Here is a 141,313-nt window from a genome sequence, read left to right on the forward strand (position 1 = left end):
TGGCCCAAGATCAAATTTAGAGCAGCCTTTAGCTTCTGATGAAGCCTGACGTGCACTTATGCCTGGAGTGGTGACACCGGGGGAGGCAATGGAGACCCATTTGGGGAAGGGAGATAGCCCCTTAGCATCAGCCACATCCTGAGTCCACCAGTGACCCAGGGAGGTTTATTTAAATTGAAGGTGGAGACATATTCCAACACGATCTGAAACGCAACCCAGACGCGGTACCTGTTGGTGCTCTGATCTGCAGGGACAGGTCTCCCGGGGGGGCAGAGATGGTTGTGTTCAGAGGTGATGCGGTGATTCAGAGGGACGCACCAGGGACAGTATATATTAGGGTTTCCCCTGCACGCTGGGCACTGTTGGGAACCAATTTTTCTTCTTCTTGGATGCATCTCAGGCTCTCTGAAGGCATAGCTGAGTGTCGACGGACACAGTTGTGTCCTGTCTGTTGTTCTCCACTACCGTAGCTAGTTTAGAAAAAAGGCAGCAAGGCTGGCAGAAGCCGCTCTTTGCAATATGATGCAGCAATTGAAAGTAGAAACTGCTTTTTATGGCTCTCGTAGCAAGGCTTCCCATTTAGCCCAGGCATAGCAGCTGTTCTCCCAGTTTACAACACACAAACAGACCACATTGTTTTCTGATTTGCCTTTTTTATTACAGCAGATATCGGATGGGTAGCTAGTGAAAAAAAAAAACAGGGAAAGACCAGCCTAGCTGTTTGGCTTTCAGCTATTCAGGAACTGTAAGAGCTTAGCACACACTCCTCCAGGCAAACACCACGCAGGTACCCCCGCGGACAATGCTGCTATATCCCGGTGCGTGGGAAGGGGGTCTCCTTCAGGGCAGAGTGTGCAGGTGGGTGGGTTAGCAAGCTGGCGGTCCCGGGGGACCCTCGTGCACACAGAATGTGTACAAGTGCTGGGAGATGCCCCATGAGCTGGGCAAGAACCAGCCTGCGAGGCTGGCTTTGCATGGCTGGCGGGAGCGCTGCAATCAAAAGGGACTGTTTTCCCTCAAGTCGTCAGACACAACTGCATTAATGCAAGAGAGCAGACAGCTGAGTAGGCAGGGGCCATTTTAACAACGTGGTAACGCCTCACCTTTTTTTTTTTTCTTTTTCTTCCCCAAGATCACACCTGCAAATGGCTGAACTGACTTCTGTAACTCAGGCTCCTCTGTGTCGGGTGCTCAGGGGGCGATTCCTTCCTTGGCTGATCCTTCTGCAATAAACACTGGATTTTTTGAGAGCTTCCTCAAGCTCATCTACCTTCCCAGCTGCTCTCATGGTATAGCAAAGCAAAGGGGCTTCTGCCAAGACTTGCCAGGCAGGCCGCTCTGCGGGGCTCTCCTCTGCCTTCGGGTGACTTGAATGCTTGTGAATTGGCAGCGGGTTATTAGCCCTTGCTGGAGGCAGAGGCTGTGCCAACATGTTGGTTCCTTCAGCGCATTGCTCCAGTGATTACAGCTTGACTCAGCCTTGCAGTGCTGCTGCTCTTCCCATCTGAGCCTCTCCCGGGAGCCCGAGGTTTCAGCAGGCACTTCTCCCATGCAAGGTGGTGTCACTGGGGACTGGGGTTCATTTACCACAACCGTCTCGTATGTGCCCAAATTGGCTGCAGGCTCCAGCCGTCGAGGGAGAGGCGCGAGTGCCAGCAGCCAGTGAGTCAGCACACTCCCTTGGTATTGGCTAGGCTTGGGTGGGGTTCCTCACAAATGCCAGTTCACTTCCAGAGAAGCATAAATCACTACATTTATACAAGCTTCAGTTTTGCAGATCCCTGTGTAACAGCCAGGATGGGGTTTACAGTTAATTAAAAAAAAAAAAAAAAAAAAAAAAGAGGGCATGTGAAAGCAAAATCCAAATGTATTTAATAATCATCTCAAGAGCAAAAACTTTCACTCTTCCTTTGGATGATGACAAACACCGGGGAGCAGCCACCCCCGGAAACTCGGGCCCCTCCTGCCTCCCCTCCCTTTGAAGCTCGGTTTCCTTCCCCTCAGTGTTGCAGCGACGTGACTGGGGACAGCATGTTCCTCGCGTGCTGGCACTGTGTCATGGCTGTGTCCGACTGCTCCTACAGCCGCCCGCGTCCTCCCCTGCAGAGCCGCTCCTCCGTGGCTGCTTAGGAGAGGGCTGCACGGCGCAGCCACGGCTGATCGCAGGCCGTGGAGGAGCGAGTCCTCTCTCCCCATCTTGCCGGGCTCTGCACAGGGTGACGTGTGAGGGGTGGGGGGACAGGAGCGCTCTTTCACCAGGAGGAGGGACCACGCATTGTCCTCTGGGTATCGCACCACATCCATCAGCAAAGAAAAACTCCCAAACCCTTACGTTTAACACATCTGGGCCTCCTTTTTCTGCTCCCACAAATTAAACTGAGAGCATCTTTTCCTGCCCTCTCTTTGCTGGTCCAGGTCATCTCATTTAAAAGCCTGACTACCTGATGGCTGGGGTCTTCTATCTTTTGCATGTACCTGATGCTTGCAACCACCCACAGCCCATTGCCTCTCTTGTGAGCCCTTGTTCCCCTCCAGTGTTTCTACCTTCCATGTTACATTCCTTCTCTTGCAAGTCCAAAGAACAAAGCTGTCCTCCCCACGCACTCAGGCGCTTCTTCTCTTCCTGAGCTCTGCAGTGCAGATTTATTAATAAAAAATCACACCGTCATGTACAGCCCGCACCATCACATCTGTCAATGTCACCACCACGCAAGACTGTATGTTTTTTCCATCTTTTAGTGTCTCTTTGCTGCAGCAGTTGTTTAAAAAGAGGAGGAAAGCTGAGAAATCCCTCCCCACCTGCCAGAAGAAGTGAGCGATTATTTCAGTTTGGGGTGTGGCAGTTTGATATCGTCATTCATGGTTATTACAAACTTATTTGCGAACATTCAACTGCTAAAAAGAAAAGATTTCTAATACTCTACCAGAATTTATCTTACTGAAGGTATCAAACTGATCCTGGTTTGTTGGCCTTTTATGTAAAATATCATTTTCTAAGTGGTGCTCATGGCCTGTGTCTCTGCTTGCCTCTCGATAACACATGTAAGGTTAATATTCCGCAGTGGCCACTAAAGAAGCTTCTGCTTGAGTGAGGTTAGGTTGTAAAGACTTATTTTCAGCATTTGCCATAGCTAGTACAATCTGTAGAGAAGTGCAGGAATACAGTGTAGGACCCTCTCACATCAAATGCTGGCTTTTGCTGCCGTGAGGGTGAGCAACGTGCGGAGCAACGGCAGACACAGAGCCCGTCTGCCCTGGCACACTGAGGGATTCAGGACAAAACCTTCTGAAGAAAACTTTGCAGCAAGGGAACGCAACACAACAGCAGGTTAGAGACGGGGGCAGGACTTTATGGTAAGGGGCTTTCTTTCTGTGTTTACCTTGGGGCTTGTTGCAGCAGGAATGGGAGCTCTAATGAGTTACCTCCCTCATGCTCCCCATAGCAGTGTTTGCTCGCCATGTTGATCATCTTGCAGCCTTTAACAGCAAGAAAAGGATGTTGTAGCTTTCTTAGTACCTCAGAGGATTCACAGTACTGCAAGAACATGGGACAGGGGAAGGGGTCATGGCATCAGCCTGAAACACCAGGTCCCTCCAGCACGGGATGCAGAGGCCATGGGTCTCACGGCCACCTGCAAAGGGCTCTACAAGTAGGTGTGAAGGTGACACTGGCCCAGAGAATGACTGCAGCCTTCATTAGCCCTCCTGGCCCAAACAGTTCTGAAATAGAGTCTTTCTGTATGAATATACGTTGCCATCGGGCCACACCACTGCAGCCTTGTTTGTGCTCTGCACACGGATTTGTTCATGTTATGCATCCACAGGCAGCCTGTGTGCACGTTAGCTGGGTTTTGCAGAGGACAAGCAGGGCCATTGCCATGGCTGGCCCCTGAGGAGACAGGAGGGACAGGCACGAGTTGGCGGCAGCAGCGGCAGGGGAGCGTGGGAGCCTGGCTGCTGGTGTGGGTGGTGCAGCGGGTGCCCTTCTGTGCTGCAGCCACCACTCATGAAAACGGGACCCAAATGGGTTTGCTGGGAGCAAGCCAAAGCTGGAATTAGAGCGTGACTGCTGTGTCCATGGGGAGGGTAACGGCAGCCCTGGACTGACTGACTGTGTAGGCAAACAGCTGCCAGGAGGGTCTGGTGGAGCTGGGGGGACAGGGTGACAGAGAGAGGGCTGCGATGGGACTGGAGGCTCTGTCCAGTCCTCCTTGTTCACTGGTATGTGAGGCTACCTGGGGATCTCGTCACTTGAAGGGGCTTAAAGTCTTGTGAACCTTGGGGGAGGAGGGGCAATCTGGTGTGGGCTAGGCAGGAGGTAGGAGATCTCTTCCAACTGTAAAAATCCTTGACTGCCTTGTGCTGGCTTGTGTGAGTGAGTGGTCATTTACTTCCTAGCTGGAGAGCTGCACAGTGAGTGCAGGGGAAGAAAGTCCCGAAAATCTCGCTCCATGCTGGAATTGCTCTGGGTCACAGTGTTTGCAGATGCTAATTTCTCCAGCGCCCGGGCCTGGCCAGCCTGCCTGGTGTCGCCAGTCCTGCCCTTCCACACATGTGTGCTTGGGAGCCCTGTGCAGTGCAGAGTATCAGGGATATTCCTTCCCCCGTTGTTACAGCTGCCTTACACCACGTGCTACCTTCTGCTGGTTTATTTAGCAGTAAAGAACAAAAGGTCGCTTGCTTTCTGCAGCTGATGGGATGAGCGTGCCGTGGTGCATAATGCGGGAAGGACATCGAATCTACCTGCTCCTTCTGCTATCCATGGGCTGCTCACAAAACCACCCTAATATCTCTTCTCTCAGATGCCTGCCAAAGACATGAACCTCTCCTTCTTTGTAATTCCTGCCCAGGAGGTTTGGGATGCAGATGAGAAGCTGTAGACTGAGAGGCCTCAGTCTGGTCCTCTCTGTCTTCCTCCCTTTCTATGGGGCAGCCCGAAGCACAGAGGCGTGGGATATTCCTGTTTCACCTCTCTGCAGCTGGATTTAAGGTTCACCTAGCTGGTCCTCTCCAAGTTGAGTGCACAACCCAGCTGAGTATCCAGCCCTCTAAACCCACGAGCTAAGCAGTCTGCTAAGTGTTGCAGTTTGTGCAAATCCCAGCCCAAGTTACCCAAGCATGGGTATGGCCAGGCTGCCTCGAATGGATGCTGCGAGCAGATCACACGCTTCTACAGCGTGCAGCCAGTTGGAGATGTAAAGCACCTATACGTCCGCCCACAGAGAGGAGCCTGCCCCACGCCAAATACAGGACGTGACATGAGTCAAAATGAGGGACACCCGAAAATAATAGACTTCACATGAAGAAGAGCAATAATTTGCAGCTGTAAATCACCTTTCATCTACAGATCACAGAGGCGTCTCAAGCACTAATTAACACAGGCTTGCAGCATCCCTGCCCCATAACTAGCACGGGGCGATGGTTATTCCATCTGCTGGCACACAGCCACCTGTCCTTGCAGGCACCTGCAGGAGGGAACTGGCTTGCAAGGTTGGTCCTGTTCCACTTCTCACATCTGTGCTGGAGGTGCCCGGTCACCTGTGCCAAAATGCTGGTGTGCGTCCCGAGCGTGTGAAGGTTTGGTGTCTGCTTCCACAGCCGACAGGTGAAAATGGGCCAGGGCTTTGTACCAGTGAATGGACAGAGGGAGCAGAACCCACTCTGGATCAAATCTATCGATGCCTTAGTTTTTATTTGATATTTTCTATGTGGAAATCACTATTTAGCCTGAAGAAAACTTGAGCAAGGGAGGTAAGCCCCTTCAGCAGTGAAAAGCCCAAGCAGGGTTTTAAATACAGTATTGTAGGAAAGTTTCCAATCTCCTAAAGTTTTAATAAATTTATGCCTGTGTGTATTTAAAAAAACTTATATATTTACAAAATATTTCCAAAAAAGCTAGAGTTCTTTAACCTTAATAGTTATCTATGTAAACTTGGAGACACACCCAAAGCACTTGTTAACTCGGGCATTGAGCAGAGAAGACAGGTTCTCAAGGGTCTGTATGTGGGGTCGTTCGTATTCCTCAGGCAGCGCGTGGAAGCCTGGCCAGTCCCAGCCTAAGTCCCCTGCTTCCCAGAGTTGAAGCATCTTTCCTAGGGAAAATGAAATACTGTTTTCTGGGAAGAATTCTAGTGTGAGAAAGAGATAAGAAGTGGCATAACTAGGAAATTTCCCAGTTAGCTGTAGGTGTACCAGACTCCTCTTCCCTCCCCCTGGGCTGGGTATCTACAACACACACCCTGCAGCACGCTGGTGCCTGATGGATACAACATGAGACTCTGGGCTACAAAGGTTGTCCATTTTGAGTTTTCAGTGAGCAAGATAAAGCAGAAGTTACTGGGCTGCACGTGGGAATTGAAATGTAAGACTGTGAAATAGGGGAGAGGGGGATCCGACTGGGTAGTCTCTCTCTGCATTCAAAACGTCTATGAATATTGCTGAAATATGGTGTGTGATCATTTTGCATGGCAGAAAACAGCTCTGCAAGGTGCCATGTGACAGTGCAAGTCAGCCCCTGGCATCGCATGGCTCCCAGCACCGCTTGACTGTCACAACAGGAGCTTTCCTGTACAAAGAAAGCACAACTGGAGTCTGCTGCTTTGTCCATGTTACAAGCAGGTAAATTAAAGGTTAGAGAGACTGTAATTTGCTTCAGGACATAGAGAATATCAGGGCAGGAGTGAGTCCTGCAAGCCCTAGCTGACAGTTCCTTGCTCCGACTTCTGCATGATGTGGGATTAGTTTCCTTTGTTTAAAATAACCTTGTTTATAACCTCTGTTTCATGATTCAGCTTTTCTGCAGTCAACAACTGATCACCATCAAAGCAGGGCAGCATCAGATTTCAGGAGGAAGATGCGATAGGCTGTTGCACCTCAGGGATGCCTCTTGCAAAGGGCAGTTCGATTGAGGAAATGAGGGATACCTTGACAAAGGGCTGCTCTTCTTGGAGAGGAGTTCTCCTCTCTGAGATTGCTGTGCCAAATCCTAAACTGCCTGGAGCTCCTGTTGTGCAAATCCCCACCCATGGCTTCTGCCCTGCCAGAAACACCGGCACCTCATCACCATGAATGTGGCCCTGTGCAGGCTCAAAGGTACAGTCAAACGTGGTTTTCCTGGTTCCTCTCCGCCTTCTTGCCTGTAGGTCAGAGCATCAGACATGCGTTGCTGTATGCATGGCGACCTGGAGCCCTACCAGTGGCACAGCTACCGGTTTTACGTCTAAAGCGAGACTCATTGCGGAGAAAAATCTCCTAGAAAGTCCCACACACCCGCTTTTATTCCTCGCACTGCAGTGTGATGCTAGTGTCTTGCGAATAGCACAGCTCTCCTAGCTTTTAAAGACCATGTTGCCAAGGTTTGCTTGCTGCTGTATTATCTTGCCTGCAAAAATCAGGCTATGCAGCTGCAGTCCTCATCCCATTTAGCAGGGAAGAGGAGGCACAAAATAACTGGGTCCGGCATTTTCCAAAAGCATCTGGTGATTTTTGGCTAGCTCTGGATTAACTTGCCACTTCCAGGTGGATCAGCCCAGCGGCTGCTTCAGCACCTGCCGGCCCAAGTGATGTGCCCATGGCCACACAGAAAATCGGTAGCAGAGACCTAAACAGAAGCCAGACCCCTGAGACACAGTCCTGTGATGCAAATTTGAGTTTGTCCTTCCTTTTTTAGGAGCTCATCCTTTGTCCTCGCAGCATGAGGAATTTTCCATAAATGTGATTTTTTTTTTACACATCATTGTGTGTTTAATGTTTAACAGTGGGATCATTATGGTTTTATTAGCAGTATGTAATGCTTTTTCATCTTCAACTGACTTTGCAAACATTAACTAATTGATCTCAACTATGAATCAGTGGCAGTAACTAGGAAAAGAGGTGATCTGCTCCTGGTCACTGGGGAAGTGGTTGTCAGAACAAGGTGCAGAAATCCCGCTTTGCTGCTCAGTCCATGAACACTGGTGGTTTTATTACAGTCATTTCCATTAGTGCTGCTGTCGGGAAGGGCCACTCTGCGCGCAATAAACAACCCTCAGCTGCTTCTTGCTGCTTCTGGTTGAGCTCACGCTTGACAAAACGTAGCAAATGTCATCGAATCCCATAAAACGCTGATTTAAAAAAAATAAATGTGACTGACTTTGTTTTCTTCAGTGTCTGGTAGTTGCTGGTTGGTTTCTGCTAACCCTAACAAAATGCATAATTAAATTATCTGTACTTGTGGGAATTAGATGCTTAAAGTCAGAAATTAGTGGGGTTGCTTGAAGCCAAAGTCTGTGAGGTTTTTAAGGGCCACATTGGCAAAGGCTGACTTGAAGCATCCTGAAGACGGCTGCCAGGAAATTAGCTCCTCGTTTGCAGTATGCAGAACATGTACGACGGCTTTATGATTTACTCGCTCATCTGCTTCACATTGCGCCTATTTTCCCTCGCGACTGTCCTGGCGTACACAATTTTCTGTTGCAAAACAGGAGTGAAAATGAGCACTGCAGTGTGGAAGAGCTGTGCCACTACCCAGGTGAGGGTGGCCAAGCCTGGCAGGGACATGGCCCCTCTGCTGGGAGGGGAGGGGACAGCTTTGGGGATGGAAGGGACACAGCAGGGGGGGTGTGATGGTGGCTTTGGGGACAGATGAGATGTGGTTGGGGGGATGGGATGGTTGGTTGGGGACAGAAGGGAAACAGCCCCTCAGCGAGGGGATGCAATGTTGACTTTGGAGATAAGTGTGGGCGCAGTGAGGGGATGTGATGGTGTCTTTGGGGCCAGTGGGGAAGTGTGATGTTGGCTTTGGGGACAGGGCGGACACAGTGGGGGGATGTGATGGTGGCTTTGGGGGCAGGGTGGAGGAGTGATGGTGGCTTTGGGGACAACTGGGAGACAGCGAGGAGGTGCAATGGTGGCTTTGGGTCAGGGTGGGGGTGCGATAGTGGCTTTGGGGACAGCGGGGACACGGCGGCTGGGGTGCGGCGGTGGCTCTGGGGTCCTGCGGCCGGGAAGAGGTGCGGGTGCTGGGCCCCGCTCCCCCCGCGGCGCGCCGGCCGGTGCCCGTGCCACGCCGGCGCGGGCGGCAGCGGCAAGCCCGCAGCTGCGGGAGAAGCTGTCCGGGAGCCCGCGGCGGGGCGACACGGATGAGGAGTCCCCCCGCCGCGGGGCCCGGGAGCGTCCCGCACGGGTGGGCCCGGCGGGGCGGGCGGGCGGGCGCCGGGCCGGGCCTGCTCGGCGCGGCGCCGCCGGTTGCCATGGCAGCAGCCAGGCGGCGCGGCGGCGCGCGCGGCCGGCGGGGCGCGGCGCGGCGCGGCCCCGGAGCGTACCATGTGCGCCCGGCGGCGGGAGGCGGCGGAGGGGCCACGACGGCGGCGGCTGCTGCTGCCCTGCTAGCTCCGCCACGGCGGGCCCGGCGACCAGGAGCCGCTGCGTCAATGTAACGGCGGCGGCAGGGTGGAGGGGAGGGTGCGTGTGTGGCGGGGGGACGCCGCTGAGTGGCATTTCCACGCCGCGCGTGGCCGCCAGCCGCGGGGAAGGGGGGGGGGGGGGAGGAGGAGGAGGGGGGCGGGCGGGAGGCGTTAAAATGGCGGCGCGCAGCCGGCCCCCGCGCTAAACCGGCCCCCGTGGCTCGCCCCGTGCCGCCGCGCGTGGCACGGTGCGGCCGCCCGCTGCCTGCTAGCGCCGCCGCCGCTGAGGTAAGGTGGCCCCGGCCGCGGGGCCCGCTGCCCCTCGCCGCGCCGCGGGCCGCCCGGGGACGGGTCTGGCGCGCTCCGGGGAGGGGCGGGCGGGGGGGCGCGGAGGGGGGGGGTCGTTGTCCCGGGAGCGGCGGCGGGCGGCCCGGCCCGGGGGGTGCCGGTGCGGCTCCGTGGCGGCGCATCGCTCCTTTGTCTGCTGGCGGCGGGCTGGCCGCCGGCACCGGCCCCGCTCCGCTCCGCCGGCGGCGGGGGGCCGGCGCGTCGCCGTGCATTGCCAGGGTGGCGTTTCGTTTTTTAAAACAAACAAACAAAAAAAAACCCAACCCCAACCCTCCAAAAAAACCTAAAAGGAGACCCGCAGCAAAACTGATTTTTGCAGCCCAAAGTGTTCCAGGCGCCGTCTTACCCACGACCGCCTCGTAGCGTAGCGAAATGGACTCGACTCAGACAGGGCTGCGGCGGACTTTTACTTCTGAAAAAGCAGCACCAACTCTGTGGAGGACTCCCCTGACTCCCCTGCTGCTACAGCCATCGGAGAGGGGCCTGAGGGGAGGGGGGAGTTTTTCCTTTTTTTTCTGGTTTTTTTTTTTTTTTTTGGACTCTTATGAAGACATGCGCATTTGTTCGTTCTTGCCACCGCACTGGAGTCTGCCTAGAAACAAAGAACACAGCCTGGCGAAGTTGATGCTGGCTCCGAAAGTGTCTGGCTTTTTTTTTTTTTTTTTCCTTTTTTTCCCCCCCCCTCATTTACTTGTGCCATAGTTAAAAGCCTCGGGATATTTCCTTGAATTATTTCCATGTGCCTGTTGAGGCCCCCCCCACCCCGCCCCCCTCGACCCTACCAGGCCAGGTCTACGCATTTCGGAAAGTGCAGCCATGATAGCTAGAGCAACTTCTCCCATTTTCACCCAGCCCCGTGGTATGACAGTTCACGGTAGGTGTGCCTTCCGACGGGGAGCCACCCCCTTGCTGAATCATCGCGGCGCGATGGCCGGACAGCTTGTCCGCTTGGGGAACAAAATATTCCCCTGTAGAGCATGAGGTGGCGGCGAGGCGAGACGCAAGTAAGAGACCTGTTATCATTCGGCTCAGGCGCGGGCGAACGGTTGCAGGGAGAAAACCTTTCCCTTTCATGGCAGCGGGAGCTGCGGATGCGGTTTTGAGCTTAAAGGCAAGACGTGCGCTGCTGTAAGGAACATCCCCTGCCTTTGAGGTAGTGAAACTCCGAGGGCCTGATCCTGCAGCTTTTGCTTCTCTGAAAACTCCTGTTTTGCACGGTTGCCTCCGTGTGAGATCAACACCTGGTCAGGGAGCGACGTGCGAATTCATGGTATTGCGCTGCGGTGGTTATTAGCAGTTATGCCGTAATGCGTTTGCACAGATAAGTGCGTAAGCGGTAGTGTCGTGTCCGTGCTGTTTGCTTAAAACTAGTTTGTTCTGCACTAGTGAAAGTCATTGCCTTTGTTAGCGTCAGGAAATAACAACTTTACCTTTGTGGGGCTTGGGGGGTGCGTGTGTCAGGTGCTGAGTTGTTGCTAGGTATCCCTGCCTTTATTCAAAGGATGCCAAAAAGTATAGGAGTGAGAGGTGGGGTGAGCAATTTTGAGCTTGGGTGTATCAGGCAAGACTAAATTGCAGCAGTTGTTGGACATGTAATGTCGTCCTGTAATTAGAGCGAGGTAATAGTCTGTACCATGTTGAAACTATTGAGTGTCTGAGTTGGAGCAGTATGAATTAAGCTAGTTCTTCTGCGATTATGTAGAAACAGAAGTAATGCAGTTAAAGTTTCCATACAGTAGCTTCCATGGGTTTGCAGAGATGGTTTTCCCCCTACGGGTCCTCCTTGCGGGTATTTTGCTTTTAAGGTAGTACATGGAGGCTGCACTGGTGCTGTTCTCCAGGGTGGAGAAACGCCTTATGAGGCACAGTCCTGCTCCTTGGAGCTTTATTTACACATGAAGGTCCAAATTGTGCACCTCAGCCCTAGGAGGGGGAAAAAATCCTGAATGAAGGACTTGGGGGTTCAGCTTTGTCCAGAACTGAGGCTTTAAAGGACTCTGTAATTTGGTCTTAAAACTTCCCTGCCCCCACTGCTCTCTAAACCCCCAAAAAGATGTGTCTTAGCAAGTGGTCTGGGGGAGAGCCTGCAAGCTGTGGTCTTTCCAGTGCTCCTGCGGTGGGGCAGGATCCTCGTGGGGCTCTCGAGCCACGCTGGTTTGCTGTAGGGTTGTACTAGCAGGGAGCTGTGGCGGTACAGTCATGCACAGGCAGACCTGGGAGGCTGTGCAGAGTTACGACGTGTGGGCACCAGCCCTTCTCACGGATGCTAATTTCCCTTGGTGTGTGCGTGTGTATATATATAGACATGGTACATATTTAAATGAAGTCATTTTAAAGTAGTGATGGCCCAGAAAAGTTTTGAGAGCTATTTCAGTGTTTGAGTGTTTCTCTTTGAAAGACAATGGACTGTGCAGAAGCTTCTAGGTATTACGGGTTGCTTTGCAGTAGGGGAAGGTGCAGTCTGCTCTCGGGTGCAGTCAGCCTTCCCAGAAGCGGCTGAGTTTTAAGTACGCATCGGGTTCAGCCCGTATACAGCCATGTCTGTAGCGCACATGGTGCTATCTTCCAGGTGGTTTGGGATTTACTGGTAGGGCCCCAAAGCAGACCTGGTGATCAGTGAGGGAGTTAGGCCCTTGGTGCGGTACCCTTTGTGCTGCTCAGCCTCCTGCAGCATCTGGCCAGGTCAGGAGGAGTCAGGGGGCCGCATCCTTCCCACCGCCGTGGGGGATTGAGGAATCCCCATGGAGAAAGAGGGAGCAGATCTGGGGCTGCCATTCCTCTCTCCCCGTGCTGGCCCACATGCTGCAGGAAGGTTACTGATAAGTAGGGATGCTGGGCTGTTGCCCATCTGAGGTGTTGGGGAGTTCCATTCACATACAGGATTTTCTACTGGTTTCTGGGCCCAGTTCCACTTCATGAGGAGTGGTCGCTTGCTCTGCCTCCCCCTTCTCTGTTGGGGAATGGCTGGCATGAGGCTTAAATGGTATTCTTAGATTTTTTGCAGACCCAGGATTTTCTCCTGGGCTTGTCCCATCTTAGCAAGATGAATATTGAAACTTGGAGTTTTGCTCTCACGCTGACACTAGAATTGAGGTTTTGAGAGGCTGTTCTGTGCGTTTAAGGGAATCTCAAAGTGGGACTTAAAAACTTGTGACTGCAAAGAGGGGGGAGGTTGGCTTTCTTGCCTTTTGCAGTATAGCTTGCAAATCAGTTTTGAAGCTGGTGCTGTGGTGGAAAAAGTGGTCCTGCTTCCAGCCCTTTGCTCCAGTCTGCTCACCATCCCTGTGGATTAAGAATAACCTTGCAGAAGAATGAGAAAGAAAGTGATGCTCATTTTAGCCATCGCTGCTTCCTTAGTTTGCTTCTCCATGTGGCCACAGAAACAGTTGTGCTGGCACAAGGACCTGGGGTGTACGGGCAGGACGGGATGAGGCAGCCCTGCTTTTGTTAGCAGGACTGGCCCATGCTGAGTTAAACCAATGGCAAAACTGCACTGCTAGTTTCTTGCAAATATATCTTTCTTCATGCACACGTCAAACCATGGCTTTCCTAGTCACCAGTGTCTGCAGCTTAGTCAGGAGTCTGAAAGCAAATGAAGATTTTCTTTGTGGCTGATGCAGGCACAGGTGGTGATGATGAATCTGCAGTCAGGATTTGGTGACTGATGCCTGCAGCAGGACACCCCGGCCATGCCAGCGGTGAGAGCTTGGCTTTGGCAGTGGAGCAAAGCATTGTGTGACTCAGATGTGTTGGGAAAGAGTATGCAGCCTTTGTAGGAGCAGGCTTTTCTGACCGTGAACATACGAGAAGTCACGTGTGGAAACAGTACTAGAAACACGAGGCTGCTCATTGAGAGGGAGGCTGTGCACCAAAAAGCAGAGTTTGCTTAGATCTCGGTTTCCAAAGGTAGTCACAAGAGCTGTGGTGCTCTTGCAGTGCTCTGAAAACAGAGTGCAAACGTCCAACCAAAGAAGAACTGCCTCCTCAGACAGACATGGCATCCCACATTTGGGTTACCCAGGTCCAGGTTCCAAGCACCCGGCAGAAAAAAAGTAAGAAAAATATTTTGCAACATGATAGAAACACTTAGTTGGGGAGTGATCGCAGTGTGGAAGTCGGGGGGAGGGGATGTCTTTATTGAACAGCGTGTGTTTGCTCTTAAAATCCCTTAAAAGCTCTGAAGCTCAAGCCTGCTTTATTTGCTGTGTTTACCGTATGTAATATTTCAGTGAGAAGTTTCAGTTCATGTGGATGAGGTGACGCAGGAGTTCTTTTTAGGTGATGGGGAACCAGTTACTCATGTGTAAGGCACTGGTTTGCTTGTTAGACTGTTTTTGTCAGTTTCTTTTTAATCAGTGTATTCCAGACCTTTGGGCAGTGAATGCGTCCTTCTCTAGGGCAATGCTCAGGTCATAATTTGTCGTATGATTTAAGCACAGACTTGTCACTCTTGCTGAAGCGCAGTCTTTAAGCTGGAGCTTTTATAATAAAACATTTTGTAATTCTCTGTTCACCTTTAATGCAGCATCACAGGTACCCCAGACTTCATATGCATGCCTGCTCCTGCAGTTGAGTTCCTTGCTGTGTCCCCCCCAGGTGCAGAAATGGTATAGATTGATCTTTTTAGTTTGTTTTCTGTAGGTTCCTGTGTGCGTGCAAATCGCTGCTCTGGGATGGATGGTTTGTCTGAATTTGTGCTTGCGATGCTTTTCCAGTTGGGCACCTCTTGCCTGCTAAGCTCTGGCAGTGTGTGGTGTTCTTTTAAAAGGTGTGTATCCTCCCCTTTTTCCATGCCATCTTCCAGGAAGCATTGCCTACCCAGAGCGATGTTATCTTCCCCCATTTTAAATGGTGTCAGCAGATATTTATTTTTTCCCTTCTCCCGCCTGATGCTAAGTACCCACCATGGGAATGAGTCGTCTTGTATTACTCATGTGGAGCAAATCTGTGGCTTGGTCTCCAAATTACATGGCCCTGCTCAGCAAGGGTGAGGTCCTCTGGAGCCCAAGTAAAGGTGCCGGCATCTCTTCGCCTGCCTTTTTTTTTTTTTAAAACAACATAGGCCCACGGCAAGCTGAAAAACCGGTGGCCTTCGGAGCTGGGTATTTTATGTCTGAGGGCTTCTGAATGCATAAAATCAGAGAGAATGTGTCTGTGTAATCCGATCTGCTCTTGAAAGCCTTGCGGAGGGCTGCATGCTGCAGACATAAGCTGTGTCAATAAGAACTCTATTCACCCTCAGAAAACAGCCTCGTGATCGGGTTTGACTGGCAGGCTTCCTAAGGGAGGGCCTTTTTTTTTTTTGAGAAAGACCTCTGATTTTTTGGCGGCACTTCTGACTGCCTTTTTGGACTCCCACTTATTGTCCTTTCCTTGGTGTGATAAACTTGGGTTTTTTTGCTGGGAGATTGCTGGGGCAGAGGGAAGACTTCATGCAGCACAGTAGTGGGGGTGCGAGGGCAGTTTCCTTCCTTGCAGTGCAACCCTTCCACCAAATCAGCATTTAGGAGCATTAAGGTGATGGATTTAAAAGAATATGAGGTAGGACTGGAGGTTGCTGCATGCAGGGGAGCATTCTCGTGGTCACTGGCAGGGTGCTTTCTTGCAAAATGGGGGCACAAAATGCCTGTCCTTGTAAAAGTCTTGGATGGTAATGCACAAAATATGTGGTTGTGCACGTTTATGTGCTGGGTTTTTTTCCTTCTGTTTTGCAGATGTCTGTATTTACCCAGGAGCGTTGTTGGGTGAAATTCTGCTTTCGGTCATGCTGGCATAAATATGCTGTGAAGGCAGTGTTGTACTAATGGCTGTAATTTGCTGGCTGCTATTATTTTTTTAAAAAATTCACGAGTCAAAAATGTTATTCTGCTTTATGAAGTATTCTACACCTGGCATGTAATCTTTTAAAATCTTGTAGGAAAAATCTGCTTGAACTAGTAAAAATGAAATGATGCTTATAAGGTTTTTGTGAAAGCAGGAGTTTTAATCAAAATACCAGGTTCTGAGCTGCCGTTTAGTGTATAGCTTTTGTGTAAATGGCATTTTTGGTTGCGTTACATGTGTGATGTTCAGCGTTCGCTCTGCTAAGGTCTTAAGGCCATTCTCTTTGGCGTTGAGTTACCAGTTTTAACAAAAGAGATGCTGGACTGTCAGTTTTGCATGTTTCTTTTTCTCTTTTTCCCTTGGTCTACCTGTCACTTTTATTTAAAGATCCAGCTCCTTACTCAAGCGATGATTTGAAAATTAGCTCATCTGTATGTCTTTCTGGGTTATTCCTGTAGCTGCAAATGAAAGCTTGAAAATATAATTAGGATGTAACATGGACAAGCTCAAAAAAAAAAAAAACTGACAAAAAACAAAGTAATGCAAAGCTATTATTTAAAAGAAATGCAATTATGTGTTGAGCCAATTGAGGCTTGAATTAATTTCTCAGGGTTTGCTGGTGATGATGCAGTAAAACCCAAATTAACTCCCGAAATATGCCCGTCCTGAGTCAGAAATTTGGCTGGTAAAAATCAAAAATCAAGAGAGCCACTGAAAGACAGGGAATCCCCTCACAGGGGAGCCTGGCCTTGTGTGGTGCATTTGGAGTGATACCTGCAGCCCCTGTTTCCCTGGCTCTCCCCAGCTGATTCCCCTTCGATAAAGGCCTGATCTTGCCTGCGAGAGCTTTAATAACAAAACTCTGACCGGTTTAGGTGGGATTGGCCACTGGGCAAACAGTGTGCAGACCTGGGCAGCCGCGGATGGGGCGTGCGTGGGCAGGAAACGCTGGTTTCTCTGCTGCTGCTCGTAACGCAGGGAGGCCGCAGCTGGGTAATTTGGTTTTACTTCCTGTTCCCAATCTGTTTGGGTCAAAAGTAGCGGTGTTTTTCCATATTAAGATGTTTGGCTTCATTCTGCAAGGCAGCAATAAATTTCACACCGCGCACAACATGTTTCTTATATTTCAGAGACTCTTTATTGCTGCCTTTGACTTTTAATTTGGATGGTGAAACCTTTATTAGTACCTTTTTTGTTGCATAGACCTGCTTTTCAAGGAAAACAGAAAGCTTTTTTCTTTCCTTTTTTTTTTTTTCTTTCCTTTCTTTCTCTTTTGGAAAGAGCCTTTGAAATAGCTTGCAGGTCTGTAGCTGAGCAGAAGGAGGGAGCCGGCAGGTCTGGCTGCCGTGGCAGGCTCACGGGGAGATGGGGATGCCTCAGCCTCCTTCTGCACTCCTTGGTTGCGGGGGGATGATGCTGCTGGAGTTATTTGGGATTTAATTCACTAATGTTTGTGAAGTGTTTGGTGATCTTTTGGTGGGAGGTCCTGGGATTGTGGGGTGGAGGGGTGGTGGTTGTGCTGTGCAGGGCTGTGATGCCAGGAGGGATGCGTGTGGATTGATGGACCGGTCATCAAAGCAGTCCTAAAGGCTGGAATGGCAAGCTGCCAAAGTCCCTGGCTCGCTGATGGGGAAACCTGCCCTGTAAAGGAAAACTGGCTTCTGCAAAAGAGCATTGCCTGCTCTGAGCTGTGGCTGGCAGCCGGGCTGCTGCTGGGAGTTGTTCTCCAGGGCGCTGGGTTAGTCCGCAGCGTGCAAAGCGTTACCACAGGCCGTGAAGTACAGAACTGATGGATGGGGGGTTGGGTCCTTCCGTGGCTGGGCTGGGCAGCAAAAGGGCATTGCGTTTCTCTCCCCAAAATCTGGTCAAAACTCTTCATCAGTGCCGTTCGCTCCTCTTGTAGGATCTCCTACCCTGTGCAGAGCCAGCCAGTCAGGATGGATAGATCTTATAGCCACACCAGGTAACAGTGCGAGCCTTTTAAAAATAGTGCCTGAACGTTTTTAAATAAATGGTAGTGAGCAGTGCTGGCCCAGGGGGCTTGTGTTGCATCTTGAGATACATTTCAGTGAAGTTATTTTTGAGGTACAAAAAAGAAACAGTAGCATGGAGCCATCAGTAGGCTTACAGGTGGTCTATCCTTCGTTCTCTGAAGCCTCCAGATGCTGGTGTTGTATCTGACTGAGGGAGCCAGGGTGAAGAGGTGCCTCGTGAAGTGCGTCCGTGCCCTCGGACAGACTGCCCAGGTTTTTGCGCTGGCACCTCCACCTTGCCTTTGCCGCACTTGACTCCCGGATCCACAACCAAATGCCTCTGTCCTATGTCCTTGGCTTTTCTCCAGACCAAGTCCACCACCTCTGAATTTGGCTTGACCTGATTAACCCAGTGAAGCGCTCAGTGCGACAACCCTGTTGCCCTTTGAACACTGCCTTGGTAACAAGCTAATGTCGGCTGTGCCCGAGTGCCCAGGCGTGGCCTGGCTAATGCAGCAGCATCCTTCACGTGGTGCTTAAGGAAGCTACGCCACAGGTCATGTAAATGAGGCCAACCAGAGTGAACTGTTACTGCAAGAGGAATGGTGAGCCCCTTCCCTCCTGCGTATCTGCAGTGAGGTGACACCTCCCCTGCTGCTTCTGGGTGCAACCAGCCTCCTCCACCTTGCTCAGAATTGCAGGCAGGTTGTGCCTGCTCCTCCTCTGCCTGCCCTGTGCACCCCTTTGGACCAGGACAGCTGTCCTGGGCAGCTCTCACCCAGGACTGACTACCTTCACTATGATTTCCAGGGTCTCCAAGAGGAGTTGGTTGAGTAGCTGTGATCCACATTTCCTGTGAGACTGAGGAAATTAGTAGGGCATGTGGGACAGATTCTGTATGAGGTTATATCAGCCTTGCTGAAAGGAGAGACCTGCTGGTTTGGGGACTTTCCAGCCCTGGTGACTCTGTTGTAATATGACGCATTCTGTGGCTGATGCCCAGATACCAAGGTTGGAATGAGGATACTGCTGCTGAAAGGCAAATTCATTCTGTGTCTGATGTTAGGTGGAAGGTTCTCCTTCTGACAAGACCCTGAGATCCATTCCTAAGGTACAGGGAAGTTTCTAGTGTGTCTAACAACAGATTTATTTATTTTCTGTACCATGCCACCATCTTGTTCCTCTAGAGACATCAGGATCTGTAAATTCAGCCCAGCTGTAGAGTGTGTCCTAGATGCCCTTCGCTGGGCGATGACAGCATTTTGCATGTCAGCTTACATGAGAAACAGTTTCTCCCCTGGGTCTTGGAGCATCTCCGCCGGCTCAGGCAACCTTGGGGATGCAGTACCTGGCAAGTTCTGGATGGGAATAGTGTTTGGTTGCATAATGCTGTGGGATGCATCCCTATTGTAGGGTCTGCACCCAGTTTCGCTTGCCTGTTTGTAACGTATGTAACTTTCAGTGCACACAAAGAGAAGCGAAATTGTGGAAGCCTCTTGAGAGAGTGGCATTGCTGAGGCAGAGCCATTGGCTGCTCAAGCTTCTGGGCTGTGCTGAGTGCCCTCAGCTCCGTGGGTGCTACGAGGAGCTGAGCCTGCCATTTCATGCCCTTCAAATGGGGTTTGGCACTGAAAGGTGCACTCTCTTTCTTCCCTCCTGCTGTCCTCATTCCTCTGATGTGTGCTTGATCTTGTGAACTCTTGTCCTGGCCAACGGAGAGGGCAGGGCAGCAACAAGGCCTGGGCCCTACGGGAGGGCAGACCTGCCCTGGCTGATGCAGCCTGTGCTTGGGTCAGCTGGAAATGGCGGTGAAAGCAGTGCTGGAGGATGCCCAGGCCTGCAGGAGAGCATCTGCATGGGTGGGGCTGAGCTGGTCACTAATGGCCGTTTGCAAGGTGCTGGTTTTTTTTTTAATTCAATAAAATGCTAGCTATTACAGTTATGTACTGATTAATAAGAGTAGTGCTTAATATAGTTGTTGCATAAGGCCATGAGCTAAGGCAGGTGCCGTTTACCAGCAGTAACTCCCTTTTTGAAACGAAAGGACTGGATGGTTGAGATGGACTGATCCCATGCTACAGTAATTCACTGCAAACTACACTTCAAATAGCTGCCTGCTGATTCCTGCTCTGTAGGCTTGGGGATGTGCTGGCCTGCCTTCCTGATATGGGGACCAGGAGAGCAAGTGGGGAAGGCTGGAGCTCAGGGCTGCAGCTGCAGCCCAACCAAGCACTTCAGGTTTGGGGCTGACAGGTAGGAGTTAGCAGTTCCCTTTCTTTCATTAAAAAGTAGGTGCAAGTGCGTGAGAAGCTTTTTATCATGATGTTCAGGTAGCAAACTGGTGGCTGGTGATTTGCTTGACTGATGGCTTTCTTTTAAGCATCCTTAGATACTTGTTTGTCATTAGGATGTTTGGGAAGAGGGATTCTACAGCTGAACTGGAACTTTTAACTTTCAAAAGGAGTTTTCCCTCCTGAAAGTAAACCTGTGGCTGACTTTGCTTCTATTACTGTGCTCCATCTTCCATTTGCTGGTGCTGGCTTTAAAAACGTTTAATTCCTAGAGGGGTAGCACAGAGCACTGTCTTCAGTTCAAGTCTGAACATTCATCAGGAGCAACCTGAATTTAAAATCAAATTTTGGTCACCAGTGACAGGCACTTTTTGCTGGTCCCCTTTGCCTGCGATGCGCGCTGACGCTATGGCATGGCCAGGTTGGCCAGTGCTGGCGGCTCCCACTCCCCGGCAGAGCCCTGGGCTGAGCATCACTTGCTCCTGCAGGAGTAACACTGCTGCTGTGCTGGTGAGCCTTTCTCCTTGCCTGTTGGTAGACAAAAAAGCCATTAGGACTGCAGTACTTGTTCAGAGTTATGCAGCAATTGCCAAAAAAAAAAAAAAGAAGATAGAATGCTTGTTAAATTAACACTACGAATGCTGCTTTTTTTTAAAGCCACCTAGTACAACAGAACTGCCATGGGGGAGAAGTTCATTATGGTCCAAATATAACATCTTTGTGATAGGCATAAGTGAAGCTGACTGCAAATGGGAGTGATACTGAGAAGGTGGTAAAAACCCTTAATATTCTGAATGATAGAAGAATGAATTTAAATTCATTTAATGTCAGTAATCTTTGTATTATTAGCCATAATCTGCTTCTGAGAAGCATACAGGCTTGACACTTTTTTTTTTCCCTCCTCTCCATAGAACTGCATTAATAAGAACAGAGTGTTTCTCCTGACCTCTGCCTTTAGACTATGAGCTCCCAAGAGCACAAATTTTTCTTCTGTATTTTTGGGCAGCATCTGCAGGTTGTGAAAGCTGCCACAAATAAATAGCAGTGCTGGGAGCCTGTTACTGCAGTCCCAGATAGATCACCTAGTAAAGGTCTAATCCTGCATGATTCTTACAGGAGGGTGGATTTAGGGCTAGTTCGATATCAAGTGTGTGGGTGTTTTTAGGATGGTCTTAAACCTGTACATTGCCAAAGTGGTTCTCAGCAGGGTGATCTTGGGAGGAACCTCGCTGAGCAGGGAGAGCGAGAGGGGGTGCAGGCTGCTGGTTTTTTGGATGTATATCTTTCTTGGGGGGTGTACCGGAGGGGAGACACAGATGCAACAGTATTGATGTACTTGATGCAGTATTGTTAGTTGGATTGTGGTGGCTAAGACTTGAGACAGGCCTTAGAATTGTTATTTTGAGCCTTTAATGTGGGGAGAGAGTGCTGTGGCACAGCGGCAGCATCCGACACCTTCAAGTGGGAGGTTATCACGATCAACTTTGTATATCTGCCTGTTCTGAGAGAGAGAGCTGGTGCATGAGAGTTTGCTTAGGCTTCTTCAAGAAGGATGTTGCTCATCCTGGAGATTCAGGCAACTGAAATAAGGGAGAGAATTAAAGCATGAGATCTGCTTGCTCATGACCTGAATCCCCTAATCACAGCCTCGTGTAAGTGAAGGTCTTAGGCTGGGTTGAGTAGAGGGCATCTCCACACAAGACAATGTACATCCGCCTTCCGCCTCCCAGAATTAGAGTTTATTCATGATGAAATATAGTTTTAAGGGCCTTAAACCTTGCCTTAAACCGGACCCACTGTGTGTGACATTGTTTCCCCTGCAGCAGGCGTGTAGTAGGCGCCTTGGTGAAGATAGGTGTGTGCTACCTGAGCTCCCCATCCTCAGGAAGCCTCTGGGTGCCAGAAGCCCATCCTGGTGAGTCCATGTCTTCTGGAACTGGTCCTTAATTGATGGACTTGGATTAGAGCCCTAGTTGTATTTAATTCAAGCTTTGTGCTGCTACCTTCTGTTCTTTAATCTGGCAAGTAACATTATGGTGGTTCATGCCACTGTGGCCACTTTCACTGACCCTGTAATTTGCTTTTGACCCTGCCTCGCTTTTGCAGGGTGCTCCACTAACGCCAAGCCAGTGGTAACCCCACACTTTGAGCTTCGTGTTCAATTTATTCCGGGTTGTAAGACGGCAGCCAACGATGTAAGGCTACCTGTTTTCTTCAAGTAGGTGACTAAACTGAAAAAATAATAATAATAAAAAAAATTATTCCACTTTGAGTGGCTTCATCAAAATAACTGAAAAATTGTCATCCCTTTTTTGGCAAGTAAGTGAAGGGAAGAGCTTTTTTTGGTGGAAAGATACATAGTTTGTTTATTTATTAGATGAGAGGTAGAAATGTTTCAGCTGAGGGGTGGAGACGAAAAGAAGAAGAAAAACAAGGAGGGAAGAAGCCCAACGCTCCTTGCCTTTTATAAAGAGCTGCTTCAGTTTTTCTTTTGAAGCAGTCTGGAAATTCAGGTTAGTCACTGTAAAACTGAATAAATAATTTCTCTGAAAAGCACTGCCTACCTTGCAATCATAGCCGATAGAAAGGCAGATTAAAATATTTCATAAAAGGACTTTAAAAGCACCTTTGGCTCAAATCTGCAGTAGTGTATACTGAGGGAGCATCTCTGATTTTTCTGTTACCTGAGGATCTGGCTTTTATCTTGTTTTTAATCTCTCTTCCCCTCCCTCCATCCTCCCACGATATGAAAGGTGCATCTGTAGGGAAGATTCCTTGCAGCATATGTTCAAGGACTGTTTTGGAGCTCAGAATTTGACGCGGAGTTCCCTCCTAGCCTTGGTGGGGTTTTGTCTTTACAGCTCGTGTGAAGCAGGAAGAGTATTGTTTCAGCATTATGTCAGATACAGATAATTGGGGTTTTGAAACCCCCCCAAACACTTAAAGAAAACACTATGTAGAGGTCTTTGAGAGCCAAGAGACACCTGTGGTGTTGCCTGAAGTTTGAATCTGCAGCTAGCTGCCTTCTTGGAATAAAGCGATAACAGAGTAGTTGCTAATATCTCATTCATAGGTTGATATTTCCACTGCTGCTGTTGATACGTTACCAGGGTCAAGATTTCTGGGTCACGAGGTGGACTGCATGTGCCAGATGCCACTCTTGATACCCTGCTTATACTATGTGCTTGGGCAAGACAGGACAAGCTGTTGTCCATCCACCTCTGGCCTGTGACTTCACGGGGTGGGGGCAGCCAGGAACGTGCCAAGTGTGACATATTGGAAGAGCAGTAAGCCAGCTCTTACTTTGACCGTACCATTTCAGCAAGTCGCTCAGCTCTGCCTGGTAAGGTACTGTTGGAGGGTGGCATGGCAGCTGGTTGAAGTTGTCTTCAGTTAGTGTCCTCTTTTGTGTTTCTGCTGAAGGATGAATAAGTGCTTATGGCCAGGCTGGACGGGGCTTTGAGCAACCTGGTCTAGTGGAAGGTGTCCCTGCCCCTGGCAGAGGGGCTGGAACTAGATTATTTTTAATGTCCCTTCCAACCCTAACTATTCTATTCTAGTCTTTATATATGAAGCTGGATGTATCAGACATGGCTATGGTTTCAGTGCGAGGCCAGGGCTACATCTGAGAAAACCTTGGGGACTGTTGATTGAAGATTTGCGTCCTGTTGGGTGAGCTTTAGAGTAGGGGTTTACATTGCAGAACATAAAGCATGTTTCACACTTGCTTTTTAGCTTTCGAACGTACGTGTGTGTTTGAAGACCATGCAGTTCTGAGGGAGCTTCCAATCAATAATCATTAGTGTTTGTGCAGCATGATCAAAAGAGTATCCTGGCTCTGCAGGCTGCAGGGGAGACTGAGTTGGAGTCCCTGTGTGTTCACTGTGCCCTTAAGGTAAAGGATTAAGCTTGCAGAAGAGGAATGAGGTCAGGTCTAGACCAAGAAGTAGACTCTGGAATCTAGCCAAGAGTGTAAGTAAGGCTTTTTCCTGTAACAGCATCCTAGATGTGGCAGTTGTGTTGACTTAGCCGAAATGAGGCTGACATCTGTAGGTCAGGCCTGATTAAAAGGGAAGGAGGCTAGAGAATAGCTCCATGGAGTAAAGAGGATTTAAAGATAACGGTGGGGGGAGACATGTGGTCCTTACTTGCAGAATTTGGTTTGGCCTTGGGAATCTTGCCCTGCCTGGGAGCAGAGAGAACTGGGTCCCCAGGTTCTTCGTTTAGCCCCCAGAGCACTGTGGCTGCTGCTCCCTTCCCCAGTTCATGGATATCTTCTGACCGATCACTTCCCCTCGAGTCTGACTTTTTGGATAGAAGTCTGACTTAAGCTTTCATCTTCTGCTGTTCAAGGGAAGCCTTCCACACAAGCCTTTGGCTTGCTGTAAAACCCTACCATGAAGACAACATCCACCCCTCGCTTTGTTGTTACAGGGTTAAGCGTCCAGGTCTCTTGCTTGGTGCAGATGAAAGGTGCTGTATTGCTGAGCTGTGCTGTGTTGCTGAGTGTTATGTGCCAAAAGCTGCTTCAGAGAGCGTTTCTGTGCTCCTTTTGACTTCTGTTGCGTCTTTCTGCCCACCTTCAGTTGTGCTGGTGGCTGAGGATGCTGGAAACTCTCTCTTTGCTGAGAGAGGTGTAAAGAGAAGGATGATGGCACTTCAGAAGCAATAACCCCTGTGCTTTAATACAGCAGCGTATTGTGTCCAAAACTGTGGTTCATGATCACTAGCTGCTGCTTAACTTATACATTGAGCATGTTGCTCTCAGAAGTGCTTTGACACTGAGGATCCTCATCGTTTGGGATGGGTGACCTGAGTCACAGAGGGGTGAGGTGACACTACAAACAGTAGGATGGAGGAGCATGCTGCCGCCAGAGTCAGGAATGCGATTTATCTGTACTTCTTGCTTGGAGGCCGTCAGGGGCTGGTCTGCTCTTCTGATTTTTTCCACGCTAATTCCTTTCAGTGGAAAAATGGCGTATTTGATTAGATGCAAACTTCTGTAGTAAAAATCTGAAAGGAAATGGTTGCTTGGCATCTTCCTGAAGCTGGAGTTTTAGCTTCTAAATGAAAAACTTTCTTAGTAAGATAAAAATAGAGAATTACTTTATGAGGAAAGTACTCACTTCCCTACCAGCTCTGCTGGGTGGCCTTCAGCCTCGAGGAAGTGGGGAAATTACCCTCAGCTTCCTTGGACCACAACCAGCCCTGGTGGTTTTCCAGTGGAGTAACTAGAGTTACACCAGGGCTGTACTTTGGGCCTCTAAATTTAAGGGATATATGAATCCAGATGAAAATTTAATTTTAATTCATGCCAGGCATGGCTTCCCACCCTGTAGGACCTGCAACCTGCATGGCACCACATCATGAAGTGCACACCATGTTGCATGTCAAGGTTCTTCATATTCAGGTGCTCAGTCCAGCTAAGCAGCACTGATAGCTGTGATGACCGCTCACATCAATCCATTAATAACTTTTCTACTCAGGGAAATAACAGCATCAGCACTAGTGCCCTTGCATAGAGTGCTGGGCCTCTGTGTCAGACTGGCAATTATTTGACGATTTTGTAGAAAATAAATTATCCTGGCTCTCATTGTAGTCCCTAAATACGTTTTCAGCTGTGACAAGAGCCAAGATTTAAGCCTGGGTCCCCAAAAGTAAAATGCGGTTAATTAGCCCACTCCATCATGTAGCCGTTCGCAGTTAACAAAGGCAGTACGTTCAGCCAGACAGTTCTTGCTCACAAGTGATGCTAGCCTTTTGAGCTGCATGTATGGCAGAGTGTGCTTGCTCAGAGCCTGAAGTCCTTGTTTGCGTCCCTTTTCAGCAATGCTTCTTAACCCCTCTGTGCAGCCCCATTGTAATGCTGCTTGTCTCCAGTTGAGAGACTTCTGGCACCAGTATGTGTTTTAAGCTTGAATGGTGGTGTGTGTTACGGCAATGGCTGTGGAGTCCTATCAAGGTCAGAGACTGTTGCAGAATAAAGAGGGAGGGGGGTTCTACCCTGAGGACCTTGTAGCCCTCAGGGCAAATACCCCGGACAACGGGGTATTAGTCTTATTTACTGTAAATTGTGAAGTGTTCAAGCAACATCAGAGGGGCAAAGTGAGAGGGCCGAAACAGCTAGATTTCTGGGCTGGAAGAAGGATGTGTGGGCCCTCGTCTGGAGTCCTGGCTTGCTGTTCCCACCAAACCAGATATCCTTGCTGGCTGGAAGCTTGTTTGCATCAGACAGTGCTAAGCAAGAGCTCGGCACTGAATGCTGCTGTGGTGGATCAGGTGTGGTGAGGTGTAGCTTGAAATAAACCAGCAAGAAAGAACTGCTGTCACTGGAGGACTCCACTGCACTGCTGCTGGCAGATCAGGGGAGGTGTTGGACATTTTTGCTTGCCCTGTCTCCATCGATTTGGGCTCAGAGGCTGGGGCAAGGCAGCATGCTTCCTGAGCAGGGCGTACTGTTGAGAAGTTTTCCTACCTGGCCACTGACCTCAAGTATCAGGTAGGTCACTAAACTCTGTTCTTCTGCAAAGGGACTGCTTGGATTAAAGTTTCTTGACATTTGAGTCCTTTGCAGTATCATGATGTTGTATGGTTCCAAAATATTATTTTTCCTCCTTGTGCGAATATCGAAAACTGACTGTTGCCCCTGCAGTGTCACAGGATTTAGTAAACTGGGGAGACGGACAGTCCTTAGCCAATGGTTGTACCTAGGCTGTAGTCTGTAAGAATGTGCCTGCAGTTTAAAAAGTGTAGGACCTTATTTTCAGACCCTGTCATCTATTTAGATCCAGGCTGTTCAGTCCTTGGCTGCTTCCTGAAATCTACACTTGCTGGTATTGTAATCCAGAGCTTGTGTGTTCAGGCAGTGCCATTTGGTTGAATGCAATCGTTGCACAGAAATCATCTGTATGTAGATACTAGAATGTGAACAGTGGTGGCTGTGTGAGTGGATAGCAGGTCAAGACCCCCTGAAAATAGAAACATATTGATGTTGTTAGCAAAAGCTGTGGAGCATGTTTTCCTTGAAAATTGTTATTCAATATTGTCCTTGGTGTCTTTTGAATTAAACATACTGTAAGAGTCGGTTTGCTGGAATTTTGACTGTTCTGGAGGATTGGATATTGGGTAGTCATTATCAACAGTTGGAGAAGGTAGCGTGACCTAATGAACAGACAGAAAGATGCGTAGGCACTAGCAGCAGGGAAATCTAAGACAAGAATGCACAGGGAAAAATACGTACAAGGTAAAACTTGCGCAGCCAGCCCTTATGCAGCAAATAAAGCAAGGTCTTACTGACCTTGGCAGCTGTACAGGGCAGCCTTTGCATAAGAATGACTTGTGCTTAATATACTAGAGAAATTATTCAGGGACAAATATTCCTTTTTTCTGCAGCGGTGGGGACACTACCTTCTATCTCCAGTTGCAACACAGAAACACAAATGCATTGCAGATGAGGTAAGAGGAACACCCAACCCCACTCAAGAACTTCAGTTCAGTTTCTCATGGCCTGGAGAAGGAAATCTCATACTGTCCTCCTGGCGAAGCTGGACCCTTCCAGCGCCTTATAGCAGCCACCTTTGAGAGCTTGCAGTGGCTGGGTATAAAGGCAGCATGATGGGTGTCTTCCTTCATTAGTCTGTGCAGTTTGTATCTGCTAATAAGAGATCTGCTACTTGGAGATCAGAGAAGTGCTTTGTTTTCCATGTTGTGCTGCGGTGAGGCAAGCAGAAGGACCTAGACCCGCAGGCTGGCTAAATGCTGGGAGATCCTGAGCTGGTGAAGCTTTGCTTTCCCTGATAGACCCATCAGCATTTCCTATGCCCCACTGCTTGCGTGCAGCTCTTGGACAGGCCAAGCCCAGCTCACCCACTGCTCAGCGTGGGCAGGAGTTATGACAGAGACCTATACGTGGTGGCTCCCCGCATCAGAGCCTGGTCCCCCTCCAGCTGAGATGGAGGTAGGACAGATGGATGGTGAGCTGGCTGGAGTCTCTGCTCCCCACGTCCTGGGGCCGGGCCAGTCCCTGTGCCACCACGTCTGTGCCTGTGCATCTCTGCCAGTGGTGTTGCTTACTAAACCTTGCTATGTACTCAGTACTGCTGTTTGTCGTGGGTTTTTCTTTCTCTTCCTCTCCTACTGGAGAGATCAGCCCTATAAATGCACATGTTCAAGAGCAAAGCTATCTTGAGAGTTTTGGCAAAGCAAGGTCTCCGAGGTCTCTCTATCAGGAGAGGGCCAGAGATGGTGTTTGTTGATATTGATCATGGGAAATGTAATTAATGTGGGTATAAAGTGTTAAATGTTAAGTTAAAATGGTAGATTTAAAAGCAGTCGATAGATCAATTCTGAGGCTGGGATGAAATGCTCAGACTTTGAAACAATAATCAGATTTCCGATAAAATCTGCACTGTGTGTAATTAAAGGGGTTGAAATATTAAATCAGGTGTTAAGGGAGTGATCTTTGGATGATGTTGAAAGAACAAAGATCCAGACAAAGAGCCCTCCTGTCTGCAGGCAGAGCCCCTGGCTGGGCAGAAATGGTGCGGAGCCTGGGGATGTACTGAACTAGTGGCTAAAAAGGGGGAGAATGATGGGAAAACTGGGAAAATCCATGCTGCAGTGCTGAACATTTGCCTAGATGGAGATGAGAGCATTTGGATCTGATAGCCCTTGTAGTCTGATAGTGCTTCTAAGACCTCAGTCCATCCATGCGTGCAGACATCTCTACCTAAGATCCTCTTGTTGGTGAGTCAGGCTTCCAGAGGAGTGAGGACAGCATGTTAAAAAACCCACCCGAGCAGGAAGTACTGCTGTGCAAAAGACTTCCCAAGCATTAAAAATAATAATTACCAACTGCCACCATGTTTCAGTGATAGTCAATAAGAGCAAAGGCAAAATTGATGTTTTGTTAAGAGGTAGAGTAGCAATTAAGGAGAGGGATAAAGTTAGGCTCAGTGCTACTGCCAGTGGGATATATGGAGTGTTCTAGGGCATGTGCCATTTCCAGGACACGTATTTGAAGTTTGTGTTTTTCCCTTGCCCTGTAATGCATAAAGAAATAAGCAGAAAAGCCTCCAGAGTAGCAACTCCCTCTCCCTAGTTTAACTGGCCTATGAGTAGTGATACAAACAAGTTCTGCTTTAGGGGCAGCATCAGGCTTTGCTCTTCCAGTCAACTTAATTTTCTGATGCTGTGAGCTGTGCAGGGGGCCGTAGAAAGCATCTATTCCCCGAATATGTATCTTTGCTCTCATCTCTAAAGGGATAATTCTGAATATGGAACAGACACAGTATTTACTGCAGGCATTGCACCTGTCAAGGTAACATTACCATGGGATGGAGGGTAAAAAACACTCTCTGCTAGATAACATGAATAAACTAGCTCATTAGCTCTGGGCACTTATTTGCTAACCTTGTCCTGTTCATGTGATATGATTATCTGTGAAGACGTAGCTGTAAGGCTTTCCAGAGCCTTGAAAGATATATGTTTTTAAGAGTATGTTCTCATTTTGTTCTGTAATCCCAGTGGCAGCCTCTGCTGTGTAGCTCCTGAGGTTTAAATGCTGATTAGGTTAATGGATTGTAATGTAACCCCACCCAGTTGGTCATCAGTCCCTTGAAAATGCCTTTTGATTGTGATCATTATTGCTTTATTGCAAGCCCTGCCTTACCCGTGGACTGAGCCAGGCTTGAGCTTACCTTGCTCCTTGCAGAGTGGAGGGGGAAGAGCAGGCAGGGAGGTGTCCACAAAGGAGCACTCTCTTGGAGCTTTTATATAAAGGTCTCTAAAATTTCTGCTGTGGTATAGCTGGGCAGAAGTAATGTGATCTTTGGAAAAGTGCCTTTGTGCTGTAGTCTACAGAAGAATTTCATTATTAACAAAGCCTGAACGAGGGCTAGTTAAATTGTAGCCCTTGTATTCAAGGTGACTGTTAATATTTTTTAATTGCAAGCTTTGTCCCAAGTCTGGGGTTGCAAATGAGACTTGCTGCACCAAGCTCCCAGAAAGGGTTGGAAATTGTGGTATTTCATCCTGTGATTACTCTGTGTCACCCTGACCCTCCCCATTATCTAAGAGGAAAATAAGTTTTGTCAACTGTACATAGATTTTTAACTTCATTGCTGATAGCAGAAGTCCCTAAAATGACGTGTGTCTGGGAAGAGACTGATGCTCAGTCTGCAGCATATCATAAAACCAACCAGGGGGAAGGCAGGGAGATAAAGGCGTGATAGTGGCCAAGGACTCCAAAGGAGATCTTCCTCCTTCACACAAGGCATGGTGGAGTTGTGGAGGTCCTTGCCAAAGGGTGTGTGGGTACATGAAGCTTGCGCAAGTGCTGGGAGAGCGGGCAAGTACTAAGTGAGGAGTTGGTTGGGAAACAGTAAGGAGGCAAACCGCAGCAGGCTCAGGGGGTTCTCAGAAATAGTGGAGCGCTGGAGAGCATCGGGGTGGGAGGGCGCGTATGTCTGCCTTGCTGTTACTCTTGGGCATCTGTGGGTGCTGCCAGCTCTTTGTCTCCAGCAGAGCTTCAAGTGGAAGGAGGGTCATTCCTCCCCTCTCCTGCTGCTTGACCGGCTTGCCCTCTCTGCCCACACCTGCCTGCAGACAACATACATTCTGGAACATGGTGTTTGAGGACTTGCATACTGGAGGGCAAGTCCAGCCTCCTGTCGCTGCTTGTCAAGGAGCATTTTGTTGCCCTTCCTGAACCTTTCTTGTCATTGAGGTTCCAGTCTGCTGGGTTGTTTCCATCTACATCTTCAGCACAAGTAGGAGACCTGCAGCTCTGGGCAGCGCAGGAGGGGTGAAAGGGTGCTTTGCACCTTGTCCTACACACTTTGCCCTTCCCTTACTCCCTTTCCTAGAGAGAATATCAAGGAGCTGAGTAGAGATGCTAGCTTCTGGTTTTTTTGGATGCCTTAATGCTCCCTAAGCTATATCCGCACCAGATATTCCCCTGAGTTAATGCTGTCCTTGCAGATTTTAAGGTGAAGCTCCTTGCTGTCTCATTCCTAGCAGGCAGAGTTGGCTGCTCCTCTACTTGAGCTCCGGTGATCCTGGCAGAGCAATGTGTGCATGGTGCCTGTGTCAAGTCCCAGTCCTGTTTTTCCTGACCTGAATGCATGGAACAGCTTGTTCTCTCCTGTTTGTTAACCCTTACAAAGACACTTAGTCTTGTTTTTCTTTGTTCTGCATTGGCTGTGCTCAGCAGGGTCAGCTCTGTGGTGCTTCGGGAGTGGGGCAGAGCCTGTGAGGGAGTTAATTGCTGAGTGATGATGGTTCTCCCTAGCTGAAGATCTGCTCCCGTGAGCTATTTAAGCCTCTGTTTCTTGTATCTCCGTGCCAATCAGATTAGCTGGTGCCAGGAAACAGACCATGGCCTGCTTGCTCTTGAATGCACCCCTTTTCCTCCTTACCTGTTTATCCCACTCAAGCCACTTCCCCCTCAGCCTCAGTTCTTTTATTTAGCTCTGTTCCTTCCTTTTCATTTTCACAGCCTTACTCTGGCCCATCTCTTCCCTCCCCGAGGCTGTCTCACTGGGTTTTGACATCCAGCCTTAAGAACAGAGTAAATCCTGTTCTATTTGGTACTGCCAGCTGCTCCCTTTGCAGCGCTGTGTGTCCCCCTGCACTGCTGCACCAGGCTTTTCTTGTTCTTGATTCCCTCCACAACGCTTACCCTGTTTTACCTTGGATTCCCTTTAATGTGCAGAAGTAGATCTCCAGTTCAGCGGAGCTGCTGAAGGCACTCATCTTCCCAGGAAAGAAAGGAAAACAGGTTGAGGAGGGGGGCATGGCTAAGAGCTGCCCAGCTACAATCAGTCCCCGGGGCTGCTGCTGCTCTGGCTGGCTGTGCACCTCCAGCCATCTCTTTCCGCTCTTCTCCCAGCCAGACCCTTCCACTTTCTGGTTGCTGATTTCAGCAAGGGATTCGCTGTTGCAAAAATAAGCTCAAAACCCCTTCAAGCTCACAGGACCAAGCATTCCAGCCTGGCCATGTGTGCCAAAACAGGCCTGTCCCCTGCCTCTTGCAAGGCCCCACCTTTATCCTTATTCTAAAAATAAAATGCAAGGACATTCCTTCCTAGTTACTCTGTTCTGTTATTCTGACCTCGTTAGACTTTCCTAATAGAAAATTTCATTGAACTCCTCTATTACTGGTGAAAACAAACAAGACCATTGGACTTCCTCTGGAAAAAATGTATCTATATCACAAGGAATTGCAGGGAGCCAAAATTCCACTGCTGAGTTTGTGCTGTATGCATATGTTCCCTTGTACGCATTTAGTAAACAAAGTTGTGTTCACACTCAGAAGAATTTAAAACAATTTTGCCTTTATATCTGAACTGATTTCCCTCCCCAATTTGAAATAAATTGCTTCTGTAATGTTATAAGGAGCTGCTAGCTGGGGTTGCAAGAGCAGCCGCTTTTTTCCAGACCCCCTGAGCTAAATATATTTTGAGGCTTATGTATGTGCATGTACATAAGAATTATAGCCAGGTGATGGATTGCTAAGCCACATCATAAATTTGGTTCATCGGACACCTTTGATTACCTCCTCTGCACTCTGCCTGTAATCGCTCTCCTTCAAACATCCTTCTAATGTCCATAACAGCAGCCAATTAAAACAAAGACTCCGCTTGCCATCTATCAGCTCTTCCCTCTGCCATCACCCAAGTTCCTTCTCTTGGGTGGGCGGAAATAAGTGCATTGATGGATGGTGGTTCAGAGTTGCACAATCAAGGTTTGAGGGAATATATCCCTCTGGGTTTTTTTGCCTGCTGCTTTAGAAGTCAGCTGGGACAGACATCCAACCAGGCAAGGGTGGGTGCTTGTGTGTTTGCATGTTGCTGGCCATGAGTGGCTGGGGGCTGTGGGGTGGTGGTGGGAAGGATGGGGCACATGGAAGGCACTGCTCATCTGTACATCTGCCCTGGCTAGCTAGGGCCTACCATCTCAGGCTCCTGGTTTTGATTCAGTAGTTTCATGCTGAGTCAGATGCGTTCTGGAAGAAAAGCGTGCATGGGCCTTAAGTGGGAAATTGGAAGTAATTCAGGTCACTAAGACTTCCACAGGGGAGAGAAGCTGGAGGCTGTCACGTTACAGATGCAGGAAGGTAAGGAGGGAATTGAAGATCTGAGGACTTCAGTTGGTGCCTGTGACTCAGGCAACTCAGGGAGAACAGAGGATGTTCAGTCCCTGAAAAGTTGATTCATTCACCTGGCAGTGAGATGAAGAGCAATGAATAACAGATTTTGGGGTGTGTGGAAGGTAGGAGAGGCAAACACTGACTCTGAACGGCTTGGGAAGTGCCTCAAGGGTGGCTTTGACTTCCCCTTGCCATTTTCAGGGCTTAGCTTTGTTGGCTCCTCTTTGTGTGGATCCCCAACCCCTCTGTCTCCCACAAGGGCACCAGGCAGACAGCCCTGGCCACTGGCTGAGCAGGTGGCACTTGGTGCCAAAGTACACTGCCAAAACTGTCCCTTACATCTTCCAGGTGCCTCTTGGCTTGGCTGCTCCCTTGCAGGTACTACAGCAGTGCCTCCCTTCTGTGCTGGGAGGGTGCTTATTGCTGCAGAAGCAAGATTGGAGTTGTTGGACATACCTTTCATCCTGTTGCAGCCTGCTGGATTAATGGGGCAGATATGTGTGTGTGTGTGCATGCTTTCTGCTCTCCCTCCTGTATCCTATTTCATAATGTAATGACTGGGGTCTGAGACAGATCTATTCATCTAGTGCTTATACAACCTCTACCATAGTAGTTTCTTAATGCCTGATTGCTGTTCCTGGGTTTTATCTGCCAAACATCGCTGAGAGACAGGGATGTAATGTCCCCCATTTGCAGAGGGATTAAGTGGCTTGTCGCTTGTGGCACCCGCGGCTGCAGCAGGGTTTGAGCCCCTGTCTCCTGGTTCCCAGTCTGGCACTTACAGACCAGTGCATCATTCCTAAGTGGTGACCTGCAGTGACTACCTGTGTGACAATAATGCTTTTGGGGTTTAGGACTAGGCTGCTCTGGATTTTCAGTGACATAGGGAAGTGGAAAATACGCTCTCAGTTGTCATTGTGTTTGCTTTTCCTGATTTCCTGCATGGTCTAACTTCTTTCTTTTAATCCTGAAAGCAATTATCCTAAATACATTGGATGCTTTTGTTACTGGTCTTTCAGTCTCCTTCTGTCATCACGTATTTGATTTGCAACCTGAGGATGCTCTTAGACCTCTGAGATGAGGAATAAGACATGGCTTCCTTTTTCCCCCGAGTCCTGAATTGTTCCACAAATGTTTCTTGAGCACCCTTGTGCATGGTATGCCCTTCCGCGTAGCCCGTAAATGCTAGGTGTTTCTGTTACGGTGCACAAGGACTCATTTTTAACACATCATGGAATTCAGATGGGCTCGACTGTAGTAGCATAAAGACTTTGGAGGCCTGCCCTGTGTGGAGGGGAAAATTACTGTCTGGCCCAGCGCGGTGGCTTTGTGATGACTGTATTGTGTTCTGGTGTTCTGTGTTTGTACCAAACTGGTTTGCTGCCAAGTTACTTATGGCTTATCCAAGTGCTCAATACAAAGAATGTTAAAAGAAAAACTATTTTTGTTTTCTGTGAATTCTTCCAGCTGAGAAAGAACTCAAACCACTGTCCAAATGCTGTCTCCTCTCTCTGCAGGCCTGTAGTCACTAGGTAGGACAGCTAACACGTGAGTGTGTGGAACTATAGTGTGTAGGATCACGTGTGCTTTGAGGAGGTGCAGTGTGGGACCTGAATGGAAAATGCCTTCCTGTTGGAGAAAATCTGTGTGCTTGAGCAGTAGCCTCTCTGAGAAGTCTGGGGTGAGACTTTTCCAGCCATAAGTGTGTGCGCGTGGGCAAAGGCACCTACGAAGCACTAGACCTGGGCATGTTTCCTGAGTATGCAGCAAGTCTGATATCTCCCAAAAGTCCCAGGCTGCCTCTGCAGCACCGTGAATGGCTCCTATTTTGGTATTTCTCCTGTTTAACAGAGTATGTTGCCTGGGTTGAGGGCTAGAGCCATGCTTGGAGCTTAGGAGAGGCCCGCAGGTCATTCCTGCCGGCAGAACCCCACGAAGGGCAGTTGGGTAAAGGCATTCTTGCCCCTCAGCTGTCCCCATCGGCCTGCCCAAACACGTGCGGACACTTATCTGATTGGCAAGGACCTTGGGGGTTTCTTGAACACAGAGTAGGATAATCAGATAGATTGTGGGATACATCTGCTTGATCCTATTTCTTACGATTACGATTACGTGGTGGGGAACAAGCCTTAATGAGCCTTGGCCTTTCCTGTCTCCTCTGTAAATTTGTTTGACTCAATTGAGCTCTCTTTGTGTGAGACAGCTCTCTTTGTGTTTGGAGATGGAAGCATCCACCTCTGAAGCTAGCTGTGCTTTGAGATGCGGTTTGGATTAGCTGACCTCCAGAGATCCCTGCCAACTTTTTTTTTTTTCTTTCTTTTGTGTTTGCAGCTGGTGTAATTGTGGTCCTAACCCCTCCCAAGTGGTGCTGGCACTGGAGGGGATTTTTCATAGCAGTGCAGTAGCTGCCTCTGTACTGCAGACGAAATGCTTCTTTTGGGCTAGCCACCCTGCTCTAGCACAGCTCCCTGGCCCTCAGCACTGGGAAGCTGCCTCCCATTGGAGGCTGGAAGGGATTTGCCAGGCAAGTCCCAATAGAGGGGAGCATCCTTCTCCGTGTGTCTGCGGTGGGTGCCGTGCTGGAGCCTGGCGGAAGCAAAACTCCCCCTTGACTGCCTGATCAGCAGGGCATCCCTCAGGAGCACCCAGGTGTGGGATCACAGTGGGTCTCCATCACTCCTAGCAGAGAGCTGGAGTAGGAAAGGGGTCTTGTCCTCTAACTGGTCCCAAATAAGCTGATGGCAGGAAATCAAAAGCCCAGAAGAACAAAAATGTGCATGTGTAGTTATTCTAACAACAAATCTATTCAGTGAAATGAGGAAGTTCCCTTTGAAGCACTGCACTGCGTGCTGCCCTGGAACACCCTATGGAAAGGTATTTGTTCTGCTGAGGCATGCGTGTGGGTCCAGCACAGCAGCTTCTGTGACTTTGTTCAAAGACAAACAAATAAACAAAAAAGCTCCTTAAAATGCATTGGTTTCTGTAATGGATTTTTGGCTTACAAATCCCCAGCAGATAGATAGTGGCAAATAGCTCCCAGCTGTTTGCCTATGGAAGCATTTTGGAGAAGAGCTAATCCCACAGGAGTGAAGGGGAGAGGAGTTCTTCAAACTTTGGTGGACAAGAGGTGGTGGAGGTTGATGAAGGAGAACAGATTGTGAAGATTTCAGGCAGCTGAGGGAATAGGAGCACTGTAGTCCACAGTGAAGAATGGTAGATTTCAGAAACAAACGGATGTTTTTCAAATATTTCCTTAAACTCGGCATGTATTTTCCCTGTGATTGTTTGCTGCAGGGTGTAAATGTGGAGAATTGCATGTACGCAAGGGAGGATAAAGTTCCCCAAGTTAATTTGTACTTTTTATTTTACTCTGCAGTGAAGGGCTTCCTCCCCTCACAGTGCTTTATTTTATATTTTTTCTCTCTTTCTCCCCCCAACAACACCCCCCCTCCCTTGGTTCCTCAGCTGCCACCTCTCCAGGTAAGAGGGGTGCCTAGGTTGTGCCAGGGCAGATAAGAGCAGTGGGGAACCACCCAGGGGCGAGTGATGGACAATCTGTTTTCCCGAGGATGGCAGTGCTGCTGTCCCCACAGAGCACCGCAGCTAGCTTCTGGGTGCCATAAATCCAGGAGCTTTAGCAAGGCTGGCGAGCTTCCTAAGAGGTGGGACGCAGTATGTGCAGCTTCAGCCTTCCCCACTGAGGAGTGGGAGGATTTTTCGTGTGCTGCTCTTTCCATAGAGGTCACAACCAGTAACCCACACTCTGCAAAGTTGCTCTAAGCATGAGCAAGCGTGGGGGAAGAAGAACAAGCCACTAATGTGGCTCCTTCAGCACAGAGATGTGTGGTATTTGCATGCCCAAACATCCCACCTTGTGCATGCAGCCACTTCTGTAGTGGGTTTGTGTCCTGCCAGCGAGGCTTCTCCATTGCAGCAGCATTGAGGGGTTGTTTTATTAGTGTGTGTGGCCTCTGGGTTCTGCTGTCCTCTTCTGAACAGATGGCACTCGGGGCTGAGTTGACTCTTTGGCACATGGCGTGATCCCTGGTGATCCCTGGCCCCCAATGTCTGTGATTAGACCTTGAACAGAAACTTTTCATGCCTGGACATGGTAGAGGAAACGTGCTCCTTTTCTGAGTAACTGGTAGAAGACCAAAAGAAGGTTTATTTTCTTCTAGCTGTGAAGGTCTACCTTAAATTAAGTAAACTGTTCCCTGAGGGAGAAAGTGTCCAGGTACAGAATGTTCACAAAGGAAATATTCAAAGTGTCTACCATGTCCCGAAAGTGTTTGCTTTAAACTATGAGGGCCATAGTGGAAAAAATAGAATATTATTTTTTAATCTGAAAGCAAAAAATACCTCTTGCAGGCAGCAGAAAATAAGTTGACCTTCTTTGGGCTTGATACTGCAGCCCATTAAGTGCACAGGGGATGAGAAGCTATGGAGAAGCCACCATTTGCAAAGATGGCTCCAGTCCCAAGTGCACAGCCCGTGTGAGCGCAGGGGGTGGGAGCCGGCCCACGTTGGAGGCAGCCCTGCTGTGTGCAAACTGTCAGCGTTGCAGCAGCAGAGGAATTGCAGTCTATAGGAATCTGAGCGCTGCTGCGTTTTATGTGATGTAGGGTAAGAACTAATCAGGACTTCAGCAGTGGAGGATCCATCCAATAACACCTTATGGTTGTTATTTTTGTGGTTTATTTTGCTGTTGTACAGTCCTGCTGGTTCTGCTTTTGAACCAATCCCAAGCAAAGCAGAGCTGCCCTGTGATCTGGTCATGGTAGCACCTAACTTGCCATGGGCTTTTGTGAGGCCCGAAATGAGCTGCTCTAATGTCAGCCAGCTGAACTAATGTCATTGTGTTCCTGGCTTCCTAGATATCTTTCCCCCTGCCACTGATTGAAAGGTCCCCGCAAATGTAGGTTATCTTTTGTCATGCTTTGCTGCCGATAAATGTACCAGTATAACACTCCCCAGTAAAATCTTGCCCTTCACTATACCTTTTAGGTTTCTTTGAAGAGCAAGGGTGCAACTTCATGTGTTCTTTATTACTGCTGTGAAAGTGGAAGAAAAAGAAAGGACTGGGGAAGGTGCTCAGACTTGGTTTTCCATGGGAATGTGAAAATGCTCTTGCATAGGTGGTGGTATTCTCCTAAAGACTTTTGTTTCTCTTTCAGAACAAAACAGTTCAATGTGCTATTTTCATTGTTCCCATTTCTCTTCACCATGCAGTGTTTCCAGGAACACAGCATTTATCTGGAAGATTTTTTGATAGTGGATCAGCTCACTGCTGTTTGAGTGAGGAGTTCCCCCGTCCTGGCTTATTGAGGAAGTGGCGGTAGATGCACCAAGCTCTTCTGTACCCATTAAGGTGCAATGAAAAGCCAAGATTACAGAATCGCCTCAAAGGTGCAAGGTCTGATGAGTGAGTGTGTCATCTGTGCTTCCAGCTGAATTTAGTGCATTGAGGAAAGGCCATTAAAAAAAGTGTGTTTTAGCTCCAGTAATATCTAGACACTCAGAGAACATTAATAGTTGAGGGTTGGGCTGTAAGTTGTAGTGGAATTCGTGAAAGATTGGAGGTCTGAATTTCACAAGCTTAAGAGCACAGTTTATCTCCATACTCCAGAGCATATGGACCATACCCAGGCCTCCAGGGAGTCTGTCCATCCAGGCTGGCTGGGTCTGGGCTTTCATCAGCCATAACTTGCAAAACTGGGTAAAGAATGCTGTGGCCTGGTGCTGAGCTTGAACTCAGGAGAGCAGGTGCTCGGTTCCTCTGTCATGTGCTGGTGGTTCATGTTGAGGAGAGGAGCATGGACAGTATCACATATACTAAAGAAAGGGCATGGTGGAACTTGGCTTTGGGAAAGCTCCAGTGTCCCCTCACTGTCTGCACTGTCCCTATTCTACTTCAGGCAAAGGGGAATAGCTGCTGTTCTCACTCAGCAGGAATGGCACTTAGGGCAACAGCACTTTTGCTTCTCATCTGAGAAGTTGTGACCTGGAAACCCTTGAGGAACAATAAATAAGGAACCCACCCTGCCACTTCTACTTAGTCTTCCCCCCCCCCCCCCCCCCAAAAAAAAAAAAAAAAAACAACAAACAACCACACAAAAACCCGAACCCCAGCCTCTTTTAAATACCATCATTTACACTTGGGAGCTGCTTGAATCCACCCTGTCACATAAATTACCATCTCTGAACTTCGCTGTCAGTATGCATCCTCAGGAGGTGACATCCATGGGGGGTGTCAGTGGAAGGGGATCGGTTTCATGGAAAGCAGGAGGAATTCAAGCGTCAAGTGAATACGCTCATCCTCGCATTACCTCAGGCAGTGGGGGCATCTCAGGCCTGTCAGAGGCAGCTCCAGCGTGACCTTTGCTCCTCAGACTGCCCTTGTTCCCCTTCACTTTGGTAGCTGCAAGGCTGGGTCTGACATCTGGAGCAAGCCCTGTCCTCCTGCATTTCAGGCAATTAGAACCTGGCCCAGCAAGTGGCCCTGGAGCAGGGGTTTCAGAGGTATTATAGTTTCCTTACAGGGATAAGGCCACGGGCTTTTCTCTGTGCTCTGCTGCTTTCTCCAGCTTTGATGCTGGGGCTGTTGAAACAAGATTGGCCCATCTGGTAGCAGAGGAGATGAGCTCTGCCAGACAGATCTGGCTTGCAGCGCTGGGAAGGGTTCAAAAGGCAGCACCTACCCTTTGTTGTATTTCCTGCACGCTAACGAAGCCCGTGTTTCATGGAGCTACTTTTTATCCTTGTTGTGTGTTGGTTTTGGCATGGATGCTTTTATTCCTCCCATTTGAAATAAGCAGGAGAACAAAGTGAATAATACGCCAATTCCACCCCTCAAAAAAAAAAAAAAAGGTGTAATACAAGGGAATTGTAAGGATGCATCGTGGTGAGAATGGCTGCAATCATTTGCTGCCAGGAGTTGAAACATGGAGAACTGAAGCTTTATAGTGTCAGTAGCAGGTTCCTGTCTGATGTGCGTTATCCTTTGGCAGCGTGTGCAGGAGCCTCACTGCAGCAGTACACAGCACTGGGTGTGATGTCAGCCCTGCATGTGCGCGTTTTAGGCTTTCCCCATGGCCACATGGAGAGGGAATTTGCAGCAATCCAAACATTGACAGAACTATATTTGTTGACTTGCAGAAAAGCCTAGCTTGTGCTCCTCTGGGCTGCAATCGCATAAGGTGAAATGCGATGACTGCTGCATGTGCTTGCTGGTCTACCAGCCTTGATAAACCTGCAAACCAGATTCATTTATTTAGGTCCTGATTCAGCAAAGCACTGAAGTACATGCTTCAGGTTTTCTTCTTTCCAGTCAGACTGTCGGCATGCTGAAAGTTAAGCATGTGCTTAAGTGCTCTCCTGAGCGCACAGCGGGCAAGTGGTGGGGGCAGTGTGTGCTGCTGCTGTGCTCCACCGGTTGGCATGCAGGCTGCAGAATTGAGGCCCCTGGTATGAATATTTCATTCATTTATTTGGCTCCCCACCCAGTACAGGAGCCCTGGTCCCGGGGTCTGAGGTGGTAGTCTGTCCTTCTGCACTTCCTGCAGAAGGTTGGGTTGTTTCCATAGCACAGAATATTCCTTGTGTCCTGCTCATGTGCATTGAACAGACAAGCGTGCCCTTCTGCTGGGTGTGGAGCAGGGCGTCTCTTCTCAGTTTCCATCAGCAGGACATGAGCAAGTATTTCTTCAGAGTTTTGGTTTTTTTTTTTTCCTCTTTCCCTTAAGCATTGTGAAAGGATAATATCAACCATGTTACATATATATGAATGTCTCGATATTTGTAATTTAACATTTTGTAGGATTCGTGTGACTTAACTTCCATTGACATGATTGCCACCTTCTTGAGGACTCCGAGCAGCTTAGTGCAGGCACTGCTGTGTGTATGTGCATGTGTGTGCTCCTGAGCTACACCGGTGAGAGGGCGAATGTTTGGTTTATTATGTTCTTCAGGATTCCTCAAGGTGGAAGGGCTGGGAAGTGGCAGGTGTTAGTACACTGTGCGTCTTGCTTTAATTGTGTTAAGTTCAGACCCACCATGTTCAGACTGCAGTGTTAACAGACCCTCGCTTCCCCAGCTGTGGAATAGACGCTCAATCCACAAGATGGTTGTATTTCAGTGTGCTCAGACCAGCTTCTGAGAGAGCATTCTTTCTAATCCCCACCCATATCTGACCTGTTCTAGCTCGTTTTTAAGAGCTGCACCCAGCCAGTCCCTAGCTCCCTGCAGAAGGGTTTCTGCACATCTCTTCCTTCTTGCTGAGCTCATTTGGACTGGGAGCCCATGCATCAGTGAATGAGATTCCTGTATAAATTTGCCCTGTTTGCAAAATCGGAGTTGATTTAGAGCATCTCTGTTCCTTACGAAACCCAGAAGACATGAGCCTGGCTAGATGTGCTTTTTTCCTTCCCTTTGAAGTTTAAAACACGCCTAGCAAATCTGATGTTTGCAGCCTCTGTTCTACACCTGATGTGCAAAAATGCAAAGGTCCTTTCAGAAGCATGGGTCAGATTAACTTTTGTGCTAATGCTGCAATCCAGACTGCAAGATCTGGGCAGTTTTTGTTATGAACCTTGTCTAGAAAATACTTGCAATGTAGGTTTAACAAATGTGTTGGGTTTTTTAATGTGAAATAATACGGTCTGTGAATCAAACAGCCTCTGTGCCCCACCCCCTGCTGCTGATGACAGCCTCTTCCCACACTTCTTCCTTGGTAGCATTGTTTGACTGTTCCAGCTCCAGTAGGTTTCAGTTACTGATCGCTGTAATTGCAATAACACACCAATAATGAAAGAGGAATTTAAGTTTCCTTTTCTTGTACTTGAAGGCTCTTCTCCTGCAAAAGCTTAAAGTCTTAATAGCAGTCACACGAGCAACATCCCGTGCCTGTCAAGTGTTTGCAAAACTCTGGGCAACAGTACTTCAGGAAGATAAAGGCCTGGATTTTGGGAACTTGGAAACAGCCCAATCCTATCAGGCAGCATTGGTACAGCTAATATTAGAATGGGAAACTCTAGGGACGGCTTAACATTTTAGTGGATGCCAAAGAAGCCTTGAATAGGAATGCACTGAAAGTTGCTTATTGTATAACATGAGTTGCTGGAGTCAGAGTAATTCGAGTTGCCTTTAGTCTGGTGGAAAACTACAGCTGTGAGCAATGAGTTAATTTTTTCCGTGTGTGTGTGTGGCTTAGGTTTCCCTGTTGGGTTTGCTTTTAGTTTTGTAGGCTCTGAATCTTTAGAGGAGTGACTGTGAACCAGTCGTTTGTCTTCATGTGCCGTCCCAGACTACTGCTGGAACAGCTCTGCTGCTAGCGATCGGTTAAATGTAACACCTTAAAAACGCGAAGTGGTTATGGGGCTGAGCTGTAGCAGCTCCTTCTGCTTTGTATACAAGGAAGCTACCGGCTGCTCTTCCTGCCTGAATGTTTCCTATAGAAAAGGGGTGTGGGGAGCAGCAGTTAATGGGGAAAGAAAAAAAAAAAAATTGAAAAATACTAAAGAGCAAAATACCCTTCCTTAGTCAGGGGGAGCGGCTTGGTGGATGCAGCCCACCCCGCGCTGCTGGCCCTGCGGGACGCCTTGCCGGGGCGGCCTGGGCGGCGGGGGCACCGCGTCGCGCCGAGGCCGGCCGGAGGCTGGGCTGGGCTCGCCCGTCCCGTCCCCGCCGGTGTGCGGTGCGGGTCCCTCGGCTCGGGCCGCCCCACAGGCCGGGCCGCGGGGCCGAGGCGCTTCTCCGTGCGGCGGGCACAAAACCCGGCCTCTACTAGCCCGGGCCGCTATGAAACGGCCTCTTTTATTGGTCGGCTGCCCGGGCCCGCTGCTGCAACGGTAGACGCCATTGGTCGCTTCCTCCTCCCATGCGCAGCTTGGTGCGGGAAATGCCCCCGGTACCGACAATGGCTGCCGGGGCCGCGCCGCAGCGCCGTGGGGCGGGCAGCCCCGCGCCCGCCTGAGCGGGGGCGGCCCTCGGCTCCTGGCTGATTCTATTTCTCTTTTTCCTGCAGGTTGCTGAAAAGTGCCTTTCCTGAAGCCACCGCTGCTTGGATTTCTGTCTAGGGCTGCCTCTCTCTGCCCCTCGCCCCCCTCTCTTTTTAATTCGGCGTTGCTTGCGGTTCGTGCCCTGACGGCAACTCCTCCAGCCTTGCCCTTTTTTTTTTTTTGCTCCCCATTTACACGCAGTTTGCTCAGCCATTTTATTTTTTATTTCCTTCCCCCGAGTATGTAGCAAATATTTAAAAGAAAAGAAAGAGCGAAAAAAAGAGACGTCCTTTTGCCTGTTTTGATGCTCGTGAACCGTAATTTTTAGAAGCAAGAAATAGAAGGAAAAAAAAAAACCCCGAAGTTTTCTCCCCAAGGACTGAGACCATTCCACAAACTGAAGTGCTGCCAGCAGCATATGCTTTTTGCAAGAATAATTGAAACCATTAACTGGAGAGCACAGAATTCTTTTGAAAGTCTGCCAGTTATTTGCAAGTAACTTCGGCAGTGGCACAAAATATAACACTTATATTTTAACTTCTACAATTGCACTTTTAGGAGCTGGCCTCTAATTTGATTTTCAGTTGTTCTGATAAGATTTCTATTTTATGATTGGCTTTATGTTTAATTCTTGTTTAAACAAACACGATTTGACTTAAATGAAAACCTAAGTGCTGATGAATAGGAGTTCTACCAAAGCAACAAGTTAGTTATTTCTTCACATTTAACTTGAATTCACTTTTTTACCCTTTTTTTAAAAAAAAAAGAAGAAAAAAAAGATCAGCAGTAAATACTGCCCTGAAGAAGGGTGCGATTGCTTGCATTTTAATTTTTGTTTTTTAATATGGCTGTAAACGTTTCCCTGGTTCGTGATACAAAATGGCTGACGTTGGAAGTGTGTCGAGAGTTTCAGAGAGGTACTTGTTCTCGGTCTGATGCAGAGTGCAAGTTCGCCCATCCGTCACGGAGTTGCCATGTGGAAAATGGTCGAGTTATTGCCTGCTTTGACTCCCTAAAGGTGAGGACTGTCTAACGCGTGCATTACCTAAGCTCACTTGCTTTTCCTTCTCTGCCGAATGGCTCGGCGTGCTGGGGTGTGGGATGCGCAGAACAGCTGTTTATTGCTCTGTTTCTGCAGGGAGGATGCTGCTGGTGCAGGACGTAGCTCCTGAAATCTAGGTTGGGTCTGACATCAAGTGCAATTGCCTGGAATGCCAGGCATTGCAGGGAGAGGGAGGATTTTATCCAGAGCATTTTCTGATGGTAGCTCAGGTCTGATATAGCTGTCCTTAAAATGGAGAATGTACGTTGCGGGCAACAAATGAAACTGAAATGAGAAAAGTAGAGAACTGAAACCCAGCGCTTTAATTTGTGTCCAGAGCACATTGGCTGCGCATTCGGCACAGGGATCTGAAATGTGCTTTTAATGAGCAGAAATGAAAGTGGTATTTTAAGATAATGAATCAGCTTTTGTGTATTTCCTGGAGACAGAGTTGCAGATGGACTCTAACGCTGTCCTGTAGATGAGGAACAGCCAAAATATTTAGTAGAGAGCAGTGCTCCCAGAAAAATGGGCGTTGGGAAAATGCTTTCTGCAAGGGACATGCAAACACGATGGCTCTGCTAGGCCTGTCTGACTTACAGCACTAGCCTTTTTACTAGTCATCTTTGTGGAGTCATTTTGCAGGCAGAAATGGCTCTTGGTTGTTTGTCACTGTTGGAGCACCAAGGGGTTGCTTTCAGAATTCACCAAATACCCAGGGCCTGAGTCAGGGCAGGGGACGGGGGGCTCACAGAAGCAGGGGTGGGCATCTCTGTGTAGGGTTGCTTCACCCCAGTTCTGGGGAAAGGAGCATCCACTTTTTCTTTTTCACAGAAGTGTGGCTCCTCAAAGATGTTTTAAATAGGATGGTAAAGACCCTGAGACAATATGGGTAACTGGTTGCTTTTGAGAACTCTTGACATTGTGTTAGTTTTGATCAGGGTAATTAACCTGTTTGAGTTTCTAGAAGGAATCGGGTAAATTTTACAAGCTTAAAAGTTTTCCCTTGAACTTCAACTGTTGCTTGAAAAGATTTGGGTTTATTTTAATGTACATAATGAGTAACAGAACTGGTGGAATTATGTATGCATAGGTTCAGACTGGGGCTGGATCTGGTCTAACACGGGTTTACCTATTTTATTACTGTTTGTGGCTTCTTCATATTTTTGCTTCTGTTTCCTTTTACCAAGAAGTTCAAGCTTCCTATTGGCGTTTGGTTTTGCTCTTGTTAATCTGATTATATGCAATGACTCTTAGTTATACGGTGACTTTCAAATGTTCATTTACATTGCTGATTTGCTGACAGCAAGAGACAAAAATATTTTTATCAGAGGGAAGAAAAGTTATGTTCTTTATGCCCTTGAAACTTTTGAATTGTAGCCAGTGGCAGTGCAGATACTTTGAATGAAGAGATTAATATGTCTACATTTTATAGCGTTTGTGTACTGAAAGGAGTGCTGTCATGCCGTGTAGGGTAGTACAATGCCCCTTGCAGAACCTGCCTGATGTTTGCAGCATCCTGGGGAAGCGTCTGTCCCCTGTGCAGCCATCCAGCTTGGCTTGTCTCAGAGCTGCACTGTAGTCCACTGTCACCCAGTGGGTCCCCATGTGTGCTGGTTGGGGTGCAGTGTCTGCAGCACCCCCAGGCTCTCTGTGCCAGCCCTCAGTGTATGGGCAGCTGGGGTTCACATCCCACCCGCTGGCACAAGCAAGCTCTTCTCCCACTTCAGCGGTGGGGAACAGGATGGGGAACATCATGTTGAGAAAGCAAAAAATGCCAAAGGAGTAGAATATGATCTTCTACAGCTCAGCGTGTTTCCTGTGTAGCTGCTTGCTAACTAATGTTCTCATTGCAGTTTCCTCTTGACACAGTAGCAGATGCCCAGTATGTGCTAGTTAAGTGGCCTGAATTTTCCAGGGAACAGATTTTCCAGATTTTTCAGGCTTAGGAAAGCCTTATGGAGGGCCAGCAGCTCTGCCTTTGGAAAATGCACTGAGAGGAGAGGTCAGGCTATGCAGAGCACATGGCCAAGGGTTGATGGTGGGGCTATTTCTGCACCCCACTTCTCAAACAAGAGTTGGGTCTTGAAGCCCTTTCTTCCTCCAGCCCCAGGGCTCCAGTTGCTCTTGCTGGGCAGAGCCACGGTTCTGCTGTGCCATGGAGAGGTGCAGTCCCCAACGCCGCAGCCTCTGTGCGTGCGTGTGTTTGTGTGTGTACACACCATGCATTTCCCAGTGGAGATAACTGCCCTGGTGACTAAACTCTTGAACAATGGTCTTTCTGTTCTTGGGCTGGAGCTGGGCTTGCAAAGGCCTGTGTGCAATGGTATCGAGGGGCTCATGGTCACAACGGTGGCCTCCTTTACTGCTAACTAGAGGGATGTTGCATTCCTAGACCTTTTAAAAAGAGGCTTTTCTTGCCCGTCCTGTGGACATCTTTGTGCGCTCAGCCGCTGTTTCCCTCTGACAGCTGTTGAACACTGACCCTCTCTCCTGTGGAGGGCTCGAGAGCTGCTTAGTGCTCTTTTCATCTTTTCACGCCCTGCATTAGCAGAACATCTGTGTTGCTTTATTGGAGACAGGATATCGGATGCTTGCAGCTAGTAAGTTTTCCCCTTGTCTTGCAGTCGCTCAGGGCTTTGTTCAGAGGTTGCTTATCTGCATCCATTGTGTAGTGCTGTTCCTTGTGGTATTTTTTCTCACAGACCTCTTAAGCCTGAACAATGCCTTCGTACAGGAACTTCTGGTAACCCAGCATACAATAGTTTCACCTCACTGGTCAGGTCATGCACAGCATCTGTACCCTTACTGTGTCTCACTTTTTTCTTTTTTTCCCTTCAATCACATATACTGGTCTTGCCTCCGTTGCAGAGGTAAGAGTAGCAATGCTTCCAGAAGCAGTCAGCCTGCCTCAATGTGGGTTGTTTCTTGGGCGAATGTGTGCTACCTGTAAGCTTGTGAAGAACACACAGGACTCCTGAAGGTAATGGAGGGGGCTCCGCTGCTGCTCGGGTGGGGCTCACCAGGGCGTGATCTGCAGGAGCGTCGTGTCGTTGCGCAGTGCTTTGGTCATGAAGTACTGAGTCTTGATTAGGTTGCAAGTGCGGGGCTGGATCTTGCTGTCCTGAGCTGCGGTTCTTCGAAGGGGGAGTTTGCACATTTGTAGGCAGCAGAAGGAACCTTTCTCAAGCAGATTGATATGAAACTTAAAAATAGTTCCTTGTGAGAAGCTGTTCACAGATTTGAATCGGATGCCAAGAAAGCTCTCACTGTACTCGTGTTTCCCCCCTCGTTATTCTGGAAGAACAGTGTTGTCTGAATTTGTGTGAATGGAAGGGCAAGCCGCACTGCTTGTTGGGGGGCAGCCCAGAGGTATGAGAGCCAGCCACCACTGCCCCCCCTCCTTCCAGAAGGACTACAAGGGCTGCTGGGCAGCGGCCAATGGTCTGCGGTTGCCTCCTAGGCAGGTCCCATGGTACCTCTGAGACCTTGTGAGCAAAGGAGAGGAGTGTACTGTCATCGCTGTAAAGCCGGATGGTCTTTTGGGTTCATTCATTGGCTTCTATCCCCAGCTTGGTGTGCACCGTCCCGTGCATAGCTGGTGCTTTTTGCAAGGGTCAGGACACGGTTTGCTGGCTCGTGGCGATTTGTACAAAGGCTTGTTGTGGCACTGTGGTGGGCTGTCTGCAAGCGTGCATCAAGCCATTAACCTTCCTATTCAGGCTGGATCAGGCGGGCGTGGTATGAGCCTGGCTGATTCTTAATTCCCTGGCCAGCAAATCGTTAGTTGTGTCTTGGGTTTCTGAAGATGTCAGGAAGGAAAAAAAAGCGGTCACTAGAAACACTAATTGAGCAGTAGGCTGAGAGATGAGTATTAGGAGATAGTGATATATTATATAAAAATATATGAAGGTAAAGCACACCAGGTGTTCACAGCGGCTTTGGTTTATACTGTTCACAGTTTAGGTATCTGCACTATGGACTCATGGCTTAAAAAAAAAAAAATTACAAGCCCAGCTTTGTGGGGTGTGTTGCTGTTTCGTTAAATTTGCTTTATGAATGTAAATGTTCCCATATGCAAATCAAAGTTTTTGAAGAGCATTTTGAAAGACAGAAAATAGTGTGGTGAAAACTTCAGGGGTATGAATTTTGACTTTGTGAGGTCTAATTTAAAAAACATCGTTCAGCTATTGCATGTTTCAAAGCAGCTCTATATTAAAAAAAGCAAGCTAATTGTCTGAACAGGCATAAAATCAAGAGTTAAAAGTACAGTTTTGTTTAAATTGTCTGTTTTCTAGAAGAAAAGCTATTATCTGGTAATAGTATGCAAAGTCCCATGGCAATCTAAAAAGGTCGCTGTGCCTGGGCAGTGTACGTACCATATGATCTTGAAACCAGTGTACCTGAGGGTGTTCTTTATAGTTTCCATGCTAATTTGTAGCTGTTTTATGCTGACTTCACTAGAATTTTTTTCTGAATGTTACTGGTTTGCAATCAAATCTATTTTTTTTAAAATTTAAATAAACTCCAAACTAGGAAACAACTAAAAACACCCACCAAACTTAGCATATGGTTATGCTCTAACAGAGGAAGAAGAAAGCAAACAAAGCCATAGAGATATTTTTGGAGACACTCTGACTGCTTGTCTCAGCTCAGTGTAATGGAGATGCAAATAAATGAGGTGAACAATGTTGAGCCAAATCACTTTTGTGAGAAAGCTTTTCTTTCTATCGGTCATTAAGGCACTTACTTGCATAGCAAGGGCGTTTGGTGATGAGTAGATTTGCAGCAGCTTTCTGTCTTGTCTGAATGCTTATTTGTCTTACTGCACATCGTAAGTGCTTTTTATAACTACTGAATCAAACATCTAAAAGCAGGGAAAAATTTATTTAGACTTATTTATAATAACTTGCTATTATATTTCTCTTAAAGTAGCTTAAATAAAAAACAATATTTAGGTCTGATCCCTTCTTGTGTATGGGTTACAACAAGCTCTGTGTTTTCGCAGCGTAATTTAATTGGCACACGTGCTGTGTGTACTCTCTGCAGTGCCTCTGCGCAGGCTTTTGGCACAGCTGTGGGTTGGAGACTGCTGACAGAGAAGCTCACCTGGTGGTGCTGGTGGCTGAGCATCTCCCAACCCTGCCGTGGTGTCTGGACTGCAGATGCTGTCTGTTGGGGTCAGGCTGGTAACTAGGCTGGTGTGTGACCTCCCTAGGCATGTTCAGCTTCCCAGGGAAACATACACCTTGTTGATTTAATCAGCGTAACTGATATTTCTGGAGGACAGATGTCTGTGCAGGGCATGTTTGATATATTGAGCATTATCCATAGGTTCTCTGTCCCAGCGGTTTCAACAGCTGAACCGTGACAGACAAGCACTGGTGAATCTTGCTATCATGGTTTAAAAGATTGCTGCCCTGATCTGTCCCTTTGCTTCTCCATTGCAGGTTACTGCCTCTACAGCAGGGTTAGCAGGAGGACGGAGCGCTGTAGATGCTGAACCTGAAGTCTGGTGTCTGAGCTGAAATCCCCTTGGTTCTAGCTCTGTGCAGACATGCTGGGTGATGAACGCATGTACCTGGAAACAGGCTGGTGTTACCTGGTGACTCTGCTGCAGGGACACCAGTAGACAGCAAGGGGCAGGAGGGTCTTATTCATTGCCAGCCATTTGCAAAGATGTAAGGCAGAGTCCTTGGCGAGAATTCCTTGTCTGTGCTTTAAAGCAAACAGTTGATTTTTGAGGTGTACTATGGAGGGAGAAGAGATTGGACCTGTCCTTATCTCTACTGGGTCTTTCTGCAACTGAGCAGCCTCAGCAGGGAACACTTTATCTTGGGCTTTACATTTCCAAGGTTGTGTGCTTTGTAAAACCCAGTGTTGTCCAGCGGTAACATGGCAAGAAAGGCTGGATGTCATAGGTTTCCTGGTGTGTAGTCTAATTCTGGTGCTACCCTGGAGGTATGGTCCCTTTTCAGCTCATTGCTGGAAGTGTGGAGGAAGTCCTGGAGTGCTGTGTAGCTCTGATGGAAACTGAGAAGTGAGACCCATGCCAGCATAGAGGGCTTCCTGGGGGCTCCTGGAGATATGAGCTGGAGGGGCCACATGGTTAACTGCCATCAGTCAGTACAGAGGTTGCTGCCATCAGTACAGAGGTGGATGTTAAGAGCCTGTGAGGAAGCTTGCAGGGAATTGCCTGAAAGGAAATGCCCTCTAAAGCTACCGGTGTGACACTTGTTGTAGCAGCAGTAGTTAAATATTTAAGAGTTCACATTTTCTTAATTGATTAGGCTCGGGCAGTTTTCTCCCGAAAGTGTTGGTCCATCATATTCCAGATTTGGCCTACCTAACAGACCTCAGACTTACTCATGTGGAGGGTCCATTTTAGACAAATTTGGGTATTTGCTTTGCAGTGAGTGCTTGGAACACATAAGCATCTGTGTTGCTTTCCTCATGTAAAGCTGTAGAACTGTTGTACAGGCTTGGTCAAAGTGAAGATGTTCATCAGCTAATATCAATAACAGTGAAAGTCACTTCTGAAGACTTTTTTCCCTGGCCACCATGTTTTTCTGTGGAGAGGAGTAAAGTCTCTTCCTGCCATCCTCTCCCACCTCTGGTAGGTCTTTTGCATTGTCCCACATCTGACTGCTTTGTTGGCACAAAGCAATGTGGTTCTTCCGCTGCCTGGTGCGTGGCCTTGCTAAGCCAGGCCTGGGAGCGAGAGTCTCCAAGGTGGTGGTCTTGCCCTTGGGGTGGCTCTGGACTGATGAGTATCAAAGCATCAGTAGGGGGGAGGGGGGGACCCTGGTGGGTCTTTGGTGCCCATCTTGTGCTGCAAGGTGAATTCATTGGGACTCTTCTTCTGCCCTCTCATGGGAACCTGTAAGTGGAGTGTCTTGGCAGCCCTCGCTGGGGCAAGGATGGGGTTTGACTCATCAGGGCAACACTGAACAGATCTTCTTTCTGTGGCAGTGCATGGTCACAGGGGAACACCAGGTCCAGACTTGTGTTTGTAGAAATGTCCTCTAAAGGTCTTACATTTCTGAACATGGAGAACATTGTCTGTGCCCCAGACCTGCTGACCCCACGTGTCTCCTGAGGGCTTGCCCACAAAGGGGAAGATGCCTTTGCTGTTTCCTGATGTTTGGGGGTGCCAGTCTCATGCGAGGGGTCCCTGGGTCAAGAGGCTGGCAGAGGTGCGGGTGCAGGGTGGCAAGTCGGGAGGCACTCGTGGTGCAAGGGGCAGGCACAGGACCGCTCTCCTCCCTTTTCTTTCTTCCTGCAGCTAATGAATTAATCTATTACAGCTTTTCCTTGGGCCTCAGACTTGTGTGTATTTTCCTTGAACGCATTGGAAAGCAGAGCAGCGGCTACAAATTTGTCCTGAGACCGCGCTTTGGAGGCCAGCTTCTTCGGGAGGCAGGCCAAGCAAATTCAGCAGAGGCATTCTTCTGCCAGCCTCTCCTCTCCTCACCAGCCAGCCCTGGCAATGCAGGGCCTCCGCTCCTGACTGCTGCTCACATTGCCCCGATCTTCTCCCTGTGGTGCGAGCAAACCACCATCCCCAAAGGGTGAAGCCAGCAGCATTTACATTATTAATATCAGCCAAGAGTAACCTTGGTTTTCTGGTTGGGAAGATGATGGTAAAGTGCTGACTGCTGCTCACACTTGCCTAAAAAAGCAGGAGAGAAATTCTTTTGGGATGTGACTCTAAACCCTTCTGAGCTGCTGCGTGCACTTAAGCAGATACATTTTGAAACCTTTTATGGGCATATTGCAATGTTGTACAGGCCATGGCATGCCACCTCCTGCTTCTGAGGCTTACTTTCCTTTTTTAAGGGCAAAGCCCTCCAGATTGAGGTTCCAGTTCTGCAGAATACTTAAGCCTGATTTTAAGCACTGTAGAATTCCTGTGGGCAGCAAAGAGCTCCCTCCGCTGAAGTGAGCTGCTGTATCAGGTTTTGAGAGAGGGAAATGGTCCTTAGCCATTCTCTGAAGGGAGAGAACTGCCTGTGGCCGTCTCTTCTGCCACCTTTTGGCTTTCCAGTTTGGGAGAGTTTCTTTGCACGTGCTCAGTGCACGCACCTGGAGCTTGCAGTCCTGCCAAGTCTGCTTGGATCTGCAAGCACAGGCTCTGTGCCGGTGACCCAGTGCCAATGCAATGCTGTGCTCTACAAGCCTCAGGGGTTTCCTCCGCACTGGAAGGAGGAAGATGGGGTGCTGAGGCCCAGCTAGCAAGCTGCAGCAGCTCTTACATTTACTCTTGCGTGGCTGTGAGTCAGAGGTTGAACAAGGGAGTGCAGAGGGTTGTGTGTTTGTACAGTAAGCTCTGGCACCTTAGCAGGTGCTGTGCTACAAACTGTGGCACTGCCAGATCCACGTGGGGAAGGAAGTTCAAGCTTTACATCTTCCAGCCCTGATCTATAGCAGTAGCTAACACTGGGATTCAAATACACACCCAAAACTGCAAGTCCCTACCCCTGGAGAGAGTTTGAGGCAAAGATGATCCTTAAAAACATGGAGCTATACTCGGCCATGGTGTCCTGTCTTGCTTCTGTGTCAGTGAAGCTACCTAGCTCCTTCTCTTGCTCATGATTGCATTAGCCCAGCAAAGCCAGCTGAGGGAAAGGTGGTGGAAGATGCCTCCAAGGAGAATGACTCTGAACAAGCATGTGGAGCTGGTGGATTTCTTTAGTGGCATAGCATCAGTTTGAGGTAATCCCTTTGCTGACAATAGCTTTCTGCCACTTGGTTCACCCATCTGGAGGGTGTAGTAACATGCATTTATGTAATTGAGCTGTTCGGAAGCTTTAAAACAAATACAAACAAGATGTGCCAGGCTTTCTGGAGAGCCTATCATCTGACATCTTCCGCAGAGCGTTTAAATAAGTGGTTAGATTTCCAAGTTAGGAGCTGAGCTCTTTGAAAACGTGCCCTTATAAATATTGTTTGGCTGGCATTAAAATAAATGCTTTGAGGTACTTGGGTGAATGTTGCCCCACACAGGCACAGTTTTACGTATGGCTTATTAATGTTGTTTTATTGCTGTTCATAAAACAGCAGAGAACCAGGCACTGACACCCTTTGCCCCATGTAGCCTCTTGTGCCACATCTGATGATGGCCTTTTGATTAGAGGAAAGGCCAAGGATTTGGAAAGCCACTTTCAAAGCATTGCGATGATGCAGGCTGCTTTAAAGTGTTGCACTGGCAGTCTCTGTGCCTAATTGCACTTTTTGACCTCACAGGAGTAGTACATTGAAAATGCCTTTGAAGGCTGAGCGGAGATGAGCTACTGTAAAACATCCAGATTCTTGTTACTAGACTGATGTCCTAACTGAGTAAGCATTTCAAACTCTGGCTTCTTCTAAATGAATAGCTATCAAACACAGTTAGTTCTTCCACAAGTTTATCTGTCTGTTATGAGAGCTCCTGTAATGGCAGTGAAAATATTCAGCTTAACAATAACTAATGTGTTAAGATAATAAAATCTTTCTGCTGCCCATGCAGCAGGGAGTACACGGCACAAAAGTAAGGCTGATCTCTGCTCTCGGCAGTCTTGGCGCTTTACTTCTGACTCTGAACATCTGGTTAGTGTTTGGCCTTGGTTTTGGGTTTCAGCGACGCAGTTACTTGGTGTCCCCACTGTAAAAGGGGTTGGAGGCTGTTGATGCTGGAGTGATGGATTTTTACACTCTTAACTCTTTGTCCTCTGTCTGAAGCCAGCACCTGGGCATGGATTTGTGCTGTTCTCTGCATGCTTGAGCTCTGAGCTGGAGGTGCCCTTCTGCAACATTTAGCTTAAAGCTGTGGGGAAGGTGTGTGTTCCTGGGAGGGGGTGGGGGGGCAGTTGGCTTGCTTGGACATGAGTGTCCTCAAACCAAGCAATTCCCCAAGTTTATAGTGAAATGTTATGGCAGATGGGCCGCTTACAATGCGGGATATTATTAGAATCATGATCAGTGCTAATAAGGTCATTGGCAGTGGGGGAGGAGGTCAGTGCCTGACCTTGTTTGAAAGGTGGCAGGCTGTGCTCTGGGGGAGAAGTTTTCTCTCTCTGTACTGGAATGTGAATGCTTAAAACTAATCTGGCTGCACAGTAGAGAGAAAGACCCACCGCCCAGCCTAGTGCTCCTGCTGTGGGGATGCTGCGGGCCCCCACTCCTCACTGATGTGGATCTGCAGAACACTATTGAAAAGTGGAGACAAATTCTGCTTTAATTAACAATCCCAAGAATGGGAACCAGGAGCAGTTTAACTAGTCCTGCAGACTGGGTATGGTATCACAAGGCATTACCCGGTCAGATGACTGGTTAGTGGTGTGCACTGAGTTTTATCACACCTCTGAACATACTCTGCATTAACACAGCAGTTGCTTTTAGCTGGTCTCTCCTACACAGATATCAAAAAAAGCCCCAAAACAACCACTACAGACAGGAGTGTTGGGATCAGCTGAGTTGCGTTAGTGATGCCCACATCTCTGCCCAGCAGTCCCCACACCAAGTTCCAGTGAGGATTTAAGCTATTAGCCCAAACCGTGCTGCTTTAACCCTATTTATCTCCTTAGTTCTGCTTTGAGTGAGCAGCTCTGGGGTGCTGTGAGCAGCTCTGGGTGCTTCTTGAGAGAAAACAGCTTTCAGAGGGACAGCTGGGAAAACATGGAGTATCTAGCTGGTGTGGAGGAGATGGCCGGGGCAGCACAGACATGGCAGAGCTCCAGCCAGCCTGCCTGAGAGCACAGCCGTCATTAGATGGTGCTTCCTTAAGTCCTTATTATCCGCAGGGGCTTGGCTGGTGCTGGGAACAGTCACACAGAGATTAGGTCCTTAAAGAGCCCCACACAACCAAGTAAAGTTTGAAGACAAAACCTCAGCTATAATCCCAACTGTGCTGGCTGATCCTGCTGACCGGTGTTTCTTCCTCTTGCTGTCAGTTCCTGAAGGATCAGAATGTGAGTAAAGCTTGCTGTCTCGACATTAAGAGGTGCTTGATCCCGGTTTGTCGGTTCGTGCAGCGTTGTGCTGTTTGCAGTGAGTGCTTGGGCTCTGCTCCCAGGGTCCCTTCCGCGTGGTGCTGCAGATACCAAGCACTGGATGGGGTTGGCAGGAGAAAGCGAGAGCCTTCCAGGGTTGGACGTTCAGCCCATGAAGTAGCACTTGAGTAGCCAGGGCAGCAGGGTGTCGAAAGCCAGGCACGTAGATGAGCCTTCAAGGAGGGCTTGGAAGGTCATCCAGATATGGCAGAGGCGATGGTGTTTGAGGTCAGCTCTAGGGAGGAAAGTGCTTTCCTCTCCATGAGGGAATCTTGATTCATAAACCAGCAGATCTCCAAGACAGAGTTGCTTTTGGAGTAGATGTTGCTTCTTCCCAAATGCTGTAGGGGAAAGTGTTAAAGGTGCACCTGGTGCTTTCTGCAGGAGCCTTCCCAAATTTTGCTCCCATGGCACAAGACTTGCAGCCTTATGCCCGGTTTCTCCTTTCTGCTCTGTTTCCTCCTCCCCTTTGGGCTTATTTGTCCCCAAGCCCTCCTGCAGCTCTCCTGTACTCTCCGTCCCCGTTGTTAGGGGACTGAAGGAGGCAACCAGGAAGTCTCTTGCCCTCCACCTCTCCTGTTGCTTCAGCAGTCATTTTCATTTCTCAGTGCATCTGGTGCACTTGCACATGAAGAAGTAATCATCACAGTTACCTCCCCACAGATTTTGGCTCCCTGCTGTGTCAGTCATGTTGCTTGTAAAGCCTCCGCGGTGTGTGACAGGGTGGGAGCTGGAGCAAGGCAAGCAGACTGAGTGACTCAGAGGTGCTCGGAGCAGGAGAGCAGTCAGGCTTGATAAACGCAAGACAGGGGTGTCTGAAACCTTCACCAAGCTGCAAGAGACTGACCAAGGGAAGGAGGTGGGGTGACTCCGGAGAGGAGCAGAGAGGCTCCCCAGAGCATTCTCCTGTGGGATGGGGGAGCTTGGGGATGCAGCAAGGACCACTGCCACCCTTCACTGTCTGCTTATCAGCATCTGCTGGCGCAGCGCAGCAAGGTGTGGATTACCCCACAGTGCTAGCACAGCCTCCCTGTGAGCTCTGCGTCACGCTTCTGTCACCGGGGCCCACTCAGACTGGTCCTGCACCACAGCTGGGAGAGTTGAGGGGGAAAACAGTCCCTTAGGGGCTGAGAAGCAAATAGGCAGGATCACTTTTAGCTAGTGATGCAGAAATGTGAAGGGCAGGCTGCCTGCTGCCGGGAGGCAGCAGATCAGAAAGCATCAAGGGCATTGAAGCCGCAGCTCTGCAGCTGCAGCAGTGCAACATGGAGCAGCTGGCATGCAGTTTTGGTGTTGCTGAGGCTTCCCCTGGCCACCTGGGGTTTTCCACCAAGTCTGGTGTATTTAGACTGAAAACTGGGACCATCTCATTCTCTGGGTAGTAATCAGAGCAGGACCCTGAGCTGTAGCATCGATGAGTATTTGTATTCCCACAGCCAAAAATCCCCCGCTGTGGCCTGTGTGATAAAGCATAGATTGAATTAAGAGGATTTTCATTGTTGCTGTTTTGTGTTTCTCTGCATGGGTTTTTTGAAAAGTCCACGGTAGTTCAAAATCCTTAGAATTCTACTCAGAATAGAGCTTACATTAGCTAGGACAGAAACACCATGGAAATTTTTTTTGTTGTTTTGATTACGCTAATTCTTAGAGAATGATTCTAAGCATCCTTTCAGAGCTTAGCCCAGCCAGAGGAAAAGGGTTAGCACTTTCCTTAATACTCCTCCTTTCTTTGCATCAGAGGTACTTGCACAAGAGTTTGCCCAGGGATTTCTGCCGGGGCCATATCAGAAGACCATCTATCTCGGTTTAAGCAAGTGAGAGCATTTTTTCCAGCCGGGTGTGTTCAGGCGATCGCTGACGTTGGCACCGGTCGTGCTGCATTCCAGACTTGCTAATGACACTGGAGCTTCTTTGCAGCTACTCCTCTCACGTGGCTGGAGGGGCTGCAGATGTCCTCAGGAAAGGTTACTCTTCCTTGCAGAAAAAAGTCTCTCGTCGACCCATCTCACCTGAAAGCATATGAATGCTTGCATCGCAGCTGACTCATCCTGGCTGTACCCGATCCGGGCAGAGAAAGGTCTCTTTCTTGTTGCCCTTTTAGGAAGGGATTGTGCTGTGTCTGAAGGTATCTCTTGTCAGTGGCAGAAGCAGAATCCATGAGGTCAGGTGTCTGCCTGCCTGCCTAAGGAAGTAATGTTGTCGAGATTGCTTTCTAGTAGAAAATAGCCTTTAAAGGCTAATCCTTGCATTCCTCCTTGTCCACAAAAGGTTAAGCATCAGGTGGTCTGTACTGCACGAGTGACCGGGACAAGGATCAGGGTTAGAAGTTGAGGGCAGCAGTTTGGAAAGCGGAGCAATAATATGCAAAGGGTAGAAAAATTTCCCAGTAATTTGATCAGTTTGCTTTTTGTGACTGAAGCCTGAATAAGCAAGTGTGTCCACGTGGATATGGTTTAGCTGCTTCTACCTCCCCTAGCTTTTCTCTTCTGCTTTCAAACCTAAGTAAGAGAACCTGGCAGTTATTAAAAACACAAACTCCAAAACCCCAGGCAAATTACGTGAAAGCCCTGATCAGTTCCATTCACGTTGGCCAGCTGGGACAGATGGACAAATGGACATGCATGCATGTACGCATACGACACATTCCTTTCTTAGCTGTTCTGGCACTTACACCAGTGCCACTCAGAGGAGTATTTAGGTCAGAATTTCTGGTGGGGCAAAAGTTGCATCCTGCAGGAGAAAGTGGATACATCCACCCATTAGGCTGTACAACCTTTCCAGTGTCCTGTACTACAGCTCTTGTTACAAGGGAGGGAACAGATCTAATCGGCAGCTACTTGGCATTAACCTTTCAGCATCTGAAATCATGGTTTCTACAAAATGTGTTATCTGTTGATCACCATTCCTGGCCTTGCATGGAGAAAACAGAACTCTGTTTCTAGATTTTTGGGCTCTTTGGGCTCTATATGATGTAGTGACTCTGAATTCTGGGTCTGTAGGTCAGCCTGGAGTACAGGCTGAGCAAAACACCTCCTTGAGCAGGCTGCCTTGCGGCCTCCATGTTGACTTATGTCCTGGGGAGGATTTATTACTTGACTGCGCAGGTGGGAACAAGAGCAAGCTTCGGCTGAGCGAGGTACGGAGTGTGAATCTGCACAGACCCTCATGAGACTCGATAACAGACAGGGAGAACAAGGGTCTACAAGGAATGTTGTAATTAGGGCAGGTAGAAGTTCTGCTCTGGCTGAGGCTATTTTAATAAATACATCATAAATTAACAGGTTTTCATATACTGGCACAGAATTTGGCATCTGTCCCTTAAGGCTGGCTGCCTGCGTGGTACTTGTGACTAGTGCAGTTAAATATGTCCCACTGCTTGCCGTTTTAGCCCAGAACTGTGTTACTGCAGAATTCTCCTTTTGCCCACAGAGATGGCAGTGCATTATCTTTGGCATTGCAAGCCCATCGTGTTTACCTCCATGGAAAAAGGCCTGTCCAGTTGCTGCCGCAGCTTACTGTGCTGCTCCATGGGCTCAAGTCCTAACATATATTTACACTGCCTTAACTTCCCTTTCACTCAAGATGGTAGCAAAGATCGGTCACATATCTGCTTTCTAGTCCCAGGAACTTCTTAAAGAGCACTTCTAAAAGTGTTTACTTAAAAGAAAAATCCCCTCTGTGACTTAAATGTGCATACAATACTGGCCATAATAAACAGCGCACTAAAATAGATCAGTCTGCAAAAGCTAACCGAGGTGGAATATTTGCCTAGGGCAAGGCTGGCTTTCTTTTTCTTTTTGTTTGGTTTTCTTCTTTGTTCCTTCCTTTCTCTTCAATCGTTGCTGCCTCGTAGATGAAGGAGGGCTGTGATTCAATGTTGCTTGGCCTGTATGCCCTCTTTGGAAGCCAGGGCCTGTGTGAGATGTGTGGTCCTGGCCTGCTGTGCTTAGTAGGCTGAAAGAGCTCTCCTGAAGGTGCTTTTTGTATCTGCATCTTTGGTCCTCTGACCAGCAGCGAGTTCATTATACCATGGGCATGAAATCTGAGGCCTGGCATGGACCAGAAAGGTTTGGGGTACTTGCTTGGAGATGAGTGAGAGCATGTGGAGTGGGTGGCACACAGCACGTCTCCTGGTGGTCTGGTAGCTTCTCTGCTAAGCTGGAGCGAAGGGGAGGTGGGGTGCTGTGCACAAACCTGCCCAGCGCATCTGGCTGAAACAGGAGCACAAGGCCACATCTTGGTCTTTGGTGGACCTAACTGTAGGCAGAGAGGCACTGCTGTGGGAGAAAGTGGCTGGAGGGGTGGGCTTCAATGTGCAGCAGGGAAGACATGAATGGAAAGCAGTGAAGGGTGCCCAGGAAAGGGACAGAGAGGAACGAGAGGAGCTGGGGACATCAGTGGACAGCCATCAGGGTGAGGGGCAGGGGGACCTGGCTTTGCTCTTTGCCTCTCTGCTGTTGGGCAGATCTTAGCCAAGAGCAGAAAGGTATCCTCTGCCTTGGAGCGTCAGATCCTCGGGGCTTTGATGGATGTCTGGGAGCAAATGTTGGCTTGCAGTGGCCACTGAGGGCATCACCCTCTGCTGTACCTGCCTGCTCCCCTGCCATCACCTTCTCCAATAGCTTAAGCTAATGCACAGAGGGACTGTGGTGTCCTGTTCTGACATCTCCTGGTGTTTCCAGCCAAAGGGTGGAAAGCCGGGGTGGCAGTGCCATGGTGTGCCCCAGCAGGAGTCATCAGCATGCTTAGAGCCCAGCCAGCGTCCTTCCCTGCTCAGGATGCTGCTGCGTTACCCACCAGCAGCCCCTCAGTAGCTGAGGCTGAAGCACATCCTGCAGAGTTATTTTTTCCAGACTGAAGGTTCTCCCTGGGAATTGTCAGCCCAGATGGAATTAATTTTTTTAAAGTTTTTTCATTATTTTTTGAAAACCAGGAATCTGTTTATGCCCATTAAGCTGTTGCTTTCTGAGCAAAGCAGCAACACAAACAAAAATCGGGCAAATCCTCAGCTGGTAAATTGTTATATTCTGCCAAGTTCTAACGAAAAAAAAAAACCAAACCAACCACCAAAACCAACACCAAAACATAAAAACCGCAGCCACCCACAAGTCTTTCATTTGCAGTTTCATTTTGCTCTCCAAAATGCAGTGAGAATGAGGTTTTCCAAGCATGGCTTTGCCTTCAGCAGGACAGGAGGGAGGGTTTGGGTCGGACACTTGGTTATCAATCTCTGCGCTTCCCTGTTTGCCTTCTCCCTTGTGTAAACTGAAGGAGCGAGGCCACCGGAGGTGGTCACGTGTCCAATATTCGTATTCATGAACACTGTGCTTTAACATTTATTCTCCTGGGCTTTAATGTACTTTGCTTGGTTCTGTCTACGTGTGGTTTGCCTGCTGCAGCTGTAATATTCAACAGACACTGTAGGTAGAGGAAGGTCAGAAGCATCAACTTTCCATATGACCTTGACAGATTCAATCAGCCAGTGAAAGTTGTAGCATTGGATTATGGGATTTGCGGTGAAAAAGTGGTTTAAGGGACAAGAGAAACTACACTTGGTATTTTCAAAAGCTGGCCTGGTGTAATAGCAGTCAGGAGGGTCAGAACTGACAGTTGAAAAGTGGAAGACATATTAGGGGTTTTCTTTTGTTTGTTTTTCTGTGGGGTTTTGTGGTGGTTTTTTGATACAGTACGTGTACGATAGTCTTCCAAAGACTGGCATGGGTTTTTGTAATTTACTACAGAATAAAAATCAGTGACATACCAGTGTTTCTATCTTCCAGGCAGAACTGATTTCCTTACTTACAAATAGTCTCACACCAAAACATTCACGGGCAGGTGTATTAACATTGCAGGATGTCACTTGCTTTGCCTCCTGCTATGAACACATGCAGTGATCCCAGGGCTAAACATGCTTCTAAAGGTGCTCTCGTTACCGTGCGCTAAACGCCTTCTTTTGTAACTGTTATTGATCAGTTGCTTGAGCTTGGTCTGTGGCCAGGCATGTCTGTAAAAGCTTATTTCACTTGGAGAGAGACTGTGTTTGATACTGTATTAAAGAAACCTATTTTATTGTGCTTTTAACATTCCACAACCGGCAACAGTAGTGGAATAATACTTGGAAGACATTAGAAATGATCAGTTCAGAACTATAAACTGATGATGGTTCTATTCTGTTTTAACCTAATTTCAGATATGTGGTGGTAACAGACTGATACGGTTCACAAAATGTAGCCTAATCAAAATGTATCAGTGGACACAAAAGAAAAGAACTTGAAGTCTTTTTTTTTTCCTCTCTTTTGTGGAATGAGATTGCTGTTCGTTACAAGTAGTAATCTTTCAGATAAACATGTTTTTCTGCTCAGTGGTTGTAGAGCTCCTAAAAAAAAATATAGTTGGATAGTGCCATACTCTTTTTTAATATATATTTCTTAAACTTGGTAAACATCGTCCATTGCTCGGAGCAATCAAAAGTGTTCCACAAACGAACAACGTTAAAATCAATACACGTTTTTCATTGAGCATAACAGAGCATACCATTGGCCTGAATGAAGAGAGCTTGGCAGGAGAACAGAGCTGGAAAGAGTTGTCAAGATGTAAAAATATAATGAAGGAGCTACAGGGCTTTTCCCCAACAAAATAACTGCTCTGAGTTAGTAAGAACCTTCAAGTATAACAAACAGCTTGGAATGAAAATCCTGCGTGAAAGCAGGAGGACAGCCACGACCTCTTTGTGCTGTCCTGGGGAAATTCAGCAGAACATTGCTGTTTTCAGCAATGGGCAAAAGTAAAACTTCACTCACAGCAGCTCTCGGCTTCCCTAATTGCCAGGTGAATGAGGATTTGGGAGTCCAGGCTGGTGCCTATGGCGGCTTAGAGTCTGCTGGAATACAGTGTTTTCATGTCCCCTTCCCATTTCTAATTAAAATTTAAAAAATAGTGGGGTGATGGTACTTGTTTAAATACTTGAGCTCCATGCTAACAAGCCATCCTTTCTGTACAGAGCTGGATTTGCCTGCTGAGTTCAGTGGTTTGAAGTTCTTGGCAACAGCTGTGAATAACTGACTGGTTAAGGTGATACCAAAAAGGGAGACAAGGGTGTAGAAGCGCTGCTGTCTTTGCTTTGTTTTTCTCTCCTGCTCTGGTTTGAGCTGTGTAACAAAAACAAAACAAAAAAAAACCCAAAAAACCCAAAAACAAACAAAAAAACCCACCACCCACACAAAAATCAATGACCAAAAAAAAAGCACCCCAGAACACAACGCTTGACAACTGTTTGAGGCTGCAGACTTTCTTGTGAGAGAGTCCTAGATAAGCATGCAGAGTGCATCTGATGTTGAGAAACCCCCTGTCCAAGCTCTTTGCAGTTTTATACACACTATTTGAAAGGACTGGCATCTGCAGTAGGATTCATCCACGCTGGGCACCTATTTGTTCCTAGAATTTTGCATCTGACGACTGTCTTTTCCCCTGGTGCGAGTAAAGCAATATTATGTGCTCAGTATGCTCCTTTTTTTTTCATATTGGTGAAATGGTTCAGCTGCTAAACCGTTTTCTCCCACATGATGGGAAGCTTGTCCCCTACTTGGGCAAAGTACTGCTGTTCCTCACATAATGCCCATTGATTGGAGACCTGTCTGGTCATACAGATGTAGGTGACAAAAGCCCCAGCAGCTTGGACACGTGCCACAGCAGGTGTGCGTCTGGTGGCAAGGGGCAGCTTGCTTTCCAGCCCTGTGATGGAGGAGAGGACTTCAGCGCAGCGTGTGCCCCTGAGCCAGTGGCACGCAGGGGCACAGCCTTTTCAGCCCTGGCTTGTGTCTGTGATGGAGATTGGCTTTCACAGGCAAAGACCAGAATGACAGAGAGATGGAGGTGTGACAGGTCTCTAGCAGTGTTTGTTCAGCAGTCCTCTCAGCTGGCTGTTGGCAGCTTTTGTCTGGACTCAAATACATTTGCAAAAATGATGCTGACGTTTTTCTTCTTCCTGTCCTTCCATCTCCCTGCAAAGCAAAAATAACCTAGCAAGGCAGCCACACAAGTAAGATGGCTGGAGAGCAGCACCGGTGTGCTAGCCAGGGATTTTTGTCCCAGCTCCCCATTCCTTCTGCATTTTTCTAACTTACTGGACTGAAGTGGTTGTGTTTGCCCAACTTGCTTTTTTAAGGTTGCAGAGGAATGCAAATTTTTTTAAGCCCAAACCCCTACAGTTATTTATTTACCTCCCGGTTATCCTCCCAGGGTTCAGCCCTACAGCTGTAGGGAGGGGAGAATGGGCAGACTGGGACTGCAGAATGTACCAGCCTCACTTCAGCGAGGTGAATGCAGCACGCCTGCTTGGCTTGCTCTGAGGGCTTTCTAGCTGCCTTGTACTTGCACACGCCACCAAGCTTTGCTTTGAGCTTTCAGTTCAAAAGGACCCAAAACTCTTGTCATAGCTGGCAAATGTCACCTGTTTTCATCTGAAATCATGCAAAACATCAGGGTTCACTCATTTCAGTCAAAATCAAGTCTAGGCTTGCTCAGAAAGGGCTTGACCTGACATTCATTGAAGCCATGAAATTCAGTCACTGTTTCAGCAATGAGCTGGAGCTGCTTTGAGAGTGCTGGGAGCATTGTTAGCCCTGGGAGCTTGCGATAGATACTCAGGTTTTTCCACTGCAGCTGTGTGGAAAGGCAATTCTGACTCTTGTCCTCTGTACCCTGACAAAAGGCATGTCCCTGTTCGCCTGAGCAGCCCTGGGTTGGAGCTGACACGCTGCTTCCGCAGCTCAGAACAGCATAAAATCTGAAGAGGTTTCTCACGCGACTGCAGGGGAGCTGAGTTGGGCCAAAATAACACCTGGGGTGTTCTTAGCTGTTTACTTCTCATCTGTCTGCGCAGGCTCAGGGAGGTGGCTCTTTGGACTCAGAGGTGGAAAGTTCAAAGAAGTTAAGCAAAGCTTATCCTAGAGACACTGCAAAACTTTTGTTTGTGCTTTTTATGGGCTGTTTGAATCCTATTTCCAGCAAATTATGTATTCATGAACTGTGCTTGTTCCTAACTAGAACGTGCATTTCACAGGGTCGATATCATCCATACCTGGAAGCTACCAGATTAACTCTTGCATTTTTATCCACATACATTGAAATTGAAAATTCTTTATGCTGGGAAGTCTACACTGCTTGCCTTCCCTTTGAGGCTGATTGCCATCTGGTAATGCTAACTAGAAGATATGTTTTGCTTTCTTTTTTTTCAGCTATGGTCTTTCACAGCAGGATCCACACCATACAGCAGTCTTTGGGCTCTCTGTAAATGGGTGTTACACCTGCACTTGAAAAATGTCAGCAACTAGCTGTGCTGTATTTTATTGCTGTTACAAGTAACTTCAGACCGCCAGCTTCTTTGTACCCAACGTGTGTACAAAGGCATGCTTGATGGCAAGTAGGAGTGCTGGCACAGGAGGGCTGCAGAGCACTAACTTTCCAGCATCCCTACAGGTGTCCAGAGAGGAGTAGAAAAAGCAGTAGAACAGGAAAGCCTTTGAGATGGGTTATTTCAGAGAGAGAGGAAGGATGGAGTGCTGGCATTATATTTGGAAGTCTTTGACATGGCACAAATCAGCCTCCAAACAAGACAGAGAACAGAGCATAGGAGAAACTTTTATGTGACAGCCCACAACAGCTTGGAAAACTGCATACGTTGGCAGTCTGGAAGGTTGTGCCTGGCAAGGCTGTTCGGTTTTGTTTTGTTTTGTTCTGATGACTTGAATGATGGAATAGAGAGAGTACGCCTGTTAAATTGGTAGGGTCCTCTGAGCTGTGAGGAACTACAGACACTTTAGAGAACTAGATGTGGAGTTGCAGATAATCTTGACAGGTTGGAAAAATAGTCCATAAAAAGGGGTGTGAGTTCAATAAAAGCAGTACAAAACATTGCATTTAAGTTAATCAGCTGCATGATACAGGATGCAGCATAGCTGGGTAGCTGGAAGTTCTGGAAGAGGCTTGTTGAGAGTGAATAAAAAATGTTATCATGTCAGAAGGAAAGAAACTGTCACGCAGGGATGTATAAGCAGCAATGTCATCTGCAGGACACGTGAAAAAAAACCCTTCATACCTGCACAGCTCTGGTAAGGGATTAGCTGGAGTGCAGTGCCCCATGTATGCACACACACGTCGGCAGGGGTGCAGGCTGACGGGGGGAGCAGCCTAACGAAAGGCTTGGAGACTGTGCTTAAGAAGTTGAAAGAGCATGGTTTGCATAGTCTAGAGAGCAGAGAGGTTTGAGGAAGGGGAATAGATGTGACTGCAGCCTTTAAGTATGGGCCCTTCCTCAAAGAAGGGAATAATTCCTGTTCTGGCCCTCTGGGGTAAGACAAGTTTTAGGCTTTTGTTGCGGGAGGGGAAAAACTGCAGCTGAGAATCAGGACGAGCTTTACAGCTGCAGGGAGAGTGATGTGTTGGAGTCCCTTGTCTGGGAATCACACAAGGAATAGGTACAAAGAAAATAGGTGAAGTTGATCTGCGTAGGCCTAGGGGTGATGTGTCACTTCTCTACATCCTTTTAGACCTGCTTTTTAGGATCCTTGTAGGTGGACTAACAGCCTTCCATAAGAACACATTCGAGGAGTGCTTTGTACATAATTACACTTTAAAACCTTCCTGTAAAAGTGAACTGCTCCAACACTGGGAGGAGAAAAGCATTGCTATTAAGCAGAAGTTATCTGATGTGCTGTGCCAGGGTCAACGTCCAAGGGAGGCTGCAAGGTTTGTACTTCTCACTGACTCAGTTGGCAGCATAACTTTTAACATTTCATTAGCCCGTAAAAAGGAATTGCAGACAAGGTACGTACAGAGGTGGGCTTTGAACTGTAGAGTGACAGCTTGGCTGCATGAGCACCTATCTGTGACACATAACAGTTGCTAATGATCAGGCTGACTTGTCGGCTCCAGCCTCCTTTGTTTTCCAGTTGAAAACATGCTATTTGATGATGATTGCTGATGGGAAGGTGCTTCCTCCAGCAGTGAGATGGACAGGTCCCTCCCTCCCTCCCTCCAGCATGGCTCTCTACCTGTGTTGAAAGAGGAGCATGATGCAGCATTGGAGATGGCAGGGTGAGCCGCACTATCCACCCAGCATGCCAGTTGCTCAGCCCTGGAGCACACTCCTTAGGAACAAATGGAAGCGAGCGCAAAGCACTTGAGTTGGGGTGGTGCATGGACAATGTTCCCAACACCCTGGTGGTTTGCTTTCCTGGAAGGGTAACTTTGAAGCTGCAAGTCCCTGTGTAGGGTAGGTGAGGGACTTGGAGCTTGGGCGTTACCAGATACCAAGTCTGCCTACCAGTATCTCTCTTCTCTTGGAGAGCAGATGGCAGTAGGGGTAATATGGAGCAGCATGTGCTGCTCAGTACACGTTCTTAGCTGTGCTGCATGGACACAGGGATGAAGCCCAGAGCTCCCCCCTTTTTGCCTCCCACTCATGCTTTGCGGGCAGTTCTGCAGCCTGGTCTCTGCCTGCCCTCCGCGTGTGGGGGCAGACACTATGGTGGCTGAGGTTGTATAGCATATGTGAAAGCCATGCAAGGCCCTGGCAGGAGTGAGGATCCCCAGCCAGGAGAAGGCCTGTGTGTGCATGTGTAGAGTGGGATGGAAAGCAGAGAGCACTTTGTGCCTCAGCACTGGAGCGGCAGGCACTGAGTAAGCAGGGCCAGCACATCTCTGAATCTGCCTCCCCACTGAGTCCTCCTTGGGGGTGGAGGGGATGGAAATCTGCTGCTTCATGCAGGGAAAGATGTGTTTTGGTGCCTGGTTTTTTACAGAACATGGAAATCCTTTCCTGCCTGGTCTCTTTTCATTCTTTTTGCTGTCAGTCATTGCACATGTCATCAGTGTCTCTGGAAGAGACAGCACAGTCAGGGCATAAGCCTACTGCAGCCTTCAGTGTGTGAAAAACAACATCAGCTTAAAGACTTTCACATGAGAACTGCTGGTGGTTGATGGGACATACAATGCAGTGATTAAAACCAGAAACGTGTGTCTGCTCTCCGCTCTGGAACCCCTTGCTTGTTTCAGGATTAAAGAGACCATAACAAACTGCCTTACTGGTGCAGACATGAGCAAGCCTTGGGATTGTGTTAGAAGCCTTGTTTCTGCAGCACAGTGCAGCTTGCTTCAGCAGCCAACGAGAAGAGAATTTGTGCAGCATGCCTAGGGTAGGTTCATCCAGCCTGGTGCAGTACTCAGCATGCTCTTATTTGCATCCCTCTAAGCTAGGATGCAGATGACAAGGTGCAGCCCAGCTGACTCCAAACAGCCAGGTGTAATGCAGGTTTTTCTACTGGATTTAAGTGTGCTGCCATCACTGCTGCACTCAAAACAGCTGGCTTTGTTGCACTGCAAGCTGCTGTCACATTAGCTGGTGTCAGATGCCAGCCATTTACAGTATGCGCCATCACAGCATGACTTAAGTTGGCAACACAGAGTCAATCACATGCCAGCAGCCTACTGTAAGGGTGGGGGAGTGTGTGGGAAGAAAGGGGGAGAAGATACTCTTGAAATCTTCTAATGATTTATTTTTAATATCCATTTTTCAAGCCTTGGGAAGTGTAGTCCATATGCTTTTCCCTCCTGGCTGTAGTTGGCAAAGCAGCTGATGAATATGGTCCTTCAGACTCCTTCCATTTTGCAAGGAGCCAGAAAATGCAACTATATTTAGCATGTTACCAAGGCCAGCAGCAGAGTCTGTTGCTGGGTGGTGATTCCCTGGCTGCAGGCTCGTGTGCCACCCAGGACAGGGTGGGAATGTGCCCTCCCTGAAGTCAATATTCGAGCTAAATTAACAGCAACAAGCTCCTCCAGTTACAACAGGATGGCTGCACTGGTCCCAGCAGGCTCGGCATGCCAATTGCTGACACAGGTCAGTCTCTGAGCACCGTGCCCCTTCCTGACCCCTGCAGTGACCCACTCCAGGTGTTAGGATGGTGCTTTTTGGTGTAATGCTCAGCCTGGAGTGTGTCTCAGCAGGTCTCTGTGTAGGGCACTGGGATTGTCCTATGCCATGTGCTGAGCATTTGATGTGGTGGGGCCACAACTAGTCACTGCAGCAAAACTGCACCTTTTAGCATCAGGCTACTCAGCTGAAACTTAGGGGCCTGACTCCTGTTGTATTTTCTCATATTGTATTCCAAGGCCATCCAGGTATAAAATGGAGTTGTCCTTATTTGTCCCCAGCCCAGTATCCACACGGCAGATTTGCTACCAGTTCCCTGTTGTTTTTCCTGCTGTGTTGCAGCTGGTAGTGAGAAGTGAATAATGGCAGTTCCTTTGTCCTTCTGGCAGCTTTTATAGAGTTGAAATTGGTCTTGAAGAGTCTGCGTGTTGCTGAGAAGTACTGAGAATTTTGGGCATTGTCGTGGAAGCGTAGAAGGCGGCATCACCCCACCAGTGCTGGAGTTCAGTGATACTAGAGGTGCCCATCGCTTTAGAGCGGGACATCTTGAAATTTGTTCATAGCTGGATGTCTAAACTGGGACCGTTTTGTGTCACTGTCAGTCACATTGTCAGGTCCTAAAATTCATTGTCTGAGAGATGAAGAACCTAGTGTGGACAACCCGAGCCGAATTCAGCTGTGGCTTCTAACCTGTCCTGGTGAAATACAGTGGTTGATGATGCTCAGGATCAAAATGATGGTGAGGAGGAGCTAGACTGAAGGTGTGGTTTTGAAGCCAGGTGCAGCAGTGATTCATTTAGTCTTCCTGGAGCCCTACAAGGCCTGACTGACTGCCATGCTGCACTTCAGCCTTCGCTCTGCAGCAGCATCTCCACAGCTCTCGGTTCCTTGCAAATGCATGTCCTCATTGAATCTGGTAGTGCTCTGTGTGGGCACTGGTTTCTGCGCACAGCTCTGTCTGCAGGATGAAGGCCTCGTGCTGTATGGGTGTTTTTTTGTTGGTAATAAAAATGTTCTGTTTGTGGAACCCCCTGTTGGAATTAAACAAACTCTGTTTTGACAAAGTAGTAGAACAAAGCTTCACACCAAGCTGGGGTGGCGGGTATCAATGACATGCAAAATTTCAGTTGGAATAACAAAGTCCTTTTCAAGTTGAAGAAGGCCTGTAAGGATTGTTTACAAAAAATAGTAGCTCTTTTTTATCTTCTCCATTCCTGCAGTGTAGAAACATCTACAGAGATTTATTCCAAATTTGGTAGAATTTAGTGTTTTCCCAACCCAAAGTATTTATGCCAAGTTTCAACCAGGAGGAATTTCTAAGGCTGATGTGTAAGCCCTGAAAAGCTGGAGCTGAGAATAGAGCAGCTGCCTGGCCATCGACAGCCTGCTGCTCTGCGGGGTCTGCTCCTGGTCTGCAGCAACCTGAGCAGCACCGCAGAAGTTGTGATGGTGGGGTGCTGCAGATACGCTCTGAGCCTTGAATGCTGGACTCTTGCTGAGTCCCAGGTGATGGGAAGGGCTGCGGAGGGACCTGGTCCTGTGCAGCTGGTAAGATGCCATGAGAAGGATGACCCAAAACTACCTAGTGCTGATAAGCCTCCTTATCCTTCCAGATTAATGCAGTTACCTTTTAATAGTGCTGGGTTGTCTGAGCACCAGACAGCTGCGTGGTGCCATTTTACTCTCACTTTACACAGAAGTAAGAAAGTGTCTGGTGATGAAGATTCATGTCCTCAGGGCCTGTGAGCAGTTAACTAGCTGCTGGGGATCTGGGGCTGTTGGATTGCTGAGAAGCCAAAACAATACCATTAAAAAGCTTCTCTCTTTTTTTAGTTGGTTTTTCGGGAGCCACTGAGCACTTCTAGGAGCAGGGTAGAGAGTTTCACTCCACAAAGGCAGGCTGCTGAAGTTCAGGAGCAATTTCTCCTGTCCCAGTAGGTTTAGCCCATCACTTCTTGCATTTAATTATTTGCCTCTAAATAATGATAGGAGCCAGGAGCTTTGTTTAACTCTGACCTCCTTGGGGCCAGTATGAGAGGAGCCTGTTTCTCATGATGCTCCATCGTACAGCCCCTTTCAGTGTTGCGAATGGGCTCTGCAGCCCTTTCCCCAGTGAAGCTGTTATCCCTACCAGGAAAGAGGGCAGAGGAAAGCACACATAAAGCTTGCAGGTCTTGGGCTGCTGTCCAGTGACCTGCCCCTCTCTCAGCTTGCTGAGGAGCCTGGCTGGGGGTTAAAAAGCAGCCCCTGCAGTGTGTCACGGCTTTGTGCAGTGGTACCCAGGCTGTCCAGTGATTCTAACTGTACGTTTGTACAGGCAGAGACAGGTCTTAAAAATCCCCAGGGGAGCATCCTGGATACAGGCAGGGGCCCATCCCAGGGGGTTTGCTGCACTGCACCAGTCTGTGCCCTGGGTGCAGTGGTGTGTAATGGGTGTACCCATGTGGACCTGGTTACAGGTTACGGCTCTGCTGTGTGTGATCCTGCTGACAGGAGCAGGTGTGTGGGGTCACCCCATGTGCCCCTTTTTTGAAAGCAAACTTAATTACATTGAGGCTGAGAACCCAAGTGTCCAGCCTTGACAAGAGTACCAGGGACAGGCTGGGTCATGGATGGTTTGCTGGCTGCAGGAACGATTATTAGTTACCTGTCATGCAACAGCTCTGGTCCCCAGGCCTGGCCTAGTTTTATTAGGTTCTGAATAGCTACAGAAGAATTACTTCATCAAAAAATTCACCGTAAGTTAGTTATAAAATTTATGCATTAAGTTGCATAAAATGTTTCTTGTATTCTGTATGCCCCTGTTTCTTGAGGAGGGAATACACAGAGAAAGAGAGGAAAACCCCCTATTTTTCAAGAATTATTGAATCTTAATGACAAAATTTGTTACTAGTTTTCTGTGTTCAGTGAACTATTGGTATTTATCTTCCTCTGTCTACTTGCAAACAGTATTGAAGCAAGACACAGTGTATAGATATTTTTTTAAAGGTGATGCTCTCAGTTGATTTCAGGTGATCTGTAGCATTAGTGATCCTTTGCCTTTTAGGACCTACTGGCTTCTCTAGAGCTTATGTTTATTAAGCGGGGGCTGGAGGGGCTAGTCAGTGATGCAGTGTACTGCGGCTTTTAACAGATGAAAGCACGGAGGGGAGATTGTTTCAATTCTCCCCCGTGTCTACCAGTTCTCAACATCTCAGTACATGCACGTTGCAGATCAGAGGTGCTGATTTACAGAGCTGTCATCTTAGGGTTTTACCCAGTACAGCTGGGGAAGTGGTAGAGACAGTTTTGTCTCAAGCTGCCTGGTTGTCAGGGCCAATTAAGTGGTCTGGTATTGGGAGGAAGGGGAAAAACAACCCACACAAGAAAACGGGGAACTTTTGTTGTTGTTTTTGAAGCTGTTGCCACTAACTCCTAGAAATACTAGTATTTGTGATAGAATTTTTTTTTTTTTTAACAACAATCATTTTAACATCAGGAAGCCTAACTTTTGCGTTTAGCTTGATAGTATTCAGTTAGTGTTATGGCAGAAGTCATGTTGCTTTTCTCTTCACCTAAGTATTGCACTTCTGTAGAAAAATCACAAAAGCGTCACAGTAGCTACCACCTAGTGATTGTGCTGTTACAGTAGCCCAAACAATCCTTAATTAAATTCTCTGGCTGCCCTGAGCATTACACTCACTGAAATGCTGTTTCATTATGTTTTTTAGGGCCGGTGTACCCGAGAGAACTGCAAATACCTTCACCCTCCCCCGCACTTAAAAACGCAACTTGAAATAAATGGACGCAACAACCTGATCCAGCAGAAGACAGCCGCAGCCATGTTTGCTCAGCAGATGCAGTTCATGCTACCAGGCGCGCAGCTACAGCCAATTGTAAGTTACAGCAATGAATCGGGTTCACACTGCTCCACGTCTCCTTCCTGTTTGCTCACGGAGGCCCTAGTCCTGTGCTTTTGCTCAGGCAGTTGTTTGTGCTGCATGAGGTTGGGCAGCATCTTCCAGAGGGATGCCTGATGCTACCTCTGCATCTTCTTTCCTCTGATAACTAAGTAGCTATGAGATTCAGGGCATCAAGTAGAAGGGTCTTGCCACCAGGTGGATATTAGACCGGTTAATTCACGTACATCCTAGAAGTCCTGTGAGTGGCTCAATTCCAATGGATCCTGTTTTGGATAGCTGTTTTACGTTGGGGTGAGGATGCTGGAGTTCTTCCACACTGTGACAAGGGAAGGGGCCAGTTGACTCCCTTGGACTAGATATGCTGTACTTGTGGGCTAAAACTGGGGAAGAGAATCCTACCCATATCTTAATACATTCTTATGTCTGGGCGTGAGACCCATTTCACTGCAGTTGTCCGAGCAGAGAGCGCTGTGCTAATGTCACCGCCCTGTCACTTGTTTTTCACAGTAATGCTGTTTTGTACTAGCAGCAGGAAAGATTTGCTTCTTTTCAGGTAGGGAAAGAAGCCTCTGGGAGATGGATGTTTGCAGAGCAGGTAGTTCAGAGAAGCCTTCGCTGCCTGTTCCTGCTCTAGCCTATCGGTTAAACAGATTTTTAGGCTGGACAACCCTGTCACGCCAGGGAGAGGATGGCTTGTGTCTGCTGGCTGGTGTATCTGTGATGGGGTGGCATTTGTCAGCTGAGTTTGAGTCTGTCGCTGTGTATATTTTAAGAAATATCAGAGGTCTTGAAGCAGCTCTTTGTGGCTGACATAAATAAGCTACACGTTTTTAACCAAGAACCTAGTTAGGAATTCTCCATTTAAAGCTGGGCTGAATGTCTTTCCTGGGGCAACGTGCACTTGGTGTGCAGTTGTTGGGTGAGGTTCCCTGTGCTGTGCCACATGGGAGGTCCAGCTGGATCCCTAGGACAAGACTGTTCCAGCCTGAAGATGTGTGATTCTGTGAACTGACCTGTGCTTGGCCTCTTGGTGTCCCAACCCACAGCACCTGGCTTCTCTGCCCAAATGAGGCTTCAGACTCAGCAATTGTCACCCCAGCTTTGACAAGGTGGAGTGTCTCTGGTTTATCCTCAGAAGAGACCGGTGGGGTGTTCTTCCTTACTGGATGCTGTTGTGCGCTGTTTGGTGTAAGAGCTTGCAATGGTGCTATGTTTCAGGAGGGAGAGTTGGCCAGTGTCCCTCCATCATGGTGCTCTGCCACTGTACTGGGACATTTCCCCAGTTTGGCATGTTCCTCCTGTCTTGTGAAGGATCTTCCGTGTTTACCCTTACTCTGGTCATCCTGCATGTGTGTTAGCAGCTTTATCTTCACCCTGCTGTGTAAGCATTCCCATTTTGAAGATGGAAAAGTGAGGCAGAAGAGAAAATGGGCCACAGGAAGTCTGTAGTTGCTCAGCGCCTTAAGCTCTAATCTGCTGTAATCTTTGCACCTCTTATTGTGGAGTTCACTTTCCACAAACATACGTGCGCATGAGAAGGAAATCCTGATTCCCACAAAAGGGTAGCACTGGTTTCCCAGCCCTGTACCAAAAGCAAACCTTTCCTGTTTGGGGTTTTCCTCTGTAGGGAATTCACAGTGGACGTTCTTTGGCTGGCTATTGAAAACATCTTTGGGATTTCCTCTCTGGAAAGTTCCCATCTTCCCATTTTGCAGTCTTGCAGGTCCAGCTCACACCTCCTGCAATTTCACTCCTGCCTTTTAAATTGCCTCTGAGGCTGAATCTGTTGGCTTGTCTGATTAGTGCTCTCATTTCAGAGGTAACCTTATCTGATGAGAAAGGTCCCTGGTTTCTCAATTGTGCCATGGGAGAGACATGGGCAAAGAAGAAAAATAAAAAATTGTTCTGCAATGACTGTTCCCTTCCTGCTTTCCCACACGTTTGCTCAGAGTAAATGAGCTCTTGGTCTAATTCCTGCTGCCTGACTTGCTCCACACCAATTTCAGGACAAACAAGAGATTGCTCTTTCACCTGCCTTTGATTTCCTGAAGATGCTGCCAGTGGAAGCAGTCTTTGAGAATCTTTTTTCTCTCTAAATGAGAAGGGTGGGGCCTCCTTCTGGCTACACATGAAATTCTTCAAAGCAGAAAGTATTATATCAGATGCAGCAGCAGAACAAATCCCATGTGATCAGAAAGCTGATCAACGGGATGCCTGCTTAATTGGGATACTTGCCAGAGAAAAGATTTGGAACAGCGTGCTTAATAGCTCTAAACAACAGCTGAATGCTTAGACATTTTAAAGTGTATTTTCACCAGAAAAGCTACCGTGTTTTGTTTTTTTTTTAAATTAAAAGAAAACAGAAAAAAAAACGCACACACACAAAACAAAAAACACCAGCGCTTGACATAGCAGCTTTTCACTACGCTTCCTGAAATGGCATTGAATGTGTCTATGAGCTTGCATCTAAATGTTCACCACCAGACCTTCTTGCACTACCACTGACATCCAGCAAGAGCTAGTCTTCCCATTGAACCAAGAGCCAGGACCATGATGATGGCTGTTCAGTGAAGGTGCTGCTTGCAGAAGAACCGTGTCCCAGGAGGGCTGCCTGCTGCACGGTGCTCACAAAGCCTACTAGGTGTGAATTAATGGTTGCTAGTGCGAGCTGATTTCTCTGAAGTCTCTGGTTGCTCTCTGATGTTGCTGCTAACTGCTCATGCAAAGCCGAGAATCACATGAATGTTCGGTGCCCGTGATGCAGTTTTAAACAGACTGTTTCATACAGCACTTTAAAACAAGTCAGGCAAGGACATGGAGCAGACTATTTGCTCAGCATGGCTTATTTGTCTGGGAGAGACCTTGGAGAGACCACGTAGGTGCCAAGTAGCAAGGCTTAGTAAAGTGTTGACTTTTGAATGTCCAAATTCACCTTGACTGCTGGCTTTGATTGAGCTGTGCTGGAAGCTCTCTGGCCTGTTTTTGTGCCTCTGTCTGTTAGACTGCGTAAAAGTCGGGTTGGAGGCGGATAGAGCTGGCCTCTGGCATCGATATGGAGAGCCATTTTGGTCGATGCTGTGTCTGGTTTCTCAGGTGCGGTAACTTTAAGCCATGTGTACACCAAAGTAAGACCACGCAAAAAGTGCTGCAACCTGGGCCTGATCCCTACACTCTCCATTCTGCTCTTCCCTTTGCAGCAGTGCAAGACAGACTTTTGCAGCTAGCCATGGAGGTGCGTCAGCACCAGCTCTGAGTTGACTTGGTGGAGCAGGGCGGCGGCTTGCATGCTGCTGCCGTTAGCTGTGTCTGATCAGGCAGTTGGATAGAGCACAGCAGTGTTGACACACCTGCCTCCCGACTCCTGCCCTGCAGCTGCCTCTGCTGCTGCCCTGGGAAGTCGTTTCCCCTCTCTGAACTCTCTTTGTTTTCAAGTGCTTCTTCTTTTCTTCCTGTCAAGGTCTTTGTAGCCCGGACTGTCTTGACAGCTCTGAGTCACCCGTGGCCCTGAAGACAACTCAGACTTTAACCCAGCCCTGCATCCCCTTCTGGGGCAGCAGGACCCTGCTGACGCCCCGTGGTGCTGATGGAGGGGTTAAAGCACAGGGTGACCAACTTGCTTGACCAGTGATGCTTGGAACGAGTGCTGGAGTAGATTTCAACAGGTGTTTTGGGCATGCATTTGTTTCATGCAGAAAAAAAATTATCTCTATCTCAGCCTCTAGTGAAAGGCATGCTAGCAAGGAATAAACACACATACCCTGGCCCACCCAGGAGCTGGTGTCTGCCAAGAGACAGCACCGTGGGGCGTTAACAACTGAGTTTTACACTACAGCAGCCCAAAGATGAGAGATCCTTTGACTTACGAGTGTGTCTTTGTGATCTGATTGGGGAAATGAGCATCTGTCATGATAGGTAGCTGGGTGCTTTGGCTGGCTCAATTCACTCCAGCACGCTCAGCCTTCATGTTAGATGGTGGTTTTACAGCCAGCCCCGTGCAGTTGTACTGGAGGGGGACACAGGGTTTTGCTTTTCCTGAACAGCATCAATTATGTTTTCAATATCAGGGTCTTTGGTCTTGTCAGTATGAGATCTTTATCTTATACGTTTCTATCACCAGACTATAATAAAAGCTGCTGCTGTTTTTTGTGTGCTTTCCATGTGTAGCCACTTAGCAGGGACCTGTCTCCCCTCCTTCAGGCCATCAACACCTCTATATTTATTCTGGGTCTCTCATTTTCAGGCTTTCCCTTTTTGGGATCTGAGATAACTCAGAATCAGCATTTCCTGGCTGAGACAGTGCTTGTATTCGACAGAACACCAGCCGCTCCTCTGCCTTCCTCTTCACACTCACTCTGTGTTTCTTCTCTAGCTTTAGCACAATTTCTGGTAGGCAAACTGAATGCAACTTCTAGTTTGTTAACAAAATCAGCTGTTCCAGATTCTGTCACCACCAGTGGTGACAAATGCCCTTCCCTGGGACAGTCCCTTCTTGCTGCTCACAGCTTCGACCCAATGGCTCCTGTGCTCAGGGTCTGTGAGGAGCTCAGAGCTGTCAGAGTCCTTGGCAGCCCTCCCCACGAGATGTGTTCTCACAACAGCCATTTCAGCTTCTTTTTTTATTCTTATGAGCATTTTAATACTCAGTAAGCCAGTCTTGTGAGCTGCTACTAGTCTGAACCCCTCTGCTGCTGCACCAAAACCTGTTTCCCTCTGCTCAGGAGTTACTGGTAGTGTCTGCATGTGCTATGGTTAATAAAAGGTGGTTTGCAAGGAAATCGGCCCCTGTATTTCCTGAATTTGCAAGAGTTTTAAGGGGGGCAGCAGGGGTAAGTGTTGATACTTTCAATCTGGCTGTTTTGCCCTAGAGCACACCAGCAACTAAGTTGAGACTTTTTTTTTTAGTGTACAGTCATAATATTGATCTGTCAGGTCTCCTGGCTGGGTGGGGTGGTTGGGAGGCATGTTGAAGAAAGCAGTGCTGCTTGGAGTAAAAATTACAGTTGGGTTCTGGCTGCAAGGAAGAAACTCGCTTGAATTCCCTCAGGACAGGCCTGGCACGGGGGACCTGCACAGACGTCAAGGAAGGAGAGATTTGGCTGGCAGCATCTTTATTACTGGTACTGATGCATGAGCCAGACTGGATTTCCCAATCCAAGACAGGCAGTCGGGGCTGGCAGTGAGCGCAGCCCATCTTTCCCCCTCATCAGCCACAATAAATACAGAGCTCCCTGATGCCAGCTTACAAAGGAGCAGTTTTCAGTGTGCTTAGCACACTTCAGACTTAAAAACCCTAGTGCTTCTAGGTTTAACGTGTTGAGCAAGGTCTGCTCGTTCTCTGGCTCTGCGTCCGCTGAAAATGCCTGCATGCCTGCGGAGGGTCAGTCCCCTGCCCCCGGGCAGGGTGTGGAGCAGGGCTGTCGCTTTCGTCAGCATCACTGGCATACTGTTCAGGTGGGTAGAAGAAGTGGTTGTGAAACCTTGGGAACGCAGCAGCAGATGCCAGGGCATGGAAATGGGTGAACAACCAGCAGCAGCAATTAAAAACACGTCCTTCTCTTTCATGGACCCCTCTGAGTCTCCAGGATTATGGGTAGATTCTCAATTGCTCTTCATGGATGTCTTCAGCTTGGGTTCAGGTCGCTTAGCCCTTGCCAGTTGTTCCCAGTGAGGAGAAGGGCTGCTCTTGAGGGAACAGCCTTGGGGGACAGTGACTGTGTTTCAGGGAACAGGACCTGCCTCCCAGTTTGTAGTGGCTTTGGTGGAGGGGCTGGTATATAATCTCTTTGCAAAAGTTTTGCACCCCTTCCCACTGTTCTCTGGTGAATTCGGTCAGTGTGAGGCATTGCAAGCCCCCAGCCTTCCTCCCCGGCTGCACGAATGCCCTGGCATCCTCTGCTTGAGCAGCAGGAGGAACATCTCTCCTCCATCTCAGAAACCAACTAGGTCCTCAGGCTGGCTCCTGGTTGTGTTCAAGACCAGGCAGGGGAAGCCTGCCTCAAAGGATCTCATGAAATTTTGGAGTAATATCTGTGCCACACCTGCTCTGTCAGAATACCCAGGACTCCTGCTGTATTGGGTGCCGGAAATACATAGGGTAGATTTGCCGACACAGTTATGCAAGCCACATGTGCTGTAAGGTTTGGGCTACTATGGGTACACAAAACAAGTGCTGACAATGTGTGTTGGGCCCCAGCATAACCCTGTGCAGACTGGCCAGGCTGCAGAAACTCCTTAAAATAGCATTTATAGTGCGAATGGTGGCAGAAGTTCAGCAGATGCTGCTGTAATTACTGGTGCTTGTGCACAAGAGAAAACAGTCTAATGGATGCTGTCTTCTCACTAAAGTGTTCAGGGAGTCACAGTGTTTGAAGATCCTTAAAGAGCTTTTCTAGCAGCAAAAGGTGTAAAATGTCTGGGAGCCACAGAGAATTGAAAGAGAGAAGAAAATGATTTAATAAAGGGCCGTGGACTGGAGGATCTCTGGGTTTAATGGTTTAAGTCTCCCATCAGCTGAAGCGGGGTTTGACATAGACTTGAAAGAAGGAAAATTGGAAATCCCTCCCAGAGAGGATTATTTGGTTCTGCTACACTTAAAGCACCCAGCGCTGCTGATTCAGGAAGCCGTGTCTCCTTGCTGTGGAAGAGAAAGTGGGACATACACTGGCAGTGACCTGTCATCCCCTTCCTCATCAGCTCAGGAGCTGCTTGCTGTCATTCTGACCTTAGGAAGGAGGCATCATTAAGCTAAATATAGGTTAGGACAGCTTGGCTGGTGTTACTGTGGGCTAGCTTCTTCCAGATCACAACAAAAAAGTGTTCCCTAGCATATGAAAGTACTGGGATGAAGATGCTGTTAAGAAACATGCTGTCCCATGTGTGACTTCTTTTAGAAACTCACAGGACTAGAGGTACAAAAATAAAAGCAAGGAGGGGATGATGTGTGGCCAAAAAGATGCCCCAGGCCATTTTTGTAAGCGTGCTTGCATTTATTGCCAAGTAGAGGCTCTAGTTACTGAGGATGGCTTCACGTACGCCTGCAACTGTGAGCAGCTTTAACCGTAACCCAGAGTTCACAGTGGAGAAGGTGACATGGGAAAATAAACATAGTTGCAAGTCACAGGCTGGTTTCCCTGGGGGCTGCTTGAGCCCCTGCTACAGGAGCAGGAGTACTGCCTTGCAGGCCTCTGGTCTTTGGCATGGGCAGGGGGAATTTTTCATCAGCTAGAATTGGTTTCGTTCCCAAACCCACCTCGGATCTGGTGCTTTGAAGTCTCTCAAACTCCTTGGCTATAGGGGTCATTCACAGACTTTAAACCGAGCACCTGCTTAGGAGCTTTGTGCGATCTCTCCTGCCTGGCGGAACGGCAGCTCCTTTCCCAGACCAGCGCTGCTGGAGCAGTTCAGGCTAGGGAGCTGCTCTGGCCAGCGGCGCAGAAGCCCTACGTGCTTGCACGGCCTGCCAGAGGCGATTTAGGGATCAGAGGCAGTTGAGATCTTTATGGCTCATTGTTCTGTCTCCTCATGGGGTCATTGCTGCTCACAGCATAGCTGGTGTTCTGGACCTCATGCTGGCTCACCTGGGCCATCTCATCTGGTAGACTGTCCACGGCTCTTCCAAGCCCGTGACCCACCTGCTCTTGCCAAAGCCATGAGGTCTTGCATGTTGTATCACTAGTCAGTTTGGTGTCCTCTTGCTGCCATTCATGTGAAGCGTAGGCTCAGTATACTCTTGCAAAATAGCTTTTGCCTAGAGGATGTTGGCAGTCTTAAACGCCAGATGTGCAGAATGCTAGACCTCCAAGCATACTGTAGCAGAGATGCCTCGTCTGACTCTAAATGTTGTCCACCTGAGCCATGCTAGCCATCATAACCATGTAGCTAATGGAGTTATGTGCTTCCAGGTCCTGAAGCTGCAGCTTACCTTGTGGTCTCTGTACCGCGTTGTGGCGTAGGCATACAGAAGCCGAGACATTTATTTGGGAATGGAAAGACTTTAATTTGGGCCTGCACTAATTGCTGGCATGAAATCCTTAATTGTGTCATTAAACTATAAAGATCATCAATATGCTTTGATCTGGCAAATAAAGATGCCTTGTGTTCAGGGTGAGTCACAAATCTGTGAGTCAGGAGAAGCGAATGGATCGCAAGAAAATGGCGATAAATGAACAGATTGAAGAGCACAGCATTTTCATGTTGCTGATCAAATTGTCTAAAAGGATTGAAGTGCTGCAAGGCTTTGATGGGTAATCTATGACAGAGCTTTTTAACAAATATTTTGTTTTTCCTTTTTCTATACACAGACAACGTTTCCTGTGACTCCATCGCTTGCAACAAGCCCCACAATGGCTTTTAGTCCCTACCTGAGTCATGTTTCTCCTGGGATGGGCTTGGTTCCTGCAGAGCTTTTACCAAATACTCCTGTCTTGGTTTCTGGAAATCCTACTGTTACAGTACCAGGAGGCTCTGCTGGGCAGAAACTGATGCGTACGGATAAACTGGAGGTATTTGGACATCTGATATGATACTGCGGATGGGAATGAACAGGGCACGTGTGCTCAGGTGTTGCTCTCTGCTAAAATGACCTGATGCAGCACAGTGCAGAGTTTAACCTGCAGCTTTCCTAACGCAGGGTTGCTGTTTTCTGCTTGAGCAGATTCTCATGTGGGGCCTGATCCCATATCCTTGGAAGTCACTGGGAATTTGGGAGCGCTCACTCTTCTGATTTCAGTGGGTGTTAGAACAGGGCTGGGATTGTTGTTTTCTATGTGTGATCTGCCACACTTGAAAAATGCAAGTGGCCATTCTTCCATTTCCCTGAGTTGAGTGGGAGATGTTTTGGAAGTAATACACACTTCCCTTTCATTGAGATGGGCTTACTGAGCTTTTACAGAAAGTTTTAAGCAATAGAGTGTTGGGAGTGCTGGGTACAGTGCATTGGAAAGATGTCGTCCCACTGTCGTCCCAGTTGGCTGGGCGTGCTGGGACTTAGTGTTGGAGGAGTTGTAAATGTCTTTCAAACCCTAAGCAGAGGCTCTGCAGGTGATAAGGGCTGAGGCCCTGAGTTCAGAGGCCCCTGCAGGTGTAAATTATAACACAGGAAGGTAGTGGGGAAGGGTGTAATTTCAAAACACGTTGTTATGTGTAGTATACTTTATATTGCCTTGCTGATTGCTTCTGTTCTCACATGACGTCTCACCTTTTCCCCGTGCTCAGTCTGATAGTGCACTGCTACGTGATCTACACCACCAGCTATAGTCCTCCACAATTTCTTTTAGTTCCTCAGACAAGGAAACCTTGCAGATCCATTTTGTGAAACCTTTTTCTCTGCCTTTGATGCTTCAGTGCTCATAACTTAGGAGGATCTCTAAGATCTTCATAAAGCTAGCAATTTTGGTAACACCTTATGAACACGTTCCAGTGTAATCAAACACATTGTCCTGTAACCCAAGGATCAAGAGTTTTATTGTGGAGGGCAGTGAGGCTATGTGAAAGAGGCTCCTCATACTTAAGAAAAGGTACTTGTTGCAAATAACAGCAGCATGTAACATTTAGAGTTAGATGCCCTACCCAAGAGTGTGCTCTGTAACAAATCCATAATCCAGCTGAAACACAAATGGCAGAGTTATTAATGTTTAGGCTTCAGAGGCAGGGGAGGAATCCTGAGCTCCAGAAGTTTTGGCAAAATGACATTGACTTCCTGGGGTCGCTTTCCATTCTGCGCAAATTCTGTGCTTCACTTGTATTTGCCCTTGGTAACATTGTGGGGCTTTTTCATACCCTGAACAGGTTGTGAGTAGCACCATTCGTCTCTGTGATTGTTGGTACATGAGCTACCCGAGATGAGTATGGATTTAAATACACATGTAGTTAAATGTGGCCAACTGAACTGATATTCTCTGTTGAAAATACTGAATGAACAGTAACTTGATGTCCTGCTCAACAATGTGACTTTCTTTTAAGGTTTGTCGAGAGTTTCAGCGTGGAAATTGCACACGTGGTGAGAATGATTGCCGCTATGCTCACCCTATAGATATTGCAATGATAGACACAAATGAAAATACTGTTACAGTTTGCATGGATTACATCAAAGGTCGATGCTCTAGGGAGAAATGCAAGTACTTTCATCCCCCTGCACACCTGCAAGCCAAAATCAAGGCAGCTCAACACCAGGTGAACCAGACAGCTGCAGCTGCAATGGTAAGTAGAGCTCTTCTCAAGCTATATTTCTATTGCTGAGAGATTTCATTTGTGCCACATGTGTCATTTGTGGAAAAATAGAGTGCTTTGTAAATGGCTGACTAGAGGGCTGAGAGCATGTGCAATATGAATCCCATCTCTTCATCCCCTCTATGTGCTCACCATAGCATGAAGCCCCAAGTGGCACAGTACATCCTGCCAGCTAGGGACACGGTGGCGAACCCTGTGATTTTCTGCCATGACTTCATGAGGTGACATGAATGCAAGTACAGCAGCAAACGCCTTCCTGGCTAAGTCATAGGTGTCAGTTTAGCTTCCTCAGTATACAATGAAAGCAAAGAACGCCCGTCCCATCATACATCCTTTGCAGGGAGATCCTGGCCTGTTGAGGTCAGTAGCAAAATTTCCACTGACTTCAAAGCAGACAAGGTATCTTCAGGCTTAGCAAACTGGGCAGCCTTGTGCCTTATACCTTTGCCAAGGCTTAGTGAAATGACAAGACTCAAACCAAAGGTGACTTCCTGACCGGTTTGATACTTAGGACCTGGTAGAGATGTTCCTGCATTTTAATTTGAATTGTGATTTCTACTACGTACAATTCTAAAAACGAGTCAAGACAGACTTACCAGATCAAATTCCTAGCTGGAGTAAATGTTTGCCATTCTGTTGAATTCAACCTAATGGCACCTGTCTATTCCAGAGATGAGGGAGCTGGGGCCATTGAACCTGGGGAGGGAAGAGGCGGCTCAAGAGGATCTTACCCATACGTATAAACTTCTGATGGGGGAGGTAAAGAAGATGGAGGCAGACTGTTCTCTGGGGTCCCCAGTGAAAGACAAGAGGCAATGGGCACAAAATGAAATGTAGGAAATTCCATTTAATCATAAGAAAAAACTTCTTTATGTGAGGGTGATCAAACGCTGCAACAGGTTCTTCTGTCCTTGGAGATATTCAAAACCTTCCTGGACACAGTCCTGAGCAAGCTCTCTAGTTGGCACTGCTTTGAGCAGGGTGTTGGAGTAGGTGATTTCCAGAGATCCCTTCCAACCTCATCCATTCTGTGATTTATTTTTTTATAACTAATATTAAAAAGGTTCTTGTTTCCTTTTTGATTTACAAGTAAGGCTACTAAATTTTCTTAAATACCCTTTTTTTAAAGACAGTAAGAGGGGTTGCTTTTCATTCATGGTGAAATATAACGCAAAAATGAGAAGATTCTAGAAATTGAACAGCTGCCCTCCTTGTAGCATTAGTATTACCTGAAATGTAATTTGAAGAACCAGTGTATACTGCAGTATTTAGTTGTCCTGCACAGTTTGTTTATTAGATTTCTTACTATTTTTATTATTGTTGAAACAACAGCCTAGGTCTGTTGAAAAAGATCCTTCTAAAATGAAAACCCTGTGTTTTTTACAATTGAATCTTTACTTTTTCAGTAATTATCTAGGACACTGCTACTTAACCAAAGCCAGTGCGTGTTTTATTCATGCTGCTGTCTTCTCTTAAAAATGTAATTAACCTTATTTGTATGCTGTTAACGAGAACCTTTAAAATATTTATTGATGGCTTGTTGCATCACCCCTGCTACTAAAATAGCTTACATTATTCATTGACTTTTCAAGGCTTGATGCATTTACTGTACCTGTTGAAAAATAAGACTTTTATAGAGTGAAGAATGGTGCCCAATCTTCTTGGATCAAAAAACATACGCCAGACAAATGGGTGTACCTTCTAAAATAGATTTGGAATGACTTCAAATCTAAATTCAGACATTTCTGAGGGACCCAATCTTGCAGTTACTTGACATGCACAAGTAGTAGCTTTACTCACTCCTACTTGGCTGAGGTCTGTGCAGCACAGTCAGATGAACTGGGTCAGGCTCAGTCCCCAGTTCAGGATGGCACTTAAGCATGTGCTTGAACCTCCCTTGTTTACTGGTGGTCCTTCCCTTGCCATGAGTGCTCCTGCTGACCTCTGCATGGTGTGTAGCTGCAGAATTAGGGCTGAAACCCAGTGCAAGTCCATCTGCAGGTGGTAATCCCCGAGCGCTCCTCACCTGCTGTGCCTGCCACAGTGAAGATGCTCTAGAGCACTTGCCCCATGATGATATTTCTTTACTTTTAAAATTTACTGAGGCAAAATAACTGACTAGTCACTAGGCCAGGTAACTGCTCAGCCGCCCCATGTTGTGCATGCTTCGTCTTTTTAATATATTGTATAATGCATTCATTTTTAAAAGATTTTTTTCTCTTCGCCCTCTCCTCCCCCTCCCCCCAAATGTTGCTTTCTCTTGACGCACCTCTGCTTGCTGTTTTTGTTACTGTGCTTGACCCCCCTCCCTGGCCCATTGCCATCATGTGCTCGCTGCCTGCTAATTAAGACTCAGCCAGCTGTCAGATCACTGAAGCGACCGCTCGAGGCCACCTTTGACCTGGTACTTGGACCTTTCACCTTCTCGCTTTGCATGTAACCATCTTAGTCTGCATGAAAGCCTTCTGCACTTGGTCTGTTGTGCTAGTGCCTGGGGAGACTGCCCATCCCGGCCAGAAATGTTGCAGTGTCTGCTCAGACATGCCGATCCTGCACCCTGCACACCATCTGTTAACCGTCTGAGCTTTGCCTCTTGAAACCCGGATGCGTTTTGGAGGCAGTGAATAATCTTGGAGGGAGGCAGTGCTGGGGTTTGAGGTGTTTTTCCGAACAGCAGCAGCTTTGGAGTCATGAGGCACAATGTTTCGGTGAGAATTGAACACATTAGGTCTGCAGTGTGCTGAATGTGCTGGAGGACTGGGTGGTGCAGGACAGATCCAGCAACTTCTTGTGGTATGCCCAACAGCACAGCCTCGCCTGGCAGTGTCAGGCTGGTACTGCCCTGCAAATGGTGCAATGGGCACAGCACAAATTTAGGACCTCTCCAGTCCTGGCAGTTCCTGACATGAAAAGAAGCAGAGGGAGATAGCTAAGCAGCACCCATGGAGATCTGTGCTGGGAACTGAAGTGGGTGTAACGCGTGTTTAGTTGCGTGTTTGGTAAGCTGGGGAGATGGCTGCTGCAGCTGGCTTCGTCTCTGGTTCTTCCCCCCGTACTGCAGTGTCAACAGAGGGACCTCGCTGTGGGTGCCTTTTGCTTCAGGCACAGGATCTGCTCCCCAGGCTTCTGTCTGCAAACCGTCTTCATATAAGCTACCTTTGATTATTTTCTGGGTCTCAAATATGTTTTACCTGTCTTTGCGACACTCTCAGTGACGCAAAAGCCATCCTCCCAGTCTGCTGTCCATCCTGGCTCCATAGAAGACAGCTGTTCACCCCAGATAATGAGGGATCCAATACAACCTACAAAAAACATCTCCCGTTGCCCAGCTATAACGGGGAAAGGGAAAAGTGGACACAGGGGAGCCCTGAAGCCTTCAAGCTGGTGTTGCTCCCCACTCCCAGAGCTGGGAAGCAGAAGCTGATCTGTTCCCCTTCCCCTCTGAAAACCTGTTTTGGGGTTTTTTAAGTAGTCAAGAGGCTTCCCCATTGAAGCTTTAGACAACAGCAGTAGGAAATCTTGCTAGGGATGAGCTTCCTCCAGCAGTCATGGAATTACGCTGTAAATGACGTGACAGCCTCTCGCTCCTCGGTGCTCACAGCTGCCACAGCCGCATCCCCAAAGCCAGCGTAGGCAGCGACCTGCGCGGTGCCTTGCTGTCCCCTCCGAGAGCCACCTCTCTGAGGAGATGCGGTTTGACTGAGGATGGGCAAACCCTTTAACTCCCCTACTGTCCTGACCTGCCCTGCTTAACAAAATGCCATCAGATAAGTTATTTTTAATAGTCTTCATGCTCTGAAACATCTGAAAGTTTGCGACCACGTTGTTGGAATGTGTCACCTCCTCTGAACAGTTTGGGAAGGCTGCACCAGAGAAGGATTCACAGTGGTGATAAGAGCATGTATAATCTTCAGAGGAGACTGCTCAGATTGCTTCTCCTGCTTGGCAGGGAATGGGCACTACCTCTGCCCTCCCTCAGATCATTTTTTATTAGTCATGCCTTGGACTGAAGCACTAAGCGAGATGCAGACCCAGCCCCTCTTTGCCAAATGGAAAGGGGTGAAAGTGTGATCAGCTACCAGGAGATAGCAATCTGAGGGGAACTTCTGAGGTACAATTAAGTTGTTTGTTGCAAAGATTTAATCCAGTTCTTGCAAAAAGTAACAAGAGAGGGTTGTTACCCAGCACGTGGGATATTTTGACTTTGGCATGCAGTGCCATTTTTATCTGTCAGTCACGCTGAAAGATGGCTTTCCATGCCACAGAGAGAAGTGGCACAAACCGTTTTGTTCAGATGCTTGTGTTCCAGCAGGAATGTGGCTTTCCCAGCCCCAAAAAATCGGAGAGTGCCTGGCATTTTTGTAGTGGGAATTGTTCATTGGGATCAGTGCAGGCTATCACGTGGATACTGAAATGAATTAACCCTTTCACCAGTGCAGATGGTCTGGTCATGTTGCATAGGTTGCATACCCATGTGCGCACACAAACACAGGCAAAAAAGAAAGTCGCAAAAGATTACAGTCAAAGGTTACTGCTACATCTGTGATGGTCAGAGCCTGTCCAGAGGGAAATCACAAGCAGCAGCAGGAGGTAGACTCACCAAGTAAGTTCTTTGCTACAAGGATTTAGTCTAGCTCCTGCAGTGGGGAGGCAATTGATACAGAATTCAGTACAGTCAAAATGTGGTGAGGAGTCCTCCTGTTGCCTTTGGTAGGTGCTGCAGGACGCACTTGGGGGATTCCTTCTGAACCAGGATATGGTGCAAGACAGAAATGTCTTCCCATGAGCTGTTAAAATTCCTGCAGGTCCTGAGACCGTTACAGAAATGCTGGCCTGTCTCAAATGAAACATGCTTGTTTGCTCCAGTGCCCCTGCCAGATGCCTGTGCAGGAGCTCGACTGGCCCAACCTCATCATGTGCAATTTTAGACACCTCTTCTGGGCATTTGACCTTTCAGTGAGTGTTCCTGACTTGGGGCTCTTACCTCAACGCAAAGGTGAAGAAGTGGTGAAGCCAGATCCTTCTGTGCCCCTGGACCTTCTTGCACCTCGATATCTGAAGTTAGACAGGTTGGCAGCAGGGCATCTTCAGGGCATGCTCCTGTACAGAAGCTTCCCCAGATGCTGGGATGGGAGAGGTGACCCAGAAAACTTCGTCAAACCAGAAGCAGACTGAGATGGGCTCCTGGCTCTTGTGCCCACAGAGCTCCCATGGCAGAGCTGCCCTTCAGGTTGCGCAGCAGCTGCTGCAGTGTGCTTGTTTCTTTAGAAGACTCTGGAAATGTTGCATTTATTTGGATTTCTCCACCCAGCTGCTGTTCAGGGAGCAGTAGTGGGACTGCCGTAGCTCCCTTCTCTCTTGCTCCCAAGGGGCTGTAGCAAGGCAGGAGGGAGGGTGACATTACAGAGACGGCGGGGTAGACCATTGTGCCTTGATATCCGTATGGCCTGTTAGTGTTTGTATGCTCCCTCTGACTGTAACACTGGGCTCAGGAATTGTCCTGTAAAGAGCCAGGACATCACAGTGAGGTCTCAAAGCCTTCAGCTGTTCTGCTTTTGGCACTGCCATTATGGGATGATGGGCATTTTGGGGTGGAGACATGCTTTGGCCAAGAAGCAAGGAGTCGAAAGTCCATTATGTGCCTGGCACAGTTGCTTTGCTATAATTAGTAATTTTTTTTTCTGAGGCAGATTTTGGAAGCATGTGAAAAAGAATGTTTTGCAGTCATGCACAGTAAGGAGCATGAATTTAAGCAGGAAGTTCTTCAGTCACTGTAAATCTGTAAAGCACCTCTGCCATAAGGAGCTACTCTAGTCTACAAGCTGAAATCTGTCCCGTGCCTGGAGGAACATTCTGCTGCGGCCAGGCCAACACGATGCTGGGTTGCATTAAAAAGGGCATCACCAGCAGAGATAAAGAAGTCATTATCCTGCTCTACTCAGCGCTTGTCAGGCCACACCTGGAGTACTGTGTACGGCTCTGGTCCCCACTATACAAAAAGGATGTGGACAGGCTGGAAGGGGTCCAGAGAAGGGCCACCAAGATGATCAGAGGACTGGGAAGCTGCCATACGAGGATAGGCTGGGAGAGCTGGGTTTGTTCAGCCTTGAGAAAAGGAGGCTCAGAGGGGATCTCATCACCACGTACCAGTACTTAAGGGGTAGCTACAAAGAAGATGGAGACTCCCTTTTTACAAGGAGTCCCACGGAGAGGACAAGGGGGAATGGACCCAAGTTGCTCTTGGGGAGATTCCGATTGGACATGAGGGAAATTTTTCTCAGTGAGGACAGTCACCATTGGAATAATCTCCCCAGGGCAGGGGTTGACTCGGCCACGTTGGACACTTTCAAGAATTGACTGGACAGGGTGCTGGGCCATCTTGTCTAGACTGTGCCCTTCCTAGAAAGGTTGGACTAGATGATCCCTGAGGTCCCTTCCAACCTGGGATTCTGTGATTAAACAGGCAAGATGAAGATAGTCAGATTTAAGATTGATATCAATGAGGGCTTCTTTAGAAATGGAAACTCTTAGATCTTTGCCTAAAAGATCTCATCCTAAAATACAGATCTTCAGCAAAAGATTTGGTGTCTGTGTCTGAGAATGTTGTCCCGTGTTTGACTGCTGTCTTTTGGTACTAGCCAGAAGAAATCTGGAAAGATTAAGTGCTAATGCTTGCACTGGATGCCTGCTAGCATTAGCAGAGGATGCGTGCATGTCTGAGGGCAGGTTTGAAAATGCAATTTCTTCTAGTTTTCTTTTTTTAAAATTAAAATGACCCAAAAGCCACCATATGAATACAGATAGGATGGAGTACTGTTTTGCCTGGAAGTATCTTGCTTAACATTTCTCAGATGAGCAGTCTCCTGTAGCGAATTAAATTTAAAGTGAAACCTGTTTCTAGATGGTGACAAACTGTTGCAAGCTTTCACTTATATTCTGTTGTGTGTTGGTCTTCATAAAGGTTTAAACTCTCTTCACTTGTATCCTTTCTTCCGAGTACTGTGTATCTGTAGCCTTAACCCTTCATTAGCTAAACCCTCCTCCATTACCTACCCTTCACTACTATTAAAAAAATAGCAGTGATAACTCTATTTTTCAGCCATTGCTTTGCTACATGATGTAGACTAACACAACTAGGCAGAAATGACCTGATTCTGCATGACTTCCACGTGCGTAAATCTCGTTGACGTCAATGGGAGTGTTACGTGCAAAAGGACTGCGGGGCATAATTAAAAGGGACCCTTTTCTATCACAATGTGGAGGAAAAAATGTGGTTTCTACTTGGGTACAGTGAAAAGCTGTAAATCATTAGAAACATTCCTGTCTCCTAAGAACCTGACATACTACTTTGCTGTTGAGACATGCCTGGATGAATGATGAGTAACTCACTGAGAAAAGTTCCTGAGTTGGGTTAATGCTTTTTACCAAGTCTGATCATGAAACAGGTTTGACAGGCTGGAAGAAGCCCGGTGGTGTGATAGAACAAGAAGAGAGGATTTGCTTGATAGCAGGGCCCACCCAAATCTTGTTCAAACACCAGATTTGTCAATGGCTTTTTCCACTGTTAGTAATGAGCGAGCAGTGTTTAACGGTTGGAGGCCTCCTTCTAGAAATCGGGAGCAAGTCCAAACCTGCTGGTGGTGAGTTGTGCCACGGGTGCGGGCAGTGAAGAATCAGGCCTATTCTTGACCATGTTGCTCAGCCTCTCTACTAGCAAGTGGAAAAGCATTTTACTATGGGTGTAATGTTATGCCTGTAACTGGCAACAGCTGCCGCTTTACCACCTGGACACACAGTCGGCTGCACCCAAGTGTGCACGCTTCCACACGTGTGCACATACGTGTAGGCAGGTGTTGAAACAGGCGGAGGCAAGCATCCCTTTTTTTCCGTGGCGTTTGTTGCTTATGCTTATCTTCTTGTTTTTAGATAGTCAGCTACTATATTTCTGTTACCTGGTATTTTGGTTTTTAATGCTTGTTGCCTGCAACTGCTCCTCGTAGTACCCTGTCCAGGTGATCACCTCTCCCCTTCTTTCTCCTCATGCTTTTTCTTCCTGTGTGCCCAAGTCAGTCCTGCGGAAACCTCTCCTAGCATTCCTCCTCCTGGGCTCTGTTCCTTCTCCCAGTGCATTTACTAACTGTTTACCTAGTGAAGTTGTGATTCCACATACTACTTCTACTGTGGTATAGCTGCTCTTTTCTTTCCTGTCTTTCTAAGTTGATACAGTTGCAGGTGGTTTGCAGCCAAAACCCCCTATTATTTATTGCATGCTTCATCTACATCTGGGCCCCTTTTTTCACTCCACTTGTCTTTAATGACTCCCTTATCCACAGGCCCTGCCGCCTGGTGCACTTCAACCTTTACCAAAGAGGCCAGCACTTGAAAAAAACAATGGTGCCACCACAGTCTTTAACCCAAGCGTTTTCCACTACCAACAGGCTCTAGCCAACATGCAGTTGCAACAGCCTACATTCATCCCTACAGGTAAGCGTCTCCTTGCTTTCCCCAGCATCATAGTTTTTTATGACCTAGGCATTGAGCTAATGAGCAGATTTGTAAGAGTCCTTAGCAAAAGAGTATCAGTGTGTAGTTTTGTGTTAAAAGTGGATGAAAAGTTAACATTGTTTGTTTGACTTTTTTTTCCCTTCACCTACTACAGTTCAGAGCTGTTCACTTGTAAAGATCCCTTCTTAGCCTTTTTTGTTTGGTTTTGGGTTTTTTAAGCGGTCAAACTAAGAAAAATGTCTGCATGTTTCTTGAATTCATACTTTCTGTTTCTCCTTATGGTTCAACTGGTTAATCCCAAATTAATTCTTTGACTCTTGCGTAGCGCTCTTACAGACTCATGTTAAAATGTCTTGTGGACCTCAGTGCCTGCTCACTTGAAGCTGCAGGTATCTTTCTGAGCTTCTATCTCAGTGACCTACATATTCCAGCAGCCATGGTGTTTATAGAGGGAACGGTTTGTCTTTAGTAAATAAAAATTATATAATCCTCTTTAAAGGCATATATTTCCCTCTTGCTTGTCTTTTGACCAATATGATAGCCTAAGCTTTTTAAAAGCAATTTAATTCCTAGCTTTTATTTTACCTTTAAGGTCTCAGAGTAAAATTGAAAGATGCAGTTCAGTAATTTATATATGACTCGAAATACTGATGTGGCAGAGATGTGACTGCTGACTAGCCAATTAACCTCTATTCACTGCAGCCACATGCACTCTCACCTGCTCAGAGTAGTAAGTATTATAAGTGGCTGAATTAGGAGTATTCCAGAGTTGATAGCTCACTTTTTAGGATCATTATCATCATTGCAGAGCGTCATAAGAAAATGGAATGCCCAATGTTTTTAACATTTAAAGCTGTATTCACTTGCCAGATGATACTCATAGAAAACATACAAAGTATTTCTCTGGGCTGGCCTCTCAAGGTGAATGCGCAGTGGACCTGGACTTTGGCCTTGCCATTCCTTGGGGTCGGGAAGATCTTTAGAGACAGTCCTATACTGAGGCCAAACTGTCTGAAGTGCGAGCGTGGGTCCAGAGAGCTGGGACCTAAACCCTGTGCTTGTGTGGCCCTTCTGTTATGAGAGCACTTGGAGACACTCAGAACTCAGCAGCTGCCAAGACATTTTTCCAGGGAAGTGGAGTCTTGTACGGAGAGGTGGAGGGAGGGACTCGAGTAGTAGCCTCTTGCCTTATGCTCTGCGAAGTGCTCTTGGAGGGGATGGGCTGAGCTGACCTTACCGCAACTCTCTTAGGTGCCAAGCGAAATACTACTTCAGGAAACACTGACACCTTTGAGACTGCCAAGTCCCCCAGCTGGCTACATGCTCCTCTTCCTCGAGGTTGCAGTTGCCAAAGTTGACATAAGGACACGCATTTCTGATGCGAGTACCACAAATCAGCTTTTACCCAGCACTCTCACTGTGCTGTTGTGCCCTGTCTCATGGCAATGAAATTACGCACAGGGCTGATGCGTAACAGGTCTATTTGCTGGCACCTGCTCTCATCTGAGGACATTAATGCTGGACAGAGCAGCAGATTTCCAGTCAGAGGACGTATCTCTGGTGAATTTACATTACGCATCCCCATTTTCCCTTATGCATCAGACTGCAGATCTGGTCTCAGCCTTTGCAGCTCTCTGGAAAGCGAAGCAGAGAAGTGGCACGTAGCAGCTCACGCTGTGGGGAAGGGAAGCAAGCTGTTGCTTTTCTTAGTTTCTCCCGTTCAATTATTGAGAGATCATGGGTTGCCATGGGGGGGGAAAGTCAGGGTGTCTGCTGAAAATGGTATCATCACTACAGTTGTTTCAAGTCCAGAAAAAAAACCTGCCTCTTTCAGCTTAAACTAGAGACTTTGAATCCCTGTCCCTGCTTGCAGGAGTAAATTGCTTTTGGAGAGTCGGTTTTAACATGAGTGTGATGTTCCTCTACGGGTAATTTGTTTTCTGCTGAAATGATCAGAAAGAAATCAACGTACCCAATACTAAAAAACACCCAAACAACCCTAATTTCTAGGATAGTTCATATAATTTAATACCAGGGTGGGAGACGGAGTATATTCTCTACTACCCAAGAACTGAAGAATTAATTTGGTTTGCTATGATCTATTAAAACTGAGTTTAAACTATTTATGTACCAATATGCAGAATCTGTTTGCATGTGCTTAAATACTGAATGCTGCAAAGAGAATACCTGCTTCTTTAGTTAAAGTGATTTCTAACACTGAAGCTTCACTAATGAAATATCCCTTTTGTTCATCTTTCCACGCTTCAATGCATGGTGTGCAGGGTCAGTTCTGTGCATGACACCCACTGCAAGCGTTGGTAGGTTTTTCTACACAAACTTCTCAACTTTTCCTAATCTGAAAAAGACAGCAAGTTAGTATGCATCAGTGAGAACCTGGGTGGCTGAGTGGTGTGACTGTCTATCCGCTGTCTTCTTTGAGGCTTAAATGGTTGTATCCCTTTTAATTTCTGTGCAGTGCAGTGTTTTGTGTGACTAATAAGAGAACCCAAGGTGATGTGTTCCCACCCCTATTTAGTTCCACTGCAGAGATAAAAATTTGTCACTTAAATGTCTCTACAACCCATTTAACTCATCCAACAAAAGGAAATAGCAATGGGAGGATCCTGTTGTTTTATTTTTTTGTATCAGGCATCAGGTGGATTAGAGTTTGGATTTTCGGTTGTCTTTCTGAGGACATTTTAGGAGACTGGTTTAATAAAGGCGGTAAGGAGGAACACATCTGGGGTCAGCCCCTCTGCCAGAGCAGGGCTCTGCTTTTACAGCGAGAGAAGCAGGGCTTAGACCGTGGACTGTCTGAAGATTCATCTCTTTAGTGAAGTGTCCGCTGTACAGGTACAAGGGACCGTAGGGAGGTACTGCTGCTGGTGCACGTGGGATGCAGTGAGGCGGCAGGGCTGGGTACGTGCTCGTTGCTGCTGCAGGGATCCAGTATGTTCAGGCTCAGCATCTGGGTCTTACTGGGAACCTGTGCAGGTCTTTGAGGGACCTTCCACACTGTCTGCAGCTGCTGGGCACAGCAGGGTGGGTGAAAGCTGAGCTTTCATCCTCCAGCCAAGGTTATACAAGACTACCAGCATCCAGGTGTGTGCCTGCTTCAGACAGAGGGAGAAAGGCGGGAGCAGGAGCCCTGGGGAGAGTGTGAGGCTTTCAGGGAGCAGGTCTGAAAGCTTTGGCAGGAATGGCTAAGCACTCTGCTCTCGAGCCTCCCCATCCCTATAGCGCAGAGAGGACACACCGCTTGCATGATGGGGAGCTGAGCCTTTCAAACACACCTCTGCCTGTAGGAAACCCCAGCCCACACGCTCCAACGTCCCGTGGCTGGAGTGTGCCCAGCCCACAGGCACGCATGCTCCTCGCCAGGGCCGGCCATGTCTGCTGGGGTGGAGGGGAAGGCAAGTCTGCTTCCCTGCCGCATGTTTGCAGGGATGGCTGGGCCTTCCTGCGGGCTCCCTGGCCCTGCAAACCCCTGCCCTGGGGTTTGGGGGATGCCCATGTGCACCCCGGAGCATCCTCTCCAGCACCGTGTTCTGCAGGACACAGAGCTGCAGGAGGCTGCTGAGCTCCCTGCTGCCGTGTTGTCCTTTTGGATGCTCTTTCTGCGAATTGTAGCTGTTCAGATGCATTTGTGTATTTTTCCCTCTTGGCCCACTCCCCTCTCCAACCCCCCAACCCTGCAAGAGGGGAGTTTTGCCAAATCCTGTAGAATTAGGGTGGAAAGGAAGCACACTGAATTTGTACAGAGAGAGCTCGGGCTGCCAGCCACTCGTTTGCCACGCCTCTGGCTCTGTCCCGTGCCGAAACATCGTCCCCGCTAGAAAGACGCAAGAAAACCCGGTGAAAGGGCTGCGGCAGCCGCTGCAAAGTGCATCATGTACCTCTGGTTGCTGGCGGGGACGGGGTGGGGAGGGAAGGGGACAAGCTTTCCCAGGCGGGTGGGAGGGTGCGCTTGCCAAAATGTCCCCACCCAAAGGAACGTGCACTGGCTGTGTCTAACTCCCCACGGGTGCGAGCTGACGTGGGCTTTTGCTAGCACACCCGCCCTCTCCCCCCTTTGGAAATTTGGCCCTCGGAGTCTAATACATCATTGTTCTGCTTATAAATGTACTAAGTGTTGAGAATGTTTTGGTTTTTTCCTTAATTATAATTGTAATTGGCTTTTCCCCTTCTCTCTTGTTTATTTTTTTTCCCAACGCTGTCTTGCTTTGCACTGTGATTGCATGCTGCGCCCCGATGTGTCCTTCATGACGATGTCACATGGCTTGTTGCTGTGATTCCTGCCACGCCCCCAAATCCACCACATGTTGCCATGGTTACATTAAAAAAAAACAAAAAAAATATATATATATACGCTCCACCCTCCCGTATGTCGCTTCCATGGTTCCCTTCCGAAAGTGCCCATGATGCACGGTGCTACGCCCACCACTGTGTCTGCAGCAACAACTCCTGCCACCAGCGTCCCCTTCGCTGCAACAGCTACCGCCAATCAGGTTTGGCCCTTTCAATGGCTTTCTTTCACGTGTTCAGATCTCGAGGACCGGGCGAGGGCCAGATCCTGCGCGGGGCCGAGCGCCTTCCCAACCCGCTCGGCTCGGCGCAGGCTCGGGTGCGCAGAGGCAGCGTGTGCGTGCGTGTGTGTGTGTCGGGGATCGGTGAGGGGGCACCGGCCGGTCCTGCCGTGTGCGGGATGGGCGGCGAGCCCGGCCGGAGCGTAGGGATGGGCGATTGGCAGGGGTGCAGGCGCTTCTCCAAAAACAACACCCTCCCCTGGATTCTGAAAAACTGGGCTGTAAAACTCCTGACCATGCTGTCGTACAAGACCTGCAGCACTTCTGCTTTCAGTCTCAAGCAGAAATACCACCTTGAGTGTCCTTCCCCGTGGTATTTTGGCATGTCCTCTCCTGGCTGGAAAGTGGAAGTGAAAACACAAAGTGGTCTCCCACCACCACAAGATTGGATTCTAAAAACAACCAAAAAGACCCCAAACCAACCAAAACCCTGAAAATCAGGGGTGAGGCCTTGAAGTCTGAAGCTTATTTACACCAGTAACGTCACCCATCCCTACAGAAATGACTCTGGATGTGCAGTACGTGCCATTGTAGCACTGCCATAAGTGTACAGGATTTCATGCATGTCTGCCGAGCCATAATTCTCTCCAAAACTTTCTTCTGAAGATACTGAGTTGTGATGGCTGCTTCCGCACCAGTCCTGAACTGTATATGCACAACCTGTCCTAGTGATGCTTCCTGATAATTTGGTGTGCCACAACTTCTCCCAGTTAGACCAGGGACATTTCAAACAGGTTCACACACACAGAGTAGTAATTTTAGAGGTTTTTTTTATCATGCTCTCAGGTTTAGAGCTATTGCTAAGAAAACAGGGTGTCACTTTGTTCGGTAGGAGACTGTTAGCCATGCCGAATGTCAGTAATATCTCAGGGGGCATCCTCTAGTCTTTTGCTAGTCCAGGGTCACGAGGCTTTCAGTAGAAGTTTTGCCTGCGTAAGTCCTAGGCAGTGTTTTACTGCTCGCAGTAGGGATTGCTAGTCTTTTTTCTGTGCTTTGTTGTTATTTTCAGGTAGAGCAGGTCTTACTCATACTGGTATTGGTCATGAGAAGAAAGCAGAAACTCCTGTGCAGCGTTGTTCTGTGGCTGTATGAGTCCTGTTTCAGCCAGATAGCTTCAGGGCATTTCTGTCTTACTTGTAGTCTGCGGAGTTAAAATCCCAGTACATCCACCACGTACTCCACGAGGCATCAGTAGTGATGCAGCTACGTGTACTTGATGTGTAGCAAAATAAAGACATCTTGGAAGTGGATCCTGTTTTATTAGACACTGATGTACTTACTAACCTGATACTGAAGACAGAATGAGCTGCCCAATCTCAAGACAATGTTTTAATGTGTTGTGTTCTTTGTTTTTTTTGCTGTAGATATCCCAGTTATCAGTAGATGAACTGAGTAGCAGCATGTTTGTTTCACAGATGTAGAAGTTCCCAGTAGAACAGTAAGTTCCTTTTCGGTATTTCTCTTTACGGTGGATTGCTTTGTACAAGGGCACTGCATCCCCCAAGAGGGGGCTGGCTCGGGCAGAGGGGCCGAGCCTGCGGGATGCCAGTGCCTTCACACTTTGCCAACTCAACAGAAATTCAGCAGCCGCAGCGCAGATATGGACCAGCCCTATGGTTTATGACAAGCAATGTTTTGTTGTGTCAAATACCTGTTTTACGGTGTTTGCAGCCTCCCTTCTTACATCCCCCTGAGTCTTGACGGCTGTGTTTACAGGTTACTCTTGCTCTGCACGGCTCCCAGCTGCCTGCAGATGCCTCAGGGATTTGCACTATTGATGGCAAAGACTGCTCTGGTGATGAGTCAGCTGAAAAGGTGTAACTTCTCTTTTGCTGTTAGTGGCATATTTCCTTTCCTGGGGTAAGCAGGATTGGGTCATCATCAGCTGCTGTGCATCTGCAAGGCTGGCTTGGTCCGAGCAGAGATCTGCTATTCAGCTGCAGTGGGGACCTGGCTCATGGTGGGTTTCTTCAGAGGTCCTTGTATATATTTAAGACCAGGATGAATGCCACAGGCAGCATATACTTCACCCTGCCTGCAGATCCTGGGCTTGCCTAAGCTGCTAGGTTTCTCTGAGTGGGAATGATGGAGGAGTTTGTCCTTTTCTTTGACGTACAGATTTTACAGATGTAGCAGCAGTGTCATTTTTCCATTGCTTTTCTTTGTGAGCGTTACCTGGTGTTCATGAGAGAAAATCCCTTGAGGGTTTCAGTTCATCACCGTATTTTTTTTCACCCCAAGAGGGTAGAGAGCAGTTCATCCAATTCAGCAAGAGGTCACCATATTTTCCCAATGCAGGCTGTTTAGTATACAGATACGCAACCCATTTCTTCCTTAGGTCCCATATTACAGGCGAGTACTTAAATGTTGGAAATTAATTTGGCAAGCAATTCTCTAGTGATGTCTTTAGCAATTGTCAGAAGTTACTGATCTCTGCTGACCTCAGTAAAGTACCGTATGTATATGTATGTATAAATGACCCGCTAACTGTGTGGCCATGGACCCCTGTTCGTGTAGGGGTGAACACCAAGCTGTCCCCTTTAGTGAAAGTGTTCCGTGTTACACAAGTGTACTGCTCTCCCAAACGACAGACAGACGTGACACCTGACATGTTAACCCATTTCCATAACACATGCAAAACAGCCTGTTCCACCTGATAAGGAGATAATTTGCATTGGAAGAGCATTATTCACTTAACGCTGTCGATCGTTAGTGATTTCAGACTAGGTGAGGAACTTCCATGGGATATATTTCTTTAGTAAGTAGGGAGCACGGCACAGTCTGCTAGACAAAGCATCAGCAGTGCTGTTAAGAACCATGAAAAACCTTGGCTTGAAAATAGTAGGGTCAACATATTGAATTTGATGGGATTTCTTGGGGATCAGGCTTAGGTCAGTAGCGAACAAGGAGCCTGTTCTTCACAAGGGCAGTGTGAGCATGTGCATGAGCCAGCACTCTGCCAGAAGCACTTGCCCTCTTAACACCTCTCAACGGCAGGTCATAAACCACCTTCGGAGGCTGGTAGTAAAGGGCTATGCCCCACAGCATGCCCAGTGCTCACAGACCCACCAGTGACCATTTTCATGCAGCAGCATGCATGTTTTGATCCCATTCCTGGGTTGTTACCCACCATGTCTGTGCATAAACTAAAGGCGAGCAAACCTCTTGAGGACACATCGTTTCATGCTGCCACCCAAGCATGTGAAATTGTGCATTTTTTGTTTTGCCAGACAAGGACCTTGGTTGGCACTCTGCAGTGCTGAGGGGCAATTCCCAAAGCTGGCTGGAGTGGGAGTTGGGTAATTGAAACACTTGCTGCTCTGGCAGGTGTTTTTCCTTTCCTCCATGGTTGATGAGGTCCAGGTAGCCAGGCTGTCTAGCCTAGCTCTGCAGGAGACAAGTGTTGTCCTTGTCCTTCAGGGGAGGATTTTCACGATAACATCCCAAGAGAAGCATTTTTTTCCCAGAATAGGGTTCCCTGAGCACAGCGTTTCTGTGTGTGTGTTTTGTCTCTGGGCCCAATTTGCCTTTTGTTTGTGGCTCTGTAGGATTGGATTTTAATGTGACTATCTGTGGTGCTCTCCGAAGGAAACAGGAGCTAACAGGGGTCAGGGATTCCTCTGGCCCTCTCCTTAGTCACTCTTTACCTGCTATCCTGTCCAAAAATAAGACCATTATTCGCCCACTTCCCTCTTTCACTAATTGTCGTGTCAGTGTGTGTGAAACACACTGGAAACTGAAAGCCCTAAGTGCAGATTAAAGAGAATGCAAAGTGTGTTATTAGCAATTTCACCCTAGGTCAGAAAATTAAGGGAATAAAGTGTTTTCTCTCTGCAACTTACTAATGGCAACCTCTTGGGCAACACAATGAGGATGTAAATGTATCTTATTAGAATGACTTTTATTAAACTATAGATGTATCTCTTTCTAACTTCTCACTGTTTCTTTGTTGTTTTTTTCTTTCCTCTGCAGCAGACCATGTTGAAATTCTGAACAGTAAAATTATGGAGCACCAGGACTTCTTGGTGGGAAGCTGCGCATGGCCTTTCTGTATATACCCCCTCTTCCCTCTATCGTTCTCTACCACCTCTACAGTAAGCCTGTTGCAGCCTACATGTTAACCAAAAACTGATCAATGGGAATGTCAAAAAAAAAAAAAAAAAAGCACTATAGAAACAATTAACAAACAGCGCTCTGTTATATGAGATATACAAGTAGAAAATTATAATAGACTTTTATAACACATTACTTTAACACACTTAATCATTTTATGACTACCATCCTGATAAGTGCATCTGCACAGCGGACTGTTGGTTTACTGTATACTATCGATGGATAAATGTTCGTCTTGTTTTTAAAGTGTTATCTTACTGTTTTGTTTACATCATAGTCTATTGATTTGTTTTAAAGTGTACATCATTATCAAGTATACTCAATACCATTTTTTCATTATTGTTATGTCTTAAGTTTTCATATACTGTAGGTTTTATGGGTTTTTGTTTGTTTTTTACTAAAAATGTTATTGTGGGAAACAGGAATTATGTGCTTGAAAAACACGACACAGGAATGTTCTGCCCTTTGCGGGATTTTGCTGTTAACGTCAGCTAAAGTTGCTTGTGTTAAATGCTTCTTTTATCATTTAAAATTTGCCTTCAGATAGTCTCCAAATTTTTAGTACAAGTGATATGAAAGGACAGCTGTCATTTTAATCCAGTTCAGGGTATTTCTTTCAATACAATTAGCTAATTCTGGAAACTTTTGGGAAAAAAAACCACAAAAAGCCCAGGCTCAGTACGGGGACAGGAACGATTTGCTCAGACAGTTGTAAGCATCAAGGGACTTCTGCAGTTCTGTTGTCCATTGAAGTGCATTCTCAGCTGCAAATGGCGCACAATCTCTCTTGCTGTTCTCATGGTGCAGTCAAAACAGGAAAAGAAAGGGTGGTGAAGTGAGAGTGAGACAGCTTCAGCTGGGCAAAGGCCCTCACTGCATTGGAGAGGAGCGAATGCCAACCATTAGCTGGAGTGGGCAATACCGTGCCCAGGGGCTTGTCTCCACTAAGCATGCCGAAACATTTTGGCCTGAAATCTTATGTGATTCTTCTTGAAATTTTGTCAGCGTGCACCAATTATTTAATCACCATTTTCCATAACTGTGTTAATTTTTTTACCCCGTGATCTCTGGCCCTTTAAAGCAAACACAGCCGTAACAACGCAGGAGAAAGCTCAGCATAAGCTTTCCACCACAGATGAACATTCATCTTACCAGAGCTCCTGTAGGTCAGTGGATTTATTTTGGCACCTTCTACTTGATCAAGAGCAATGTTTGCCGTACAACAAGGGCTAGTTCTCAATACCTCCTTTTCATACGCACGAATAAAACGATTTCCAGCCCATGCACCCTGGACAGCCCAGCCTGTCGTTATGCTGCGTTGCTGAACAATCTGGCTGCAGAATGCGTTTTGGTTGAGGATACAGCAAATTCATCCCTGTCATAGCTCTACAGTATCATTGGCATTATGGAAGAGATGGATTTGCTGCTGTAAATCCACAAACTCCATACAAAGAGGAAGAGTCATTACTGAAATCAAGCAAGAAGCCAGCTCCCAGCGCCCAGAGGACTGGCCGCTCTGAGCTCACAGTGGTCCTGTAGGGTGCCAAATTCTGACAACCAGGTTTTCGTTTCTTTTCCAAGTTCCTTGGCCTTGATTAGAGACTTTTCTTGCCCCCTCTCCCACCAGTGTGAGCATAGATAGTTTGCTAGATGCGTGTCTCCAGGGACCACAAGTGATGGAGGGAGATCTAGGGCACAGCCGGTGCATCCCAGAGCAGGCTCTGACCGCCTGCCTGTGGAGACTCATTCACAGCAAGAATGTTTGAAGAGCCCAGCTGAAAAAGGCCTTGAGCCAGAAGGAATCTCTCCATTCATTTCGGCAGGCTTTGAACCAAACCCTGAGAGAGGGGAAAAAACATCCCCACCCTCCCAAGACCCTCGTTTATGAACCCCGTGTTTTGACAGTCGCTTGTGTCCAGAGACGCTCCCCCGCCGTCGGCGTTCACAAGCAGCAGCGTTGCCTGAAATCAGTGACTCTCATTTATATTGGCGACCGCATACCTGTTCTTTTCACCACTGAGTTTCTGTTTCCCAAAACCATAACATTGTTAGTGGAAAAAGTGGATTTGAGTACTTCCTGTTTGAAATTATTTGTGTATCAAAAATGGGTTTTGCACAACCTGTGCCAGTGCCTCAACAAAGAACAGAGCTGATCTTCTTAAGCCAGAAAGGATGCATTCAAGCTTGTATGGCTTTATGAGTTCAAGGAGGTTGGAATTTTTTCAGTGCTAAATGGATTTTTGTATATCTTGACACTTTGATGTAACCTCCTGTTTTATTTATCGACTTAAACGTCTGGCATAGATGTGCATAGAATGTAAACGTAGAATACAGCTGTTTTCATGTCACTTAAAGCACTGAAAAAAAAAAAAGCGTTTAAGGATTATTTTTATTAAAGAGGTCCAATGAGGGATGTTCAGGGTAGTTATATTAGGTGCCACAACAGTTTTTATATTGCTGGCAAATTTAGAGTTAATTTGTAAATGAGTTTAAGGAAAGAAAAGCTTGAAGCACTAAACTTCACCAAATTCAAAACAATCTCGGCAAAAATGCCATTTTGAGGTAGCACTATTTAAACTAGTTGTGCAATGACTTGCTCTAATTTTCTTTGTTCAAGAAAGAAAAGAAAAAAAAAAACCAGTCGCCAGACTATAAATTTCCTAAATAGACTATTACAAAGTCACCGAGCTAGTTAGTGACTCTAAACAAATGTCATAAAAGCATGAATATCATCCTTTATTTGACAAGAGATGTATGTAAGTTTGTTTAAATCAATATAATTTTAGTGACATTTTTATAAGCTTCCCACTTTCCATGAACCTATATTTTTTATTTATCCAAAGTTATTTCTCTTTGTCCATTTCTCTCAGCCTTATGCAAACAATATGCAAGAAATGCTGAAACTTGGATAAAACGGGTCATGCAGAAGGAAAATGAAAGCTGAGATTGATCATTTTCACGAAAAAAGGTTGTTAGTAGTTTCAATAAAAAGTACTACTACTAAACTGTAACATAAGCAGACAATAAAAGAGGGATTTAAAATAAAATGGATTCATAAAACTATTAAGATTATTTTTGTTAAATACAGTGTTTTTAGTAATTTGGAACATGATTTCACAATCAGCCGTGTTTTTTAGTTGGAAATTTCTAGCTGATGATTTTTGACTGTGTATTTTTGCATCGCGATGTTCTAGAAACTGTTACCTCCCTGGCCAGCCTGCGCCGGCCCCCTTCCCAAACCCCCCGAAGCGCTTTTCCTCTCCGCCCTCCATCCTTGCCGTCTTGCACCACCCCCGGAGCGTTCCCGAACGGCGGCACCGCCGGGCTGGCCGGCAGCCGCAGCCACGCCGGCGCTCCGGGTTCCCGCGGTGGGGTGCTCCTGGCGCGCCGGTGGCGGCGGACGTCGTGCCGGAGCTGGGCCGCTACCGTCGAGGCGGCGATGGAGGTGGCGCGTGTCCCGTGGGCGCAGCTGGCCGGAGGAGGAGACGCGTGCGCCGGGCGGGACGTCTGCTCCCCCACCTCGCGGGCCGCTGGCTGGCACGGTAGCGTAGCTCTAGGACACGCGGGTACACAATGATTGAGAAACTGGAGTCCTCGTTTTGTTTATCCCTTGTACATTTCACAGACATGAAAATTGAAAAAGGTGAAATTTATGAGGAAAATCTAATTTCCCATTCCTGTTGAATGGATTTAGTTTGATATTGACCTGATTTTACCATGTGCCTGTTGAAGGCCTTAGAGTATATACTGTATGTTAAAGACTGTAATAACTTTAAAAAAAAAAAAAAATAGTTGATAGCCTAATCCAAATGTAAATAGAGCTACCACACATTGTTACTAGGCTACAACGCATTAATTCATGTCATATATTTTCATTTCTCTACCATTAGTTTTTAAGGTTTTCATTATTGCTTTTTTGATATCTTTAGTAACTAATGAATTTAATTTTGAAGGAGAGTTAGAGAAAGTTTAAAATTTTTAATACATGTATTCAGCCCATTTAGTTATATTCTAAACCAACACTGAAGCATGGTAAGGTATAGAATACAGTCCATAACTAGTTTGTATAGTTTACAGTTTAAGAACAAAATTAACTTTGTATGTAACTCCTACAATGATAGATTCATTGTTAACTAATTATATTAAGTTGTTGTTGCTATGGCAACAAAACTACAACATGGCTACCTTTGTATACATTATTTGTGAAATTTTCACATGTAAATTAAAAGTGATGTGTAACAGTATGAGCTTGTTAAAGGTACAGTTCAATACTGTCAGATAAAGATATGATTGAATATTTTTAAAATCCCAAAGTCCCATGTGAACGCTGAATTTGTGTCTTTAAGGTCACTTTTTCAGTCAAGAAGTTTACAACACATGGATTTAGAGTCAGGTTTTATAGCTTGTAGAAATTGTTGTGTGGCAAGGGTTATTCCACAGTATTTTCACTTCGAAAACACAACAGCCTGTATTTACGACGTAGTGACCGGTCTTGCTTTCGTTTCACGTTCATTCACACGGTGGGAATTCAGAATTAATCCGTTTCAGTACTGTAGCTCTGCCTGCAATTTTGTTTTCTCCAGAAGTTGAGTACTCACGCGATTACGTTACGATCAGGGCTAAATAATTAAGCATATAACTATTTTAATACTAATTTATATTAGCAAAAACTGTACATAAGAAAAAAAATATTGTGGAATGACCCCGTAACAGTGTTGAAGATACAAATATGCTGCAGTTAAACTGATTCAGTTAGTGTACGAATGTGTGAGACACACCTTTTTTGCACTTATGTACATAGTCCACGAAAGAAATCCTTGGAACTTATTTTGAATATAAAAAGTCTGTAATAATACAGGAAAAGTTTGTAAAAGAGATAGGTATTACTAAGGCTTTGAAAAGGAGGAGTTTTTTGCTATAAAACTTATCTGAAAGCATGATGTTGCTTTGCTGTTGTAAAAGCTTTGTAGTTTGCCATAGCTTATTATACAGCAGACTGATAACAGGTCAGCTCCAACCTGCAGCACAGAGAAATGGGAAACAGTGCTTAATTAATTAGTAAGGTCACTAGCAAAGATTTGAATTACTTTTTTGCTTTTTTTAATCGGCCTACATTTTTAAACACACCCCCTAGGTTGCGTTTCTGATAGGCTGTGTTCTCGTTGAATCCTGTTGGGACTGATAGGTCTGTGGTGGCGTACACACATTTTTCCTACCACCTAATCCTATTTCTAGCTGGAAGTGTTTGTCTGGTGGAGGTGACTGTCATTGCAGTGAGTGTTTTAAATCCCAGAGGGAAATCAAAATGTCACAGCTTGCTGAGTTTTAAATTTTTTTTTTTTTTTTAACCGTTTTGGGGCAGAGTAACAAAATGGAAGGGACTGCTGAGCTGTGGATGGATGGGGGTGGTTTCGGGTTGTCTTGGGCTGTTTCCTCCGCTGTACAACAGCCGCGGCGTTCGCTTGAGAGCGCCACGTGGCCGCGTGGCTGCGTGGCTGTCCTGGGGCTCCTGCTAGGGGTTAACAGGCCCCGTAGGGTGGCCACCGAAGGAGGGCGCAGCCGTGGCCCCCGGCCCGCTGAGCAGCCTCTTGGCTCCCTTCGCACTGCGGTGGTGGTGCTGCCAGGCCCCCGCACGCCGCGGAGATTTTGGAGACGCTGAAGCGCCTGTGTTGACCCATTTATTTCTGATTAAAACCAGTATTCTTTTTGCGAAAGTCAAGCCCCAGATTTGCTTCAGAAAGGTCGCTTGTTTTGCCGTGAGGCTGGTCCTGGCTCAAGTGATGAGTCGAGCACCCCAGAGCAGAACCGGTGGGTGGTGGCACCCGATGCCACCTCCCGTTCCTGCCCGTTCCAGGGTTGGGGGCTGTGGCGTCACTGCCAAGCACGAGATCTGCTCTTCGGCCGCCACCGCTGGCGTCTCGGAGGTTTCCCACTCCTCGCGACGGCAGCGATGCCCAGCGGCCCACGTTGCACCGCGGGGTGTGTTCAAGCAGGTGGCTTGCTGAATCAGAGCCGCAGCGTCGTGCCGTCCCAGGGCCTTCAAAACGGGGAAAAAATCAGGTGCTGCCTCTTTACATGGGTGTTGTAACCACCTAGATTTTAATACAAAATAACCAGCTAACCCTAGCCACCGTGCTATTAAGGCTTCCCTTTGCCGTAATCAATTTTGGTAATCAAGCGCTTTCTCATTTCTAGGATTATGAGAGAAAAATATTTTGCACTATGTGAAATGCATCGTAGCTGGTCAAACTTCTTTTCCTTGGGGTACGAGCATGATTGTGACAACACTGCTGAAATCTTTGCTAGTGATCTTTACTGACATCCTCTATCATCAAAAATAACTCCGTATGCCTCTCAAACGAGATATTTAAACATGCAAAAATAACACAACTACTAAATAAAACGAAGTTATTTTTCCAAACACACAACAGAGAGAATTACCTGACACCGAATTACAAGGTTCCAGTTCTTTATTACTGTACACAGATGCTATTTGATAGTGGTGGAAGCCAAATGATTTTGTTGCCATGGCTTTTGTATCCTAGCAGATGAGGGGATGATAAGACCATTCTTAGATTGGATTATGGGATTTTTTTTTCTTTCCAGTTAGCTTTGTTTTAATTATTTTTTTTTTTAAATCATTAAAACAAACTGAGACTCCCCACACTCTATTGTATCACCTGACAACAGATCACTATTTTTTTTTTATAAATAGAGACTTGTATTTTAGGCAATCACTAAAATCAAAGAGAGAATGTTCTCCTAAATTGTAAATCTTTAATTTAAATATATAAAAACATTTATACTGTACTGTGTAAAGTAGATCTTTGAAGCACATTCTTTTCATAGGCATTTCTGGCAAAACAAAGTAAGGGAAACATTAGATAACAATTTAATGGTATAGTTTAGAAAATACATACAAACGATTACGGTTAGCCCTGTGGAATTCTAAGAAATTAAAGTATCATTGGATCCAGACAGGCGTAGGCTAATGTAGTATTTCAGTTCCATAACACGATAGTTCATTCCCTCAACTGCTACCAACAGGGTGTACGCTTTGAATTTATTTTTCTTTTTGCCACGTTATATTGCTGTAGTGCTTGTACGTGCTTTAGAAATGTGCATAATGCTACTCATTTTAGTATGTTACTTCTATATTGTTATTGTTTATTTTTTGATCTTTTAATAAAGTGTATAAAATTCTTGGTTATGTTTTTTTATGGATCCATATCTACACATTAATAGGAGTTTACTTTAAAAACTTTTCAAGTTCCAGTTTATTAGTCCCAAACTTTAAGGGTTCTGATGTAAAAATAGTAACTAATGAATTTGATTCAATGTTATATCTAAAGTGTAGAACAACAGAATAAATTTCTTTCCAGAAAATACCTTCAGTATTTTGAATTCTGTAGCCAGTGCCTCCTTTTTACTGGATGCATTCGGCCTATCGTATTAGAGTTACTAACACAAGAAAGACATTTGTATTTTAGAAAAATAAAAAGTAAAACTTTCCAGATGCTGCCTTTTGGTTTCTCTTGTGCCTTAGACCTTCTGAGACACACGTGATGTGCTATGCTTGGTTTGTATTTTTCCATGCTTCCTTTCTGACCCTATCTGTGATGTGATTAGAGAGGAGATCAGAGCTGTGCATTTGAAGATAACCGTGAAGAATAAATTGACTATCATTCAAAGGCCTGCAGCTTTTGTAGCACAGTGATGTGTGTATTAATTTTTCTCTTTCAGCATTTGTGTCAGATATCGTTTTGAACGTCCCAGTGCAATAATACAACAGTATGCTCCCTCTGGCCTGGATTCCCCAGCTCTCCTCCAGGTGCCCAGCTCACCCCCGGGCTGCTTTGCCAGGCTGACGCCTCCGGCCGGTGCACCCTGGGGAAGCCTCGCTGTGGCCCAGAGCAGCCGCGCCTAAGCTTGGTCTAGACTTCTGCAAGAGAAAATTGCTCATTGCCAAGTTTGTTTGTCCCTTCTGTAATGTTGCATAGATTTAAAGGTAAGAAAACTGCTCAGTGGCGTTGCCGCCTTGGTCGCTACCTGCGTGCCAACAGCATTGTTGTAAAAGGGGGCTTTTACCCTTAAATTGGCTTGAGGTCACTGCTTGTCGCCTAAAAGCTTTAGCTTTTACTGGCTGGTCTCAACCCACGTTGGGCCCAGCTGGAAGCACCAGGCCGGGGAGCGTGGCCATGCCAGGCTGCAGCATCACTCATCTCATGGGCAGCAGCAGCAGATGGCATCGGGAAGCCCCTGAAGCTGTGAGTAACTTAATTCTGCTAACGCCTGAGCGGTGGTCTGGCCTCGGCACCCCGGCTGCTGCGGCGCAGGGGACGCCAAGGGGACGGGCGAGCCCGGATCGTGCGACAAGAGGGGTTTGATGCCAACACGAGGGAGGGGAGCGCAGCATAGGAGGGATTGTTGGCCATTTCCCCAAGGGAGTTCAAGAATCTGACCCCGGGGAAAACAGGAGTTTGAAAATAAGTATTTCAGGGTTATGCAGGCCTGCTCGAGCTGCTCGGGGCAGGAGCGGTGCGGCGGAGGCACGCCGCGGCAGGAGGCTGTGCAGACACTGCTCCCCATCAGCTTTAGTAGGACGAGCTGTTGACTTTGAGAAAAGACAGATCGAGCCCAGAACAAATTATATAATTGTTTCTTTTTCCTCAGCCTGTTTCCCTGACTTCTCCTTGCAGGTTAATTGGCTCCATTTGTGTGTCAAGGCCACTTACGGCTTTTTTCTATAAATGACTCCTGCCTCATCTGATGGCACAATTAAATGTCTGAATTGTTTCTAAAGCCAAAAAAAAAGGGAGAACCGAAACTTTTCCAATGAATGGATGTTGTGGAAGGATGGGATCCTTCCTGAATGGTTGCTTGGGAGTTTTTCTTGCCAGCTTTCCTCTGATTTGCTTTCTGTGCGGGAAGGGGACAGGGGCTCACACGGGATGTTTTCCTTGGAGCAGGGGAAAGGGCTGAGCCTTGGCTGCTTGGAGGCACCAGCTCCACTCGGGAGAAGAGCCCCCTGAGGGAATGGGGATGGGGATGGGAGTCCCACACTAGCACTGAAATTCAAGGGTGGCCCATTAACAAGAGACTTTAAAATGTGTTTGAGGGCTGCACAGCGTCCCTGGGCCAGGGCTGTGGGATTTTACCCAGGGCCCATTTGCAGAAGTTACAGGAGGACCTGCTACAAACCGCTTTATAGATTAAGTTAAAGGATCTGAGCAAACTATACATGATACTGTATTTACAGCATGTGTTATTTGGAAATATTACAGCACCTAGCCTATCCGTCTTCCTCTCTGGGGCACATTTGTGCAGGCAAACTTAAGTTTAATAAAAATCTCCATTTAGGTCTTCAGCTGTGGAAGCTTCAGTGGGAAACATGGGGGGGAAAAAAATCTATTTTTAAAGCCTTGCCCCATATTCAGATGGGCCTCTGTGGTCCAAAGCCCATTTTTATTCAGTCTGGACTTGGTGCTGGATAAATAGATCACTTTGATCTATTTATTATGAGCAAAAGGAGACTGGAGAAATAAATGTTTGGCTAGTCCCTGCTGAGTTGTGGATCTAAAATATCCTCTCCAACACAAGCAGCTGGTTAACCCTTCCCAGGAGGGGTCATCTCAGAGCACGTTGCAGCACAAGGAATAGCCCTTCCCCTCTTTCTTGTCCTCTGAGCTGTTATGGCAGATGATGGACCAATGTGCCCCTTGCAGCCCAGGTGGGACCCTGCCTCGAGTACACCTCTGAAATGGCAGCACATCCCAAAAAGCAAATCCTGTGAAGGATCTGGAAGTCCTCTGGGGTGTCTTCAGGCAGAGGCACCTGCACAGAGGTGGAAAGAGCCACACCCTGAAGGCCACAGGGATGGGCTCGGAGGAGCAGGCGCCCAGCAAGCTGGCTCTGACAAGGTCCCAGCTGGGCTGGCTCAGATGGAAGATGTTTGCTGCAAATGCCTTTGCCCTTTCCTCCTCATTTTGCCTTTTTCAGGGTGGCTCTGCCAGTCCATTTAGCAGCAGCATGCTCCGTCCTCTCCCCGGCTGTTCCCACAGCCTTGCCCTGGATCTGAAGGTGTAAATCCAGCCCCGAGGCAATGGCACTGCGACACGACACCCACGCCGGCTGCTGCAGCGAGGATCACCGCAGCCAGGCGGGAGGCCATGGCACGATGCTGCCGCACTGCTTCTCTCTTCACAGCTGCAGCTGGGTTGCACAGAGGTATTTCTGCTTCGCACCATGGTGCATGTAAATTATTTGCTCACAAACATTATCTGTGCTTTCCCATTCTGCTGCCTTCCTCCCCTCTGCAGCCATCGTGTGCTCGAAGCCTGTATTTATAATCAATGCAGCTTCTGCTTTAATGCTTTATGCCACTGTAATTCAGCTGATCTCTGTGGCAGCGTTTCTGCTGCAGCTCCTGCATGCCCTGCACGTGCCATGGCAGCCGGCGGAGGGCTTGGTGGCCGTGTCCCTGCCGGTGGCCCCACTCGCCCTGCAGCCCTACCAGCCCTCTGTTCCTGCCCCCATGCATGCAGTGCAGCAGCACCCAGATGCCTGGAAGGGCTCCCGTCAGCAAGCAGCTCCTGGCGATCACACCAGGGTGTCAAGGGGCGCTGGGTGGTGTTTTGGGCTGTGCATGTCTGCACCAAAGCGAAGGTGCTCGCAGGTACTTTGCAAGGCTTCTGGAAAACTCCTCTTGAAGAAAAATACTGTTTGCTTTCCCCTGCAGAAATATAAGCCTGAATAAAAGCTGTCAGCCTTCTTGCCCTGCTGGGTGAGCCTGCCTGAGGGTCACGTTCTGCTACACCAGTAAGTAGACACATGATGTTGCCCATTAAACCATCACTGTTCTCAGAGCCAGCGTGCAGCAGTGCCAGGGCAGGGATAACGCAAAGGTAAGTCCGTGTCTTTGCTGGGCTGGAGGGTGCTGGCAGCCATCCCAGCCCCATGATGTCAGGGTGTGTGGGAGGAGCAGGTGCTGGCTCGGCCGCTCCCTGCTCCGAGCATCCTCTGGGCTGGGGGAGCTGGTGTGTCTGGTCCTGCTCCCCCAGCCCTGTCGTGCCCCGCAGCAGGGGGTTGGGGCAGGCAGGGCCCCAGCAGCGCCTGCAGTGGGAAGATGGGGGTGACACAGGGAGGCAGGAATTCACATGTGGAGATGCTACTTGTTCTATTCCATAAATCAAGGGGATTTTGGAGAAGGTAATGAGGGCAACTCGGGGCTCTGGGCTGGGCAGGTTGAGGCCCTGGAAGTCTCTTTAATTCCCTGTGTCGCACAGTCCAAGGATGGGGGCTGTGGCCAGATTTGGACCAGCAGGGTTGGATAGAGGGTGGACTGTGCTGGGGAGGGAGGTGGGCTGCTGTTCCCAAGCCAGGCTCCTGCCCCTCTGCCAGCTTTGCTCAATTATGGGAAATCCTTTAAGCTTTCGCATTAGTGCTGTATTTAGGTCTGCACTGTATTAGGGCTTGGCATGGGGAGCAGAGTCAGATTTCTCACTTAATAAAGAGTGTTTTAAAGGCATTTGTCATCATGGGCCTGGTGCTGCAAGCCAGGATGCTGGGGTGAGTGGGAGGGGTGCTGGGGAGGGTGAGGATGCTGGGCCGGTTCCACGACACGCCACACTCAGCCCTGGCCTGCCTGTACCTTGCCACGTGCTGCCCGTGCAGCTCCAACACCCGCAGCCCATCCTGCGCTCACATGCCCAGCGTTGGGGCACATGCTGCCAGGACAGAGGGACCTGGTCTGTCCTGATTGCCCACCCAGCCAGGGTGAACATGGGGTTGTGCATCCCAGGGCTGCAGCTGGTGACCTCCCAGCCTGTGTGCATCAGCACAGCTGCTGGCAGAGCCCAGCCGCCCTCCCGCGAGGCTCCGGGGCTGCCGTGCTGGCAGGAGGCCCATTCTGCTGGCAGTAAATGTGTCATCGGATGGCGATCAGGGATAATGAGTCATGAACGCCCACCACCAGCCAGCCAACCCGGCTGGTCCTGGTGCAGGGCTGCAGCACGCAGGCAGGAGTGGGGAGAGACGAGCTGCTCCAGCCCAAGCTGTTTTGCTCCTCCTCTGCCTCTCCATACCTCCAGCCTCATCAACCTGTGTCTTCCACCAGGCACCAAACGATGCAGCATGCCTCCAGCAGTGCTTGCCTGGGGCTGGGGTGACAGCACTGGTCTCCTCGTACAGCGCGGGGACATGGTGGTCCCCCCGCACCCCTGCTCACAGGCACCAGTGCTGCCACAGCTCTGCCCACCGCTGTCAGACAGCTTGGCAAGAGCGGGGCCGGGGAGCTGCCTGCCGGAACGTGTGTCCCCCGGACTGCAAGTAGCTGAAACTGGGGCTGGGCCAGCTCAGACTGTGCTGCCGGGAGCAGGAGGAGCCTCCAGACTCCGCTTTTTGGTATGGTTTTTTTCTGTAGTCTGGTAATCATTGAGGCAATGAAGTATTAGATCCAGATTTTGAGCTGCTGGTGGTGGTGTCTGTGGCAGATGTCCCACGCTCTTGCAGAGGGCAAAGCTCTGCCCTTGGCTGGTGTTGGTGGGCGAGGAGCCTTTGAGCGTGTTCATACCCCATTCTGCCCCCCAAGTGGCATGTTGGCACTTTACTTCTCATCTCCTAACTCCGACCCATGGAACTGTGTGAGGGCCCTGGCACGGTGAAAGCCAGGCTTTTACCCCAGTTGTTGCTTTTGCAAGGACGACAAGAGACAAGCTGTGATTGTGGCTCAAGTGAGTTTCCCTGGGCAAGGCCAGTGCGAGTGCACACGGCAGCCCTGTGTCCAGGGGCTCGGTTGAGAGCCCCAGCAGCTGCCCACCCCTTCCCCTTCCCTCCAGCACTGTGTGAATGAGCCAGAAAAGCAAAATTTTGTGGGATCCTCACAGATCTGCTACTGAACCAGCTCTGGGAGCAAGAGCAGCCCCAGTGCATCCTCTCCCAAAACCACCACTGGGGTCCCCGGGGAGGGCCCCAACCCCAGGCAAAAATCAGCTTAATGGAGAAAGCTTTTATTTTCTTCCCATCTTTGTCTTCTCCAGGGCTGGGCTTGATTATTCCTTCAGCAACATGAAGTGCTATAGAGGCTCGGCAGCCAGAGATCAATTTTATCTGCTCTTGGCACAATGCCTCTGCACGAGGAAGCGGCTTTTTTCTCCCCCTTCCCATTGTCCTGAGGCTTGGCGGGTGACACCAGGGATGGTGGCAGCCACCTTGACGGTGGGAAGGTGGCAGGGAACCCCACAGAGCCGTGCAGCGTGGCCGTGCACCAGCCCTCGCCAGGTGCAGTGCTTACGGAGGGCGTCAAAGCCTTTCACTCACGGCCATCGAAGAGCAACTAGATACTGCCAGTAAAGAAACCCCAGCTCAGCTCAGACATCAGCATCACTTCAAGGCACAGCACAGGGTGGGGACCCTCAGATGCTGCCTCTGCTCCTGCTGTGCCGCCCCCTCTCATTCACTGCAAAGCACTGGCTAATAGAGGATCATTTTCTTTCTGGGGAACATGCAAAAATCTGCATCAAGCAGGTGTAAGGTGCAAAGATGTCATGTGTAAGTGACCAGAACATAGTGGTGGCACAAGGTATGAGGACTAAACACAGAGGGATCCCAAGTGCTTTGCAATTATGCAGCCAAGCTAAAAAAAAAAAAAAAAAAAAAAATAAAAATTAAAACTTGCAGAACTTTAAGAGGATGGGGAAGAATTTGGCGTGGGATTAAATATTGGGGAAAAGATTAGAAAAGCGAAAGCAGGAAATGAGAAAAGCCTGAGGGATGAGGCAGATGGCCCAGCTCAAGGAGAGCTGCCAGCCTGTGGACGAGGACTAGCCCGAGGGTGTGCCTCAGCACTCTCCCCCAGAATCCTGAGCCCACATGAACTGAGCCACTGAACCTGCCTCCGGGTCTGCCATGGCACAAGGCAGAGGTGAGAGCATCCTCTCCTCAGCATCAGCATAGCTGGGCTCACCTGGGGGCTGCTGATGCCGAGACGCCCATGGCTGTGGATAACAAGGCAGCGGACCCCTGGCGGGAGCAGCGGTTCCACTCGTGCAGGGCTCGGTTTGTTTGTCCGTCTGTGCAGGGACGGTGAGGCGGCTGGCTGCCTCCGGGGCCAGGAGGGAGTCCCGGCCCTGTCAGAGCCATGCTTGCTTTCACCAGCCACAGATTTGACCCTCTCCAGACTGTGCAAATTAGGAAATCCTTTGAAACACCGAAGCACCACTCTGCAAAAACAAACCAGCCAGCAGCCCCTTGCTGCTGAAGGCAGAGATACACCTGGGGTTTGGCTCACCAGCTTTTGTCCACAAAAGGAACTCAGGCAAGTTCTTAAACTGCAGAACAAAATATGAAAGACCATGGGCAGTTATGGCAGAGACCTCTGGAGTCCTCCCCGGCACGGGGAGCCCCAGCAAGGGTGTTGATGGCCCTCACTGCTTCTGGTCCTGGCTGGTAAATATTAATTCTGTTTTTTTTCAAGTTGAGAAATTAACTGCTTTGCAGCTCCATCCAATGTGAATACTCTAATTAAGCAGTTCTGGTGCTTTTCTCCTCCAAGGACCTTCCCCAGTGGAGCACTTTAACCCCTTGGCTCCCGTGCCAGGCTCCTGGAGCAGCTGGCCTCTGAGGTCTGCTCATTCAGCTGCCTTGGATGGCGATGATGGATGCCACAAGTTTTCCAGGCTGCAGCTTTCCAGGGTATTGCGAAGACCCTCGCTGGTGCCTGGATCGCCTCCAAGCAGCCAGGTGTCATTTCCAGGGGAGCTGACAGGCTCTGGCATGGAGGACTTGCAGCTTTGCACCGCTGGCCTCCCTTGCCAGGAAAGCTCGTGAAGTGTCTCATAATGAGCTCGCCGTGTTCTCGTTTCGCAGACAGTTTTGTTAGCTTTTCACAAATGCAGTCTGGGGAGAAGCTCTGCCTGGCTGGCCATCGCTTGCAGCTCTGCCGATGCACTTGTCTAGAAAGCCTTTTCCCCCGATCTCCTCCAGAAGCATCGCAGCCCGTGACCTGCCTCCGCCGCCCCGAGAGGCACGTGCAGCGTGCCATCTCGGGATGCGTGCCTGGCACACAGACTCTCCGGTGACTTTGCCGTGCGTGTGTGCCCTCATCTGTGGCTGTGGGAAAGCGAGTGCTGTCAGTGGGCGAGCAAGGCCATGCCATGCGGATGCGCCGCCCCGCAGCAGTCGGTGACGGTGGCATTGCCCACCTGGGAAATGTAGCTCCTGCGTGCCATGAGTGGACCTGCCAGGACCCAGTTTTCGTGTGTGTGTGCATCCCGTCCCTACCAGGAGCAATGCTCCGGGTTGCCCTGGGAGAGAAGCACCAGTATTTCAGCAGAAACATCCCTGTGCCACCAAACTGAGGCACTCAGGTCCTGCCAGCAGGGCGAGGCTCTCGGCCGTCTCAGTGGCACCGCCTGTCCCAGGGCTGGAGACGAGACTGCACAGCAGTTTTAATGGCCTCCGGTCATCCCGCGCTGGTCAGGAGCACAACCTGGCAGCTCCCGCCCAGGGATTCAGCACGCTTTAATGAGCTCAGCGCTGGATTCTGCACGGAGGAATTAATGATTCAAGGTAATGCTTATCGCTTTGCTACAAGGAAATTGTCCAGCACAAAGTAATTTATTAAAAAGTACAAAGAAATGGTTTTGCTTATTAAGATCAACATCATATTAAAGTATTTTCTCAATACCCCATTTGGGCCAAGATTTACTTTCTCTCTCTCTCTCTGCAATGGGAATAAAACAGAGTGTCTCACTGTAATTAATTGTTGGCTGCTTCATTTTGCTAGCACATTTCATGCTCAAGTTTGCACATTTCTGTAGCGTTTGAATTGCAAATACTGCAGGAATATAATAAAAAAAGGAAAGCCCATGAAATTTTAAAAGCGAATGGGAACTATTCTGTCAGGTGTCAGTTTAAAATTGCTTTATTTTCACAGATTTTAAAAATATTTTTTGACGGTGTGTTTACCTTCCTCCCTCCTTTCTTTTCACTTCGGGTTTAAGGCAACAGGTTTGGTTTGTGTGTTCACTGTCGTCTTCTGTCTTTTGAGGCTTAAGGAGCTGTATTTTCAGTTTTACTCTACTACAATGTTGGCTAGAAACTTTAAAATACGTTATGTATATATATTTCTAGAGAGAAGATGCCACACATGTTGGTGATTTGACAAAGCTTGAGGACAGCCCCAGCCCCTCAGCTTTGCAGAAATTCATGGAAGCCGGTACCCAAGGAGAGCATGCTGTACCGGCATCGTGTCCTATGCATGGAGGACAGGCAGCTTCTGTGAGCCATGGAGCTGCGGCCCGGCACCGGCCCGGCACAGATACAGTGAGCGATACCTGGAGGCGCTTCCCAGGCATTGTGGTACAGATTATATTAGCTCAGACCATGAAGGGCAACGAGGAGCTATCTTGACTTCTGGAGAAAATAGTGAGGAGCGACCCATGAAACCAGCTGGCTTGCTGCTGCACGCCCTCGCACGGAGTGGTGACCCGGAGATGCACCTGCTGGCTCTGGCACAGGACGCTGCTCTTGCAGGCAGGAGGTGAAGCATCCTGTGGAGGATGTGAAGAGGGGATAACCAGGAGAGAGGTCCGGTGTGGAGGTGAGGGGCTGCAGGCTGTGAGCGCGGCAGGGTATAGCAACAGCATCTTCCCCCGCAGTGCTGCTCATCAGCTACAACCAGCTCCTGGGCCAAGCTTTTCTAAACAGTTGGTGATCTCATACCATGCCTGGGGACCAAAGAGACATATTTCTCTTTCCAGAAATCCCAATAATCTACTTGTATCAATTATAATTCAGTGCAGCCCCACTTCTGCCCCAGAATCAGTAATTGCTTTGGAAAATATCCTTTACCTTTTTTTGAGTGCCAGCATGCCTTTTGTTGCTACTAAAGTAATGGCTAAAAGCTGACGGATGGTACAAAATAAGACATTTCTGAGAAAGGTCCTCAGAATTTGCCTCTGAGTCATCTCTATGTTAGCAGGAAAAGCTGGCGAAGAAGGAAAGTATCTCTGCAGGTCGTACTGCCTGAAACAGCCCCAGAATTAGAGCCTGGGCCAGGTGAACGTATCCAAACCCTAAGACATATTTCACTGTATTCTGATGGAGCTGAAATCGAAAGCTGTCATTATGGTTACACGACTGGTACGACAGGACCTCCTTGAAAGAGCTGCATGTGAGAGCAGCCCCCAGTGCCCCGGCAGCCATCCAAGCCCCAAGGAGCCGGTCCCTACCCTGCAGCTTACATGCTGAACACCATAAGGTACAATAAGTGGATTAGCAAAACCGCTGGAAGAGGCGGAGAAGAAATGACACTGGGTCTTAAGCTGGTTTTGCATGTATTTATGCAAATTATGTGCCCAGCTAGACGGTAACTTAGGTGAAATCCAGGCTATCCCTGCTGCATAGCTACCCAGCCACCTTTGCTCGGCAGTCTGCTGCAGGCTTCCTGGCAGAGAATAGCCTGGTTTATAGCTCAGGCAGACACAGTGAGTCACACCAGTGAGTCGGTCGATAATTACGGCGTGGACAGCCTGCAAGAGGCAGCGGCAGCAGCCCGGCAGCATCCGCACTGTGCTTGGGGCGGGGGGGTGGTGCAGGCCCACGCTGGCATCCGTAGGAGATGCTCCAGACTCCTCACTCCCTCCAGAGCTCGGGGATGCTCCTCTCCCACCTCTCGGGGCTGGTTTGCAGGACAGGGCGCTGCCTGCCCTCCCTCCTGCCTCCCTGCCAAACACAGCACCAGGCAGGATCCATCTCTCACGTTGGTGAGATGGGTATTGCAATTATTGCTGGCCCCTGTTTGTGCCATCTGTCCATTCCCCAAACATCCCTGCAGGATCTGTGTCTTAGCAGGTTAATTTAATAAGAGCCTGCTTTATTGTTGCTGGCTGTGGGCATGGCACAGAGCAGCTGAGTCCATCAAAAGCACATAGCTTCTCTGGCAGCAATCAAATCCCGCCCAGATGCTCATTTGGGAGGTTTGTTTTGCTGAGAGTGGGCAAACCCTCCTGGGGCAGCGCCGAGGGCTGAGCCCCCCTGCACCTTTCTCCTTGGCAGGAGCCAGGAACAAAGTGGCAGCAGAGATTAAATCAGGCCTTTGACCCGGGATGTGCCGCACCTCACTGGTACGGAGGTGGTGATAGCGAGGGAGCGGCAGAGCGGTGGTATCGGCAGGAGGTGCCCTGCGTGGCTGGCTCAGGGCTTGGCCATTTATGGCAGGAGCAGTTATTCCCATCCAGAGTTTCAAAACCTTTTACATCAACAGCTATTTCTGTGACTCCAAATATGTGTACAAGGCAGTGAAATAGCTGTGCAAACTGTTTAATGAAGGGAATGATTCACCTTAAGGATAATGAACAATCGGGTGCACTTTGAGATCAGCTTTTTTTTTTTTTTTTTTTCAGCTGTAGACATGTAAGGCTGGTATAAAGTGCTGTGAGTTGGGAAGAAAATCTCCAGAAATCCAAACTGATACTGATTATACACCACACACCCAGAGGAAAAAAAAAATCCAGTTTCCCATCCCGCACCCACCCCCTTGGGCTGGCCACTCAGCCCAGGAGTGAGGCATCGCTGGTTAAGTCAAACTGCACCAAAATGTATGTGGTTTTTCTCCCGCTTGCCCCATCGCTGTGCTCTTTGCCCCATTCCTCTCCCTTAGTCATTCCTCCACCCATCACAAACATAATGGACCAGCAGTGCCACAAAGACATGCACATAATGAAACTAAGTGACCGTGTAATCTCATTATTGTCACCCTCATCCTCCCTTGCCCCTTTTCTCCCTCCCCCCATTTGTCACTGTCGCTGATTGTGTCATGGTTAAAATTAGATGGGAAGCTCCTCTGCCAGCAACTGCACCTTTCCTTTATCCTGAGCACCTTGAGTGCATTAGGTACTTTGCAACCACTTATGATTTATAATAGGGTTGAAGTAGGAGGCAGACTGTTTTAATGCTCACCTTTTTACATTTTTGAGCTGATTCACCAGCCACATGAATATCTTCCATCCAGGCAGGTCTACCTCATGCCAGCAACTCTTCACAAAACAATTTTGGAGGCAATGGCAAAGGAAGGAGACGGGTTATGACTTACATGTAATAAAGACCAGTGATTCAAATTTGGTGTAACTTCTGTAAGATTTTTCTGGTGGGTAGAAGACCTCACTGAGCTTTCCCCATAATGGACATATTGTCTTTATGGAAAGGAAGTGAATAAAATAATCCTACTTGTGAAAACAGTCACAAGCAGAGCCACCTCTGCAGTACCTTTTCTGCATCTTTGGGTGGTGCTTAGCCTTGACTAGGCGCCTCTCTAGGGCCTGCTGGAAGCACAGGGCAGACACAACACGGCTACATCATAGAATCACAGAATGGTTTGGGTTGGAAGCAACCTTTAGAGGCCATCTAGTGCAACCCCCCTGCAATGAGTAGGGACATCTGCAACTAGATCAGGTTGCTCAGAGCCCCATCCAGCCTGACCTTGAATGTTTCTAGGGATGGGGCATCGACCACCTCTCTGGGCAACCTGGGCCAGTGCTTCACCACCCTCACTGTAAAAATTTTTTTCCTTATATCAAGTCTAAATCTACCCTCCTTTATTTTAAAACCATCACCCCTTCTCCTGTCACAACAGGCCTTGCTAAAGAGATTGTCCCCATCTTTCCTATAGTCCCCCTCTAAGTACTGGAAGGCCACAATCAGGTCTCCCCGCAGCCTTCCCTTCTCCAGGCTGAACAACCCCAACTCTCCCAGCCTGTCCTCGCAGCAGAGCTGCTCCAGCCCTCGGGTCATTTTTGTGGCCTCCTCTGGACCCGCTCCAACAGGTCCATGTCCCTCCTGTGCTGAGGGCTCCAGAGCTGGACGCAGCACCCCAGGTGGGGCCTCACCAGAGCAGAGCAGAGGGGCAGAATCACCTCCCCTGACCTGCTGGCTGTGCTGCTTGTGATGCAGCCCGGGATAGGGTTGGCTTTCTGGGCTGCGAGTGCACATTGCTGGGTCACGTCCAGCTTTTCATCCACCGATACCCCTGAGTCGTTCTCCACAGGGCTGCTCTCGATCCCTTCATCCCCCAGCCTGTATTGATGCCGGGGGTTGCCCCAACCCAGGTGCAGGACTTTGCACTTGGCCTTGTTGAACCCCATGAGGTTCTCACAGGCCCACCTCTCCAGCTTGTCCAGGTCTCTTTGGGTGACATCCTGTCCTTCTGGTGTGTCAACTGCACCGCTCAGCTTGGTGTCATCTGCAAACTTGCTGAGGGTGCACTCGATCCCACTGTCTGTGTCATTGATGAAGATACTAAACGGCACTGGTCCCAGTACGGACCCAGTGTCTGCCTCAGACTCACAATCAAACAGGTGATGTACAGAGGAAGGGGAGAAATCCTGCACCTCACACGTCTCTGCTGACGTTCTGCAGACCGTGAGAAGGAGCAGTCAGGTGCCCAGAAACAAATATGGTTCTAGCAGAGTGGCAGCTGCTACGGGTGAGACCGCTTTGTGCAAACAATCGAGTCAGTGCGAACGATCGAGTCAGGCCGAGGGATTTTATTTTAGAAAGAAAACAGCCCTTTATGCTTTTTAGTTACTTCCTCTTAACGACGGGCGAAATTCATTGGTGGGGGAAACGCCAGGGCGAATTCCGAAGGTGGCGGGGGATGCAGCTGGGCGGGCTGCGACCCGAGGCCGCCCTGGGCGCCCCCGCCGGACCGTCACCGCGGCGGCTGCCGCCCCGTGCCCGGTCCCCTGCTGACACCTGCCGTCGGGCGGCGGGAGCGGTGCGGCCGCCCCCGCTACCGAGCACGCCGCGGCCGCCGCACCCCGGCGGGGGGTCGGCTGGGAGGGTCCGTGCCGGCCCTGGCGGGGCTTTTCATGCAAAGGGGTCCCCAGGGGAAGAAAACGGGACGAAGGAGCAACAAAACTGCGAAAGTGGATGACGGCCAAAGTGTGAGATCTGGTGCGTTTTGCTGCAGCCGGGAAGGTCCAAGGACACCGGGCAAAGCTTGTGAGCAGAGAAAACGCCCTTTACAAGCCCGCTTTATCTGTAGGACGCCTTCAGACACGTAAAATCGAGATGCCGGTGCACGCCCCGCCCCAGCCGCTGTCCGTGCCTCGGGCCCGCTCCTCTTCCCGCTCGGAGGCGGGTTCTGCCCACGCCAACGGCTGAGCACGAGCCCAACAACGCGCTCCCCAAAATTGCCTTTTTTTTTTTTTAATCTGGGACTTTTGCCGTGATTAAGCATGGTTTATATGCAGGAAAGCCCCGGTAAGGCTCCGGCGCCACCGCAGCGCGGCCTCACAGCAGGCGGCCGGCGGCGGAACCGGGCCCGACCGGCCCCGGGGTCTGCGCTCACCCCGCGGGGTCGCCCGGCCCTCCCGGGCCTGGCGTGAGGGGACAGCGAGGAGGCGCGTGCGGCCGCACAGCTCGGGGACCGCCCGCCCGTGTGCCGCCTTCCTCCGACCCAGTCCGGGCGCCGCTGCCGGCCGCCATCTTGGTGCGGAGCCCCCGCGCCTAGGCCCGGCAAGGACGACGCCTCGGTGCCACACACAAAGCCGTTCCCCCGCCGCAGGAAGAGGCTGGGCTGCCTCGGTGCCACATGCAAACCCGTCCCCCCGCAGAGGGTGTCACCGCATTAGGCGTCCGGGCGCCGTTTGCGCGGGCGGTGCCGCAGCACGCCGCGGGGTGTGCCCGGCCTGCGCTGCCGGAAGTGGCCGGGGAGAGCGGCGGGGAGGGGCGCGCCGCCGGGTGCCGCAGCATAACCCTTCCGGGCGGGGGCGGCCGCTACCGGGCGGTTCCCGTGGCGGGATGGAGTGAGGCGCGGCGCTGCGGTGCGGAGCGGAGCGGGGCGGCGGCGGGGCCGGGCCCTAACGGCTGTCTCTCCCCCTCAGGCCGGCGCGGGAGCAGCGGGGCCTCGCCCTCTCCTCAGGCGGGCCGGGGCTATGCGAGGGCCGCGCTGCCGCCTGCCCTAGGCCCGGGCCGCGGCGGCGGCGGGCCCGGCCCGGCGGGGGAGCGGCGAGCGGCTGCGGGGCCCGATGCGGGAGTACAAGGTGGTGGTGCTGGGCAGCGGGGGGGTGGGGAAGTCCGCCCTGACGGTGCAGTTCGTCACCGGGACCTTCATCGAGAAGTACGACCCCACCATCGAGGACTTCTACCGCAAGGAGATCGAGGTGGACTCGTCCCCCTCGGTGTTGGAGATCCTGGACACGGCGGGCACCGAGCAGTTCGCCTCCATGCGCGATCTCTACATCAAGAACGGGCAGGGCTTCATCCTCGTCTACAGCCTGGTCAACCAGCAGTCCTTCCAGGTAACCTCGCCCGGGCCCGGGGCGGGCGGGCGGCGGCCCCGCGCCCCCCCTTCGGACGCGGCCGCTCCCGCCGCGGGGAGGGGGCCCGGCCGAGGAGGGAGCTTTAGGGTCAGCCCTGTGTGCGCACGTACAAGCCCTTGGTCTCCCAAGGGGCAAAAGTGACAGTGCCCCGCTCGAAAGTGCATTTACCCGCCCTGCTTCCTGGTGGAAAACTGCTTGCTTTGCAGGTACTTATCAGGGTGCCACCATTGTTAAATCCCACGCAGCGTTGGAGAACAATGACCCGCTCCCACTTCCCCAACAGAAATCTTTTGGCAATCCCCTTTTATGAAGAAATCACTCGATATTAAATTCGAGACTTCCCTTTTCCCACCCCGCCCCCCACCCACCTTCTCAAAAGGCCCATTTCTTCGGTTGGTCTTGAAGAGAGTCTTATTGTTCTGCAGTTGTGACTTGTTAAGCAAGCTGTTATTTTCCGCCCCCTCCCCCCAAAATATATTCCTGTCCAGCCTAAGGTTTTACAGCGTAGGTGGTGTACGGGAGAGGAGAAGCAAGCCAAATGCCACAATTTGTGGGCCTGGATTTCATTTCTACTATTAAAACTCCCTGAAAAAATGGAAATATCTCGGCCAGTAACTGGTCTAAGCTGCCTCTAGAAATGAGGCTTTATTTGTGGGGAATAAGTGGCTTTAGCAGCACTGCATGCAGCACTGCATGCAGCACAAGGATTTGCAACTGCTGTGTTGGCTTTGGTTGCCGAGTTGGGTGTATTCCAGCTGCTTGGCAAAACCTTGCACACTCCCACTGAAGCAGAATGTTTGCCTCTGCTGAAGGCTAAACTTTATCTGAGCAGAGGCCTCGAAATAGCCCAAGTATAAGCTGAAGACATACTTTCTTTGGAAAACAACAGCAGTGACATTGGGATGCTTCTTCCCTCAGATTCACTTACTTTGGGGACCAGCGAGTCCCCATTTTTCGAGGAATGGATGTAGAGTTAGTAATCCACCCTGTTAATATTTATTTATTCTTGTCTGTCTGTAGCATGTTTACTCTGAAGCCTGTAGGTGTAAACCACTCTCTGCAGTTCTTTTACACAGTGGTAACTTCAAACGCTTAAATTGCTTTGTCTTGGAACTATGCAAGAATTTGTAGAACTTAGTAGTACTGATAGTAACTTAAAACACTCAGGGAGCAGAGGAGGCTGACTCAGACTTTCAAGTGTAAACCCCTGATGTTAGCTCAGACTTGAATAAATGCATCTCTAGGTAATAAAATCTCTTTACAGCGTCTAATTTGGTTACTTACATGTGATTAAATGTGTTCACAATGAATTATTCTAAGCGTTCCAGAAGTGAGAAGACTTTAATTTAAATTACCAGCTTTCTCAGGCTGTAACCTAAGCACAAGCTTCCTAAGTGATTGTGTAATGGCATGCTACTGCTGATGTTACAGGTTGTTAGACGTGAGACGATTTTTTCAGAAAACTGAAATCAACTTTCAAAGCAGCCATGCTGTATCTTCCTCTAGCTGAACTGAAAGTCTCTCTCAGAGTACAGTAGTTGCTTTCTGTTTGTATGTATGCACCCATTTTATGAAGTGTGTATGCATTTATATAAAATAAAAAGTAACTTTTATTAAAGATGGAGAGTAAACTTTGAGTTCTAGATCTGCATGAATATGCATTTAAGAAGTCTTCTGCTGTATTTGGAATGTTCAGTTGCATGTGAGGATTATCAAAATGTGCTTCTGTAGTGTTTGTACGGCAATTTCATGTGATCACTTACACGTACTAACCAGCTGGATTGTTTGATCAGGACATCAAGCCTATGAGGGACCAGATTGTCCGGGTGAAGAGATACGAGAAAGTTCCTCTGATCCTAGTGGGGAATAAAGTGGATCTGGAGTCGGAGAGGGAGGTGTTATCTGCAGAAGGCAGAGCCCTGGCTCAGGAGTGGGGCTGTCCCTTCATGGAGACATCAGCGAAGAGCAAAACAATGGTGGATGAACTGTTTGCTGAGATCGTCAGGCAAATGAACTATGCCTCCCTGCCTGAAAAACAAGATCAGTGTTGTACAACTTGCATCGTCCAGTGAGAGAAATTAAGAAAAACCTCAATCATGGCCATACAGAGCAGGTTGGTGGAACAGTCATAACTAATTGAGGTGCATAAGCATGTTGTTTAAGTAAGCAGATAAAGCATGACAGGGAGTCTGAAATTAAGTAGTCCGACCTGGAGGCAGCCTTCCTTCGAAACTGATGGAAGCGTGTGCATTTGCTTGCACATGATTACTTGAGTCAAATGGACTTCTGCGTTACTTCAGTAGGGTTAGTCAGGGAACATCGCGTTTACTTGCAGTAATTTTACAGTGAGACAGTGTGTCATCTCATCTGCACCTATTTTGACTGTCAGTGCTGTATTTGACGTTACATTATCATTATCATTATTATATACCTTGTTAATGTTTTGTGATGTTGCAGTGGCTTTCATTATTGGTTGTACTTGGTATCTGAATTATTTTCAAGTAATGGGAATTGCCTTGAAGTTCAATGGGATCGTTGTGACCAAGTTTCCTAATAGTTTTGCTGAGAAGACTTTGAGCTTGTTTTTAAAGGGGGGGAAAAAAAAGTACAGAAACCAAATGCACTTGGAGTATGTTTCTGCCTTATCAGTGGAGTAAGCTTAAAAGAGAACCACCTGGAGTTGTGAGGAGTCTTTTGAAGCCCACAGGTACTGGTCAAGGACACATGCAAAGTGTTCTTCATCTAAAAATCTCTAGAGTGGAGAACACACTATAAAATGGCTTTCTGGTGCACAACTCTTTCCTTCTGCAGTGACTCATAAGAGGTGTGGCAAGAGTGCAGTGTCCAGAGGGGCCTCAGGAGTTTCCCCCGTCTTGGGCTTTGATTTTTATTTTTTTTTGTGCAAGGATAGCTGCTCTTGGCCCTTCACACAGTGGTGGTCTTTTTCAGTACCTTTTTCACCTGATGGTGTAAATGGATCTGCTCCTCCCTTGCACACAGCAGCGTCATTGTTCCTGTGCAAGGTGGTTCTGGACTCCCCCTGCTCTTGTTTTCCTTCATAGCCCTTGCAGGTCTCATTTCACTGTCAGCTTGAATCCATGTTAGAGAAAAGGGCTCTTCTACATCATTGGTACGCTCTGCGTGCAGCCAGCTGGTCCGTCAGACCTTCAGTTGTGTGTTGGACCTATCTTGGCAAACAACTCAATGTGATCTCTGAGGACAAGTGCAGGGATGAGGGAGGACATGAAAATTCAGGGGAATGAACTGCTCCTCTTGACAGCTGCTCTGATTGAGGCTTAGGCTCCGACTACCATGTTAGTAACTCTTGCTTGAGTGAAAAGAGCTTTTTGTGTCTGAGTGACAAGAGGGAAAGAGGTTATTAGTGGAAGCTTTGGACCATGTTTCATCTTTAATCTTGAGTGCAGGGTCAGAGAGTGAAGTCTCAAAGCTTGTCTGTGAGATTGTTATCAAGTGCTTTGTGAATGTAAAATTTTAGACACTCATGACCCTAGCACCGTCATACTAAAAATAATACACAGTATTTTTATCTCCAGTACTGTGAAATAAAGAAAGGTTGCTGTCACCATGTAAGAGGTGTGTGTAAGTTCAAGATTTGCTTGCTGAAAGGTGAACAAACTGCTTGTGTTGGAGCAGAGAAAAATACAAGGGAAGTCTTTCCTTGTACACTGATACCTAACACATGCAGAGCCTTATAGGGTTATAGAAAGGAGTAAATCAAAGGAATTGCTGCTTTTTTTAGCAGAGTTCTGCAGGTTTAATATCTTGAATCATGTATAGTAATGCAATGTTTCAGCTATTTCTAAGGCAGCTTCACAAATAAGAGTATGTGGGCTTGAAGTATCATGCCAAAGGTTATGGTCACCCCCTTGGTTACTAGTGGTTCATCTTGTGCAGGTTGCTGCCTTCAACTCTGACAAACTCGGGCCCTTTATCCATTAAATTTAGACTTCCAGGAGTGGTTACTTCTAAGGGAGGCTTCTTTGTAACCTGGCTGCTTCTGGATTTAGCATTAAATACCGAGGTTAATCTTAAGGGTGAAATTGAGGTGGGGGGCAGGGCCATGTGTTATTTATTTGAATTAAAACTTAGGTCTAAATTTGATGAGTTTCCTAAGCATGCTCGTGCTTCAGAAGACACATCTGTATTCTTATATCTTTGTGATCTCTTTGAGATAGAGGATCCTATGCTTTTGTAATACAGATTTCCTCTCCTTCATTCTGCCTAGCTCATAGTGTCACAGCAAGCCTCTAGCAGCAAAATACTTCCTTGCTTCTAGGGCATGCTGCTTCTGCCCAATGTAGTCTTGTCACCTGTGCTAAACAAGTAAGTTTTTCCTTCCTAAGCAGCTTCCTATTCAGTCCAGATCTCACCATGTCTGGAACTTCTTTTCTTCTTACTGGTCCTGGCTCTTCACAGGCTTCGTGTCTTTCATTTCAGCCTCACGCTTTCTCGGGATATTTTCTTCTTCCTGGCTCCAACTCTATCCTTGTTCTTTGATTGAGTAGGTGTAGGATCTCATTAACTTTATGATAAGCCTTTGCTGCCTGATAATTTCTGTCTGATGTGCCCTAGTGTAGGAGAGCTGCTGATGGTGTCTTGTGATAGCTGTAATCAGCTTTGTAATTCTTCTGCTTACCTGTGATCCAGGGAACAATTGCTGTTTCTCAAACATCTGCTTTAGCAGTGGTCCCTCCTAGGTAAAGTGAAACTGAGGAAGTGGAACCAGCTGTCTGAAAACCTGTGTATTGGAAGTAGGCTTTAACAGTAGCTCTGTCCTAGCATAATCTTCATTGTCTCTGAGTTCCGTGACCTGTCTGTGTCCAGGAGGAGTTTTACATCTGGAATAGTTAGTTAAGAATTAAGTATGTAGAAGCAGTTTGTGTCTCTACAGCTCTGATGGAGAAACTAATGGGAGGGGTGGGGTGGATTATATGCTGGACCTTGTTTTATCTAAGGCTGTTTCAGTGTCAGTTTTAACTAGCAGTTACCACTTAGACTTTTTGGTACTGATACCTCAACCTATCTGTCACATACGATGTTGTGTAGGTTTTCTCACAACATTTTTGAGTAGCACTTGCCTAAATTACTGTTCCAGTAAGCCACCTTGGGTGAAATGAAGGATGGAACATAGCTACATAATCAGGATAACCCATAGTTCCTTTTAAAAATGTGTGTTGTTCTTGCATCCTGTTTTCCCCCCTCCCCTTTCCTGCTTCTGCAGTGGTCTTCTGTCATTTCATTATTGCATTCAGAGATGTGAGATTTCCAGTAGCTGTTCTCTGTTCCTTACTCTAGTATTTCTCTTGAATTTTCAGTATGACAGTGTTTCATGTTTAAAATCTTCTTTAAAATATGGCACCTGTTACAGTGCTGGTATGTTAAAGGCTTTCTGTAGAGGTACTAATCATCTTAATATTGCAGTGAAAGGCTGATGCTGGTTAGTCATTTCTGTCCCCTCCATTCATGAGTAACTGATATTAGCAAGTGCTGAAAGAAGAGTACTCTGCTCTAGGGATAAAAACTGAAAGTATATTGTCTTCTGGTCTGTGTGGCTGTGTAACACAGACAAATTTATCCTACTAGATTGTCCAGCATTCCCTCTTCACTGCCTGCTCACAGAGACACTAGACAGCGCTATAGAATTTCATGGGCAAGTGAAGCCAGATGAGGTACTGTATGGTGCTAATTGTAGTAACTAAGCACAAGTTAACTGGAAAAATAACAGATCTCAACTGGGAGGTCCCTAACCTGCAAATACAAAGATGCTGAAAGGGCATGCAGAGGAAAATACCGTTACTTGCTTTCTCTGTTCTTACTATCCCCAGCAATTCTTTGCTGGCCACGGCACTGGATGCTGGTTTTAGGTGAAGTTTTGGGATGGAGCTAACTCTGGTAGGATGAGGAGCTGCGCTGTAAATGGTTTGCTTCTCCTGTGCTCTAAGCAAAGATAAAACACCTATTAAGTAGGTCTCATCCTTCCCCATTCAAAGCTAAATGTTTGTTTGCTGTTTTGACAGTACAGGGACCCTCCCCATCTAGAACTGGTGGACCAGCAACAGTGTGGGTGGGGATACCTGCTCGCCAGACCGGGTGAGCATTACTGTTAGCTGGAAAACATACAAACAAGCAAGCAAAACCTGGCTGTTTGCTCCTGTCAGTACAGGAGTACTGCTCCTGAATGCTGGGGGTGACCAGTTGTTAGGTGGTAAGGGGAACCCTAACTGTGTCAGTGCGCTGTCTGACAAACTGTTAATGGAGAGCAAATCAAGAGCTGAAAACAAACAGTACAGTAGGAAATGTAAGGTCCTGACTCCTGGGAAGGAATGGCTTCAGAAATAGAGAAGACTCCTCAAAATCCCTTTTCAGCCAAGCATCAAGCTTCAGTGAAGTGCATCCACATGCACATGAAGGACAGGTTTCTATGGACTTTGAGCGTCAGCTGAGGCTTTTAGGATATCTCTGCGGATAACTTGCTTGAACTTCACAAGATTTATCAGAAATACAAAGATGTATTGGTCACATTGGTAACACTCCTTCCATTTGTGTGCTTGATTGAGAACAGCTGCATACAGTTCTGTCCCTGCTGAGGCTGTCTGAATGCTAAGGGGTGTTTTTAGTAGCAACTTAGAGGATCTGAATGCTGAGAACCTGGATGTCAAAACCAGGTTGGTTGGCTCGTCTACCTGTTCCCAGAACTTGTGCAAAATGCCATTGCTCCATGTTACTGGGTGAGGTGGTGCCTCCTCACCACCAACGCAAAGCCTAGTGCTTGTGTCTCTGTACAGGAGACCTTAAATTTCCTAGCTGATTCAGATCTTTACAAGCAATTTAGTATCCCATAGGGGCAGCTGTTACGAAGTTCGTAAGTTCATAAGTTATTACCTGCTTGTGTTACCAGAATTAGAGGAGGAGAACCTCAAGAATGCCACTGTGTAAAGCAGTTCTTTGGAGCTCAGTATGGAAAACTAGCTGTTCTGCACTGTGGGAGAAGCTGAGTTTGCTTTGAATGTGTAATGAATATGCTTTCATTAGTTATTTTGTTTAAATTGCAGATAAAACTCAGAGGAAACTTGCACAGATGCTGCTTTGGAGAACTTTCAGCCCAGGTTGCAGAGCTGAGCCTTGGTAAACCTGTCTCTATTACAGCACATTGCCATACATCTAAGTGCATAAGGTTGGTGGCCTCCAGGATCCACGCACCTTAATCAGAATGCTTAGCATGTTTACCATAAGTTTAAAAATCTGTTCTTTATCTATCAGTCCTTTTATAGCTTTCTAAGTTCATATAATGGCTAATATGCAAGAGTTCATTTTTAATATTTTAATTGATTTCTTTAATCAATTTCTGAACTTGTATTTATTAAATACTTAAACTCAGTATTACCTACTCAATGCCTTTTAAAAGAAGAGAGTTTTAATGGAGAATAAATTGAGCCTTAAACAAATGGTTACTTCTGTATATTACCTCGCATCAGTGCTTATTTCTTTTTGCAAAGTTTTCTTCTACGATGTAGTTGGTCATTCTTTGAGACTTCGTTTATGTGTGACAGTGTCATGGAAAGATACTGAAGGCACCTCTGTTGTGTGGATGTAGTATCCCTTTTCTTGGCAAATGCAGCTGTGATAGTGTATTTGTAACTGGTCTGATTTGACAATAGGGATTACTTGGAATGGCATGTAAAGTCTCCAGCTGATGTTTCTCTTCTTGCAATCATGGGTTTCTTAGACTCATTTAATCAAAAATGACAATTGTAGCATTGAAAAATGGCAGCACACTTCCTTCTACTGAGTTTCTAAACTTACTTGTTTACAAATAGCTTCTTTATGCCTTTGAAAAGGGATAATGTATCCTTCAGAATGGGCTGTATGCCTAGTCAGTCAGCTCAGCTTTGCCTGGCATGTTAAGAGACATCTAGTAGACCTCTGCACATGTAAATCTAATGCAAATAAGATCACTTTACATTTTATAGTTCCTAATATTTGTCTTTCTGAATAATATTTTAAAGCAATATTTGTTAAAGTTTTTCTTGCACTGTCACAAATTGCTTTTTAGTTTGTGTTGTTTTTTTCCCAATAAACAAGTTTAATATTAGAGACAAGTTGGTGTAACAAGGGGAAAAGCACCAGGTTTCAGTGATACTAACTGCAAGCGTGCTTTAAACAGCCATTGCCTTCCTTATTGTTTACCTGATCAACATTTTCTCTGAATACTTGAAAATTTTAACAATAACACAGGTATAAAGAGCAGAATGGAAATGTACAAAGAACAGATGAAATCTTTTTGTTCGGTTTTATTAACATGTTGCATACATGAGAGCTTTTTCTAGCAGTGGTTTAAAACGTGTATTTTTTTTTGCAGAAACTTAACTGCAGCTCACCTACTGCACCAAAGTTCTAGGTTTTTAGGAGCCCAGCTTTAGTCATTTGAACATGCTTCTAGAAATGTACATTCTTTCCCTGTAATAGCTTAATAACTTTGAGAAAAGCTCCAGTAAAAGCAGTGATGGATATATGAGGTTAAGCAGTTTAAAACTCACAAATTGTATTGTGGATGATGGCATTTAAAAACAATAAAAGATCACTGGTACAGTATCTCAACATTAATGTGTTTTATTGGTAATAATGCAGGCTGACTTTACAGTGTTAGCAGACGTAAAGATTCTGAGTCTACATTCAGTGTTGAATTTGAATCCTTAAAGAGGACACCAGGTTTTCTGCTTGGGTATTGAAACACCCTTTTTTTGGTTTTTGTTTTCCTGTGGGGTTACTTGAATTTTTTTTTCCCCCCTGTTTGTACAAACTTTATAAACAGGCTGAGGCTAATACTTAGGTTTGCACTTTAATATCAGAATTATACCAAACCTTGTATTCGAAATAGATTTTTTTTTTAAGTGGTCGTTGTTGATCTTTTTTGTAGGTTGTAAGGAAGTAATAGGAAATAAAAGTAATTCATAAAGATCTTAGTTTTCCTTTGTCTAAGGGGGAAAAGGTTGGTTAATATGAATCAGTGGTTCATTCCTATGGGTAGTTATCAAACCAGTGTTCATTTTCATTGACCTCAGCACAAAAAAAAAAAAAAGAAAAAGAAAGAAAAACTTTAAAAACTTGAACTAGCTTAGAGTGACAGGACTGGGAAGACGAGAGATGGTTTCTTCAGCACACTTTGGGGGGGAAAAAGGGACCAAAAGTTATTTTAGGCTTCCTCAATAGATTGCATGTGAAGTTGCTTATTAGAGTAAGAGGCTAATAATAAATGCAATATGTATTGTCTTTACTATGGCATCTGTTTAGGAGTTGTTCAAATCACTGCAGTAGGGCTCTACAAATAAAAATGTAACCTAACATCATGTATCTAATGTACTGTATCTTTATCAGTGATAGGTGAAATCTGGAATAACAAGTGCAAAAATGGAACAATTACCTATAATGCTTTGTAAAAAGTTTTTTCCAGTAGAATTCATTCTTGTCATTTTGTAAGACAACCCTACAGTCCACCTGTTTGTAACTTTTTTAATAAAATAGATACCTGTATTACCAAACTGGGGTGACTAGTCTGTGTTCAATTTCTTCTTCTGAAGTGGGCTTAACTGACAAGCTGCCTTTTTGCTTTGGGTTTTTTTTTTTGGTTGGTTGGTTTGAGGTGCTGGTTATTCTAAGCCTAGTAACCTCATCTGAATTGTCACAAATGACTCCTTCAGGCTCAGGTAAACAGGGCGTACAGCTGTGTCCAGACTGGGCATAATGCTCGTGGTTTCAGGTGCTCTGAGTAGAGAGGAGGAGGAGGAGCAAGAGCCATGCGTTACCTTCCTGTGTGAGGCAGGGATTCCTCTGTGCCCTGGGGAGCCTGTCAAGGCAGCGATGGTGCCTCTCCTCATAGGCCAGCGTGATGAAGCTGTGTTCAAAAGAAGTATCTGTGTTTGTCTTGTCCAAGTCTTTCATGTTTGTATTTTTTGTATAGGCTTTTGAGTGTGTGAAGATGGCTGTGGGTCTGACATCATCCTACCGTGTCTCTGTGGGTCTGACATCATCCTACCGTGTCTCTGTGGGTCTGACATCATCCTACCGTGTCTCTGTAGCTGCTCTCCACCATAGTAATCCAGAACTGGCACCTTTCCACCACGCTAGCAAAGCAAGCACTCTTGGACTCTGCCTCAGGAGGAGAAGATTTTTCTAGAAAACCTTTCAGCTGATCACTTAATAACAGTTCTCTTAAATGCTCAGTAAAAGCCTTGAGTTTGCCAAGTCAATGATTGTCAGCTGGGCCCTGTAACAAAAAGTGCACCTTCCTCAGAACTTAGTCTTGGTACTGACCTTTAATATTGCATTTGGAATTAAAGCCATGTATTATTTTAATGTTATTTAAACTTTAGAAAAACTTGCTACCTTCAGTCCTCAGTGATGTGTCAACAGGCAAAACTGCCTAGCATGCTTACTACCCCCTCCTCCAGCTAAAAGAGCGTTACCGTTATCTTAAAGGTAGGTTTCTCTGCCGTTTCTTCTTCCTGCTCATACTTCCTTTGCTGAGACGGAGGACTGGTTTCCATATTGAGAGGAAACTGGCAGAGAAGAACAGACTGCCCATCTAAGTGATCTTGAACAAAATGGATGCTTCCCTTCATCTCCTTGCCAGGAGGCTGGGGGTGAAGCATGCTCTGTTCTGGCTCGTGTCAGCGAGCGTGGTAACTGACACATAGGACCGGTCTGCTCTGAGATGTAACAAGTGGGTTGATCACTGTCTGAGTCTGATTTCTCATGCGGTTTAAAAGAAGTTGTAATTGAGCAATAACGTTCCCGATTCCTTGTGGCAGTCAGCATAACTAAGCAAGCTGCTTCCTGTTCCCCCTGGGAGGCTGGGAAGTGGATGCAAATACAGCCACGGAGGCCCTGTGACTCTACGCCACTGGTTTGTTTCAAAGTGACAGTACAGGGTAGTCTGGGTTGGGGGTTTTAAGGAAGCACACAAGACTTATGTTTAATGCTGTTGCCTTTCAAAAGTCTCGCTCCTGAGAGTGAACTCAACTGCTTGCTGCTGTACCAAATGGTTGAGTAGTGTCCTTCATAAAGTAGGTGTGATGGTGTCATGTTGCTTTAAACGAGGGCTGGCTGTTTCTGGGGGCTGTATAGAGAAAGTTTCATAGGCAGCTTTTCCTTTGGTTTAGCAGCTCCTGCTATAAAAGTGCACAGGCTGTGCCGAAAGCTCCCCAGTGTCCCACTTCCCCTGCGCAGTCTGGGGACAGGCATGGCCCCCCAGTGTGTTTGGAGAGCTAGAGCTAACCGCAGCACAGACTTAGAGGGCTCTTCCCCGTCCTGCTCCTGGGTAGCACAGGTGCCATGTAAATGAATTGCTAACGAGGGCAGAGCTGGGCCGGGCAGCCTGGCTGGGCCTGGGTATAAACCACCAACGCGTGAACCCAGCAGTGGGAACAGCCCTGGGAGGAAGTACGCGAGATACCCTGTGTGGGTGGAGGGTGAACCACCGGCCACACCTCGTGTCGAGCAGTACGCTGTTATCTGCCCTAATAGGCTCGGCTGTAATTACAGTTTGAAACTAGGTGGAAGAGTCTAGTCTTAATTAAAATGAGATATGGGTTCTAAAACAATATACGTTGGCCTGTTTAAGGTATCTCTGCTGAAAAGTCAGCAGTCCTGGTAGCTTGGTTTGCTGGTAGCGCTTGGGTCGTTCGGTGAGTCACCGCTCACTTACTCGGCAGCTGGAGGAAGTGTGCAAATAGCTACCGTAGCTGTGGGCGAGCTCTGCACTCTGTGAAAGTGAAATAACGTGGCTTTTAAGTAGCCACTTTTATCTCTGCCTGGTCAATACAGCTGCGAGGAGAGAAGACCGACTTTCAGGTGTAAATCAGCAACAGCGTTCAGTTCAAAGGTCAGATCCTACCTGTAGTAGTTTGCTAGCTCTGCTGAGGGCAGCGTTGAGCTTACGAGAGCTTGGCTGGCAGCAGTGATACGGTTCGATTACAACGATCGCAGGTGATGGAATTTGTTGTTCTCCATGGAAACAGTGTATTTAGTATGGAGTCACCTCACTTGCCTCTGGTGGTCTACTTCAAAGCTGAGGTTCTCTTCAAGTCCCTCCAAAAAGTCTGGAGCAATAATTGCAACAACTGGAGGGGAAGCATCTGTCACGCTGCAGGAACCTGCAAAACATTCACTGCTGGGCAGGCGTTGCTGTTCCTGTTCGGTGTGTGACACGCCAGTGCTCCTTGGTGTGCTGCCGGTTCTGTCCGAGTGGGCTGTGACAGCTTTCTAACAGTGACTTACTTCCTCCAAATCGTATTTCTAGTGATTCGGCTTGCGTGGGATCTGAGGCTCTGAGGCGCTGCCGGTTACTGGGTGACCTCAGTTGTTCTTGCCTCCGAAGAAAAATGGTAATTGTAGCACTTCCGTCCTGGGGGCGTAAGGTGGAGGCCGTGTTAAAGACAGGGAGGCGCTTGGGCTTACTTGGAACCAGACGCACCAGCATTGTAGAATAATTTTGAAATTGGACTTCTTGCATGTAAACAAATAAGTGGACTAGAGCCTAAAAAACAAACTTTAAAATTTCTCAGATTTATGAAAAGCATTAGCATCTTTCATACATTTGTGATACTGTAATGTAACTGATTCAGACTTAGACTTCTTGTGCTTCTACTAAAAGGTATAACTGATAAATGACTGCAACTGAGTGAACCAAACAGACAGTCAGCTTTCTGGGAAATTTCTGACTCTTCAAGGTAAATTTTTTTTCCTGCCTCTAGGCTGACTAGTTCATCCAGTTTTATGTCCTCAAGAGATCTGCCTTGACATTAGATTTAAGTTATCGAGTCAACCCAGAAAAGGGAAAATATTTGCGGTTTGTGACATTCCTTAAGGGCTACTTGTCCTTTTGGGAACTGGCAGATAGGATGATTAATCATCATCTTGGGATTCATCCTACCACTGCAACAGACCTTAGACCCTTTTTCTTAAAAGCAAATTAATGATGATCATGTAATCAGCAACAGCATGGCTGGTGTGGCAGAACAAGAAGAAATACACTGAATTTCCAGCAAAGCCAATTTATGTTGGAAAAGAGAGAAAGCTTCTCGCAGAGCATGGCTCACGTGCAGGAGCAAGCTGCAGTTATGTGGAGGTGGTGGAGAATTTTCAGACAGCACTGGATGACCACTGCTGGAGGAGGGAGCATGTGGCGTGTGTAGTTCCTGCCTCCGTACACTGGGTTGTCACATGTGATCTCCTGAAGTCCCATGCAGCCCCGTGTCTCTGTGACCCCACCACCTTCCTGACCCTGGGATTGGTTTCTATTCAATGTTCCAGGAATTTGCACAGATTTGCCAAATGCCCTGTGTCTAACCTCAGTAGTGTAGATGTACTTTTTAATAGGTTTGAAGAAATATTTTAGCTTCAGGGCCTGTCCAGTGTCAGACTGTGCTTACAAGTACTTTGGAGTCCAGCTGTCTTCCTTTCCTTTTAACTGAGCTGTTTCTCAATAGCCGTCAGCACAGTATCTTGGGCCATCCGAATTGTTTAATCTCATGGCCAAAATAAATAATTTAGAAAGGTTTTATTAATGTACCCCTGAAAATTTGGGCCAGTCATGATGTAGGAATGATCCCTGTTCTTTGAAACATGTCTGTCTCGTAGCTACCACCACCTGCCAGAAGGCCCTGGGAGAAGAACCGTGAGACAGGGATTGCCTTTGATCACTACAAAAGTACCAAGCTCCCAGCTTCAGATGGATGCTGCTCTATTGTCCTCCACTGCCTGCTCTGAAGAATGGCTTTGATACAACTTTAGCTCTGCTTTGAGCTATATACCTGGAATTTGGCAGTCCTTGGTAGGACTGAAGTGTGATAAGGGTCTTCTGAGGAAGAATGGAAGGAAAAGAAGGGAATAGGGGAAGAGAGGGTACCTGGGAGGGAAACACATTAACAGAAGTCAGGATCTAGATCCATATAGTGAGATGGGTCTGATCCATTGCCCTGGGGGCACCTGGAGAGCATGTGCATTTCATTGCCTAGATGTAATCAAAGCTTACTCAACCAGAACTAGTTGTCTTGAGCCAAGAGGGAAACCACATCTGTCATGAAAATAAGCAATATAGTTCCTTAGAATTCCATCCTTTCCACTGGGATTCAGTCTCTTCACCTAGCATTGCAGGCTCAAATTTGTCAGCTTCCTCATAGGAAGCCTTTGGTTCATAGGATCCTTCCTCATGATGCTCAGCAAAGGTTTTCACCATCCTGGCTTTTAATTCCCTTCTGAAGATTGCTGCTTCTGGTCTTATAACCCTCTGTTGCCAGAGCTGCCTGAGCGGACGAGCAGATGCTGCTCACCTGTCATTCCAATTTCTGTGGTGTGGTACATAGGGTCTGTGATTTTTTGCCTCGGGGGACAACCTAGGAAAGATCTGCACGTGACTCATGGAGAGCCTTAGGGAGGAGGTTGATCGGTTTGGCTTCCGGACAGTGCTCACAAGGACAGAGAGCCTGGGCAGCCAGCGACCTCATCGCAGGACTGCTGGATTACAGGTGAGTTTACACTGCTTTTATCTTGTCGGTGTGGGGATGTGCGAGTGGACCACGAAGAGGTCATGCTTGAAACAAATTAAGGACAGCGTATGCAAGTCCTGTGCTTCGTACTGCTACATAGATGTAGTGAGATGAATCTCCCTAGCTAGAAATGACTGAATGCTAAAGAGATGCCTGAGTCTGTGGAGGCATCAGTGCTCCTTTAACTCAGTACAGTGATGAGGCTTTCTTTTTCTGTATAAATTACTTTCCAGTGTCTTTTAAGTGATTTGTTTGAATTAAACATCACTAAGTGCTTTTTAGGTAGCTGTGCCAACAACATAGTGCAACTGGCATATTAAAATGAGATCATGTGCTCTGGATAATACCAGAGTCAGGCTATTATTTCGTTTCTTGTACAGCATTCATTTGCATTTTCTTACAGGAAACTGCCTTCTTCAGTGCCTGGCAATAGTTTTTAGGTAGCATATAAAAACCAAAAAAGAAAGAAAAAGCAATATACATCGATGCACGATAGAGCGTGGTGTTGCTGTACTGCTCGTCCCTGCGCACTGAGTTGTCACCTGTATTTGTCGCTGGGCACAACCACCACGAGAGGGAGCTTGGAAGCAAGGATCTGGCTCGTCCTGGCAATAGCCCTCAGAGGGGGACTCTCTCTGTCCCTGGAAATCAGACACAGTTCCGCACAGCTGGAAAACAGAAGAGAAATGGAAATAAATTTATATTTCAGGACTTCGGTAGCATGCTGTGAGTACATCTTAATAGGACTGCAAAGGAAGTTTTGCACTTAGAGTTAATTTGTCTATCAGGTGTCTGGAATCACAATCGTATTTGGAATCTTTCGTGCATAATCAAGGTTATTTAAGATTTCCTACTCTGTTGTTATAGCTAGCAAAAAGAGCCATTCACTTCAGCTGCTGAAGCTGAAATAAAAATATAATCACAAGAATAAGATTTGATAGGACTCTGCTTCCTTGAGCATCAGAAATTGTTACTAGGAAAAAAAAAAAAAGCAGGGGGATAGGGCGATCGACTGTTAATTTGGGTTACTGCTTAAACTCAGCTAAACCTATTTCATTTTTTATTATTATTGCAACCGGGTCCAGCAGCTGAACCAGGACCATGGTTCTCGCCACGTCAGGGCCACGCTCAGCTCCCACCCACGTGCCTACAGGCTGTAGTGAAGTTGGGGCTGCTGGTTTTGCTGGGATGCCTGCCTGCAGGAGAGCTGCCCGCACAGCAACTGAACTGCTCCCAAAGCCCCTGGCCCTGTTTATCTTGTAGCCTTTACCAGCTGAACACCGATGCAAATAATTGGTATACCTAGCGTGTAATTGTGTCATCACCTGTGCTGGAGCTACCACCCAGTGTGAGGCTGTCAGAAGGTGCAATTCTTTAAACTTGTCTTAATTTCCAGTCTAACGCTAGGCGTGTTCCTCTGCACTTCTGTCAGTGTTCATGCCCAGAAGCTGATTCCCTCCTGTCGGTCTCATCCAGTTTTGTAGACAAGTTATTAATGCTGAAGAACACCAGGGGTTCTGTGGAGCTGCTTTCAGTGAATAATATTTGTGGCGTTGCATTGCTGTATGTACAGCTCTCGGTGGGAACATTAGTGAGATGAAAAGGCACCACGGTAGGGTGTTCTTGGGTACGATCGGGGCAAACTGGAGAAAAAATGCTGCTGCATAATGTCACCTTCTGGTATCAAAACAAAGTGCTGCTCAGAGAAGCCTGATCCCGCAGTTGGAAGCTAATGGGCAAAACTCACCTAAACCACAAAACTGAAAACGCAATTATTTTCTCAGCAATGACTTACGAGTAATAAGTTAGAGCACAGCTATGTCAGGCTATTTAGCTCATGTTTGGAAAGCAAAATTTTATGGAAATGTAAACGTGTCATTGTTTACTATATTCAATAAATGGGGCAGAATTTTTTAGAAGGACAGGGCTTGGTGAGTCACCTGTAGCCATTGAGATATTCTCAAGATATAATATGGGCTGTGAAGTGAATGAAAACTGAGAGTCATTGTTAAAGGTTTAAAGGCAGGGCTGTGTGCCTGGACTGTCCTAACAGACTTCTGTCTGAGTCATCCCTGGCTTTTCCAGCCTGCTCCGGTAGCTCTCCTGCCTCACAGTTTAAGGGTCTTTCCTAGGACGTAACTCAGATCTTTCTTGCCATTTCTTTGTTTTCCCCATAGCTTGGGAGCACAGCCGATCCCTCCTGGAATGGGCCCGCATGTGTCAGGAGACCTTTGTTATTCCTGCTTTCTTCTCTTTTTAAGCCAAACAAACTCAGTTCTTTCAGGCCTTGTTTTTTGAAAATACCTTTCTTGGGGAATATTTTCTAAAAAACTTTAAAGCAACTAGTACCTAATCTGGGACCCCAGCTGAGAGTGAAACCATTCCTTTTGGCATGGCAGCAGGAATGTTGTAGGTACCCTACTCTGGAAGGGAATTTCCCTGTTTTGCAGTATTGGTGCCTTGTCTCGGATTTATTAACCAGCCGATGTTCCTCTCGTGTGCCCAGTGCTGTTCAGAAGGGCCGTGGCTGTGCCTGAGCCTGCTCCCAGCGATGGCAGGCAAGCAGCCGTGTCGCTCGCTGGCCCTGCAGTTGAGGCTGGGCGAGAGCTGGATGTAAATGTTCTCCCAGCAGCTCCAGCTGAGGAAGAGGAGGTATAATGTTAAATGTATGAAAGGCCTCCACAGACCAAAGTCCACCTAGGTTAGTCCGTGTCTCCAGCAGCTGCCAATAGCAAATGCTTTGAGTGTGAAAAACAGGATGAGTGTTTCTGCTTCTCCGCAATGACCCGGGGATGGGTTCTTGCCTTCTGGACTATGGTGTTTAAAATCCCCTGGCAGATTCCATAACTTTATCTAGCTGCCTGCTTTTTCTTTCCTCTAAACTGAATTTGAAGATAAGCATGACAAAGCACATGGTGCAGCCGCGCTAGAGCCGTGACCGCAGTGATGCATGGGGAGCAGGCTGCGCTCTCTCGGTGGCCAGGCACTTCTGCCCTGCCTCTGCCGGGAGCCTGCCCTTGCAGCCCTGGGTACTCGCGCATGTTACACATTTTCTCTGCCAGAGTTTGCTCTCTTAGAGCCACCTTCTCTCTCAGGAGTGACTTGAGGGGGGACTGGGAAGATTTGGGGCATTTCCTTGTCCATCCCCAGGGACCAAAGCATGCCCTTTTGGAGGAAGACTGCTGAACTCACTCGCTGACTGGTGCCAGCGGCTCACCACTTCGGAGGCTCCGTGGAACATACCCACAGTGACTCAGCTCTCCATCAGATGTCCTGCAGGCTGCTCTGCTTCCGGGGCCAACAGGGGAATGAATGAGCAAACCCTGAAGACCGGTGTGAAAATTCTCCTTGGAAAAGGGGCAATGGCGTTTGGAAGGAAGATTCCTTGTTTCTTGCTCTCCTCAGTCGATCCTGGCAAACACCAGGGTGTTGGAGAGGATAAAGAAGACCCTGCCTCAAGGCAATACCAGCCAGCCTAATATGGGGTCAGATGCACTCAGTGGGCTGAAGTCATCCCTGGGAGAACTGGTGCAATGCAGAATGGTGGCAGTGGGGTCCAGATTATTAAAAATCAAGGGCTGAGCTGGCTGAGCAAAAAGCCCTGAAGCAGTACTCTGACATGCTGCTGCTACACCAGACCCTTCTGTGTTCTGCTGCTGCTCTTCGGGGCCCCCTCCGTACCTGCCGGTACAGCTGTGCTCACTCTTCACCTTTTCTGTGCTTTCCTGCATCATTTTCACATTATTCCCTGCCCCTGTGGATAAGGAGGACATATGTGCCTGGCTGGAGATCAGCACTGACTCAGGCTGGGAGCTGGGATTGCTCCTCCTGGAGCAGTGGTGCTCCCCACATGGCCTGCTCTGGCCAGCCCAAAAGTCACCTCCAGAAGAAGGAAGGAGGTGGGTGGGGGTAAAATGGGTCTCTTGTCTACTGAGGTGGTGGAACTCCTTTGTTCTCAGCGACAATCCCCACATCCCAGGTCACATCTCTTCTGGCCATCCGTTACTCTCCTACTCCAAAGAAGCCCTCATTTACCTTGCTTGCCTCGGCTGGCTCCACACTGTCTGCATGAATGCTTCTGTAGGGTGGCTGGAGGCCTTGATAAACCCAACACAGTCCCCTTCCTTCATGCCACAGTAGTGAAGAAAAAAAACCCCTTTTCTTCCACCCACAACCCAGCTGGCTGGTGCTCAGCTTCTAGTAGCATCCATGGAGACCAGGGTCAGTGCCCCCAGCATGTCAGGAAAGCCCGTAGCAGGAAGGTTTGGCTTCTTCTGGAGCTTAGGGTCTCCTTCATTGCACCCCCATGCCTCCTTCCTGCCGGTCCAGTGCTCCTGCTGTGCTGCTGTGGCAGAGCCGTGCCTGCGATATGTGAGCCGCTCACGAGAGTGCTGCTCTTCTCCTCGATACCCATCAATATATGTTGACATGAACATTTAAAACTGCAGAGAGAAAGTGCATTCGCCCCCGCCTCAGCTGATACCACGCTTCTCCCGTGACACAAAGAGCTCAGTCCCCAGGCCGAGGGAAGCACTGAAAATTTGGTCCTCAGATGTAGTGCTTGCACGCTTGGTGCAGCCAGCCCCTCCTGGCCACTGGCAGAAGATGAGCTCAGCTGCTTTGTGGAGCAGCGTCACATGGAAAGGAAGATTTGCTTCAATTTTTATGCTGCTTTTTTATTCTGGTCAGCCGAAGGCTACTAAGTTTTTCTATAGCTAAAAAGCTCTACAGTTTTCCTCTCTGCAGCCCAGACAGCAAGCTAAGTGTGTACCCTGCCAGGCTCTGTCCTGACAACCCCAGGAATATTTGGGAAGCATAAGAGGGACCGCAGCAAATGGCGTGGTGTGACTTACAGTGGATGTTTCATTGGAAACTGGGAAGGAAGCAACAAGCAAAATCTCCGCAGCACTTAATATGGCTTTTTTGGTTTGCTGGGATGCGTTTCCATCACTCTGGGTCCCACAGGATCGTGCATCATTGTGGCTTTTTTCAGCAGCAGCAGCAATGACAATCCCCTATGACAGTCCAGCGCCTGCCTTTTGGCACTACTCGGTGCATTTGTTTCTGCAAACAGGGGCTCCTGCCCAAACGTTGCCTTCATCCAAATGCTCAGTGAGGGGGGGCT

General features: G+C 47.8%; 2 protein-coding genes and 1 long non-coding RNA gene across 9 annotated transcripts; 2 read left to right on the forward strand and 1 right to left on the reverse strand.

Moving 5' to 3' along the window:
- Positions 1 to 9,281: 9,281 nt before the first annotated feature.
- Positions 9,282 to 106,504, forward strand: MBNL3 (muscleblind like splicing regulator 3). Of its 7 annotated transcripts, none has more exons than XM_064462971.1 (10): positions 9,282 to 9,412; positions 42,990 to 43,981; positions 71,677 to 71,841; positions 80,169 to 80,369; positions 81,829 to 82,065; positions 90,429 to 90,579; positions 92,883 to 92,918; positions 95,014 to 95,108; positions 96,551 to 96,624; positions 99,159 to 106,504. In XM_064462971.1, the coding sequence occupies exons 2-9, from the start codon at positions 43,808 to 43,810 to the stop codon at positions 96,605 to 96,607; spliced, it is 1,116 nt and encodes a 371-aa protein (XP_064319041.1). In that variant the 5' UTR covers positions 9,282 to 9,412; positions 42,990 to 43,807; the 3' UTR covers positions 96,608 to 96,624; positions 99,159 to 106,504. The 7 variants fall into 7 exon arrangements, 6 of the variants coding, with proteins under 6 accessions (XP_064319041.1, XP_064319044.1, XP_064319042.1 ...); XM_064462972.1 differs by lacking the exon at positions 9,282 to 9,412 and adding an exon at positions 9,544 to 9,671; XM_064462973.1 differs by lacking the exon at positions 9,282 to 9,412 and adding an exon at positions 10,651 to 10,735.
- Positions 106,505 to 119,822: 13,318 nt separating this feature from the next.
- On the reverse strand, positions 119,823 to 121,062 carry LOC135315347 (uncharacterized). Its single transcript, XR_010374800.1, has 2 exons — positions 120,649 to 121,062; positions 119,823 to 120,296 (listed from the first exon to the last, which is right to left on the reverse strand). It is a non-coding gene; the product is annotated as an uncharacterized LOC135315347 (long non-coding RNA).
- Positions 121,063 to 121,076: 14 nt separating this feature from the next.
- Positions 121,077 to 131,181, forward strand: RAP2C (RAP2C, member of RAS oncogene family). Its single transcript, XM_064462978.1, has 3 exons — positions 121,077 to 121,600; positions 123,415 to 123,734; positions 128,695 to 131,181. The coding sequence occupies exons 1-2, from the start codon at positions 121,328 to 121,330 to the stop codon at positions 123,691 to 123,693; spliced, it is 552 nt and encodes a 183-aa protein (XP_064319048.1). The 5' UTR covers positions 121,077 to 121,327; the 3' UTR covers positions 123,694 to 123,734; positions 128,695 to 131,181.
- The last annotated feature ends 10,132 nt before the right edge of the window (positions 131,182 to 141,313 follow it).

The sequence above is a fragment of the Phalacrocorax carbo genome, chromosome 11, assembly GCF_963921805.1.
Source record: "Phalacrocorax carbo chromosome 11, bPhaCar2.1, whole genome shotgun sequence".
NCBI classification, from domain to species: Eukaryota; Metazoa; Chordata; class Aves; order Suliformes; family Phalacrocoracidae; genus Phalacrocorax; species Phalacrocorax carbo.

What these genes read in the sequence shown, in the direction of transcription:
- MBNL3 (XM_064462971.1), top strand. Translation starts at nt 43,808, where the DNA reads ATGGCTGTAAACGTTTCCCTGGTTCGTGATACAAAATGGCTGACGTTG. An exon ending in GCCTACATTCATCCCTACAG is followed by an intron (nt 90,580 to 92,882) that starts GTAAGCGTCTCC and finishes CATGGTGTGCAG; the next exon opens with GGTCAGTTCTGTGCATGACA. An exon ending in CAACAGCTACCGCCAATCAG is followed by an intron (nt 95,109 to 96,550) that starts GTTTGGCCCTTT and finishes TTTTTGCTGTAG; the next exon opens with ATATCCCAGTTATCAGTAGA.
- RAP2C (XM_064462978.1), top strand. Translation starts at nt 121,328, where the DNA reads ATGCGGGAGTACAAGGTGGTGGTGCTGGGCAGCGGGGGGGTGGGGAAG. An exon ending in TCAACCAGCAGTCCTTCCAG is followed by an intron (nt 121,601 to 123,414) that starts GTAACCTCGCCC and finishes TTGTTTGATCAG; the next exon opens with GACATCAAGCCTATGAGGGA.